The sequence below is a fragment of the Euleptes europaea genome, chromosome 12 (genome assembly GCF_029931775.1).
Source record: "Euleptes europaea isolate rEulEur1 chromosome 12, rEulEur1.hap1, whole genome shotgun sequence".
Lineage (NCBI taxonomy): Eukaryota > Metazoa > Chordata > Lepidosauria > Squamata > Sphaerodactylidae > Euleptes > Euleptes europaea.
In genome coordinates, this window is record NC_079323.1 from 66,892,349 (window position 1) to 67,036,527 (window position 144,179).

General features: G+C 42.8%; 1 protein-coding gene across 1 annotated transcript; it reads left to right on the top strand.

Moving 5' to 3' along the window:
* The first annotated feature begins 21,842 nt into the window (after positions 1 to 21,842).
* On the top strand, positions 21,843 to 74,700 carry LOC130485420 (divergent protein kinase domain 2B-like). The gene is made up of 5 exons (XM_056858611.1): positions 21,843 to 22,093; positions 42,720 to 42,984; positions 49,128 to 49,301; positions 64,090 to 64,378; positions 74,360 to 74,700. The coding sequence occupies exons 1-5, from the start codon at positions 21,867 to 21,869 to the stop codon at positions 74,698 to 74,700; spliced, it is 1,296 nt and encodes a 431-aa protein (XP_056714589.1). The 5' UTR covers positions 21,843 to 21,866.
* Positions 74,701 to 144,179: the final 69,479 nt, after the last annotated feature.

The window sequence follows — 144,179 nt, forward strand, 5'->3', positions numbered from 1 at the left end:
ATGTTGCGCGCCTCCAAGACAGCAACCAAGCTTGAATGCCCTCATGGCTTCAAGGAGACTGGCATATAAAACATGGAAGGATTGGATGGTCGAAATGCTTCAATACATGTGGGGTGGCCAGTCTGTCCAAACACTTTTGTTCTGGAACAGCAGGGGCCAGGAGACGACCCTGATACATATGTATCCAGAAAGCAACTTCTGGCCATACCATCAGGTATCGTCCAGTCAGGTGCTGTAACGCCTGATGGAGTCGATCAAACCAACTATAATATAAAGGACTTCAAAGAGCCTTTAGTTCGGGGGCTCAACCCCCAAACCAAACTCGCTGCAGGATTAATGGCTGCAGGCGATACCGACTGGGACGACATTGAACGGCGCATTAGAGAAGTCGCCAATGTAATGAGGGAAACTACTGACCTAGGGAGGAACTCGGAACAATATAAAAAGGGAAAGGTCATGTGGGAGCCAATTCAACCAGTGACCTACTCCAACAACGGTCCTCACTCACGTTATGCACCTCAGCAGGAAAACTCCTACTCCCCCAAACAAGGAAACTGGAGTGGAAATCAGGCAAGGGGATATGATCGTGGTGGTTCTCGGGGCGCGTTCAGAGGATGAGGAGGAAGGGACACCCAGTATAGCGGTGGTTCCTTCTCTCAGTGACCTCAGGGCGACGGACCCGAGAATCACCCAGCTCCTTCCGCTCCCCCTCTCCCAGAAGTGAACCCACAAGGTTCAAAGAGCCAGTCACCTCCCTCCCGCACCAGGGCAAGATCCCTTAAGGTGGTACACATGGGGAAAACTCAAAGAGCTGGGAGCCAATATGGAGGAATTCCATCGGCAGCCCACAAAAGCCCTCGTCCAGGCACTAGCAAACTGGGGAGCTCCCCGTGAGCAGAACCAGACGTCAGCCCCCACCTATACGATTGCCAAAGTGCAACAACTCGAGACTCAGACAGTCTCCATGGACCGTAAACCGGATCTGTGCTAGGGGTGCCCAGAGTCCACGGAACCCCAGGGACAGATTATAGCAAAATTAGCTCCTGATTCTTGGGGGAGACCCACTGTAAAGGCAGACGTTGGGACTCCGGGAAAGACAGAATCTGCCACTCTTCTAGTAGACACAGGTGCGGCACTCAACGTGCTGCACCCCAGACTTGCCAGAAAGGGACACCCCACTTCTAACACAGTTTGCCTCGCAGGCTTTGCCGGAAGTAGCCACACAGCAAAGACTTGGAAGGACATTCCTTGCCAAGTAGGCTCCACTCGTTCCACCCTTACGGCCTGTGATAACAGGGGAGAGGATGACGGGATCCTGGGAGTGCTTTTTCTGAAAGGGCTGCAGATCACCATTGACCTCGCCAATGGCTTCCTGTGGCGTATCCCAGGAGGACCCGATTTCGTAAATGCAGTGCACAGATGCACTGCTCTGAAAGCCCCCTGGCCCCTGGCCCCTCTGCAGGAAGACCCCTGGGTTCAGGAGTTTCCAGAAGTGTGGGTCAGAGATAAGGTGGAGTGCGGCTTGGTCCATGGAGCCTGCGTGCTCATAGAAGGAAAAGACCCCCCACCCCAACGACAATACAAATACCCTGAGGATGCAGAGGAAGGTATAGGGAAAACCATAAAGGGACTCCTGGACTGGAATGTCATCCTCCCAATGCAGTCCATCTGCAATGCCCCGTTGTGGCCAGTTCTAAAGGCAGACGGAATCACATGGAGAATGACAGTCGATTTCCACGCCCTCAATGCAGTGACCCCCCCAGTAGCCCCAGTAGTGGCCAAATATAATGAGATCCTTGCTGCCATGGCAGCTGGGTCCAAGTTTTACTCTGTGATTGATCTCGCCAATGCCTTCATCCCTCGTGTTGGTATAAGTTTGCCTTCACATTCCGAGGCCAGCAGTATGCATTTAAACGCACTCCTCAGGGCTTTCACTCCTTACCAAGCATCTGCCATGCACACGTAGTGCAGATGTGGGAACACCTCCAGCCCGACTCACTCCACCACGTGCTCAGTTATGTTGATGATATTCTGGTCCATTCTGACTCAGGAAAAAACCAAAGAAGTTACTAAAGAAGTCTTGCACCTTATTGGAGAAACTGGCTTCAAGGCAAGCCGCGAGAAAGCTCAGTTGGTACAAACCAGCGTCAAGTACCTAGGACTAGCACTAGGACCTGACGGAAGGACTGTCAAGATTACAAGTCTGTCAGTTAGTTTGACAGGTGCAGGATAGATCAGTGAGATCTAAGGATGATGTAATCAGCCTGGAAAGTACCTGGGGAGCTAGAGAAAGCTGGCCTGATCCAGCTAGAACCAGGTGGCTGATGCAATGCAGTAGCAATGCCAGGATAATTGGATATCTACTGTGATTGGTGGCTGCAACCACCAGGTGTATATATTGAAGTGAAACCGCAGTTCTATGCGGGATGTTATGAACGGAGAGTGTGAAAGGAATATCTGTATATATTTCTGCACTGAACAAATAAATTACACTTTTTCTATGTGGCCGTGGACTTTCTGATGGGTATCCTGGACAAGACTGCTAATCTGCTTGGCTTCCGTGTCAGGGTTATGGGCCCAACTCCTCTACGTTACAGGAGTGTTTCAGCTACACTGCGCAGGTTTTATGTGTGGTGGTAGATACGTAGAGTCCAGGATTTTTCAGAGGCTACTAGAGAAGTGACGGCTGTGTGAGTAACAATGGCACAACAATCTTTTATCCCGGTGGATAAACTCACCTCAGAGAATTACCACGTTTGGTCTGTGAGGTTGGAGCAATATCTGAAAAGGGAAGATTTATGGGATGCTGTGGAAAGACTCCCTACTACAGCAGCCGAGATTGCCAAGGACATAAAAGCCCTTGCCAATATCACCTTGATGGTGGGAGATGACCAGCTTATTTTTGTGGTGGGCAAAGAGCATGCAAAGTTGGCATGGGATAGTCTGCGAGCAGTGTATCTCAGGGACTCAGCTGGCACGCTGCTAGCACTAATGAGGCGTCTTTATAGATGCCATAAATCACTGCACACGCCGGCCGCAGCCCACTTGAAGACTCTGGCAGAGTTGTTTAGACAGCTGGAGTTGAGGGGGAAAGTTATATCTGTGGAGGACCGGGTGTATTTGCTTTTGAGTTCTCTGGATGCGAGCTTTGATGTTTTAGTAACCTCGCTGGAGAGCCTGGCAGCAGGGCAACTAACCTATGAATACTTGACCGGACGAATTCTGGAAGACGGGAGGAAGGACGTAAGCAGATGACTGCAGCCCAGGAGTTTATAGTTCACCCGAGAGGAACGTCGGAGTCATCACGGGAGTCAAGTGCCATGCAGTTCGGTATAAATCAACCCAGGCAGAGAGGCAATTCACAGTCAACGCCGATGACATCAGCCCACCAGGAGGGATACAACCCAGGAAGAAGGGCAGCTTTCTACTCTGTGAAGATGGCTCAGACGCCAGCACGTGAGGGAGACCGGAAGAGTAAGAGCTACAAGCAAGAGGAGGAATGCGTGATGTTCATCAGAAAGTGTTTTCTTTGTGGGTCCTCACAACATTTGAAAAGATATTGTCCCCAGTTGGCCAGGAAAAAGCAACCAAAGAGACAGTCAGTGAATGGAACTTACACTGCTGTTGTGCTGGCAGAGGCTGGAGACAAAGAGGACATTTGGCTTTTGGACAGTGGGGCAAGTACATGTTTTGTTAACAAAGCTTCCATGTTGGTTAACCAAAAGCAGTCTGCTAAGTCTAATGTAAGTCTGGCAGATGGGAGACACTTAAAGATACACTCTGAAGGGGAGATGTTTTTCCCAGAGTTAAATCATAAGTTTCAAAATGTACTTTGTTTGCCTGAGTTACAGCATAGTTTGCTAAGTGTTTCTGTGCTGGATAAGACTGGTTTTAAGGTGCAGTTTGAAGGAAACACCTGCCAGATAAGCCAGGGGGAGGTTGTAATGTTAGAAGGGCACTTGCAAAAGGATGTCTATGTGGTGCATAGAAGGACAGGAGAAGCGTCTACGGTAGTGGAGTCTGTGAATAAAAATCCACATAATGAGTGCATACACCTTCTACATAGGCGCTTTGGGCACGCCTCCTTTTTCATTCTAAAAAAGACCCTGAGTGTGTTAGGGAAGGATGACATTAAGTTGAATGGGTGTAATTCTTTCCTAGATTGCACTGTCTGCAAATCTGTTAAAAGCAGACGTAGTCCAGTGGCTAAGGTAAGCCAAAGGGTGGCAACCAGACCTCTGCAAATTGCTCATTTAGATCTCTGTGGTCCATTTCCTGAGAGTGTGTCTAAGAACCGATATGCTTTATGTATTGTGGATGATTTCTCTCGTTATGGCTGGGTGTATCTGCTGAAGCAGAAAAGTGAGGCATGTCAAACCATCAAGTATTGGATTAAAAGGGTGGAAAGGCAGCTAGACCTCAAGGTATCCAGTATACAATCTGACAGAGGCGGTGAATTTGTCTCTAGTGCATTTACCCAGTGGTTAGAGAGCAAGGGAATTGAGCACAGATTGGCTAATCCCTGTGTTCCTCAGGAGAATGGTGTGGCTGAGAGGAGGATTGGTTATCTAAAGTCAATGTTGCAAGCTTTGATAGAGGATGTTAATCTAAAACCCAGGTTCTGGGGGGAAGGCATCAAGGTGGCTTGTTATTTGATTAATAGACTTTGGACCTCCAGCATTAACAATATTCCCTACAAGGCATTGTACAATAGAAATCCCTCTTTAAAGCATTTAAGAGTGTTTGGTACAAAGGCTTGGGTGAATATACCTTTAAAGAACCGCAGAGCAGGTGGCAAGAAATCCAAACCGCTGATTTTTCTGGGATATCAGAATGCAGCAAAATCTTATCGCTTTGCTAATGATCAGAACCAGGTGTCTTTTAGCAAATCTGCGAATTTCGGAGAATCTTTTAATTGGCCAAGATTACATGGAAATTAGAAGGTTTCTGAAGAAGTTTTATTGCCGGCTAATGGACAGCCAGAGGCAGATGAAAGTGATTTTCCTGAAGTTGTTGCAAGCAGGGAAACAGTAAAGGTTGAGACTCCAGAAGGAAGGGGGTCTAGTGGCACGGTGGTCAGACGGTCAGACAGAAGTAATAAAGGAGTACCTCCACAAAGATATGGTTTTGAAGATTGTGACTTAATCAACCATGTGTCTGTAATTGAACCTGAAAGTTACAAGCAGGTGCTTTCTCGGTGATAGAGAGAGAGATTTATGGCTGCAAGCCATGGGTGTGGAAATGAATGCTTTGAAGGAGCACATGGTAATTACACCAATGCATTTACCAAAGGGACAACCTGTGATAGGTTGCAGTTGGGTTTACAAACTCAAGCAGTTGGCTGATGGTACTGTACAAAGAAAAGCCAGACTAGTTTGTAAAGGGTTTGCTCAAAGGAAATTTGTTAACTTTGATGAAACTTTTTCACCCACAGTTCGTTGTGAAACCATTAAAACAGCCCTGGCAGTTGCAGGGTTGAAAGGTCTGAAAGTTTTCCATTATGACATTCAGACAGCTTATCTAAATGCACTTTTGGTAGAAGAAGTATACATTACTCAAATTCCAGGGTTTGAATTAAAGGAAGAAGCCTAAGTACTAAAGCTGAACAGAGCTTTGTATGGTTTGCATCAATCGGCCAGAGAGTGGCACAAATGCTTAATTGACGCTGTTAAAAAGTTAGGCTTCACACAGAGTGTTGCTGATCCTTGTTTGTTTTCAAGGTGCACAGGTCAGAAGGAGTCATACGTGCTGATTTACATGGATGATTTGTGTGTAATAACCAATAATGAGAGTGACCAGGAACAATTTCAGAAACAGCTTGGAGAACGCTTTAAACTGAAATGTTTGGGAGAGATAAGAAATTATCTTGGGGTAAAAATAAACAGAGACAGTAAAGGTGTTTTTTACTTGTCTCAAACAGAAAAAAATAAAACAGTTGCTGGAAAGGTTTAGCATGCTTGATGCTAATGCAGCTGAAACCCCAATGGTCACAGGTTATGTGTGTGAAGAGTCTCAGGAACAAGAAGAGTGTGACAAATCTCTGTATCAGTCCCTGAAGTTTGTTATATCTTGCTTGTTGGACTCGCCCAGACATATATCAGGCAGTACATTGCCTGAGCAGGAAAAATATGTCACCAAAGCAGAGTGACTGGAAAGCAGCTAAGCGTGTACTCAGATACCTGAAGGGATCTGTGAACAAACAGTTATGCTTGAATGCATGTAATGGGGAACTGACTGTGTATGCAGATGCATCATGGGCAGATCAGGGGAACGCAAAATCAACGACCGGGTATGTGTTGTATTTTGGTGAAGCACCCATACATTGGAAATCTGTAAAACAGTCATTTGTAGCCATGAGTTCATGTGAAGCAGAATATAGTGCTGTGAGTGAATGTATAAACCAGGTGGAATGGTTTGTCTATCTCATGAAGGAACTCAATGTGTCTGTACAATTACCAGTAAAGCTGTATACTGACAGTCAATCAGCGCTACAACTTGTGACTGAGCAAAACTTTAAAGGCAGAAGTAAGCATATAAGAATAAGATATGTCAATGTAATTGAAGCTGTAAACAAAGGCTTGGTATGTATTGTAAAGTGTGCCAGTGCTGGTAATGTGGCAGATCTATTTACGAAAATTGTGGATTGCAATAGATTCATGAAACTAATCAAACTAATCTGAAATCCTTGAGAAGGAGTGTCAAGATTACAAGTCTGTCAGTTAGTTTGACAGGTGCAGGATAGATCAGTGAGATCTAAGGATGATGTAATCAGCCTGGAAAGTACCTGGGGAGCTAGAGAAAGCTGGCCTGATCCAGCTAGAACCAGGTGGCTGATGCAATGCAGTAGCAATGCCAGGATAATTGGATATCTACTGTGATTGGTGGCTGCAACCACCAGGTGTATATATTGAAGTGAAACCGCAGTTCTATGCGGGATGTTATGAGCGGAGAGTGTGAAAGGAGTATCTGTATATATTTCTGCACTGAACAAATAAACTACACTTTTTCTATGTGGCCGTGGACTTTCTGATGGGTATCCTGGACAAGACTGCTAATCCGCTTGGCTTCCGCGTCAAGGACACCAGATGCGCAGCGGGTCGAGGTAATCTCTAAACTCCCCACTCCTACTGATGTCCCTTCACTCAGAGCCTTGCTAGGAACATTCAATTTCTCGCGCGACTTCATTGAGTCATTCTTCGATAAGGCAAGACCCCTATATGCCCTTCTCAAATAGAACGTCCCCTGGACCTGGGGAGCTGAGCAACAGGAAGCTTTTGCAGCCCTGAAAACTAGTCCAATGCAGGCTCCTGCCTTAGCGCACCCAGATCCCTCCAAGCCTTTTCATATCCAGTTGGCAACTTCAGAGCGCAGCCTAGGAGCCACGCTTACCCAGGAGCATGCAGGCGCCCACCGAGTGGTGGCATATGCCTCTAGAAACCTCAACCTCATAGAAACCCGATTCAGCCCCTGTGAGAAAATATGCTTAGCCCTAGACTGGAGCCTAACCCATTGGGAAATCATAATCGGCGGCTCCCATGTTGTGGTCCACACCACACACGCCGCTGTCAAGTACATCTTGTAAGGTAAATCCAAGACGGACAAGTATCTAATTCCAGAATCTAATTCCAGACTCTAACTCTAGTCAACAAAGGAGTAGAGTTCCAGCGAGCACCCAGCAAACCCCCATCCCCATACGGTCTCATCGTAACAGGGGAAGAGCACGAGTGCCCCCTCCCCACTATAGAGAACAATCCCTGGCCGGTACAAGAAGGAGTCCCTCTAGCAGAAGCTGAAGCGCTTGTCTTAGAATGTTGGTTCCTCCTTCTATATTGACGGTTCCCCTCGCACCGGCTTTGCGGCCATTAAAGGGATCAACACGTTTTGAAAGGAATTACCCGCCCCCACTCCAGCCAGGCGGCTGAAATAGATGCAATTATAGCAGTCCTGGACTTCAAAGATTCTAGGACCCCCCTCGCAATTTATTCAGATTCTGACTGGACAGTCAGAGCAGCCACCATTTGGCTTCCAGTTTGGCAGAAAAACTCCTGGCTCACCCAGGATGGAAAAGCAGTCAAATACCAGCAACGCTGGATGGACGCAGCAGCTTTGATCCAGAGACGTGCAGCCATCACACATGTCACACACATAAAGGGGCACCAAAAAGGAGAGTCTGCAACAGCTTATTGGAATGACCGGGCAAACCAAGAAGCAAAGGCTGCTGCCGCATACGATAAACCCTCCCCACCCCATTACATTAATGAGCTCAGACCAGTAGTCACTAGGCGGGCAGCCGCACAAGGGCAGTCCCCAGACCTCCTTGATCTAGCCACGTTGCAGGAAAAAGACCCAGAGATCCAAGCGCTTGCCCAAACCGGCAAGGATGCCACGGGCAGATACTCAATATGGGAATAAGATTCTATTATTTGGGCAGTCGATTCAGAGGGAGAGCTCCACTGGATTATACCCAAAGACGTTAGAGGGGACCTCATCCAATCTATACATGAGCAAGGGGAAAAGAGCACACGCTCTCCCAAGTCCAGGAAGTCGGCTGGTGGCCACACATGTGCCAGGAAGTAGCGCAATGGGTTGACAATTGCCTCTCCTGAGTAAATGCCGACTCCTCCGGCCCCAAAGCTCCTCTCCAACACCAGAGAATCGAGGGTCCCTGGGTTGAAATACAAATAGATTTCATTGGTCTGCTCCCGACCACTGCCAGAGGCAACAAGCATTGCCTGACAGTAATCGATCCTTTCAGTAAATGGGTAGAAGCTTTTCCCTGCAAAAAGAACGATGCCGCCACCACAGCCCGCCTCCTCTTTAATAACATTTGGAGTAGATTTGAAATATGTAATGTTGACAGTGACCTCAGATCCCATTTCACTGGGCAAATCACAAAGGAATTGTGCAAGGCGCTGGGCATAAAACAGCGTTTCCCTATCACTGGCCACCCCCAATCTTCAGGGACGATTGAAAGGACCAATTGCACCCTTAAAGAGGTGCTTCGCCAAATGGTCAAATCCTCAGGAAGAGAGTGGGACGAAAAGCTTCCCATAATCCTCATGGCCCTCAGAGGCACAGTAGCTACCCATGGATACACCCCACATATGGTCATGACTGGTAGGAAAATGAGCCTTCCTGAAGCATTCTGGATAAACTCCCAGATGCCTAATGAACTAGAAAAAGTGGTCATTAATGAAGAATTGGTGCGCAGCCTCGTAAAAACAGTCTCAGAAATCCATCATCAAGTAGCGCAAACCTTAGGAGTTAACCAGCAAAAGATTGATAAAAAGCTTGGATGGGTCCGGAACCCCCAGCAGTGGGAAGAGGGACAATATGTCCTATACAGAAAGTTTTCACAAGATGGGCATTCTCTATCCGCCAAATTGATGGGACCTGTTCCCATCACTAAGCGAGTCAGCCCAGCAGTATATCAGGTAGCCATTCCCCGGCAGAAGGGTGACACTTGGCACAAATACTTTCACTGCTCGCAGTTAAAAGAATGGAAAGGCCAGCAGCACACACACAAGCTGCGCCTAGGTCAAAGCCTCTTCCACAGCCTCCAATTTCACAGGTCTCCATTAGGCAGTTATCTATTGGATGCATTGCGCACTTTCCAACAGTACCTTTGGAAGGCACCTTCATGGAGCTCTGAACTACGTTTGTACTTGTTATGCTTCTTCTGGGTTCAAAACCACAGAATAAGCAAGAGGGGAGAAATACCAAAAACTCCCTCCCCTCACAGATGAATCCCCACACAGAACCCCCAGAGAATGAACCCCCCACTCTAATTTTTTCTTGTGCTCAAAAGCACCATCCCCTCTGACCACATGCCATCTCTGTATTACAGGGTGGACCCAGAATGAAACCAGGATGTGGCTGCTCTTGGCTATGCACATCCTGATAAACCTGGCCACAGGGACGGCCCAGGTAACAAATCACACCCCTCATCCAACGAGCCTCGTCCCTTCCTCAACAAATTCCACCTCCCCTCCAATCGATCCACAATGGAGCTGCTGTACAGCTGCATATGGTCATGAAAACATGACTTGCCAGGTCATTCAACCCATTGAACAAGATGAACCTGTGCACCCCGTTCCCAGCCGCTTCTTTAGGAGTTGCGACGAAGAGTGGAACAAACCCCCAGATATAGTACTCCTTTGCATAGGAGCAAATACAAGCACCAAATATCTATTCTGTTACTCGTATGCAGATCAGAAAAGTCCCTTGACACCCACTTAATGTCAAAGGAGAGCAGCGACTGACCCCGAACCCGTGGAGGAATGGGCTCCATTTTGCGCAGTTTCTATGATGATAGCATACGGGCCTGCCTAAAAACTCCTGGACTGGACCTGGCAACCCGCTATGCAAGCACATGACTACTTCCCAGCCACGCGCCCGCTCCAAACGCTACTGGGCGGTTGCTGCGCGATCCGTTTGAAACTGACACGGCCGCTCTTGCGAGCTCCGTGCAGCCAGCAGCTAGGAAACAGAAGCAAGGGCCATCTCCAGAGAGCCAGAGAGACTCCATGTTCCTATGCAACTACTGACCAGACCTCAGCCATGTCATGAGAAGCAGGCTGTCACATAGTCATTGCCAAACCCCCCCCCCTCTTGCAACATCCACCGCTTAATGGGCCATCAGCAGCAATCCAGATATCATGATGAGTCATCCCTCCAACCCAGCTGCAGCGACCCCAGGACGTTTGCACAGATCGCTCCCATTGTTCCTGAATGCTAATCTCGTCAGCAGAGAAGTTCCAGTTCATCACGGGTTGCAAAAGCCATCGGAATCAGAATAGATTTCCAAATTCTCACTACTCCACCCTGGTAGCCACAGATTAAATCTGTTGTCACCTTTTTGCCACCTGGGAACCTAGGAGGGGTGAAACCCCTCTCCCGCCCCCAGAAAAATAGTATAACTGGTGTGCTCCCAGCCCATTTGCTCGCTCTCTCTCCCTTGGGCCTTCCCCTCCATACTGCCTGGCACTCTGCCAGAGTGGGTGTTCATGCTTGGACACATAGGGCCCCCCCTGTCCCCTTTTTATCCCGCAAAGCTGCATGGAATTCAGGATGGACAACTACTCTGCAAGCGAGGTGCAGTATATTTCCTCTTCTGCCTGCCATATGGCAAAAGTCTCTTTATTCCTCTCTTTGATTCCTAGTCTCTGTATGTTGTGTGATGTGTATGTGTAGTTTTGTATGTGCGTGTGAACATATAATCTGAGTAAATTCCTTTTAACCTAATTCCATTGCTTCTGCCTCTTTACTGGTCATGGTATGGACTCTGGTAGACAAAGGTTGCATCCCAGCTTAAGTTATGCCCATTGCCGGTTATTGATTCGCTAATTCCCCCCATATAACAATTCATAACCGGGCATTTTGGCTAACAATGATGTCAGCCGCAATCTGGAAGACAGGGGATCCCCTCAAAATTGTAATCCTAATAGGCACCAGGACGCAAATGGATGTGACTGTCACCCTGACTAATCCAACAGGGGAAGTCATGTCCCTCCTCGTGGGGAATTGGTCTCATACCCCATGGATCATAGGCGAGGAGGACCTGGCAAAACAGGGACCTCCCGACTGGGTCATAAGATCAACTGATCCGAAATGCCCTAGCCACAGACACTCAATCCGGTCCTAGTACCTAGGAGTGGTAGTAATTAATACCACCCACGTTGCGGGTCTATACCACCTAGAAGTGGATACAGGAGTCTCTTTGAATCTGACATTCAACCCCTTAATTCAGGACCCGCAAGCTCTCATGCAAACTCGTCCCCGAGTCGCTGCCTCCCATGTAGTAAAAATGGATATTAAGGAAAAGGTTCTAATACAACCTCATATGTCTCTAAAAGAGATAAGGGTAAACCTCGCAGGTCTCAACACCACTCAAAAACTTCCCCAATGTGCCCCCTATTTGAAACCCGGCCAAAAAGGCTGGAAAGCATGGCTCAAACTATGGAGAGTCAACTCCCCGTCCAAACAAAGGAGCAAGAGGAGTCTGACTGATTTCATAGCCCCTGTCGCTAGAGGCATGGCAATATTGGACGCAGTAGATATTGAGGTCTTGGCAAATAAATTTGCATACGCCACCTCCAAAGTAGCAGATTTAGGGAAACCCATAGCCAACTCATTCCAAGAGATATCAGGAGTACAGCACTCCATCAGCTCCATACTGGTAAATTGGGAGAGCCAGATGGAAAGAGACTTTGCCCGCCTCTTAAAAGGAACACAGTCTCTCCAAGCAAATATATCAATGGCCATAGCTTGCACCCAAGCTCAAAGCCTAAATACTGCCATGGCCATGGGAATGATTCGACAGGCATTAGAAGTGCACCTCCCCCTAGAAATTAGACAGCTCATCACCCCCAAGCTGTCTCCCCTCGAACTACAACTGGAACCCTGGTGGACAGTAGTCAACTCCACCTTCAACTCTCGCTCACAGGAGCTCTTCATCTTTTTACTCACGGCCAGAAGCGGGGAATCTTTTGACATTTTTCCCATTGTTCCCCTTGGCCTCCAATCCGGAGGCTCAGATGTTTTGTATGCAAGGAACCCCTCTCACTGGGCAAGACTTTCCCCCAGTCCTGTTTTTATAAATACCGAAGGCACAGAGACCGACTAGGTTTCATCTGTGAAGACCACGCACTGGAGCTACACCACCCGTGCCTAGCTCCTCCCTCAAACTCCAGCAGCAGCTGTCATTTTGACTCAGTCCACGAAAATGGATCAGCGCTTGTGTACCTTGGACAAGGGTGCGCATGCGTCAGGACCCCCTGTGATTTCTTGATTATTAATTCCTTTTTACTGCAGCCCATGGTTCCCTTTTTAAACATATGTTTTTGCAACCTGGCCTCTGTAAGAGGTTGTGACTTTCAGTACACGGTCCCGGTTTGGACTCATGAACAAATGGTTTTATCCCCCCAGATTTTTACAACCCTGGAACCTATTTTTCTTGGCATGGGCTTGGAAGCAATTAGCCAGCTTCTCAAGCACCCCGAGCTCCACCAGGCTCTGCAGAAAATAAAGCAGGCTGGAGACACTAGTGCCATCATAGTTAAAAACAACAACAAGGACATTTTGGATGTGTCCTGTGATATCCAGGAGGCAAGCAAGTCGCATTCCTAGTGGGAAACGTTGTTCGGCTGGAGCCCAACCGCCACCAACATTTTCAACCTAGCATTACACCCCATAGTTGTAATTTTGGCAACTCAGGTCGGCCTCACTTTAATGATTATATTTCTCGGGTGCTGGGTACGCAGACAGCTTCTCAAACTGGATGTTGTCCAATGCACCATCCAACTCACCGACAAGAGGCCATAAGAGGGACGAGAGGACAGCACTCTCTCCCCCCCCCCTCACATTTTTCTTTTCTGTTTTTTTTTTTTAACCTCAGGAGATCTCTGGTATTTTGAACTCATTTGCTCAAGACACATTAGCAGATGAGCTCAGAAACCAGGACAACACCCGTGCAACCAGCCTAGGAGAGGCCACTGAATGGGTGTGCTTTTTCACAAGGTGATTGCATGTCAGCACCACCCGGATGGTTTTTTTTTGCCATTGTTGTGTCAGGACCTCAGGAGGCCCTGCATCACCATCCCCCTTTCAGCAATGGTTTTCCTCAAAGTTGTTTCCCAAATATTTCTCTAATATATGCTATGTCGCAGAACGAAGAATGGCCTTACAAGCGCCAAGGGTACTGATTTTGTTTAAGAAAAGTTTATTTGTAGAAATGTGAATGTGTACAACCATAATGCTTAGCACCGTATGCAAATGTCTCCCCACCTCCCTCAGGCTAGTTTAATCCATGCTAGCCCCGCGAGAGACCAACAAAGCGGGAAACCGCAAAAATGAAAGCAGTTAGCGCCTCCCCCTTCATGGAGAGCCCCGAGTATGGCTGACAGTCTCCGAGTCAGGCCCCGAGTTTTCAGTACTAGATATATTCTTTAACTTTCGAAACCCCTGGGACAAAAATTCAGGCGTCAGGAATTTGATGGCATTTTCAGCACGGTCCTCGAAAAGGCGGACAGGCTTTAAGTAGCTCTGTCTTATATTTAACAGGGCGAACTGCTTGATCTGACCTTTGCAGACCAGCCTGCATAGCAGTGTAGATCTGAGCCACTGCTGCACTAATGCCATGCCGGTTTCGGACTGATCAGCCCGTGGCCACACAGGGCCGGCTCGGTAGAGAGCTAAGGTTGGAAGTCCCCCGAGTCTCCGGCGACAGTGCACCTTTCGAATCTGGTGACCCACCAAACTTCCCAGCAACCTCCACCACGAATGTTAAGGAAGACCTAGGCATCACTAGGCGCCCATTCACGCATCCAAACAGCGCACCTGCCCCTCAGCCGAACCAGGAACCACCATAGGTGCCCCTACCCATCATGCTCGAGTGTCCATGATTTGCATACGACTGCCTCTCTAAGTCTAAGGAAGGTCTTTTGTCTTTGTGTTTTTTTTAAACCACCCCTTAACCGAAGCAGGGGCGGGAACTAAAAGCATGTACATAATGTTGTGTTCTTTTGCGTGTGGTATTGTTGTGTTTGAAATCTTTTACCAAGTAAGGGTGAGACCGTCCCCGAGAAAGGGGTTCCAGCCTGGCCTTGTGGAATCACTCTGTTAGAGAGAGCCTCGTGGTTCGCCCAGAAAACCCCCCCGGGATCATCCGGTCCGAAACCAGAACAGCACTAGTGCAGCCAGCCAGGCCATTGGTTAGTGACCTGCCGGAGTGCCTCCAGTTCGGTGAACCGTGCTGAGGACCACATGAGTGTGGGACCCACTATAGTAGGCCTGCCTTTGAGAATACGGTGGACATGAAACTGGTACATGGGAGGAATCAGGGATAGTTTGCCTCACCAGTTATGAATAAAGATCAACTGGTAGTCGATGTCAACCCCCCCCCTCCTCTTGCAACATCCACCGCTTAATGGGCCGTCAACAGCTATCCAGATATCAAGATGAGTCATTCCTCTTGCCATGCCCAAGCGATCCTAGGACATTTGCACAGATCGCACTCATTGTTCCAGTATGTTAATCTCATCAGCAGAGAGTTTCCAGTTCATCACGGGTTGCAAAAGTCATCGGAATCAGAATAGATTTCCAAATTCTCACTAAGCCACAGCTTAGTCCTTTGTCACCTTTTTGCCACCTGGGAACCTAGGAGGGGTGAAACCCCTCTCCCCACCCCCAGAAAAACAGTATAACTGGTGTGCCCCCTGCCCATTTAGCTCTCTCTTGGATCCCTCTCTCGAATCTCTGGGACCTCTCAAGCCTTAGGTCTTTCCTGGCACCTTTGCCATTACTCTGTTGGTTTGGTTTGCGCAGCCTTACCTCGCTCCCTCCCGTCTTGCTGGTCAAGTCTACGGGAACCCCTGTCCCCATCTCGGTTTTAACTTTCAATCTGTTTTAGTCTGCCTGAGCTTGGACACCACCTCGTCTGGAAGGTAAATATAATCCCACCAACGACCTCCTGCCACGTTGGCATCTGTGCTTATACTCCTCTCTTGATATTCCTAGATTCTCTGTATGTTTGTGTGCATCACTGATTGACTGAAACGGACATAAACACTTTGAATTGGAAATCCTCTGTTCCTGTCTTTATTTTAAGGTCACAGTTACGATACCGCTATAAAAATAAATATTGTAATTTGCCATCTTGCTTGTTAATTCCCCAAGTTAAAGGGCAATTTGGCTAACACAGTGGGGGGCATCAGGGAACATCGGAAGCAGATGATGGCCGATATGGGAAGGCTGGGGGTCGACATGGATCGGCAGGACTCCCTGCTATGGCATGAGTGGGAAGAGGAACGTCGGCACCTGCAGTTTGAAAGGCAGGAGATGGCCGATCGGATGGATGCCATGTATGCAGTGATACAGGACATGGCATGCGAGTTGGATGACTTGCGTCGGCAGCCACCCCAACCCGGGCAACCTGACGGAGGAGGCCAGCCTGTTGTACCTGCACAGCCAGTTGCACCTGTGCTGCCGGGTGGCCCTGCCCCAGGCCCACCCCATTGCCGGGACTTGAAGGTGACTTTTGATGGGTCAAGCGACTTACTGTCTTATTTTCTGGTCCAAGTGGACATTTTTATGCGGGAGCAAGGCGAGACCTTCGCCTAGGAAGAGAGCTGGATGCAATACGTTGCTTCACTGTTGCAAGGAGAAGCCACTGCATGGATGGTGCACCAGTATGAGCTACGCTCCCTCGTTTTGCGGAATTTGGATGTCTTCATGATAGCTCTCCGGAACCGGTTCGAGGATTCGCACCGGGGGGAGCAGGCCAAGACGGTGTTGTTGCAGTTACGCCAAGGGACTAACTCTGTGGTGCAGTATGCAAGTGAGTTTCAATTGCTTTCGAGCAAGATATTGGACTGGAGTGAGGCCCCTCGGGTTCAGTACTTTCGTGAGGGACTTAACCCGGAGCTGCAGCATTGGGCGTTTATGCAGGGGAACCCTCCCGATGTAGAAGGTTGGGTCCTGCATGCAACCGATATTGAAAAAAGCTGGCAACTACTGCAACTCTCCAAGCAGCGGACAGTCCGAGAGACCAAATCCCATGGAGACAGACCCGGCGCCCCCAAGGACTCTTGTTCCTGGCAAGGAGGGGGGCAGTCAGTGGCAGAGCGGCGCAAACACTTTGAGAGTGGAGCCTGTCTCATTTGCGGGGGCTTGGGCCATTTTGCCTCTCGGTGCCCGTCTCGAGCCGGAAAGCTGGGTCCTTCCCAACCAGCGACAAGGGAAGCGGAAGGTACCTGCACCGAAGTGGCTTCACGGGGAGATGGAGTACGGCCTCAGCTCTTCAAGTGCAACCAGACCAGGACCCGCCAAAAGCTACCGGCCCATCGGGGCCGCGGATTACAAAACAAGCGTCCGGCTCATCAGAGCCGTGGATTACAACTCTAGAAACTCCATCCTCCAGCGATGAGGAGGAGTGGGACCCGCCGGCAAAAAACGCCGTCCGTCTGCTGTGAAGGGAGCTCCTCAGCAGACCGCTCCGGACCTTGAGCAGGGAGCTCCTATAATGGTAAGCAAACAGGAAGACAATATGTACGTGGAAGTGGCTCTAGCCTTACCCAGGGGGGGACCTATCCTAAGGGTACCAGCCCTAGTAGATTCAGGCTGTGCTCGGACTTTGATTAACGAAGAAACTGCCCGAGAGTTACGGGTAAAAAGAGTTGAATTACCTGAACCCGTTAAGTTTGCCCAGATGGACGGTAGTGACTGTAGGGGCGGCCCGGTCCGCTATAGGACTGCATGAGTTGCCTTGGGAGTGGGAGAACATTGGGGACAGATCCATTTGACCATAGCTCCCATAACGGCTCCCATAGTTTTGGGAATGAACTGGCTTTTGAGTCATAGTCCTATCATAGACTGGAGGAACCGAACCTTAACCTTTTCGCAAGCTCAGTGTGACCGACATCGGAGGGAGGTGGCCTTCAAAGAACAAGCGGCTGTGTTATTGGAACAGCTGTCACCGAGCGTCCCACCGCCTCAATTCCCTAGGGAATATGCCTAGTTTGCTGATGTATTTGACGTGCGTGAATGTGATGAGTGAGACAGACTGTGCCATTGAAGTGGTGGGGGAGGGCAAACTCTCGAAAGGGAAAATCTACCTGATGAGCCCAAAGGAGAAGGCGATGTTAAGAGACTATTTGGATACTAATTTAAAAAGAGGGTTTATCCGTCCGTCCAAGATGCCTTATTCGGCACCTGACTTTTTTGTAAAGAAAAAGACTGGTGATCTCCGTCTCTGCACTGACTTCCGTAGACTTAACCCAGTCTAATGCCTACCCCCTTCCTCTCATTCCAGACCTGCTCGCTCAATTAAAAGAAGGCCGGATTTTTACAAAACTGGACTTAGTAGAAGCTTACCATTGCATCCGGATTAGGGAAGGGGATGAACAGAAAACAGCCTTCTCTAGTTGTTTTGGAATGTTTGAGTATTTAGTGATGCCGTTCGGACTAATGGGGGCTTCCAGTGTCTTCATGCAAATGATAAATGAAGTGTTACATGATTTGTTAAACCGTGGAGTGATTGTTTATCTGGATGACATTTTAATTTACATGAAAACCATGGATGAACATGTAGCTTTAGTCACAGAGGTGTTGAAGCATTTGCGGGCTCACCAACTGTATGCTAAGGTGTCCAAATGTGAGTTTCACCAGCCGTCCGTCACCTTTCTTGGGTATATTGTGTCACAACAGGGACTTGAAATGGACCCCGAGAAAATATGGGCAGTAGTGGAGTGGGAAGCACCCACCATTCGTAAACAGTTGCAACAGTATCTCGGGTTTGCTAATTTCTATAGAAACTTTATCCATGACTTTGCGCAAACGAAAGGAAAGGGGCCCGCTGCCGCTTTGCCATCCGCCAAGCTTACGTGGACTCCCGAGTGCCAGCAGGCATTTGATTCCCTCAAACAGTTGTTCACTTCTGACTCAGTTCTTAAGCATCCCGATTGTGAACAACCTTTCATTGTACAAGTAGACGCTTCCGATGTTGCTATGGGGGGTGCCCTCTTGCAAAGGGATGAGAACGGCCAATTAAAGCCGTGCGCCTTCTTCTCCAAAAAGTTCTCTCAGGCCAAACTCAACTGGGCTATCTGGGAAAAGGAGGAGGTGGCTGTTAAACATGCTCTCTCAATCTGGAGGCATTTCCTGGAGGGGGTGGAGGAGCCCTTTGAGGTCTGGACCGATCACAAGAACCTTGAGGCGCTCAAAGGTTCTAGGAAGCAGTCGGCCAAACAAGTTTGTTGGGCACAATTCTTTGCCAAGTTTCATTTTGTCTTGATGCACGTCCCGGGGAAAGACAACTGTCTAGCTGATGCATTGTCCCGACTCCCCCAATACGGTCCCATTGACCATCCTGTCGAATCCCTCTTCACCCTGGAACAACGGGGGGAGGTGTCCGGTCTGGCTGTGATCACTCGGGCTCAAAGCCAGGCGGAGGTTCCCAACTCGGTCAGGGGACTGCCGGAAGCCTTCCGAGTAAAGCTGGCTGAGGCCACCCTGCAGGAGGAGGGGGGACAAACTTTTCCCCAAGCCCTCACTCGCCGCGGGGACTTGTGGTTTCATGACGACAAGCTCTATGTACCTGAAAGTGTTCAGAGGGAGGTGTTGGCTATGGTGCATGGTGCTAAAACCACAGGACATTTTGGTTTTGTCAAGTCTTTACACTTGTTGCGGCGTCAGTTTTGGTGGCCGGGAATGAGAGCAGATGTGGAGCTCTTTGTGCGCAGTTGTCCCACATGCGCAACTTTGAAAAAACTCATGGGGAAAGCTCCGGGACTTCTTAAGCCTTTAGAAACCCCATCAGTCCCCTGGGAGGTTATTGCCATGGACTTTATTGCTGATCTGCCTCCCAGTCGGGGAAAAACCATGTTGTGGGTTGTAACGGACTTATTTTCCAAGCAAGTACATTTTATTCCCTGTGCTGGTTTGCCTACCGCCCAGAAGCTGGCATGCATGTTTGTTACACATGTGATGAAATATCATTCCTTTCCACGCAAGATAATTTCCGACAGAGGTTCCCAATTTGTGGCTAAATTCTAGAAAGCCTTTTTAAAAATCATGGGGGTGGAATAGGGGCTATCATCTGCACATCACCCCCAAACAGATGGACAAACTAAACGAGTTAATGCTGTGCTAGAATGTTATTTGCGTTGCTATGTAAATTACCATCAGGACAATTGGGTAGATCTTTTGCCTTTTGCTGAGTATGTTTACAATAATGCCCCCCATTCCTCCACAGGTTTCAGTCCGTTCCGGGTGGTTAATGGCAGGGACTTTGGTCCTTTTGGAAATGCTGCTCTTTCCCAGGACATGGGAGGTACTGCTGATGTTGATGAATGGATTCAGGTGGTTCAGACTACATGGCCCTGGCTTCAGAAAAACCTGGACCGTGCCAAACGCAAATATAAGGAGCAAGCAGATAAACATCGTTCCCCGGGGTGGGAGTTGAAGGTGGGGGATCAGGTATATCTGTCCACTAAGAATCTACGGACCTTGCGTCCATGCAGAAAGCTCAGCGATAAGTATGTGGGTCCTTACCCCATCACCAGGGTGATCAATGAGGTGACTGTGGAACTAGCTCTGCCCAAGGCGCTTTGAGGAGTTCATCCCGTGTTCCACATCAGCCTGCTCAAACCGTATACCGCAGCCCCTCACTTCCACCCGGAGCCCAAACCGGAGGTACCCACTGTGGTGGGAGGGGAAGTGCACCTGGAAGTCTCTAAAATTCTGGATTCTAAACTGAGAAAGGGGAAGTTGTTCTATTTGGTCCGGTGGAAGCATCTGGGTCCAGCCCAGGATGAGTGGGTGGTGGCCCCACATGTAGCAGCCCCCCGTCTGGTCCGTGAGTTCCATGCTGCCTACCCCCAGAAGCCGCAACCGTTCGCGGACTTGGGGGGGGATTAAGGGGGGCAGAATGTGAGGATGTCTGCTGAATTGTTTCTTTCAACTCAGAATTGTTTCGTTCTACTCTGTTGTTAGGTCTGGCCCATACAAGCGGTCAGATCCTGGTTCAGGCTCTTGACATGTTTTAGGCCTGTCTTTGCTTTTCAGTTGCTCTGTAATTCCCACTCCCTGTTCCTCACTCCTCCCGAGTCCCGACCTTGAGTAGCTAACGGCCAGGCCGTGTTTAGATTCCTGTTTCACTCCTTCTTCCCTTCCTTCCCCTGTGCTCTGCTATCTCGCTGTTTCCCAGGCCATTTGATCTTGCACTTGTGATGTAATCGTGTAACCATGCTTTAAGTTAGGCTTTGCAGCCCAGGCCTGTATTGGCAGCTTTGAAGCTGCAGTGTACCCATGCTTACTAGATGCTCTCAACAAACGTTTATCTGCTTCTGACATGCCTGTCTGAGCGAGTGACTTTTTGAGACTACCTAGGTTGGCTTGAGGACTTGACACTTATACAGTGTTTTTTTTTTTTTTGGTTTAAGAATACTAGAAAGTTGTACAACCATTTTGTCCAAATTTTCTCCAGAGTGTGTATTTAATTTCTCCCATCAAATGACTTAAGCAACAAATCATCATAGCTACCGAAGGCATTCCCACTCTAAAATACAGTATTGCATATTTGTTATAGAGCTTTATTTAAATTGATTTCCTTCTTCTAATGTACTGTGTATTGGGTGAAGGGTAGGATCCATTTATTGTTTTCTCACAGTTTCCAGCACAGATATGCTACTTTAGGAGGTATGAAGGAAAAGGAAGTGTATTTTTAGCAATAAATTATATCCTTGAAGATCCGGGAAGCATACAACTAGACAATCTGTTTGTCCCATTTTGAAAAGAACATTATAGAGCTGGAAAAGTTGCAGAAAGGGACATTTTAAACTCTACACATGTATACTTGTTACTGTTTTCTTGACAAATCCTTGCAATTCTTTTGTTAGGAGAAAAAATACGAATGAAATTGACTTGTACAAAACTTGTAGATTTGAGTTATATCATGGCCTGCATTTTAATATTATACAAATGGTACAAAAGGTTAATTTTTCATTCTTCACATGCCTCAATATTGTTCGTATCTGAGGCAGTTCCTGTTGGGCCTAGTGTTCCTTGGACAGGATATCCTTCATTTGTCCCCATCAACATGATGATGAGCAAAGCTTTTGTTGCACCCTATGCTTGGTTATGGGTGGGTCAGCAGCTGCTCCTAGTAGAGGAAAGGTAACTATAGCAACAAAAGTTATCTGCATTGTCCTGTATTTCCTTACAGCCAATCAATGCTTCTTTTCCAAAAACCTTTAAAGCTACCAGCTAACTAACAAGCAAAAAGAAAAGCTCTAGCTGTTCTAAGCCAAATTTCCCATATTTTCCTAAATGCATATAAGAAGCCAGGTTACAGCTGGTAGGTGCTAGAGATGAAGTCCTACCTATACTGCCATTACTCCAACTTTGTGGTTTGGCTGCTTTCTTTTCTGTGTTTTATTCCGAACTTCAGTGGTATCTTAGAAGGCAAAACGTCCCCAACTTCATCGCCCCGTGTCAAACCCAGCTACAGTTTTGGTCGGGCTTTTCTGGGACTTGATAAATGCAATGCCTGCATTGGAACATCAATTTGCAAGAAATTCTTTAAAGAAGAAATAAGGTCAGAGTCTTCATAGCATATTGGGGATGGGGAGAAGAGGGGTTAGTGTGTCTGTAAAAATGTCCTCAAAATAATTTGTCATAAGGTCATCATTAACGTATGTAATTTAATGTAATTACATCATTAATGTATGTAATTTGTTAATAACAAATAGCACTTTACAGCAACTATAAGCAAATTCTAATATTTTAACCCTTGGTCATTTAATAAGACGGATGACCAGCCTTTACTAAAATAGTTTTACACTGTTCACTGAGCCTATTCACTAATTAAAAAACTAATAAGAACTTTGCATATGATCATTATATAATTAGCAGGTTTTTTAAAAAAATTGACCACAACCACCACAGTATATGTGCATAAATACATTTTGACAGTCTCTTTAACACAGAATTTTATGCATGTTGACAAATGTCAGGAAAGATGAGTTTGGTGTCAGAATTGAAGGTACAGGATTTCAGGAAAATTTAAGTCCAGTTGAGTCTGATTAATTTCATATAGTTTGAGTCTATGCCTTCCCATTGAAATCAGTGGAACTGCTATAAAATAGATGTAAGCTCTTGAAGATTCTCACAATGTTATTCTTTTTAAAAATATAATATAGTAAAATATTATGGACTTTCTTTGCAACAATCAATAGGTGAAAATAATAAGCTAAATACAACCAATGGCACATCTACCAGATAAAAATGTTTCCCTGAATGAACAGATTTTAAGCAATTTGAATGTTCTGGCTAGATGATCTTTCTTAGGCATTACAAGGGTCTAGATTCTTGTAGCTACCTACTGAGCCTCTTGGGGTAGAGGTATACAAAGCAGGAATTTAGTGATGATCCCAAGGCACAAAACAGATATTCCAGAGGAGGCATTCACCCACATACTCCAAACCAAGATATTTTCATGCTTAAATCCAGCACTTAAAACTGCTTTAGTTATGGTAGGCTATAATGATTGTTCACATAATTGCAAACTGACTGAAAAATGAATGACACTCAGAAACATTATTCATTTAGGCGCTTTGTTTAGACTATCATGACAATTGTCAAATACATGTGTTCTTCAAGATGTCATAATAATTTGATATGTTTCAAGTTCCCAAACACAATTAGGACAAAAATTCTTATGGTAAATGAGAGGAAATAAAGCAATTTACCAGAGAAATGTTCATTCTTTTCCAAAATGATTTATACTCCTAAAGATGCTTTTAGAGGATTAGCAGCATTGTGGGGAAAATCACTGTACTAGTATATTATCACTGAAACACAGCAATAACTATGCTAATAGACCAAGCAGAATCAAATTACGTTTTTAGGACTTGGCTCTTACCTAAAAGCCATAAGATTTATCTTTGGTGACATTGTTGTAAGACTCATTTTTGCCTGGATTTTTTTTCGAACTAGCAAAATGACTGTGGTGAGTGCGATGCATCTCTGTGCTCTGTATGTAGACACACATGGGGGAAAGTAAAGAGATCATTAAGGGACTAGGGGCTAGGTGAATATTTTATTACAAACTGGGTTTGCTTCTGCAGACTGTGTGACATGGGTTTAAGAGGTCTGCAGAGCAATAGCTCCACATGAAGAAAAATGTACCAAGCTACAGGGTGAATGGAGTGAAAATAGGGTCACTGCTAGAGCAAACTGTTTCCAGATTCCAAGCATGGAAATCTGTCAAAAGGGGCTTGAGCTAAACCTATATTACCAAAACTTCTCAAGAGAAATGTTAGTTTAGCTGAAACTTCACACTGCTCAATACTCTGTTTCTAGTTATGGCAGTCAATGCTCTAGAGAATGGTGAGCACCCTTCTTGATACCATAGATTTGCCAACTGGAATGCCAGTAGAAACAGAAATGGTGTAGGAGCCGGACATCCTGACTGTGGTGATAGTTGTATTTGAATTGTTCAGAAGCCTATGAATTGTTCAGAATGTAGTGCAATAGTAGTCAAATATGTGTTCCAAGGAAGCCTAGGTTTATCAGACGTTCATCAGTGAGAACAATTGTGGGCAAATTTTCATGACAGACAACTCACTCAATTTCTACCTATCTTCTCCTGCAATATGCAGCTACAAGGAATGGTGTTTTTGTTACTATGATTAATTTGACTACCCTCCTGACAGGTCCTTATAGATCATGATGAAATTCTGCTGAAATCTTGTGAGCAGCTTTTATGTACAGGTCCCCTCTTGGATGGCCCTTTCAAGGCAGACTTCCTACCCCCAAGAAAACAACGTAGGCTCCATGTTCTTGAGCATGCTTTACTCAAGCAGTGGTGTCTGCTGTGGTAGTCTGCAATCTCATGCTACCTCCTTTTCTTGTCTTGGTTTTGATAACCTTTTTAGTAGGATGGGATTACCACGTCCCCACCCTGCTGAATAATGTAATTAATTGGTTCATGCTATGTACTCAGAATCATAGAGTTGAAAGGGACCTCCAGGGTCATCTACTCCAACCCCCTGCACAATGCAGGAAATCCACAACTACCTCCCCCCACATCCCCAGTAACCCCCTACTCCATGCCCAAAGGATGGCCAAGGTGCCCTCCCTCTCATGATCTGCCTAAGGTCATAGAATCGGCACTGCTGACAGATGGCCATCTAGCCTCTGCTTAAAAACTTCCAAAGAAGGAGAGCCCACTACCTCCTGAGGAAGCTTGTTAACATGGTTAACACGCCAGTTAATTGAGTCAATTGATGTGACATTTTTTCTTGTTGTTTACTTATCAGATCCTGTTGTTTCGCTAGCATTCCCTGTATTTTTTTCCATCTCATCCATATTTGTTTTTTAAAAAGGGTTCCAGAAATTTTGAAATTACCAGAGAAGTGATGCTTTAAAATCCAGTCTTTAACAAAGTCAAAACTTATATCCTTAACATTTGTCTTTCAAATGAAATGGCAGGGCCTAGTTCTGTTTACTTTGTATTTCCACCAACTAATCAGTTTAAATTGTTCCAATTATAATGAGAATAAAACTTAAAGTTTCAACAAACCGTCAAGTTTTAGTGATGCTCTAGCTCGGCAGTGGAGTAGGAAGTAGACAGGATGTTGTTGGTTCGCGGACCTTCCGTCGTCTCCTCTCTATGATCCTGGGTCGTAGGAGATATTTTGTAGTTGCACGAGGGAAACGCACTTCCGGTCCAACGATTTAGTCTGTCCTCTCCGATCTCGATGGTGCTGGTCTTAGTTATAGGGTACGTTGAAAAGCAGCGAGTATATTTAGGAACTTCCGGTGGTGCAGCTGAGGTGAGTGCCACGTTTCCCCAGGCTGTCCTGGGAGAAATCCAAGTTTGCATTAATTCTGGGATGCTATATGCATCCCAACCCGATCCTTGCAAGTGGGTCGGATAGCAGGAATTCCCTGCAGCCCGCAAAAGCAGTTTGACCTCCCAAATACTCTGAGGGAGCTTCTTTAAGTCCCTCGGAGTTTTGGACGCCGGTCCTGCGAGGGCACCTAGGGAAGAAATCGCCAAAACGCAACTTCGGCATAAGACTCTACCCTCCACCACCTTATAACCACCATAAGGACTACTTTAAGATAAGAACCTCACCTCTAGACGCTCAAGTGAGTACGCAAGAACCCTTCGTCTTTTACTGATGTTACTGAATAACTGGGGGGTAGATGAAGACATTCCCAGCATCCTTGTTCCTCCCTTAATCGAACTGGATAAGTTTGACCTATAAAATCCATCAGGATTAGAGGCAGGAGCCTTATCAAGTTGATCAGCTTAAACTAAAACAAAAAGCTAGAAAGACGCCTATAAGATGGACTAAAATTTCCACCAATGAGAAGTACTTTTGAGGGAAGGGGAGGGTGAACTTCTTTCTTCCGGTGGAAGAAGAAAAGGGAAAAAAAGAAGTCCTCCAGCCACGTTTGCAGCAAGGAACTCCTTAATCCAGAAGACCCTCTATATCACCCTCTCTATCATCTGGCTTACAACAGGAAGCAACTCGTAGGACCGGATACACGTCGCACTCGAGTAACATAGAAATAGTTCCTGAAGGGAACAACCATCGAGAAGAGGCGGTAGAAGGTCCACGGTGAAATCAACTTCCAGAATACTTCCTGATTGACCCGACCTAGAGCGGCCGGCAAAACTCGCTGGTATTTCAAAACTTTAAAAAGCTGTTTTAAAGTGAAATAGGGGTCTTTTTAAAGCGAAAAAATTATTAAGCTGATCATTGAAACATTTTCTATCAACAACTAATCAGAGGGTCCTGATTGAGGACATGTATTTTACCAGCCTTACTTCAATGTAAATGTCTGCATCCCGACCCCGTTCTGGCTCATTACATAGCCCTGCCTATACAAAACTGAAAGAAGCGACACAAACCTTAACCATGGAAAAGAAATTGCAAGACATGTTAGCCAAGCAAACAGAGGCAACAACTAAACAGTTTGAACAGATGTCTACACAAATGACACAGCTGACTGCTATGATGACAAATCTTGGCCAAGCATCTCAAGCTATTAACCAAAAGCTAGATGGGGTTACAGAAGACCTTAAAGTTGTAAAGACCCAAATGAATACTATGAAGACGGACATGCAAGCAATGGATTCATCAGTTAAGAAAGTGATGGAAGAACACAAGGATACAAAGAAAAAATTAGCAAGCCAAGAGAAGCAGATTGAAACAATACAAACTAATCAGACAGCTGTTAAAGATCAGATAGCAATGATGGAGATGAGAGTTAGAGAAACCAACCTTCGTCTGCGAAATTTTCCAGATATGATGGGAGACAACAAAGAAACTGTAGTCCCAAATCTGGCTCATTTATTTCAAATAGAAGAACAAGAATTGAACCAAGCCATCAACAGAGTTTACAGAATACCATTACCTGCTAGAATGAAAAGATCTAAACCAAGAGATCTCATGATTGTTTTTTATGACACTAGGATCAAGGACAGGATCATGAAGATCCACTATGACAGTCCGGTTTCAGCAGGATATATTCCTCTAATATTATTAAAGGACATACCAAGACATTTACTCTCACAGAGGAATAATTACAAAGAATTTGTGTCTGTTTTGAAAGCTACTGGTATCAAATATCGTTGGATTATGCTACAAGGCTTGGCTTTTACCTACAAAGAAATGAAAATGACAATCTTATCTCCATCGGATGTGGGAAAATTTCTGAGGAAATACAAGACAGAGCTTAAAGGACTAACCCTGGAACAAAAGGAAGAGGAAGAAGAAGAAGAAGAAGAAGAACCACAGGGAGCAGAAGGAGGCACTGTGTTATAGACTGAATATTTTGCTTCAATAATTACTACATCATGGCAAAAGTAATTTCTTGGAATGTGAATGGTTTGAATGAAAAAACCAAACGGGCTAGAATTTTTAAATATCTACAGAAATACAAATACTCCCTAATTTGTCTGCAAGAGACTCATATAGCAACAAAACACAAAAAATACCTGGATAGGCAAATGCTTGGACAAGCATTTGTTGCATCGGCTAAAACAAAAACAAAGGGAGTTGTGATATATGCTCATTCTAGCCTTAGTCCTGAACTACTGTACAAAGACAATGAAGGCAGAATTGTAATTATCAAGACCAAAATATTGGGGCAAAAGACGATTGTAGTAGGAATATATGCACCTAACGAAGGAAAAGCTAAATTTTATGGACAACTACATGAACTGATTTCTCAGTATGCAAAGGATCAGATTCTTTTGATGGGCGATTTCAATGGTGTTACTCTCCCAATTTTGGATAAAAAATCAAAAGCAAAAGACGAAAACGAAGGATGTTTACCTAAAACTTTCTTCACCATGGCTTCAGAATTGGAAATACAAGACATCTGGAGAACAATGAATACAACGGCTAAAGAATATACTTTTTATTCAGTGAGACACGACTCACACTCCAGAATAGACATGATATGGGCTAGTAAATCTATTTTCACGCAACTACGTAAAATCCAAATTGTACCAAGAACTTTTTCTGATCATAATCCAGTTACATTTGAATGGAACAATAAACAAGCATTTAGATGGCGACTAAATGATAAACTTTTAAAGGATAACAAGATTCAAAAAGAACTACAGGACTTAATTAAAGATTTCTTTGAAATTAACCTTAATGGGGAAACTTCGCTGAATACAGTTTGGGATGCATTTAAAGCTGTTCTAAGAGGATTTATGATACAGAAACACACGGCCTGGAAGAAAACTCAACTACAATTTACCAATAATATACTACAAAATTTGGAGCAAAAACTGGTTATGGCCTTACATGAAGAAGAGAAAAATGACATACAAATGAAGATTTCTGTATCTAAACACCAACTAAATTTGATAATAATGGAGGAAATGAACAAAAATTTAAAATCCGCTAAACAAAATACTTTGAACATGCTAATAAACCTGGAAATTTTTGGCGACCCAACTGAAAGACTCATTTCAAAAGAAGATTATAACAAAAATTCAATCCGCTAAAGGACCAGTTTATACAACTACGGATATACAAAAAGAATTTGTTTCATTCTATACTAAGTTATATCAGAAAGAAAATATCTCAAAAAAGAAAATAGACAAGTTTTTAAATTCAATACAGATGAATGTCCTTTCAAAGCCCCAACAAGAATGGATAGATGCACCAATTACAAAGGATGAAATACAAGAAGCAATAATGAAACAAAAAACGGACAAGACACCAGGACCAGATGGAATTACTGCACTATTTTATAAAACATTTAGTGACAATTTAGTGAACTTTTTTGTATTACTTTGTAATACAATTTTGGATAAGGGAGCATCCCCAGAGACTTGGTCACATGCATTTATATCGTTGATACCTAAGGAAGGAAGAGATCCAGAAAAAACTTCAAATTATAGACCTATCTCGCTGTTAAATGTGGATTATAAGATTTATGCTTCGGTCTTATCGAATAGGATAAAGCATTTTATTAAGGACCTTATACATGAAGACCAAGCAGGTTTTGTTCCAGGAAGGCAAATTAAAGATAATATAAGAGTTTTATTAGATTCATTGGAATATTATGACCAGAATATTCAACAAACGGCGGCCTTTGTATTTTTGGATGCAGAGAAAGCCTTTGATATGGTCTCATGGGACTTTATGAAAAAGATATTGGAAAAATTAAATTTTGGAGACCGTTTCTTGAGAGGTATATCAGCCATATATACATCCCAACAGGCAAAAATTCTGGTGAATGAATCGATGTCCGACAACTGCGCAATCAAGAAAGGAACCAGACAAGGATGTCCTCTGTCTCCATTATTATTTTTGTTGGTGTTGGAATCACTATGCTGTAAGCTAAGGAGTATGGAGGACATTCGCGGACTAAAAATTAAAAAACATGAATTCAAATTGAGAGCATTCGCGGATGATCTTCTGTTAATCTTGGAGAATCCAACACAATCAATGAAGATACTGTTGGAAACTTTGGACGATTTTGGAAATGTATCGGGATTTAAAGTTAACCAAGAAAAAACAAAGACAATATTTAAGAATTTATCAGAAACAGAACAACAGGAATTTATATCATACACAGGTTGGGAGAAGGCTAATAAGATCAAATATTTGGGAATCTGGATCTCTGCAAAGAATAAAGATAACCAATAACTATCTTAAACTATGGGACAAAATAAAAACTGATATGATCATTTGGTCAAATAAAAAATTGTCACTTTTGGGATGTATATCAACAATCCAAATGAACATTTTACCAAGGATGCTTTTCTTATTCCAAAATTTGCCTATAATATCACATGTTAAATACTTTGATACCTGGAGGAAAGACGTATTAAATTTCATCTGGCAAGGGAAAAAACCGACGATTGCTTATAAACATCTGGTGGACTCTAAAGTTAGAGGAGGTTTAGCACTACCTAACTTTCAACTTTATGCTGAAGCGGCTGCTTTAGTATGGCTAAAGGACTGGATGAACTTATCCAATTCGCGTTTGTTAGATCTTGAAGGTTTTAACAATATAAGTGGATGGCATGGCTATTTATGGTATGGTAAAATTAAGATACAAGCATCATTTCGTAACCATATAATCAGGTCCTCCTTATTTCATATATGGATGAGATATAAACATATTCTTGAACCAGTAACACCGATGTGGATATCACCTCAAGAAATGTTGACATTACGCCCACTTAGATTGGACAAATTTATCACCTACCAAGAGTTAATTAACTGGAAAGGAAAGAAAAGCTCACTAAAAGACTTTCAGTTACTTAAAGACGATTTACAATGGCTTCAATATCATCAAATTAAATCAGTATTTACACAAGATATGAAGAATGGATTCTCTAAAGAAAAATCATCTTTTCACAGGATGCTATTAGATAATAATAACTGATTTCTAAAATGTATAATCTTCTTTTAACAATTTATTGTGAGCAGGAAATAATCAAACCAACAATGATTAATTGGGCTCAAACTGTGGGACATGATATTGTTCTAAACAAATGGGAAAGACTATGGGCGAAAGACCTGAAAGGAATAAATGAGCAGTCAATTCGAGAAAATACCTATAAAATGATGTATAGATGGCATTTAACGCCTAAGAAGATTGCAAAGATCTACAAAGTGACATCCCCTAAATGTTGGAAATGTAATAAAGAAGTTGGTTCTTTTTATCATATGTGGTGGACTTGTGACAAAGCTAAGGATTTTTGGGATATGATTTATAACGAATTAAGACTAATAGTACAAAAAAACATACACAAAACACCAGAAATGATGCTATTAAGTATGATACCTGATGATTTGTTAAAACACAGGACTTTTTTGATTTACGCGACTACAGCTGCAAGACTGCTTTATGCAGCAAAATGGAAAGGGGCAGACACTCCTGGGAAAAAAGACTGGACTATGAAAATGTTTGAACTGGTGGAAATGGCAAAACTTACAGCCTTTTTAAATCAAAAAGACAATGTTCAATTTATGGGGGAATGGGAGGCGTGGATGAAATATTGTGAATATGAACTAGGACTGGGGAAAATGGAAGAATACCTTTTAATCTGATCTAGATGACATTGTTAACATAAAGAAACGTAATCAATTATATTGATAGTATAATATGATTGAAATCTAATTGAGATATAAGAATAATTAGTTCAGACCATATCACGATGGAATACTTTATTAAGAGGCGGACGGAGGTGATGGGGAAGTCAATAAATTTTCCTTTATTTTTTATTTTTATTTAGCACTTAAACAATTATAACAACATTACCTATGATTTAGTTTTTAATACTACGTATATTGTTGTTTGTTAATATGGAAAATTTATATTATAAAAACCAATAAAAAAAATTTTTTTTAAAAAAGAAAAGAAGCGAGTATATTTCCTTGCAGTCTTCCGGTGCTCCGAGATAGATTGTTCCAGGGAAAACATGGTTGGAGGACCTTCTCAAGCCAGAAAGACCCAAAGGTATTTTTCTTGTTTACTCCCACCCCTTTTGACGTCTCGGGAACTGATTGGTAGTTGTAATGTCTTTCAAAAGTCCCGTTTGTTGTGTCTAAGTGCCAATCAAATAGATAGGGCTCCTGCTAGTTTATCTAGTATCTTTTTAATTCCAAAGTCACTTATGGGCGGATTGCATAGGTGATTTTCCCAGTCTTTCAAAAATTCAAATTCAAGGTAAAAAACAAGAGAGTTCTTGTAACTTACTCAGATTTTGGAAGATGCGGTTTCCATTCCAAAAAAAATTATTATTTAAGTGTTGACAGATAGAGGAGGTCAACGCTTGAAGCCAAAGAGACGTTCATGGCGATGGAATCCCCTCATTCCACTCCTCCGAGAGGCTTGAAACTCTCTCAGAGAATATGGGAGTCAAACCGCTCTTCGCGGCAAGCAGGGGTGATCCTGCATCCCAGTCAGCTATTTAGGACTGGAGTGCCTTGTTGCACCCCAATTTGAACGTTTCTTGGACATGGTGCTTGGGCCAGCGCTCTACCGGAAGTCATGTCCACTCCTCTCTTAAAGCTTTGCAAGTTGTTAGCCATCACCACATCCTGGGGCAGGGAGTTCCACAATTTAACTATGCATTGTGTGAAGAAATACTTCTTTTTATCAGTTTTGAATCTCTCACCCTCCAGCTTCAGCAGGACCCCAAGTCCTGTACCCAAGTCCTGTACTCTCTCCTGTACCCCCTCCTCAGGCAAAATTCCCCTGTGCTTAGAAGAATTAGCCACACCCTGTGAGCAGCTAACTTTGATTTATCTTTGAATGTGGTGGCCTTGGTAGCCTATCTCCAGGAGATAGCTGGAGATATACCGACACTACAACTGATCTCCACCCAGATCGTATCCCCTGGATCTAGTGGCTGCTTTGGCTGACTTTCACACAGAGAGACAGAGATGGGCCAGACATACTCAGATCGGTATTGCTTGTTGGGATAAAATACACCTGTCTTTGGTAATTTGTGCATGGGAATGTTTGATGCTATCAGGATTAACTTTCCCCCCACCCGAATTGGCAGATCCCATAAATAAGGCCCCCATGCAGAGAACTGCTACTACAGAGTGGATGGTTTAGTGAGGTCCTCGGATCAGCCCCGCCGGGGTCATCCACGGCCGAGTGTGCCGAGAAGATGGTTGAACTTGACTATCTAGAGCAGTGGTTCCCAACCTTTTTTTGACCAGGGACCACTAGAACTTTTTTGTTCAGTGCAGGGACCCCAAGGTTCAAAATAAAAATTCTGAGAATTTGAAAATAAACTTTAATCATAACTGTTAGTTAAACATTAAACTTAGAATAATATTTGAATATATATTTTATAATAGAGACCTTTTAATTGAAAATATTAATTTCTTATGGGATTATAACTTTGTTTCACGGACCTTAATTTAGTTCTCGTGGACCCCTGGGGGTCCACGGACCCCCGGTTGGGAACCAGTGATCTAGAGGTAGTAAAAGTCGTAACAAGGTTTCCGTAGGTGAACACGTGGAAGGATCATTAACGGGAAGGGGAGGAAAGTAACGCGCCCCCCCACCCCCGCCCCCACCATCCGCCCCTCGAGATCGAACACAGCGTCCGCCGCCGGCAGGCCCCCCCTCGCGTGGAGGGGGAACGACAGCGGACCTGGGGATCTCCCCGCCTGCGCCCCTGATGCCCCTCCCGGGGTGCGGAGGACTGTGGCTCATGGCAGGGTGACTCGGGAACCGCGCCCGCCAGCAACTCTGTGGTCTGAACCGCAGGGCGGGGCGCGGTGGCGGCCCTCGCCACAGGCGGCCCTCCGTCCCCTCGCTGACGATCCCCCTCAGCCTTCCCTCCGGAATGACAGGCGTCCCCTCCCGGGACTCCCCTGTACCGTCGCTCGGCCCCCCTCCGCCCTCATGCGGGCTTCCACACTGTCCGGCTGCTGCCGCCGTGTGAACGAGCCTGGGGACCCGCGGTGGGCTGGCCCCTCCGCTGAGGCCCACGGTGACGGCGGAGGGGCGGTGGGCAGCGGGGCGTGTGTCTCTCTATGCATAGGCCATCGGAGGAGGCGGACGGTCGGGTACCGTCCGTCGCTCCCTCCGCGGTCATGGGGGCGAGAGCCCAGTGAGAGCCAGAAAGGGTTTCCCCATGATCCCAGGACAGGGTACCTGTTGCCCTCTGGGGCGGAGGTTCAAAGACATGAAACGGGTGAAAGACCCGCCTGCTAGAGATCGTCTGCCATGAGAACGGATCTCTAGCTGATAGAGACTAGGGAAGGCATGAAGGAATGGAAAGAAAATTCCACCCCCCACAAACAACCCCGAGAGAGTACCTGGTGCAGTGTCAGAGGGTCCCTGGTCTACAGAAAGCTGTGTCTTGTCAGGGTCTGCTTCCTGGCTCCCGTTTGGGGTGGTGACGCCCGCATGTTCCTGCGGACAGTCTGGAAAGGGAATGAGCATTACCAGCAAGGGAACAGCAAGGAACAAGCAGCACAAACGGGGAGTATTAAAAGGTGATAGTTTTGAATCATGAGACTCACCAGTAGGAAAGGGAGAGGAGGCACGTATATCTTGAGGATTGACGGTGTGAAGGGTATCTCCAAAGAGCTCCTCCAAGCCAGGGGAAACAGTGCCATTGTTTGCACACTCATCCGTGACGAGCACAAGGTTCATGCTCCAATCAACTCTAATTGGGCAAATTGTCTCGTCCGCGCCGATGTGCAGTTGGTCGTAGTAGAGGCATTTTTTTAGGCTATTGCCCGAGATGTTGTTATGCGCCACACTTCTCTTGTAATCTCGCTGCAGAGCTTTGGTTTTCGTACGACACTCAAGCGCAGAGCGGTGATGGCCCCTCCGTGCCATCTCTGCGGCTATCCTCTCAAACACATCGAGGTTCCGATGCAAAGTGTGCAGAGCCCGCTGCATTCTATGCTCTCCCCATATTGAGAGTAAATCGAGCGTTTCTCGCTCCCTCCATGGACACCCGTCAATTTTTATCTCCCAGCCATCGCTATTTTTATCTCCCAGCCATCGCTAAAAATAAAGATTTGTTCAGGAAAGCTGAGCCTGGTGGCCTATGAGGTAATGAAATGAATGGGTCAACCTCCTCCAACACAAGCAACAGTCATGGCTGCGAGCCACTAAGCCTCTCTGCCATTGGCCAACTGGGGGCATGTGACCTGGCTGCTTGATGCGAATGGCTAGTATCCGCCAGCAATCAATCGGGACTTTCGAAACAAAGGAAATAAATGGCAATAATCACCCAATGCTGACCAATCCCATTGCTGCGGAATGCAGTCAGAAGACTGACTACGGAAGTGACACCTGTTAGCCACCAAACAAATTGCTGCCAAAGGGGCGGTGCTCCCAACAAAGCATGAAACCCCCCAGCCAATCGCCGTTCTTGGGGGAGGAGAAAGTAGCTGTAATGGGCAGGGGTGAGTGAACCAAAGCAAATAATTATTCTTGGTGCTGTGAGCCAAAAACTGCACAGCATCGGGAAAGTACGGTGCAAAACTGGTTTGGCTTGACGCGGTGAAAAAGCGGCTTTTGTTGCTCAATTCGGATCTGTCATGAATAATCAAAATTTTGCACCGACACAAACCAGATGTCAAACCGCAGCAAAGCTCCATGAAAAATCGACCTCAGTCTTTTCTGGTGAGGGAAGTGGTGCTCAACATGGCATAAACAAAACATGTGAGGAGGGAAGGGATTTGTAGCCTAGAATTGGCATTGTGATAGTGCACAAACACCTGGTTTCATTAAATGAAACAAAATCCTCTGGGCCAGATGAATTGCACCCAAGGATACTCAAAGAGCTTGCAGATGTAATTTCTGAACCTCTGTCCATTATTTTTGAAAAGTCTTGGCAGACAGGTGAGGTACCAGAAGACTGGAGCTGTTTAGCAGGTGCTAAATGTTAGCAAATGTTGTCCCCATCTTCAAGAAGGGGGAAAAGGAGGATCCGGGTAACTACCGACCTGTCAGCTTGACTTCTATACCAGGAAAAGCGATCAAACAAATCATCAAACAGTCAGTCCTTGAGCATTTAGAAAGGATTGATCTGATCACTTGGATCTGAGCCAGCACGGGTTTCTCAAGAATAAGTCATGTCAGACTAATCTTATCTCCTTTTTTGAGAAAGTTACTGCCTTGCTGGATCAGGGGAATGCTGTAGCCATAGTTTATCTAGATTTCAGTAAGGCTTTTGATAAGGTTCCACATAGTATTCTAGTTGACAAATTGGGAAAATGTAGTTTAGATCCTATTATTGTTAGGTGGATCTGCAACTGGTTGACAGATCGTACCCAAAGAGTGCTAGTTAATGGTTCCTCATCTACTTGGAGAGAAGTGACTAGTGGAGTTCCTCAGGGATCGGTGCTGGGCCCTAGGTTGTTCAACATCTTTAAAAATTATTTGGATGAAGGAATAGAAGGGATGATTATTAAATTTGCAGATGATCCTAAATCGGGAGGGGTAGCAAATATGGTAGAAGACAGAGCCAAGATGCAGGATGATCTTGACAGGCTGGAGAAGTGGGCTAGAACAATTAAGACATTCACTATTACATACTTTTTGATTTTATAATATGTGCTCTTTTTAATCTATTTCTGAGGTTTCTGTTGACTTCTAATATTTAATGTGAGGTTGCTTTATCCTCCTGGTTTGTTTTGTTGAAGAAATCGATGGATGCTCCAATTAGTGTGTGTTCCTGAGATTTCAACATTTGGGGATGGTGAGGAAAAAACACCACTGTGGCATCTTCTAACTTGTTTCCCTGGCACCGAAAACTAAAAAAAAAGCCTTTTAAAGGCTTTTTAAATTTTAAATAGGGCTTTATGCCTCATAGAGAAAAGTGAGGCTGCACCTGCTAAAAAGCTCTTCTCGCTGCAAGCATACCCAGGGCGAATGTGGATAGGAGGCTGCCTAATGGCAGCTCCTCCCCCCAGAACACCCTCTGGAACGCTGGCGCGAGCCTTTATGCTGGCAAAATGCCGGCAGAAGGCCTCGCTGGTGTTCTGGTGTGGTGCAGCAGTGCCTGGCGTATGGGCCTTCATGCTGATGCTGGGGCCAGTAATGCCGTCGTAAGTAGCCTGGGCGCACAGGGGCCCCAAACACCGGTGCAGAACCTTCCTGGCCTTCTAAGGGCTTTCACCCTTAAAGGTCAGAAATGCGCTGTTAGATGTTAAAGAATTCCTTATCAGGTTGCTGAAAAAAGCTTGGCATGTGTGTACTCTTCCACCCCTAGCCCGTTTTTTTCCTGTGTTCACAGAACAGATTATAACAATTAGGACATTTCACGGGGCTGGCAAGCATACAGGAGTGTGAGAGCTGCAGGGTCTGGTTCAAAACCTTTTCCTCTGTGTTTTATTTATGGTAGTGGCTAGCTCGAAAAAAAAACAAATTCTATGCTGGCCGTAATTAGACGAGGAATAGAAAATAAAACTGCTGATATCGTACTGCCCTTGTACAAATCTAGGGTGAGACCACACTTGGAATACTGTGTACAGTTCTGGTCACCACACCTTAATAAAAAAAGGTTATTACAGAGCTTGAGAAGGTGCAGAAAAGAGCAACCCTAATGATTAGGGGACTAGAGCAAACTGTCCTGTGGGGAGCGGTTAGGATGCTTAGGGCTGTCCTGACCTCTGTGCATAAGCTCAGCGTTCTGCCCCGCTCTCTCAGCGAACTGGGGTTACAACAGCCTACCTGGTGGGGCCTGCACGCTTAAAAAAAAACCCATACAAGTGGACATTCTTATCCCTCTCTCACAGGGGCTCCGTGGGGTGGTGCCTGTGTGAGGTTCGGGCTGTACCCTTCTCGGTCTAGCAAGCTTCAGAGGCCCTCTCACCCCGAGGCATGCCTCCCGCCCCCCGTCAGAACCTTGTGTTTCACCCCGGGGGCGCTTTTTGTGCCCAAATTTCTCTGTGCAACCGCACAGACCCTCAGGGGTCACAGATCCAGCACCCCCTCAGCCGGACGCACATGGTGATAGGTCACTCGCTACTGTCCCGCTGACACAACCGTGGCACAGGTTACAACAGCCTCCTCGTTAGGGTCAGCGTTGTGTTTTTTAAAAAACCAGCTCCGAATTCCACAAAAATTGGCGGGGCACCCAAGCTCGCCACCCCTGACCACCATGACGAAGCTTGGTGTTCTGCCGGCCTCCCTCCGCGAGTTGTGCGACCATGCCGCCCTGCAGGGCTGTCGTGCTTTTTTTTAAAAACCACACATGCGGCCACAAAACGGTGGGCCCCATTCGGTGTCTCTCAGGGGTGGGGTGGGGCATTTGTGTGAGTGTTTTGCTGGCATAGCTTAGCTCCGCTAGCCTCTCTTTTTCCACATGCAGGGTGCTTTTTGCACCCCCTTCCTCCCTGCCACCCCACAGACCCGCGGGGATCATGGTCCCTTCATCCCCTCACCTGGACACATGCGGGGAGAGGTCACCCCTCACCCTCCCACTGACACGCTCCCGGCACAGCACCCCCTAGTGGTCGTCGGTTAAACCAGCTCGGAACGCCACAAAAATCGGCGGGGCACCCGGGCTCGCCGCCCCTGACCTGTGCCCAAGCTTGGTGTTCTGCCCCGCTCTCTCCGCAAGTTGGGTCAGAAAGGTCCGCCAGGCAGGGGTCGGCGTGCAGTGTTTTTTTATAAAAAACCACCCATGGGGGCCAAAAACAGGAGGCTCTGTGTGGTCTCTCTCAGGGGGGCTCTGTGGCAGGGGTGACCGTGGGAGTGTTTTGTGCCCATGGATGAGCCATCCGACCTCTCTTTTCCACAGAAGAGTTTAAGAAAGGAAAACTTTCCTCTGTGTTTTATTTTCACGGGGGCCAGCTAAGCAAGCAGGAGTCTGAGCCCCCTCCCCCACCTGCTGCTGCCCATGCTCTAGTCTAGGGTGTAGTTCAACCACTTAGAAAAAAATAGAAGGCTCCTCCGAACCTCTTGTGCCCCCCCTTAAGAAACAGAATGCTTTTTTTCTCCACCCTGTCATGCTTATAACACTGTGTGTGTTGATCTAGAAAGTCAACCCTGCAAGCAGGAGTAATTCAGCCCCATCTTGGTCTGATCCAGCAGGGCCTTTCTTACGTTCTAAACAGGTAGGAGTCACAGAGCCCCCTGCTAGAGAAGTTCCATACCGCTGTCCCCTCTTTCCCCCACCCCCCGCTGTCTCGGTGTTGTCGACCACTCCCCCCTTGTAGCGTGCCTGTTATCTAGGGCTGCTGGTGAAAGGAGACTGATGGCACACAGGCAGACACACACACACACAGAGGTGTTTAGGAAAAAAGATAAGGGAGCTACCCTGTCAGAGGCTGTCCCCCTAAAAACTCAGCTCATTCCACACCCGTGTGCTTCAGACACCCCGTCTGTTAAAAGCTTAAAACCGGTGTGTTCTGTTTTTAAAAGATAAGGGGTAAGCTAGAGAGAACCCTCCCTTCTCCCCCCCCCTGGGAGTAGCCTATCAGATTCTTTAACTGGGTATCAGGTGGTAGGGCAGGGAGGAGCGTTTCCAAAGACCCAACCGCCTTTCTTTCTTTTCGCTGGACGTCTCTGCAGGGGTAAGAAGTGTTGGTACCATACACCACCATCCTGTTTTGAGAACGACACATTTCCAAAAAGGCGGAAATCATATTCCCCCCAAAAAACCGCTGACATAGATGGGCTGTCGTATGCAAATGGTGGAATCAGAAGCATGCTGGGTAAGGACACCTTGCAGTGCTCATGGCTGAGCTGAGCACCTGATGCTTCATTCTGATAGGTGGAGAAGGGCTTAAAAAGACAGTGCGCCCTTCTCCGGACGGAAAGCATTTGGAATGAAGAAGGGATCTCCAACGTTATGAGTGTGGGCTGTCTGGGAATTGGGGTGGTCGCCAAATCCAAGAAGTGTTTTCCGCTACTGGTCCTAGGGCCTTGCAGCCTTGCTCTGTATCCAGCCGGCCAAAGTGCCGGCCGCAGGCTGTCAGTCCGAAACTGGAGAGGCATCAGTGCAGGGACTGCCGGTTAGAGAACATTTGACTTGAAAATTCAAGTTAGTGAGCAATGCCGAGTAAGGCAGGTTCCACCTCTCTGGGGACTGTACTGAAAATGCAAACAAGTTCCTGCTAATTTTTTGTCCCAGGGGCAAGCCGAAAAGGTAGCCCCACCTTTGAAAGTTAAAGAACATAATTTTCTTTGATAAAGGGAGTGAGCAGCTCTCAGTTGCTTCGGCTGCTGTCAGGATCTTCCGTCATGGAGAAGGTGTTAGTTGACTTGGTACTTTCGCTGTTGCCCACTTGCGTTTCCTTTGTCTCCAACTGGTCTGGCAGGGGTTTAGCCAGTCCAAGAGAGGTGGGGATATAATCTACATACATTGCAAAGCCTTATGGCACACACACATTTCTACCTCACAGAATAAAATCAACTCGAGTAAACCTCTAACCTGTTGCATTGGTATGGCTATTTCGGAGAGGGGGGGAGTTCAACGCAGTACAGTCCTGTTCCCAAAGTGGCCCTGTTCTCAAGGGGAACTGTCCTCTGACAACTGGAGATCACTTGTGATAACAGGAGATCTCCAGCCATCGCCTGGAGGTTTGCCACCGTACGTATGGCATGCAGCAATCCTCCCTTGCATTATCACAACAAGTCTGTGTTGCAGGCTGGAAGATACCTGGAGACGTCGGGGGTGGAGCCTGACAAGCTGTGCTGTTGAAGGGAGGAGTCAGCAAAAACAAGAGAGGGAGCAACAACTATTGGCCAGATGGAGCAAAGCAGCAGAATGGGCAAAGAGGGCAGGGGTGGGCGGAGTTGAATGCAAGGGGAAGGAGAAGGGAACACAGATAACAGCTACTGAATACTGCGTGGTTCTTCCCATGAAAAACCAAAACTGCCTCGGGATGGCAGGGGAAGATCCGCTGCCATGAAAAACAAATTAAAATCAGGAGTTTTTTTGCTCCACGGCAAAAGAGAAGCAAAATCTACAGTGAAAAATCCCCCTGAGGAAAAATAGGAATTGAGGAGTTCTGCCCTCTCTTCATCTCCTGTTACAATTTCACTTTCCGGTCCACGCAATGGGCTTATCCTGTCCTTGTTCTTACTCCTACTCTGCACATAGGGAAAGAACGCTTTTTTGTTGCATTTAGCATCTCTCGCTAGCCTAAGTTCATACTGAGCTTTAGCTTTCCTAACACTCTCCCTACAAGCACTTGGTTATAAGGCCCTCCTTCCACTTCCTAAATGAGTCTTTTTTATTTCTCAACTTTTTAAAAAGCTGTTTATGGAGCCACCCTGGCCTCTTTAGGCTCCTCCCATTTTCTTTCTCATAGGAATGGTTTGGGATTGCACCTTCAGTATTTCATTTTTAAGAAACACCCACCCTTCTTGAACTCCCTTCTCCTTAAGTATTTCCGACCATGGGATTCTACCTAGCATAAGGTTAAGTTTGTTAAAATTTGCTCTTTTAAAGTCCAAACCTATATGTCTGACTTTACCCAAGGTTTTTCTTTACCCAAGATTGTAAATTCCAAGAGTACCTGGTCACTACTACCCAGGGTGCCTACTACTTTAACCTCATCGACCAGTTCTTGCCTGTTGGTGAGAATCAAATCTAAGATAGCAGATCCCCTTGTTTCCCTGTCCACCTTCTGAAATAGGAAGTTTTCAGCAAGACAAGTCAGGAATTTATTGGATCTTGCATTTTTAGCAGCGTTGGACTTCCAACAGATATCCAGGTAATTAAAATCTCCCATGACCACCATGTTCCTTCTCTTTGAGAACTTTGTGATCTGGTCTAGGAGCATCCCATCCAAGTCCTCTGCCTGGTTTGGCAGTCGATAGTAGACCCCCACCAGAATATCACGATTATTTCTTTATTCCTTTTATGTTTACCCATAGAGTCTCGACTGCACTACCATGCTCAGATTCATGTACTTCTTCACGAGTGTACACATCTTTGACATACAGTGCTACTTCTCCCCCTTCCTTATCTGTCTATCCCTTTTAAACCTCAATTTATCCCTCAATCTTAATATTCCAATCATGAGTGACATCCCACCAAGTTTCAGAAATGCGTATTAGGTCAAAATCCCCTTCCTGTATTAGGGCTTCGAGTTCTTCCTGCTTGTTTCCTATACTCTGTGCATTAGTGTGCAGACATCGGAATCCATGGTTTATGTGCCCCGTGGTTTTCGTTTCTGTACTTACCTGTGAGTTTATGTTTCCTTGCATACATGCCACTCCCTGCAAATCTTTATTGTTCTCGTCTCCAGGTATTGTCAGCATACAAGGCTTTAAGTTGTTGTCTCGCTCACCCATAAGATTTAGTTTAAAGCCCTCCTGATCAGGTTTGCAAGGCTCTCACCAAACACATTTTTCCTACCCTTGTGAGATGTAAACCATCCCCCGACAGAAGACCTTTAAAAAAAGTTATTACAGGGCCCCCAGGCCAGACCCCCAGGCTAAGGGGCTCACGTCAAAGGCTCATGCCTTTGGCAAGCAGACCCTTTTTAAATACTTTCAGCCCCACCCCTCAGCAATCAACAGCACAGCAATTACCTTCAGCCAGCTACAGCTAGATAAAACAACATAGAGAACCAGTCAGAAACCCCCCTCCAGCAGGCTACAGGCACTCACTCACGCACACACACGCAGCAACCTCAACTACTGCTCCCTACAATGTGGTGAAATGGGACACCTTTTACTATTATGGTAAATACAGATTATGGAAGTACAGTATGGAACATTTTCTAGGACCCATTTATTTCCTATCCCCAATATTTTTCATAATGGTTCTGGTTATTGATTGTTTGCCTGGATCAGATTATGTTCACATTACATACCTCTGGAATTTTGTCACATATTCATTTTGTTGATTTTGGAAGCTTCTGTGTGACATTGCATGGAATGGAAAAAATAAGCAGTGGTAGATCCTCTAGTGACAACGAGTTGTTTGTCAGAGATTATATACCCCAGAAAAATGAGATAATAACTTCCAGGACATAACCTGTGGGCTGATCACATTTTCTCAGCCTCAGCTACGTCACAGGGATGTTGTGAGGATAAAAAGTGGGAAGGGACACTATATATGCTGCCTTGAGCTCCTGGCAGAAAGGGTGAAATAAAAATGCACTGGATAGATCAGTTTTGGAATCCTAGCTAACACTGTAAGAATTTGGCATAAACCACAGTATGTTACTATTTCATTGGATTAAGGAGGATTAACAATGTAACTTTTCTTGATTTAATGATAGATTTGACAGCTGGCTTTCTTCTCATTTAAAACTGCCTCTGAACTACCTCACCTGCTACTCTGGGAACTACACTGATGACACTAAAAGTTGGCGGCCGGTTGAAATATCTAGATTAATGACAAAATACCAGCACGACCAATCTGACAAGAGAATTTGTACTTCCCTTACCTTTGCTAAAAGCTGCAGCATTGAGCGAGCTTTATGGAAGACTGAGAGGTTCCAGAAATGGTTGAAAGCAAAACGTCTCACTCCAGTCCTAGTTCAGGTTGGTATATAGGCTTGCAAAATGCATAATCTACGTATAGACCATCATGTTTGGAAGCTCCTTTTAATTACAACGCAAAAAATAATGTTTGTTTTATTGTTATAGGCTTCTGCTATACAAAACACACATTAGAAGTCACAAAGAAACAATTGTAACTTTGTGAGTATCTGCTAATAACTGAATGGGTTAAACATTTGCAGTTGAAACTAAGGGAATAGACATATTTGTCATTTACCAATGGAAATTTACCAAGGTATATCCTAATCACTTTGATTAAATTAGTTTACTTAAACTATTTATATCCCAAAATCAATTTAAAAAACCTACAGAACCAGCAACATAGGGCAATATGTACCAGAGCAGGGGAAAATACCCATAAAGGTGCTAAAACAGTAAATAAAGCATAACAGTAGGGTTGTGCATATTGATAAACCCAAACCAAAAATAAACCCGAAATTAGCCGTTTCAGTAATTTTGGGGCTTTGGGTTTACCGAACACCAAAACCTGGGAAACTCCCCAAAGCGGAATAGGCCTTTCCCAAAAAAGCCAAATAAATATTTGCCTTTTCCTGGTTTGGCTATTTGCCTTTGCTCAGAGGTATGGCTCTGTGCTTTCTCCCTTTTTTCTTTCTTTTTTTGACTGGTGGATCTTTTGAGGTCAGGATAGTGTAAATGGAGCCAACTTGGTCTGACCAACCTTTCAGTGGGTTGATGTGGATCAAGCATAAGGGTTTTTTAAAAGATGGGGCTCACCAAGTCCTGTCCGGAGGGATATACCCTGCAACTAAAAAGAACCAGCTTCAACAACTGCTGACCACCAGGCTTCCAAAGGAGACTCCCCATGAAGATGAGCAGTCTCCTTCAGACAGCCCCTGCGGTCGAGACTTTGGCTGGCTCCGATATCACCCCCCTGAAAACCTGCTCTGCATCATGACCATCTCTTGAAATAAGATTTTTATGACCATAGTAAAGGACTGTTCACCGGATGACATTTGCCCATAAAATTTAGTGCTTGACATCTCCATCACAGATTATTGGAGTCCTGTGCATACAGGCTAATCTATAAAGGGTCAGATACCAACAGAGCACGATTTTGAAGGAATTCTCCTTCATATCGACAAATATTAATATTGCAGGGACAATTTTCCAAATCCAGGACCATTCTTTCTGTTGTAGTACTTGCTTTAAATACTTTCCCCCACTCTTTCATATATTTACTACAGCAGAACCCCAGTTTAGCAATACTGTTTATTTTAGAGTTACTGCTCTTAACTACTCCACCACTTAACTACTCCACCACTCATTTTCAGATAACAGCCAATATATTTCCTTAATGTTAGATATAACATGTAGAACACCTTAGATCTTGATTTGATCCTTTTCATAAAGAACTGAAGCGGCATTGCACAATTTCCAACCCCCATTCCCACTGGTCCTCATTCCACAAGATGGCAGCATGGAGCATTTTACTACAGCTTTGTTGCCAAACGAAACTAGCTATGCAAGGAAAGCCTGGGAACCCCTCTCTGGTAAAGAAGACTTCCTATTGCAAGCATATAGGCTTTTAACAGTGGAGCGCCCTCAATCAGGGTTATGTAGGGTTGCACATAAAAAAAATCTTTTCATGTAGAAAATGGACAGTCATTTAAGGAGGGAATCTGGCAAGCAATGACTTCTTTCTCTTTTGGGAAAGGTTCACATATATTCCTGGAGCTTATGAGAAACATTTGCCTCTGCTTGGGTGCCTCCCCTTTCCACTTTCTCTTCCCCTTGTTCAGTTTGGAACAAACCCAATGTCTACTGACTGGCCTGTCCCACACAAATCTCTCACACTGTGCAAACTCCATTCTTTCTATTTTAGCACTCTCTGGTGTTGGGATTGATCTGTTTCTCTTACAGGCTAAAATTTCATGACTGTACGAAAGGTGCCAGCTGTGCCTCCATATGGAGGTGCAACATGTGCTGAACAATCAAGTGCCAGGTCAAGGGGGAGCAGTCAGAACTCATTGGGGGAAACATACTGAATAAAAATTAGTTACTTTTTTGCATACTCTATAATGAGATGTGCCCTAACCTGGATGGCCGAAGCTAGCCTGAACTCATCAGATCTCAGAAGCTAAGCAGGGTCAGCCCTGGTTAGTATTTGGATGGGGAATTTGGAGTTTTAATATTTTAATTATGCATTGTAAACCATCTAGAGCCAAGGGGGAAAGCATGATATAAATGTTTTAATAAAAAAAATTGAGGTTTACTGCCTGTCCCTATGAACAAAAATAAAAACCCTTACCAAGACCCTTACCAAGACTTATTGTCATGTATTAATTTATTGGCATTTAGAGACACTGCACTTGAGGCAAATGACTGGGCTATTCACAGAGTATCTATATAGGTCCCGGCACATGATATCATACAACCTACTAAAGTTTGATGCCCCTCCAGAAATTCAGCACTCCTTTTATGTTCAAATACATGGTGTAATTCAAATATTATTTAAATACAGTTAAGAATAATGTGCTTCCTTTTTCTAAGTAGATTAATCACCCCCTTCCAAACTAAGGAACCTACAACAATTCGAAGGCTGGGAGTGTTACCAGAAGCAGAAAAATAAGTATTGATATCCTTGCCTGATCTGGTAATCCTCTTTCATTGATAGACTAAAGCAACTCCGGAGAATGTATTTCTTAGAATGCCACTGTTAAAGTACTAATTCCCACTGCTGAAAAGACTGTTCTGCTCTCTAGATAGTTGCATCTTCCAAGCAGTTTGGGATATACAGGAGAGTTGACAGAAGTTATTTTAAACATGGTTTAAACACTCACATCTATAATACAAAATGAAAACTGGTTTTAAAGAAAGTCTTCTTACAGAGTGAACAATAAATAACTATTGAAGATTATGATAATAATTGTATTCTACAACCTATGGACATTGTAACTCCTGGAGCTTTTTCTCTTTTTAGTTTTTTTAATGTAAATTTTTCCGTTGAGCATAAGAATCTCCACTAATCATGTCAAACCATGGTTATCCACCCAAGCATTACCTGCTCTGAAAGGCAGCAGCTATCCACCATCTCAGACAGAGACTTCTCCTGCTACTTGATGCCAGGAACTGATTCTGAGAGCTGCTGACAAGTATGTTCTCTACTGCTACAAATTTAACACCAATTTAAATGTATATGGATTAAAGGCGAAGAATTTAAATTAAACCTTTATGCAGATGATATAGTGCTCTTTCTAACAGAAACAGATAAATCTGGAACTGTGATTAGAAAAGTTATCACAGATTTTAGTAAAATATCTGGATACCAATTAAATGCAAATAAATCAGAAGCTTTTTTTAATATTGACAACAAAAAGGAGAAACAAATATGGGCAGAAGATCTAAGAGAAGCAGAAAACGTTAAATATCTAGGCTAAGTAAAGATAGAACTAAATGTTTAAATTTAAATTGTGGGAAAATAGCTAAAGAACTAAAATAATATGTCCAAAAATGGCTTCCTCTAAAATGTCACATTTCTTGGTCAAGTCAACTTAATTAAAATGATAATCCTACCAAAAATAAATTTTATTTTCAATAACTTATTTGTAGATATACCAAAGAAAATGATTGAAGAATGGAAAAATATCTGTAATAGATTTATTTGGCAGAAATAAAAAAAACAGAAATATGAACCTAAAGGCAAAGGTGGGATAGGAATGCCAAATTTACTAGTGTATTATCAGGTAGCCAGGGTAAAGTGGTTAAAATAATGGGTAGTAAACAATGAAAAGGAGCCTTATATTACAATTGAACAAAATTTTGTTAAATTTCTGCTAAATAGATGGCCATGGATAAAAAAAAAATTAATAGGAATTTTTTTATATAATGAAGATAATAATTGCATTAATACCATTCTAAAACAATGAGATGTATTAAGAGAGAAACTAGCTCCAGATATTTCCCCACTGTCTTCCTTCCTTTGGAACATCTTAGCCAAAAATCCAGAATTCCAACTCCCTCATAGAATAGATAAACAGCATGATTATCATGGATTAAAAACAATAATAATAATTTAGAACCTCTTGAAAAAAATTTTGATAAAAAAGAAGTTAATGTTACATTTATAGAATATTTACCAATGAAAAAGTATTGGAATAATTTAAAATAAAAAGAATTAACTGAAATTAGAGAAAAGTCAGAGTTTGAGAAATTAATCAAGATAAAGTTTCAACTTCAAAAATATATGCAATTTTAGTAAAAGAAAATCTAAATTCAACATTAGGCTATAGGGACAAATGGAGCATTTACTAAACCATTGAGTGATCAAGAATGGGAATATATTTTGTTCAAAGGGATTAGATTTCTCAATTAGCTTGCAAATAAGAGAAAATCTACTTAAGCTGGTATATATGTGGTATTTAACTCCAGTTAGAATAAGTAAAATCTAAAATCAGGGAACGATAGTTGTTGGTACTGCGATAAAAAACAAGCAGACTTCATACATATGTGGAGCATCTCTTGCTCCACTTAAATTTCCTACTAGGAAAAGTAAAAGGTGTTTTTGGTAGTGCTTTTTGGAAGAGACCAAAAACTACAACACTTGTACATCAAAATGTCTCTGAAACTTTTGAAAACATTCACTTTGTGCTTGTTAAAAAGAGTATTTTTAAAAAATCTATTGCAAAGTATATTTTTCTGTCTTAAAATAGAATGCAACTTCAAACATGTTAAGGGTGAAGGACTGTACCCCAGATATTATGATAGAAACCAGTAACTTTCTGAAGAATACTGTTCTCTTAGTATTGTTTTTGAAATTTATTCTCCACCACACAGCTTGACTAAGACCTCAAGGATGGTTTTACTTGCCACCAAGGTACTTGAGTAATCCTGCTATGTAACTTGGATTTGAGTCCAGTAGCAACTTGGAGACCAACAAGATTTTCAGGGTTCCGGAGGTCCCAACAACTCAAGCTTGCCACCATTTGGAAGTTGGCTCTGATCAATTTCATATGCTCCCAATAACAAATGTGTAAATTTGCATTTAAAATGCATGCATGTGTTGGCAAGTCCTTTTTCTCCTGTAATAAGAAGCAATATGATCAAATCCCTTAACTTTCATCCTACACCTGCAAGCTTTGTTGCATTCATGTTGTAGTGCTCATTTACAGGATCAGGTCCTAAACGTGGGTCACTCTAGTTATATCAACACTGGCTTCCCGGCTAAATTCAAAGTGCTGATATTGACCTTTAAAGCCCTGTACAACTGGGTTCAACATACATTATAAGGATTGCCATCTCCCATATGAACTGGGACGCCAGGTCCCCCCTGGCCACCAGCAGGGTGGATTTGAAGGTGGATCCTAGGGAGGACAGGGACCACAGTGGGGTACAATGCCCATAGAGTCCACCCTCCAAAGCATCCATATTATCCAGGGGGCTGCATTTCTGTATGGAAAAGAGCTATAATTTTGGAGGGATCCCCAGATCCCACCTGGAGACTGGCATCCCTACATATGAACCCTACCTATTCACTCTGGTCATCTTTAGAGGCCCAGCTTCAGATATCCTAGATCAGGCCTCCCCAGTGGTTTCCAACCTCCAGGTGGTGCCTGGAGACCTGGCAACCCTAGCCTCTCCCCCCCACGCCGGGAGATCTACACCTGGTTATGGCCCCCGAATGATGTTATAAATGAGCAAATGGCCCTTGGCAGGAAAAAGGTTCCCCACCCCTGCCCTAGATAGGTGAAAACCCAAGAATTGGCTTTTTCAGTTGTAGCACCAAATCTTTGGAATTCCAGGGAGATTCGTCTGTCTTCCTCTATTGGTGTCTCTTGCCAGCAGGTGAAGGCTTTTTTGTTTCATTTGACATTTCCCTCAATAACCATTACTGGCTCTCCTCCCTGGCTCTGATGTTGTTTATGTATTTTTATTGAATTGTTTTATCATCTAAATTTGTTTAATAATGATTAAATTATTCAATTTAATGTTTTTATGTTTGCTGCCTTGGGGACCCTGATCAGGGAGAAGTGTGGCATAAAAATGTTTTAAATAAATAAATGAATAAAATGTAAATTGGCATATATAACACAGGAATATTCTATCAGATCTCCACATTACTTGCATCAGAAAAAAAACATCTGTTCCTCTCCTCCTCTTCTTTTCAGGGCCTTCCTTCACCATTGCTTCGCTGCCCATCACAGAGGCTGCTGGACCGGATTGTGCGACGATATGCTGAAGTGCCAGATGCTGGTAGCATTTTCATGGACCATTTCTCAGATCGGGATAAATTGCGCCTCCTGTACACACTGTCAGTTAATGCACATCCCATTATCTTACAGGTACAATTCTTTTTCATAATTTTTTTATTATTTTCTATATTCTTACAATGAATTATTTCAACAATCAATTATTTTAACAAACTAATATAAACAAGTATAGTTGTTGATCGTCTTATCACAAAATAAAACAAATCTTGACCCCCCTTCACCCCCCTCCATCTAATAATAAATTGTAATCTCTTTTGCATAAAATTACTAATCCCGATATTGTTTTATATCCTAAAATATAGTTGCTTCATTTAATATCACTTAGGTTATAAATATATTTCATTAAAACATATATTACATTATGACAAATAAATCTATATATGATTATATAAAAAAGTCATAAAAAAGGATTAGAATAACTAGTAACCTTTAAACATCCCCATTTGCAATTCATTTTCACAGTACATGCCTCCCATTCCCCCAAAAACTGTGCATTGTCCTTTTGGTCTATCAATGCCGTAAGTTTTGCCATTTCCATCAGTTCCATCATCTTTTGTATCCAGTCTTTTTTGTCTGGCATTTCCTCTGTCTTTCATTTAGCTGCATATATCAATCTTGCTGCAGTGGTGGCATATATCAAAAACGTTCTTTCAGTAAAGATATTGTCTGTTACCATACTTAGTAACATCATTTCAGGCGTTTTAGGTACATTGTTCTGTATAATCGTCCTTATTTCATTATATATCATGTCCCAATTTTTTTTAGCTTTTTCACAGGTCCACCACATATGGTGAAATGAGCCTATTTCATTGTTACATTTCCAACATTTCGGTGACATTGATTTATAAGCCGGTGCAAGTTTTTTCGGTGTTAGGTACCATCGATACCTCATTTTATAGATACTTTCTCTTAATGATTGAGAGAGTATGGATTTCCTATCTCCTGACCATAGTCTTTCCCATTTATGTAACATTATATCATGACATAACATCTGTGCCCAGGTAATCATAGTAGGTTTCACTCGATCTTGTTCACAGTAAAGTTCTAGTAACAACTTATAAATCTTGGATATTAGATGGTCATTTGTATCAAATATAAGTTTTGAAAAGTTGATTTACTTCTGGAGAAATCTGTTTTCAAATCCTGTAGAAAAACATAATTGATCTGATGGTATTGAAACCAGGTCAAAAAGTCATTGATTTCGTCATATTCTTTTAACGAACATTTTGTACCATTCCACTTTAAAAGATCTTGGTAAGTAACAAATTGAGCTGGTCTTAATGGACGTAATGTTAACATTTCCTGGGATTAAATCCATAGCGGAGTCTTCAATTCAAGAAGGTGCTTATACCTAATCCATATTCTATATAAAGATGATTTAACTCTATGTTGTTGAAATGATGCATGAGTCTTAATTTTATCATACCACAAATATCCATGCCAACCACTTCTATTATCAAAGCCCTCTAAATCCAGTAGATGCGTATTAGTCAGTTCCATCCAGTCTTTCAGCCATACTAAAGCAGCCGCTTCAGCATATAACTTAAAATTAGGAAGTGCAAAACCACCCCTATCTTTAGAATCCACTAAATATTTATAAGCAATTCTTGGTTTTTTCCCTTGCCAGACGAAATTCAAGAAGTCTTTCCTCCAAACATCAAAGTATTTTACTTGGGATATTATAGGCAAATTTTGAAACAAAAATAATAATCTCGGTAATTTCAACATTTGTGTTGTTGAAATACGACCCAATAAAGAAACTTTTTTATTTGTCCATAGCAACATATCTTTTTTAATTGCTTCCCATAATTTGATATAATTATTGGTAATCAAGTCTTTATTTTTAGATGAAATCCAAATTCCCAAGTATTATTTGCTTTCTCCCATCCTGTCATAGATATAAAATCTTGTTGCTCTGCTCCAGAAAGATTTTTAAATATTGTTTGCGTTTTCTCTTGATTGATCTTAAATCCTGAAACACGGCCATATAAATTCAATATGTCCTTCAATTTATATGCAGATTGATTTGGGTCATCCATAATCAACAGAAGATCATCCGCAAATGCTCTCAATTTAAATTCATGTTTGTTTATTTTTAGACCATGAATATCCTCTGATTCACGAATTTTATAACACAATGTTTCCAAGACCAAACTAAAAAGTAAAGGAGAAAGTGGACGTCTTGTCCCCTTTTGTATATCGCAGTCTTCTGACATGGATTCATTAACCAATATTTTCACTTGTTACTTCGTGTATATAGCATTTATGCCTCTTCTAATTTTTTCACCGAAGTTCATTATCTCCAAAACTTTTTTCATGAAGTCCCAGGAAACCATATCAAAAGCTTTCTCAGCATCAAGAAAAACAAAAGCTGCTTTACACTGGATATTGTGTTCATAGTACTCTAAGGCATCTAGAAGTATCCTGAGATTATCTTTAATCTGTCTCCCTGGAACAAAGCCCACTTGATCTTCATGAATTGTCTTTATTTTTTTAATTCTAGATGATAAGACAGAGGCATAAATTTTATAATCCACATTCAATAGAGAAATAGGTCTATAGTTGGTCACCTTTTCAGGGTCTCTTCCAGTCTTGTGAATCAGCGAGATAAAAGCATGTGTCCATGTTTCAGGAGATACACCTGTTTCAAGTATTGTATTGCAAACCATCAAAAATTGATTTAGCAGATTTTTTAATATTTATAGAATGTAAAAATTTCTCCATCTTTTTGTTTGAAATATCATTTTTTTTGGTACAATCTAGTATAGAAAGATACAAATTCTTTCTGTATGTCTGTTGTAGTATAAGCCGGTCCTTTTGGAGTTTGTATTTTGACTATAATTTTTTTTGAAAAGAGTCTCTTAATTGACTTGCCAAAAAATTTCCTGGTCTATTTGCATGTTCAAAATATCTTTATTTTGCATGTTTCAAATTTCTATTCATCTCTTCTGAAACCACCAAATTTAACTGATGTTTAAGAGCATTTATTTTCCATAGGATAATACTTTTCTGACTCTCTTGTAATTCCATAATGAGTTGTTCCAATTTTTGTAAATCCCAAAGTATATTATTTGTCAACTGTAACTGTTTTTTCTTCCATGCCGTATTTTTCTGTATCATAAAGCCTCTGATTACTGCTTTAAAAGCATCCCAGATTGTATTTAAGGTGGTTTCTCCATTCATATTTATTTCAAAAAAGTCTTTAATAAGAGTAGATAACTCAGTTTGTGTTTTGTCATCTCTTAATTTAATTTCCATCTAAATGCTTGTCTGTTGTTCCATTCAAATGAAACCAGATTATGATCAGAAAAAGTTCTTGGTACTATATGTACTTTACGTAGCTGTGTAAAAATTTGATTCACTTGCCCAGATCATGTCTATTCTGGAGTGTGAATCATGTCTTGCTGAATAGAAAGTAAACTCTTTAGCAGTTGTATTCATTGTTCTCCAGATGTCTTGCAGTTCCAGTTCCTCCATCATTTGAAAGAAAGTTTTTGGAAGGTGTCCTTCTTTATCTTTAGTCTTAACTCCATTAAAATCTCCCGTCAACAGAATCTGTTCTTCAGCATACTGGAACAGAATATCCTGTAATTGTTTGTAAAACTGAGCCTTTCCTTCATTTGGTGCATAGATCCCAACTACTAATGTTTTTTGACCTGATATTTTTATTCTAATTATCACAATTCTGCCTTCTTCATCTTTGTAAACAAGTTCAGGATTCAAATTCGGTTGAGCATATAAAGCAACTCCTTTAGTTTTTGTTTTAGATGACGAAGTGAATACTTGACTTAATGTTTTTCTTTCCAAATATTTTCTATTTTTTTCGAGATGTGTTTCTTGTAGACAAATTAACGTATAATTTTGTTTTTGTAAAAGTTTGAAGATCCTTTCTCTTTTGATTTTTTCATTCAGTCCATTTACATTCCATGAAATCACCTTAGCCATGACATCTATTTCTTAAATAGTCTTATGATGTAAGTCCTCCAGCTGCTCCCTGCAAGGAAAGGCCTACTTCTTCCTCCTGTCCTTGTTCCTGCTCCTCAGGAGAAAGATCTGTTAGTTCTTTTCTGTATCTTCTCTGGAATTTTTCAACATCTGCCATGGAGGTAATGGTAGTTCTAACCCCTTTGTACATAAATGTGGTAATATCCAGCAGTATTTTAGTCCATTCTTCCTTAGCATTGTGGTGAATTCCTTGAATATGTTTCTCTTTGACATCAAATGTCGGGGAATGTCTTTGAGAATTATTAATTGTTTCTCCTACCAACATTGGCTTCTCATAGTGAAGTTGCATAATGGCGTCCTTCATTCTAGTGTCATAGAAAATAATCATGATATCTCTGGGTTTAGATTTCTTTAATCTTGCTGGTAGAGGGATTCTATAAAGTCTATTTATTGCATGATCCAATGCTTGTTCCTCTATGTGGGTTAGTTCAGCTAGTGATTTTATAATGGTCTTTCTGGTATCGCCAAGTTCTTCAGGCAGGTTCCGTAGACAAAGATTGGTATCTCTAACTTTCAAATCCATCATGGCCAGCTGGTCCTTGACTATCTTCCTGAGAGTGTATTGCATCCAGTTGTCTTTCATGGCTTTCCACCTTTTTCTTGACATCTATCTTCTATCACCTTTTTAACCGATGTCAGCTTTATGTCAGCTTTAATTGTTGTAACCTGAGTCTTCAAATCTGTTACCGTGTGTAGTTTTTGATTGATAGATTGGGTAAAGGTGTTCAGCATAGTCAACTGATCCATTTGCTTTGAAAGCTGCTCTTGTTTAGACATCTGATCATATTGTTTTGTATTTGCCTCATTTTGTTTGGCAAACATTTCTTGCATTTTCTTATCCATAGTTGTATCTTGTGAGGGTTCTTTAAGTTTAGACAATGCAGGAGAAGCACTATGCAAGGATCCAGACCTTTGGGGGGATGCAGACATTTGCAGCAAAGTCCTTATTTTTAGACAGTTTTGGCGGGTTCTAAAAACTGTAATCGTTTAAAGTGGGTAGCTCAAGTCAGTTTGTTTTACATATTCGCCAGGGTAAATAAGTTTAAATGCCACAAAGCACCGTAGAAACAGGCTTTTAAAGTTTGAAGTATCATAGAGTATTTCAGACGCTTTAGGTCGGCATTATACAGGAAACAGGAAGTTCACCGGAAATTATGTAGTCGCGGACCTTCCGTCATCTCCTCTCTATGGTGCTAGGATGTAGGAGCTGTTTAACTGCTGCACTGGGGAGACGCACTTCCGGTCCTACGATGCGTCCGTCTCTTCCTGCCTCACTGTTCCTGGTATTTGATGATTGGTTGCCTCAAAGAGCAGTGAAGTAATTTCCTAGCAATCTTCCGGTACTCCAAACAGATCTCATCCAGTGAAGACGTGGCTGGCGGTGCAGCTCACCAATAATTTAAAAATCATCAATGATTTAAAGAATATACAAGTACCAGAGTAACTTAGCGAGGAAGGAAAGAAACCGCTGCATAAACTGTTGCTAGGCAGCAAAAGCTGTGCACACTTTCAAACCGCCGCCAAGATGTAAGACGGCAGAGTGGGAAAGAAAGGCAGGAAGCGAGGACACTGTGCTGGTTGCTAGGCAGCAAAAGCTGCGCACGCGTAATGTAACAGGTTGGCGAACGGCAATGGAGAAAAAGGAGGGGCGGGAGACATAGACACTGTGTGAAATGTAAATCAGCTAAAATTCCCGGCTTCTTGGTCCCCTTTTCCTCCCCCCTTTTTTCCCCAGTTAATTTTGCTCACATTTTCATTTTCATTTTTGTTTAAACTGGAATGATAACTTGGCAAGTGTAGAATTATACACACTGTTATACTGATAGGGAGTCAATTTAGAATCTAACTAACACTCGTGCCCGGTTGATTTGCACAGCTCATAGTAGCTTTAACATTGCAATTTGTAATTCTGCAAGTACAAATTTATTTTTGGTGCAGTCTGGTATTTTGTACTAATTTAGTGTATGTTGGCAGCAAGTACTGCCTCTAACTATCTCTATCTGTGGGATATTTATTGCATTTATGTAATTTTGAATGAATAAGTGACACATAGTTACACATAGTTACACATAATAAGTTACACATACTAAGTTACATATAGTAATATAAATATTATTTATATTTATCAAAAATATAAAATAGTTACATGATTTATACTAAGAGTGATTGTCATTATATTGAAGAATCTATTACTTTGGAGCCTTGTGCTGTATTATTTGTTAGTATTCATACATTGCAGCATAGGTGTAACTTTTGTTGCTAAACCTCCAGGTACTAGCTGGAGATCTCCTGCTATTACAACTGATCTCCAGCTGATAGATATCTGTTCACCTGGAGGAAATGGCCAACATTGATGTTGGGTAGTGTGACTTTCATTCCTCCAAATTTTCTTCTTTGTTTTTGGTAAGTTTTTGATTATATCTTTGCTAGTGTTTAGTGCTAAAGACGTATAGGTCCAGGTGTGCTTATAAGTTTGGACATAGTTAGCAGAGATGATATTTTTGTGTATATTCTGGTTTTGTTAACCAGCAACTAGTGCTTCAGTTCCCATATTTAACAAAATACTTCTGTTTTCTAATGTAAACTTTTTATATTTTGCTTATTCAGTTGAGTTTTTTGGAAGTGGCAGATCTGGCTTATTTCTCATTTACTGTATTTCTAGTGGTAGAATTCTTTGTAGACAGTTCAACATTTACATGGGTCATGTCGAGGGTAATGCCTTTACAATGGTTTACCCGAGTCATTCTTCCTCATGGTGTCGTCGGTCCTCCCTAGTGCCATCTATTGAGTTTTTTGTTGTTTCACTTCTACAATATTTTCTCCATTCAATATTTATTTTGCAGAATGTGATTGGTTTGGGGCATTTTTGGGGACAGTATTGTTTGAATAAAATATATATTCGATAAGGAATAAAATGAAATGAACTAATAACTTTATGGCTGTAATTGTATTCTTTTTTATGTTAATGCTTTGGCCTCTGGGTATATTTGATATTTCATTGATCAATCATTACACTATTACCCTGTAATATGTCTGTATGTATGTATGTATGCATATTATTATCATATCATTACTTTATTGTTGTTATTATTACTGAATGTACAGTGTGTTATTGTTTACTGCAATAGTAATTTTGATAATGTCGTAGTTTACGTTTGTAAAATCAAATGTGAATTGTGCTCTGATATTGTATATTTTACTTTTGAAGGGATTACTTTGTCCACATTCTGCCATAACTCTAACCACCTAATCTAACTTAACCTAACCTACCTTTTGCAGAATATAGACAAAGTTTTCCATTTGCAAGTAAAATATACAATAAAGATTAGGTTAAATTATATTAGGTTGTTAGGTTAGGTTAGGTGGTTAGAGTTATTACAGAATGTGACAGCTTTTCCTTCACAAGTAAAATATACAATGTTGGAGCTCAACTCGCATTTGATTTTATGAACATGTAAACTGTGACATAATCAAGCTCTGTCGTGGCTAATGAACCCCCCTTTTTAAAAAGAGGTCAAGACCCCAGGAAGAATAGCAATGAGTTCATGAATACTTAAGTGGATACCAAAAACACCAACTCAACGAAAAACAATCGTGCGAAATTTCTTTTTTATTATTATTTTCTACAATTCAACAAAAATAAACATATCTCAACAATATATTCAGTTGTAACTACTTGTAACAAAAAAAGCTCATTGCTATTACTGATAATATGTTATCTATAGTATTCAATGCTATATGCTACATATGACTTCCCCGCATCTTCTTCAGTCACTAATTCTACTGGTTAACACTTTTGCATTTCAAATTGATTTCTAATCCTTATTTTCTCTCATACAGACTTGCTTTAAGCTATCTATACTACTTCTATAAGCAATTTCAAGTCCTACATAGTTATAATATTATCATCATTGTCTCTATATAACATTCTATTATTCTATAATGAAGGGATTAGATCAATACATAAACAAATTTTTCCATTAAAAATTCATCAAAGTAAATCCACCGTGCCTCCCTTACACCCCAAAAATAAGCATCATCTTAGCCATTATCTTGTTTTGGGAGGGGATCTACCAGTCCTTCTTTATTTCCCAATCTCCAACCCCCATTTTTCAGTATAGTAGCTGTAATTCTGGCCTCTGAAAATGTAAAAGAAGATCCCAGTGATTGTATCCATTGGCTTCTTGTTAAAATTTCCAGCAGCTTCTTGGTAAGATCCTTCGTCATGTCTCCCTCCATCGCTGGCTGCCAGGAAGTGTTTTCTTGGGATAATAATGTTCCTCCTGTCAGCAGTAACTCAGACAAGTAGATTGTAGAGGTATTGAATTCTCTCATGTTGCTCTCTCTCATTGCCAGCTGGTCATTTGCAGCTACCTCTTTAAGAATAAATTGTTCTAATTCATTGTCATTATTTCCAGATTTTATCACCATTTCCACATAGCATTCAATAGTCATCTCCTTAGTAGAACCTTCTATTTCCATTGACATAATTGTTGTCGTATCTTGGGTCTTCACATCGTGGATCTCCTCAATAATTGTATCCAGTTTTCCATTAATTCCATTAATTGATTTAAATAGGATATTCATCATCTCAGCTAGTTGAAATACTTGATGTGAGAGAGCTTGTTGTTTTTCAAAGACTAAATCTTGTTGCACTGCAAACATGTCCATTTGTTTGAATAACATCTCTTCCATCCTCTTGTTTGACATATCTGCTTGTATTCTTATATAGAAGCAGGCTTTGTAATTTTCAAGATATCCTCAATTACGCTTCAAAGCGGCACAGATAAAGAAAAGGAAGTAGGCAGGAAACTGCAGTATCATAGACCCTGCGTCGTCTCCTCTCGGTGGTTAAGTGGTAGGAACGATCTGATGGTTACACCGGGGAGATTCACTTCAAGTCTTCCAATCTGCCCTGTCTTTTCGATGGTAACAAAGCCCTTCTTGTTATCTTCTGGTCTTAAGAGGCGATGTGGCTGGATTGATTGAATCAAAGAGAACCGGAAGTGGGGGGGGGGAAGGTTTTCGTCTCCCTCCCTCCCCTCAAAACATTTAATTGGTAGTTGTAAAGTCATTCAAAAGTCCCTTTTATTGCGTCTACTCACTGATCAAGTTGATAAGGTCTTAGTCAGTTCATTTAATGGCATTTGTTTATTTAAAAAGTCTCGTTACGCTGGGCAGGGAGTCGCCGGTTTTCGTAGGTGTTTTTATCATCATTCAGGTCTTCTCAATCAAGATAAAGGCAAAAAGTGTCTTTTTACTCACACTGACTTCCAAAGGTGAGGCTTCTTGTTCTTTTCATAGATTCTTTGATGTTAATGTATAGAGGAGGTCAAAGCCTAAATCCAAAGAGTCGTCCGTGGCAATGGTAGCCCCTATGTGCCGGCGGGGACAGCTTCCAAAACTCTGAGAGGCTTAATAAAGGCTCTCTCAGAGAATATGGGAGTCCAACCGCTCTTGAAGGCTGCAGGGGAATTTCCTGCTTCTCGATCCACTGTTTAGGACCAAGTTGGGGTGCTTACTGCACTCCAAATCTAAACGACTCTTGGTGTCTCCTGGGAGCCCCCAAGAAACAATGGCGCTCTGACCAAACGCTCTACAGGAAGTCCTCATGCGAAGGTTCTGAATGTAAAAAACTGTCAAACTATTTTACAATGTCAAGTTAAGGTCTGTCAACACCTACAGCTGAAACAAGCCAAGCAAGCACCAGCGAAGCCAGTGATAGTGAACAAAACAAAGCTCTTTCTAGCAATACACAACCCACTATTAACACTTTTGATTCAGATGATGATCACAATGATCAACATGAAAGTACCATGGAACACGAAGAGACAGAGCAGAAACAGGAAACAGGAAGCAAATTCAGTGATTTCAAAGAATACAGTGACCTCTCAAACTGGCCCATAAGAGTTGATAATGATTTCATACATAATTGTTTAATGCAAGCCATCATTGTTGTTTTTCAAAATAAAAAACCAGATGATGTTTATACCAAATCCAGCAGGGTTTACAAGGACCAAAACAGAAGTTTCTCAAACAAATACTTTGAACAGTTTGAAAAGTAGACTGTGATATCCTGGTTAGTTTACTCAGAGCAAAGGCTGTATATACTGCTTTGTTTGCAAACTCTTTTCTAATTTTCTAAATCTAAATATCACAACAGGTGGGTTTTATGCCTGGATGAATCATGAAGATAGCATGGAACATAAGAGGGCAATCTTGTGTTGGATAACAAGAAAGTCAAATAAAAACACCATGGATCAGCAACTTGATGAACAGATGAGAAAAAACATGTACTATTTTGAAGTACTGAAAAGAGTTGTAGCTGATAAAGTTTTTAAGTAAAAGAGGTTTGGCATTTAGAGATCATGAGAAGAAGTGGGGCTCACCAAATAATGAAAACTTCATGGGGGCCATTGAACTTATTGCAGAGTTCGGCCCATTTTTACATGAACATCTCAAGAAATGTAAAAATGAAAAAGTAAATGTTACTTACCTATCCCAAACCGTATATGAAGAATTGAGAGAAATCATGGGAAAACATGTGCAAGATGAAATTGTGAATCAAATCAACAACCTAGACACCAATACTACTCTATTGTTGTCTCTACGCCTGACCTGACACATGTTGACCAGCTGGTAATTGTGGTTCGATACTGCTATAATGGAAAACCCTGTGAGAGATTTTTAATGTTTTTACCAATAGAAAACCATTCATCCATGACCTTGTTCAACAAAATACAAGTCCTGTGTGAACATAAGCTTTCACTTGAAAATATCCGTGATCAGTCCTACAATAATGCATTTAACATGAAGGGCTCGGAGAAAGGACTGCAAACACTCTTTAAAAACATTAACATTAATCAATGAATCAAATCAATGAATCAAATCAACAACAATGCAGACTATGTACCATGTGCAGCCCATTCACTCAACCTTGTGGGAGGAAGGGCAGTGTCTACTGTGCCTGAAGTTTCTTTTCTACAAAGATGGGGGATTTTGAACACAGAGGGCAATCTAGATTTTTCTCTAAAGAGCTTAGTGTAACTAAAGTGTAACTAGATGGTCTTCACAGTATGAAGCAGTCCCCAAGGAATTAAAAATGCATATACAGGTATTTTACAAACTCTCAAACATATTTTTGAAGAAGCCTGAATGTAAACGAGATGCAAAGAATTTATACCACAAGTTAGTTGTTGGAATATGCTACTTTAACAGTCGTTTGGGAAGAAGTGCTGGAGCGTTTCAACAAAACAAGTAAGAAACTCCAAACCCCTGGTTTTGATGTATTTGAAGGTTATTTTGGTCTACCATGACTGAAGAGTGCTTAAATTATTTATGCATTCTCTAGAAAACGACATTTCAAGGAAGCTGTTATATGACAAAACTGTATATTGCTAGAAAAAAACAGAAAAAAGTTATTTTGTAAAATGAGCTTCATTTAGTGTTTATGCTCATAGATGTCTAAAAGATTGTTTTATTTCCCTAATTTTAATCTCATAACTCGAAAACTATAAGGTAATTTTATTCACACCAATGACGGATATGTGAGATAACCCAGTACAGCAATTTTAATCAAAATCTGAGGTGTAGTATTTAATTTTAAAAAATTGTGGTGATCAGCCATAGAACAACCTCACTGAAGAAGATAACAGCAGTTATTCAGACCTCATTGCTGATGGGAAGGCGCCCACTAAAGCCCATTTTCAAGGACTCCACCCCACCACCCTGTTATCCACCATTTGGGCCTCAGGGTCCTTGCAAAGGCAGCAAGACTCTTTGGACCTTGTTGGAGGCGGCCCTAATGTTGCTGGTTGCGATGGGCCCCCAAAATGTAGGTCCGCCACTGCCCATGGGGACACAGGAAACGTGTTTGCACAGGAAACGTTTTCCTGCCTCCACCTTCCTGCAACAGTCTAATGTCCCCCTGAAACCCTGTTCCAGGGCCTCCCTCCCCAAGGAATCAGATTGGGGGGGGCTGTTGTAGGATTAGGTTGTTGTAGGAGGAGGAAGGCAGGGAAATTGTACTTGCACCCACAGAAACGCTAGTGTGGATCTGAGCCAATTTGTTTTATGGCAGCCAGAGCCAGTTTCAAACATCATTAATATATCTAATTTTTAACATGACCCCCTTCTGTAGATACAAATCCTGATATTGGGGGAATTTACAGACAAGATCAATCTTTCTACAAACCTGGAAAAGCCCCAGTATTGCAGGAAAAAAAAACCTGAACTCTCAAAAGAAAAAATCATTGCCGATTTAACCCGCCCCCACAGAGATAGGCATGTCTGCAGCTTTAAGAAATGAATGCCCCCAGTGTCCATTGCTAAGCAACCACAAAAGTATTGTTTATTATCAAAAGTAAATGTCTATATAAAATACCAATTCAAATCAGAACTACACGACCAATAAATTATCTCTGCATGCACAGAACAAATCAGAAGTGCATGACCAGACACATTTAAACCAAGTCTTTTTCAGTGGTCATCAAATATAACACATATACCATAATGACACATCGTAACTATTATTTAAAAAATTTTGAGCCAATGAAAGCGTCACTGATTGATTAGCTGTGGTATGGACCAAATTGCTGCTTTTGATTCATACATTTGGGACTAAATAAACAAATTGAGTAATATAAGGAACAATATGTATGTTTCCACCATACAAAACATTATCTCTATTACTAAAACCATTAGTATTAACATGGCCAGCTCCAACTTTGGCACCCCTCAATTATGCATCAGAACAGCAAACCACACAGTGAATACGCAGCAGTGAATACTTATATCGAAGTGATCACATGATTAGCTTAGTTCTCAGGCAGACACTGAGTGTTGCACTTTGACAAATGGGCTGTAGAGCACGTAGGGTATGCTCCTTGCACTGTCTAGGCCTCCCCATTCCAAGGACCCTACCTGTTTATTGTTATTTTTTAACTGTCCCTAAAATAGAATACTTTTTTCTAAGGCAACATTAAATGCACTACCATTGGGGGAGTTAGCAGGCAGATTTTCAAGCATCCCCTTTTCTGAATGATTTTGTGACTAAATCAGAGAACTTGGACACTGTTTGGCATTTTTTATTGATTGCAAAAAGTATGATCTGGCTAGAGATAAATGGATCACAGTATACATCCAGAAGTGGGGACTTGCCCTAAAGCAAGAGATAATTGCAAAGCTATTGGCTTTTAATGATACTTTTACAAACTGTATACCTTAGATTATGTGTTTTTGTATTTCTGTATGTTTGGTTACTTCAATATTACTAAATTTGTTGAATTGTTTTGCTCATGACCTGTTGGTCCATGAGAATATGGAACATGGAAAAGGAAAGGATAGCCCAAAATAAAGAAAAGGATATAAGCCAAACTAGCAGGTGATTGACCATAACTACTCCTGACACGTCCCAAGTATGAAACAACTCTAATCCCATTAAAATGGTTGACAAATGTGTAAAACGAGGCTAAAATTCAGTGAATTCATAGGGTTTCCCATTGAGAGTCACATTGTGTTCCTTACTGTAACTGGATTTGTCCTCGTGAAACTCTGCCGTCATGCTTTCCTAGAAGTGACTCCAAGCCAAATGTTCCTGTAATACAATCCCTGGAACTCCCTTCTATTTAGGAAAGTTAGGAATGTAAAACAACTAAGAGTATGCAAAAAAGTTTTCTGGTAAATTTCAGGTTTGGGTTTATTGGCCTTATATTTTGGGGGGAAAGTAATTCTGTGAGATTGCAGGATATTTTAATGTACATATGCATTCGGTATTCAATGATCGTATAAGTATATATATATAATGGGTATAATGGACCCATACCAGTAAATGGGTATTCGGCTTCATTTCCAGGTTTCCCTCCCAAAATTGAGTCCATTATATATGGAATTTATTTTCGAGGCTCCATGGGGGGCTATTTTTTGAGGTACAGTCACCATATTTGCACTCCTTAGAGGGACACTGAAGTTTGGTGAAGTTTGGGACAGGGGGTCCAATTTTATGAGCTTGCAAAGGGGTCGCCCCCATCCTCCAAGCGTTTGCGAGAGCCGAGCTGTCAGTCAGTTTTCAGGTTCATAAGGTCAGCATTGCCAAGGACTGATGGAAAGAGCCAACCGGCAGGCAGCCGCCTCTGTGGGGGCTCTATTTGTATCTGGGTCACTTTGCATGATGTCCATGCAAATAAGCTTCCAAACTAAGGGAAATTGCTTAAATGCAAGAAAAATAAAGTACACAAATCATTTCTTTGGGTGGCAAATGACATCCTGTGGACAGTCCTTTAATATAGTCAAAAATCTGATTTCAAGAGGTGGTCATGGTGTGAGTAAACAAAGTCACTACTGAGAGTGACCTTCAGTTTGAGGTTTTCATAAGGGGGGATAATATCAGAGCCAGCCAAAGTCTCAACCATGGGGGTTGTCTGAAGGAGATTGCTCATCTGCATGGGTGAGGGAATCTTCTTCAGAAGCCCAAAGCAGCTGAATGTCCCCTCCAAACAAAACCAGTCAAAGATAGAAAAATGGAATGGGAGAAGGCACAGAGCCATGCATCTGAGCAAAGGTAAATAGCTGAAACCCGAAAAAGCAGAATATCTATTCGGGAATTGCCTATCCAGCTTTTTTCAGCTTCCTGGTTTTTAGTATTCGGCTGAAATTAAACCTGAAAAAGCCAAGACGGCTATTTTTTTAGTTTATTTTCAGTTTGGGTTTACCGATATGCACAGCTCTAAAAACATTATAGTAAGTAATTCTGTGAGATTGCAGGATATTTTAATGTACATATGCATTCGGTATTCAATGATCATATAAATATTGCCACTTTAATATGGACACCCTTTTTATTTCCTCTCCTTTGCAGATCTTCCCTGAAGCAGAAGGGTGGCCATTTCCAAAATACTTGGGGTCTTGTGGCCGGCTAATAGTCAGTACCAGCACCAGACCTTTGAAGGAATGTTATAGTGTATCTCCTGATATGGCAGCAGACCTAGCTCTCCAGCTTCTTGCTATCATTAGTTCCATGATGAATAATGATCTGAACTACTTCTTCTACTTCACCTATGTTGATGCTAACACATTTGGAGTTTTCAACAATGGGTATCTGTTCGTCCGGGATGCCAGTAGACTAGGAATTATTGACATGCAAGAAGGTACTTAGCTTCATCTTTCAGGCAGCATAGAAAATGTAACAAGGCAGGTAGATGTTATTCACCTTTTTTAGCTTCTAGCATTTACAGGCAATTGGTTAATTAAAAGTCCCAGAAGCGAAATTTATTGGCTATCTGTGTACATATATCAAGTTGCCAGATTTTGTATGACTGATACTTACATGCTTAACTAATCTGATAAAGGCTTAAATCAAAACACACAGTCTATATATATAGGAAAATTAGATATAGGAAAACATTCTCTTTACCTTTTATATAGTCCATAAAGCCAAAAAATGTCTGCTGTGGCAAAACACTGCTATAGGTCTGGCTTAAGGTAGTGTGGGGGCACATAAGAGATAGAATTATGACAGCAGGCAATGTAGATTAGGAGAAAAGAGAGCAAAATACCTGGCTTCCAAGCACCTGGCATCCAACCCAGGGACAAGAAATACATCAGGGAAGCCCCCTTAGGCAGGTTTTAAAAAGCATAAATTTTCACTCCACCTTCATCTAAATCTAATCCAGCTTTCCTTATGATATGTACTGCATATAGATTGAAGAGATAGGGAGATAAAATTCATCACTGTCTGACACCTTGTCCAACTGGAAACCATTCTGTTTCTGCATATTCTGTCCTATCAGTAGCCTCTTGACCAAAGTACAGATTGTTCATCAAAACAATTAAGTTGCACATCAAAAGTGTGGCACACTCATTTCTTTTAAAACCAACCTTAGCTTTTTGGGAGCTTTGCCATAATCTATGAAACAAAAGCTGATTTCTTCAGAAAATCTCTCGTATGCTCCAGTAACCAACATAACTCTGCAATACAATCTCTCGTGCCTTTTCTGAATCCAGCTTGAACATCTAGCATTTCTCGTTCCATATATGGTAACAGTCTTTGTTGTAAGATTTTGAGCATCACTTTACTCACATGAAAAATTAATGCAATGGTCCGATAGTTGCTGCAGCCTTTGGCATCTCCTTTTTTGGGGAACTGGAATGTAAATTGAGTGTGTGGACTATTGTTTTGTTTTCCATATTTATTGGCATATTCTTGTTAAAATTTTGATAGACTCAATTTTTGTGGCTTGGAATACTATTGATATCCCATCACCAAGCATCTTCAGTGGAAACTTAGAGATTTGCTGGAACAAGGGAATTATAGCACAAGAGCAGGCTGGTTTCAGAGAAGGCTGCTCTACAATAGATCATTGTGTGTTGCTAGACCATCTTATTAAGAAGTATGCGGCAAATCTGCTGTCTCACTGTATGCAGCTTTTATTGATTTGAAATCGGCATTTGACTCAATCCCAAGATCCATTCTCTGGGAAAAGCTAAGAGCTTCTACGATAGACAGACGGCTTCTGTTCCTGATTTGAGCCCTATACGAAAGAACCACAATACGGGTAAGATGTAACCATCAAGGGCAGCTTACCGACCCCATTTGTAACAAGGAAGGGGGTCAAACAGGGCAGCATCCTAGCGCCATTATTGTTCAATTTTTACATCAGTGATATGGTAGCATGTTTAAACAAGCAAGAGCTGCACCCCCCAAAACTGGTGGACAGGCACATTCCCCTGTTACTATATACCAGTGATGGCGAACCTTTTAGAGACCAAGTGCCCAAACTGCAACCCAAAACCCACGTATTTATCGCCGAGTGCCAATGCGGCACTCTGGATGGAGAAAATGTGCATCTGAGTGGCAAATCCAAGGCAAAACCACCCATTCACAAACGGCCAATAACCCCCCATGCAGACTTTTCAGAATCTGGATGGGGGAAATGTGCATCTGAGTGGCAAATCCAAGGCAAAACCTCCCATTCACAAATGGCCAATTACCCCCCATGCAGAGTTTTCAGAATCTGGATGGGGAAAATGAGTGAGGGGCCAGCTTGCCCCAGCAACGGGGTGTATTGGGGGGAGAGAGAGAGAGAGAGACACCCCCAAGGAAAGGCCGCAGGCTTGCATGAAAACCCGCAAGGCGAACTTTTGCAACTCGCCCCCCCAACGATGCAAAGACACAAACACAAAAAAGCCTGCCGCATTGCAGAGGAAGAGGCGCCTTTGCATTGCACCCCGGGTAAGGGGGGGGCAAGCTTGCGCACTTCCCACACCAGCAGCAAAACCCGTGCGGGTGCAAAGGGTGGCAAGTTTGCAAAAGTGGGTTGGGGGGGCCTTTCCCACCCCGTTCCTCCGGTCCGGCTCCCTGGCTCCCCTCCGCCGCCTGCAGCGAAATGCAAACCCCGGGCGAGACGCGCTTTACAAAAAACATAACCAAGCCACGCACCCTTCCAAGCAGCGCGCTTGGTAGCAGCTCCCGACACAGGGGGGCTCGGAGGGGAGGGGAGGGAAAGGGGGGAGCGATTCCCAGCTCGCTGCCGCTGATCACAGTGCAGCCTACCGGGGGGGAGAGAAACCCCTCTACCCCCGGCCAGGGCCAGGGCCACTCACAGCAGGCAGAGGGCGAAGGCTCCTGCCACGCTCTTGTGCACCAGGAAGCTGTTGTCGCAGCCAGCCCGGGCCTGCAGCTCCTTGGCCGCTGCCCGGCTCAGGTCCTTGTGGAACCACGGCGGCGGCACAGGCGGGGGCGCCGGGCTGGCCGGCGGAAGAGCTGCCACGCCGCAAGCCATATGCCTCCTGCCGCCCCGCTTCGCCGCAGCAGCAGCAGCAGCGCCGCCGCCCCACCCAGGTGCTGCTCCGGACCCGCAGCCGCCACTGGCTACCCGGTGGCCGCACCGCTACACCTGCCGCCTCGCCCCCGCCTCCGCCCGGCTCTGCGCGTGCCCACAGAGAGGGCTCGGCGTGCCGCTTATGGCATGCATGCCATAGGTTCGCCAACACGGCTATATACGGACGATGCCGTTCTTCTTTCTAGAACAGGAGTGTCCAAACTTTTTTCAAAGAGAGCCAGATTTGATGAAGTGAACATGCGTGAGGGCCGACCATTTTGCCTGACATTCTTACTTAATTTAATTAAATGCAAATTAACTATTTTATGCAAAGTTTATTGCAAACGGCATACTTATTATGCCCATAACCACAGACTGCACCACAAAAACCATGGCTACATTCCTTCCTTTCCCCAAAGCCCCTTTCAGCTCACCGGATGCCCCTAGCTTCTAAATCTCCAACCTTCCTTCTGTAGGGAGGGAGCAGGAACTCTTCCTCCCCCCTCCCTCCTTGCTCATGTGCCTCTCTGGGACTGTCACCTCTCTCCCTTCAACAATGCCAGGGGTATTCTGTCCTTCCCTCATCTGAGCCAGGAAATAAACTGGTTTTCATTCTCATGGAGTCCAAGATTCAAACACTCTGACATCTCCCGTGCAGGGAGGAATGTGGAGTTTTTCTCCCCATGAGAGCCAGCGTGGTGTAGTGGTTAAGAGCGGTGGTTTGGAGAGGTGGAGTCTGATCTGGAGAACCGGGTCTGATTCCCCCACTCCTCCACATGAGCGGTAGAGGCTAATCTGGTGAGCTGGATTTGTTTCTCCTGCTCCTACACACGAAGCCAGCTGGGTGACCTTGGCCTAGTCACAGCTCTCTTAGCCTTACCTACCTCACAGGGTATCTGTTGTGGGGAGGGGAAGGGGAGGGCGATTGTAAGCCACCCATAAGTGGTAGAGAAAGTGGGCATATAAAAACCAACTCTTCCCTTCTTCTTTCCTTCTGACCTCTTTGCTCTCTGCTCGGGGCTTTGACCTCTGGAATGAACACGGGTGTCCTCTGCAGACTCGGCCCCATCTGAACGCGCCTCATTTCCAAACACGATACATGCCAGGAGTCATTTATTTCCCCACCCCATCCCTTCTTTCGAAGCAGCCACTTCCTTGGAGAGAACCTGCTGGGGGGTCTGACTCCAAACACTCACTGCCCCCAAATCCAGCCCCCTCTCCCCCTGCCTTTCCTTGACTCACAATCCCCCCACTCAAGACCCATCCAGTCTCTCCCCTCCTCCCTCCCACCCACCCTGCAAATCTGGATCCCTCGCGAGGCCTCCGCAATGCAGGGAAGGGGCTGCATCTCCCCCCCCAGCCTTCTGCAGAGAGGAAGGAGGAGAGCCAGACGGAGCAGCCCCCCCCCCACTCCCAGGCTTTTCGGTGTTTGTGTGTGTGGGGGGGATGTCTTTCCTCTCCCGGATTGGGGCCAGCCTCTGACCTCCCTTGCATTTCCCTTCCCCCCCCGCCACCTTTCCCACCCTCTAGTCCTCCCCAACCCATCCTCAGGATCCCCCTTGACCCACTCGGGAGGAGCTGCTGCTGCTTTTCCATGCTTCAGAACAACAAAGGCCGTGTCCCCACGCACGGGCTCTGGGTAGGAAGGAAGTGGCCTCTCTAGGGTTTCAGACTCGCTGGCCTTCATTCCGGGGGGTGGGGCTGAGAAAGCCAATCGAGGCGACCCTCCACCCAAGCGTCACCCCCTCGGTCGGGGATGCAAAGCACAGGCGCAGCCCCCACGCGCTCCCTTTTCTCTCTCTGCAAAACAGGCTGGGGGGCTGTATTAAACCGGCCCGGGGGCCGCAATTGGCCCCCGGGCCGGACTCTGGACATGACTGTTCTAGAATAACTATTGGCATCAGGAGGGCATTGCGCCTGCTTGCGATCTATTGCACTGATAATCAACTCGAGGTTAATCACTCAAAAACTATAGTAATGGTCTTTGCCAATAAGCCAAAACTTCACTCCTGGAGTCTGAATGGGATTAAGATAAGCAGGTACACTGCTATAAATACCTGGGTGTGGTCTTTCAGGCAACAGGATTAAGGAATTCTCACATAGCCAATGTCTCCACCAATGCCCAAAAAAGTGCCGCAGCTATATTAAAAAAAATTTGGACTAAGGGAGGACACTCGGTTACAGCTGCTGTTAAAGCGGGGGCTGTTATTAACACAGCAAATTACTCCAGGCTGGAGAAGATCCAATCCAAATTCCTGAGAGCTGTACTACAAGTCCCTCCCAATGTCTCCAATGCTGCAATTCGAATGGAGGCAGGGGAAGTAAAGACTGAAGCAAGGATATGGATTGTCTCGATCTCCTATTGGCTCAAAATAGCTCCACGTCCCAAAGGACTTGTTAACCTAATTTTGTTTGACACTTTTGTTTTCCCCTGGTTAAGAAATCTGATGAATAAACTAGGCTATTATGGGCTCTCACAACATCTGCTCCTATCAATGGACTCTGATCAGAAAACGACCAGAGCCCTGATCAGGCAAAGAGTTCTGGATGTGGAAAGACAGCATGACCTAAGTCAGGGGTCCTCAAACTATGGCCCGCAGGCCGGATCCGGCCCGTCAGGGTCCTGAACCTGGCCCCTTTTAAAAATTGCAGCCGCAAGGTAATGCTGGGAGGAAGTGTGTTGATCCCCAAGGGACACGCCGGGGCGGAGCGACGACCTTTTCTCCCCCCCTTTGTGGGGGAAAAAAGAAAGTGACGCTTAGCGCGGGAGGGGATGAGCTCGCCCGGCCACTGTTGCTCCCTGGAAGCCGCGCCACAGCGGGAGCCCTCTCCGGCCACCATCCGTGCGCCAGCCATGGCGGACTGACCGCCGAGCCTCTCACAGCAGCCGCCACCTGAGCTGAGGCAATGGAGCGACGCTGCCAGAGGCAGCCGTGACCGGCGGGCAGCGCAGCGGTGATGATGGCCGCCGCCTTCCCGCTCCTGCTGGGCGCCCTCGCCCTCCTGCTGGCTCCGGCAGCCGCCTCGATGGAGGCGAAGGAGTGCGACAAGCCCTGCGCCAACGGAGGGCACTGCCAGCCCGGCACCAGCCAGTGCGAGTGCCAGCTCGGCTGGGTGGGCGACCAGTGCCAGCACTGCGGGGGGCGCTTCCGGTGAGACGGGGAGGGAGGGGGGAGATCCCTGATCCCTGGGGGGGGATCAGGTGGGGCTCTTTGTGTGCAATGGGGGGATTAAAATAGGGTTGCCACCCTCCAGGTGCGGCCTTGAGATATCTTGGGATTACAGCTGATGTCCAGACAGAGATCAGGGGAGGGGCCCTGACTCAGTGCTGGAGCATCTGCTCAGCATGCGGAAGGTCTGAGGTTCAATTCCCAGCATCTCCAATTAAAGGGACCAGGCAAGTAGGTGAATTGAAAGACCTCAGCCTGAGATCATGGCTCAGTGGTCGAGCATCTGCTTGGCATGCAGCAGGTCCCAAGTAGGTGATGTGAAAGACCTCTCTGCCTGAGACCCTGGAGAGCCGCTGCCGGGCTGAGTAGACAATACTGACTTTGATGGACCAAGGGTCCAATTCAGTATGAGGCAGCTTCATGTGTTCATGTTTTAGAGGGGAGAGGCTGTGGCTCAGTGGTAGAGCATCTGCTTGGTGTGCAGAAGGTCCCCAGTTCAATCCCCAGCATCTCCCGTTAAAGGGACCTGGCAAGTAGGTGATGTGAAAGACCCCTGCCTGAGGCCCTGGAGAGCCGCTGCCGGTCTGAGTAGACAATACTGACTTTGATGGACCGAGGGCCTGATTCAGTATAAGGCAGCTTCATGTGTTCATGTGACGACCGGTCACTTCCTCCCAGCTCCCTACACATGGGAGGGAAGAGGAAAGAGAGACAAGCCACGAGGACAGGAGAGCCACGCCGACTCCCATTAGCCACAACCACCCTCCTGCAAAAAGTATAGTCCGGCCCCCAACAGTGTTTGAACTGGCCCTCTGTTTAAAAAGTTTGAGGACCCCTGACCTAAGTAGAATCAAAAACATGTGCTACAATTGCAGCACTCTCACCAACGTGGTCCTTTCCCACTTAGATAGTCCAGACTACAGGAGGGCCTTCACCATGATGCGTTGTAACACACTCCCTTCAGCCTTTTTGGAAGGGAGATACAAAAAGATACCATATGCAGGATGATTATGCCCCTGCTCTGATGGGAGTATTGAGACCCTTCAGCACGTTGTGTTCGAATGCAAAATCTATAACAAGATATGAGAAGCCGTTCTTTCTGTATTATCGGGCCTCCCAGGGCGATCCAGAGCTTTTAGTCTTTCTAACATGCTCTCAGACAAGGATATGGAGATAACTTTTAAAGTGGCCAAATTTAAGTGGCAAGCTATGAGGGTCAAACTTAATGGTTGAGCGATTTTAGATTTATATTTATGCTAACTCTAATTTTGTAAAAATAAAAATTATGCGCTTAACGGCTTTTATGAGTGAGAAAGAAATTATAGGGGCTCGCACTTGATACTCTTTTATATGTGTTATGTTATGTATGTATATCTGGTATGTTTTTATGCTGGTCTTGGACCGTATTAAACTCTTTTCAGTTTCAGTTTCAGTTTCAGATATCCCATCTATTCGTGTCTCCCAATTTTCCTCAGTGCAGCTTTCACTTCACTTTCTAAAACTGTTTCTTCTTGGAAGGAATCTGTCATCCTTTCATCTTTTCTGTATAGTTCTTTAGTGTATTGGTCCCATCTTTTCTTTATTTTGTCCTGTTCAGTTAATGTATTTCCATGTTGATCTTTCAGCTTTTCAGGTTAGTTTTTAAATTGCCCTTTGATTTTTTGGATCTTGTGGAACAGCTCTCTTGTCTAGATTATATTTTGGCACTATGGATGTTTTGGTGTTTTTCTTCAGCTTTATTCTTTAAAGTTAAAGTTAAAATTATTTAAAAGCATTAAAATAACTGCTTTATTGAGAGACTTATACTAACCAGTATTACAACAAGAACCTATTATACCAGATGTTTGAATAATTGAGAATAGAATTTACAACATATACACATGCCTGGTTGGGTTTGAACTGTTTGTATTTGTATTCATTAATGTATTTCTGTAAATGTGTGCAGGTTTACAAAGGGTTTTAATTAACCACTGATGAAGGCCCCATAGGCCGAAATGCGTTTGGTATGTGGTTATAGTTATCAACCTCAGGAAATGCTATTGTGCTATTTTAATGCTTTTAAATAATTTTAACTTTTATATAGCGCTTCTAATAAATTATACTTTCAGTATTTAAACATAGACTTATATATATTTTCCTTTCACCCAACCTTGGATACACAACTTTATTGGTTACAGCATCAGGCATTGGCATTGCATAGGGGCTGGATCCAGCCCATCTGCTGGGAATAGCCTGAGATGCAGTATGTGGGATCCACTTGGACAGAAGCCTGCTGTGTGGTCCCCTGCCACTTGGCGGGAGGCCACCACCCTGATAGCCCCCGACTGGGCATGTCCTATTCCAGGCCTCCCCCAGAAATAAATCCAGCCCCATGCCAAAACTGCCAAAAGTTGTGACGAATTAACATGAAGTTGATATAACAACCAAACAGCCCAAGTATAGGGAGGGAGGGCAGGACAAATTAGGAAGCAGACTCAGCTGGGCAAGGGGGGCTGCTTCTTAAATACCTATCTGGAGGAGCCGAGTGCAATAGCTCATATCTGAGCCTCCCTGCTGGCTCTGCCCCTATTGAGCCAGGGCCTGATTGGTCCACTTGAAATATAGGGTGGGCCAGGAAGGTATGCAGCAGGGCAGGAAAAGTTCCAGCTAGAGTTAAAGATGCTATGGCTCCTTCTCCAGCTTCCACACCAGCAGCCATTTTGTGGCAGCATGCTGGCTGCCCAGCTGAGTCCCTGCCCCACCAGACAAGCCCCTGAACCTTGTGCCAGCTCCCAACCCTCCCCAGCGCATGCCAGAAAACTGGGCTTGTAGGTAAGTCTAAGCCTTGCTTTCTGTCACCTTTTACTTTTGCTTCTTGAAACAAAATTGCTGAAGAGAGACATCAGTCATCCATCAAGGCTTTTCATTTCTTTTGGCTACAAGAATAGTCTTTGCACATTCTTCCTTGATAATAGTTTCCACCCATAGTTATTCTAGTTTACATTCACTTGAACGTAGTAATGCAAATGTTCTTTACATGGTCTAAACTCTTGTCTAGATTATATTTTGGCACTATGGATGTTTTGGAGTTTTTCTTCAGCTTTATTCTTATTTTTGGTATTAACAGTTCATGGTCTGTACCACAATCAGCTCCTGGTCTTGTTTTAGCAGAGAGAATAGAGCTTCTCCATCTTCTGCTTCCAATTATGTAATATATTTGATTTCTATATTGGCCATCCGGTGAGGTCCACCTATATACAATTGTCTGTTTGGTTGCTTGAAACATATGTTCACAATGAACAAATTCTTGTCTTCACAGACTCTATGAGTTACTCTCCTGCTTCATTTAGTGTGCCTAGCCCAAATCTTCCAACAATACTGGATTCTGTTTTATTTTAAATTCCACTCACCCATGATTATTAGCACATCTTGTTTAGGTGTGTGATCAATTTCTTCCTGGACACTTGAATAGAAGCTTTCAATTTCTTCCTCATCAGGCCCAGCTGCCCCCTTTAATTACCTGAAACTTGCCTAACCCTTTGCAGACAGAGAAGTTTGTAATGTTCAGTGGTCCATGTCTTGTTTGCTATATAACTTTATATCTCCCTTGGGAAGACTCTCTGCCCCAAGCTATTTGGAGAGGCTGGAACAGGATCCAAAATAATTCAGTACAGGAACAATTACTCACTGAATGAAGGGTGTTCACTATCTCCACATTGTCATGACTTTCAAATTGTATGTAAACCATAAACTAAATCCTGCAATACTTAGATTCAACTTCAAAATGTTACATAAAGGACCGTTTAAAAATTCAACACTGCCATCTTTATGAGAAGTCACATGTTTGCTCAATAATACATTAAAAGATAGCATATCCAGAAAAGAGCTGTGAGAGAAAAATTCTCTACCCCATGTTAGTTTTCCACATAGAAGGAAATGTTGATGTAGGGAATGATAAGAGAAGGAAGGGCTCTCACATGACCGACATGTAGCTTTTCTTCTTTCTGCTTTCTTTCTCTCAGTGGGGAAGACAGGTAGGGGGTGAACAGTTTGTAGTCTGACTTGCCTCATGATATAGAGTTAAAGTACTGTAGATGGGTATGTACAGAACATTTGCTCATACATGTTTGTAACTAACGTTTCCGTTTCTTTTTGCTAGGAACCTCGTTGATGGAAGACCAGCAGGAACATTATGACATATTCAGCTGCTTAGCTGTGGACTGTCAGTCTGTGTTTCCCTCCTGTAATTCCATTAAGCACACTCAGAGCCTCATCATGGTGTGTGAGAAAATTCTGCCTGAACTCTTAAAGGAAAAATTCTTGCCTTATGTTCAAGAGGAGATTGACAGTGCTTTGGCCATTTGTGCGGACAGTTTCTTAGCTCAACAAAAAGTCATCTCTGCAGCTCAGAAGCTGGCAGAGATTTTGAAGCCTCTGCGGCCTTGCCACTCTCATTTTGCCTACCGCTATCCTGATTGCAAATATGATGCCAAATGGTAAAAGTATGTTTGCCTGGGATAACAGAGCTGTCCGCCACATGCCTCTTCTGCCTTTGAAGTAAAAAGAATGACATTTAGCTAAGGTTAACCCATTCTTTCAACAAGAATCTGCCCACTTTTTCTGCAACCTGCTTTTTGAGGAATATGCCCTCCTAATAAAGCTTTCCAAAATGTATTGAGCCACAGAGGTGGCACCGATTACTTCTGTAAGAATCAAATTTACTTTGGCTGTATGGAAAATGTCTGAATGGTTATCCTCGAATAATTGACAAAGGATGTCCTGATGGAAGCTACCTTTCTCCCTCTTCCATCTTTGGTGGAACTTTGAAATAGGTCGGTCGGTCTCTCTTTCTCTCTGCAAAAACAACAAAAGTGATAGCCTGTGGTTAGAGCTGCCAGTGGTTAGAGCTGCCAGTGGCACACTCTGTGGTCCCACTCTCAAGTTGCTTCTACATTTCCTTCTTTCATCACAGACAGTAGAAGTTCTTTCACTTCCCTAGCTGGAGAAATGTATTTGCTGGAGAAATGTATTTGTTGCTGAGGCAACTAATTCAGGCTCCCATAGAGATGGGAATCATTCTAACTAGCCATTTCATTTGGAATTTGCTGTTCACTCTACTTAAATAGGTAATCCAGATGACATTATTGACAATTCATTGCTTTCTAGTGTTTTCTGTAATTTTTTCAGACCTGACTTGTGGCAGTAAAAAAAAAAAAATTGAGATGGAATTTCAAGACCAAGCTACATGGACACAGGTTTTCCAGGCTTACTAATCATTTAACAACAACCCCCCCCCCATTTTGTTCCAGTTTTTTTTAGTTTGTGTTTTTTCTGGAAAGTGACTGGTTTTCGCTCAGTATTAATGAATTAATTGTATATGTGGGGTAGGGTTTTGTATGTGGGAGGGGGTTGTATGTGTGCTTATTAGAACCAACATGACAAAATCCCATACAAGGTTTCCCCAAACAGAATGTAAGGCCCAGCCACTGCTGCAGCAACACACACATCCTTCTCTGTTTTGCACACACGCTTGCTCTCTCTCTGACACCAAATGTGCCACATGCTCACTGCTTGAAAGTTCCTTGAGACCTCCTCCTCATTGGCCTTTCTAAAGAATAGCTACACCACACAACTGTGTGTTCTTCACAGCTCAGTACCAAGAAGGCAGAAGACCCTAAGGTACACCAGCCAGCCTTCCTGTAATCTGGATGCCTCCCGCCCCTGTCAGTGATGCTTGGAGCCTTATTGAAAGAGAAGGGGCTGATAGAACAGCACTTCTGGCTTGTCCATGACTGAACAAGCTCAGGCAATGCAAAATGAGAACACTACAGATATATGCTATTGCAGCTCAACCTGCCCCCATCTTCAGAGTGAGTTTGAGAAAACTAAGGAAAACACCTCTTCTGTAAGAGGTGTGTGTGTTGAATGGGTTAGTCAAATGGCAGACAGGGAAGGGGCAGCAGCATGAAAATTCGAAAACACAAAACATTTGCAATGCAATAGGAAATTTTTTGACCATTTGATAAAAAGCACACAAAAAAGCAAAATAAAACCCAAACCACCCCTTCTGTGAGCATTTGAAGGGCTGTTCATGATTTGGATGCATTCCCATTTGGGAACCACCAGGTTATTTCTGTGCTGTAGTAGTCAGTGTCTTAATAGAATGCAAACAGGAAGTGTAGATTCATTTGGCTGATTGGGTTCAGTCTGCCATTTCTTTCTATTAGGTGGGATGCACATTTTAAAAAATAAAATTGTTCTTCTGTCTGTCCCTACATGGGTTACTAAGATCTGACATAAGTAATTGAAGTAACTACCTTTCATGATTTGGGATGGAGAGACTGTCACATGTATGCCAGTTTGGGTAACACCATGGTAAGTTACCACTTGATAAGTGGTCATATCCATATTCATCCAGTGTAGATCCTTTCCTACATTTTAGCACCTCTGATATAGATAATTTACAGCAGACGTGGGAAATTTAAACTGGCTGTCATCCAGTTATACACATGGCAAGCACTGGGTCATTATTGACCCATGGGGTGGTGTCACATCACGACATTTACTAGCCACACTATGTTTATTTATTTTATTTTGCTATTTTTTAACCCGCCCTCCCCAGCCATGGCCAGGCTCAGGGCGGGTAACATCATTTAAAATACCCCAAAATATCCACAATAAAACCGATAACAATTTAATTTATAAATTGTTTAATTTAATTTTTATAACAATTAATTTTAACTTAATTTATAAATTTAATTTATAAACAGTAAAATCCTGATTAAAACCTTAAAACTTCAGATGGGGCCCAATTAAACTCATAGTGCCCGGAATATGCAGCAGGTTACTCCCAGTTAACAAAAATAGCATAGATGCGGGTGGGGGGAGTAGGAAGGCCAGCAAAAGATGGTACCTGCAGCTGCCCTCAACTGTAGGCCTGGCGGAAAAGCTGTCTTGCAGGCCCTATGGAATTCTTTAAGGTCGCGCAGGACCCTGATGTCACCAGACAAAGCATTTCACCAGGCCGGCGCCAGGGCCAAGAAGGCCCTGGCTCTCGTCGACAACAGCTGCACACTCTTAGGGCCAGGGACCACCAGTAGATTATTATCTGATGACCATAAAGATCTTCAGGGGGTATACCAAGAGTGGCGGTCCCATAGATAAGAAGGACACAGGCCGTGTAAGGCTGTACAGGTCAAATCTAGCACCTTGAACCTGATCCGATACTCCAGCTGGAGCCAATGCAGTTGACGGAGCACTTGCTGTATACGCTCTCGAGGTGAGACCCCTGTAAGGAGCCTCGCTACAGCATTCTGTAGCAGCTGGAGCTGCTGGGTCAGTCTCAAGGGCAGCCCTACGTAGAGCGAGTTACAGTAGTCTAGCCTAAAGGTGACCATTGCAAAGATCACAGTGGCTAGATCAGGGCAGGAGAGATAAGGCATCAGCTGCCAGGCCCGGCATAGTGGAAAAATGTTTTGACCACAGCTGCGACCTGGGCCTCCATAGACAGGGAGGCATCCAAGATCACACCCAGACTCTTGATGGTAGGAGTAGATGTCAGTTGTACACTGTCAAAAGCTGGGAGCTGGCACCCAGACTCCAACCCTTCCCAACTGAGCCACAAGGCCTCCATCTTCACTGGATTCAGTTTCAGCCAGCTTTTCTTCAACCAACCAGTCACAGCATCCAGACACCCGGCCAATGTGTCCGGGGTGGAATCTTCTCCATGAGAAGATAAAGCTGATGACACCCTAGCCTGAAACTCCAAACTAGCTGGGCGAGAGGGCCCATGTAGATATTAAACAACATAGGGGAGAGGATCGCTCCTTGTGGCACCCCACACACCAAGGGGTGCCGCTGCGACACCACCTCTCCCAGCTCCACCCTCTGTCTCCGACTTCAGAGAAAGGAGCACAGCCGTTAATGGGCTGTGCCCTGAGGTGGTGGTCAAAAAGATCACAGTTGACCATGTCAAAGGCTGCTAACAGGTCTAACAAAATCAGCAGCCCTGACCCGCCTCAATCCAGCTGACACAGGAGGTTGTCTGTTAGAGCTGTCTCTGTCCCATGACCAGGTCAGAAGCCAGACTGGAAGGATGTGTCATCCAGAAACCATTTCAGCTGCTCGGTGACCACTCTCTCAACTACCTTACCCAGATATGGAAGATTCGATACCGGGCAGTAGTTAGCAAGGTCTTTTGGGTCTAAACCATCTAAGGATGGTTTCTTTAAGAGCGGTCTTACCACTGCCTCCTTTAAATCCTCTGGGAATGTCCCTGAGCAGAGGGACCTATTGATGATCACTCCCAGAGGTGCCCGCACCGCATCCAGCCTTAACCAGCTATGATGAGCACAGGTCTAGGAATCAACTAGAAGGCCTCACAGCTAACAGGGTCCTGTCTACATCGGCATCTGAAAGCTGGCTGAAGTGGTCCAAAGTTGCACCAGAAGGTGGGCATATGCCTCACAGCTATGGGCCGAATTTGTACCTACATTTGTCCATCAAGGGATGTTAAAGATCAAATCACTTTAAATAATTGTGCTGGGTGAGAGCTAGTGGACACAATTTCAGCTGCATAGAACTCCTTTTTTGCAGCTTTCATTGCCATTACATAGGTTTCTTAAACGTCCTATAAGATGCTCTTGTAACTTTGTCACGAGTTTGCTGCCATACTCGTTCTAGCCATCTAAGCTCTCGCTTCATAACCCAAAGCCCCTCGTTATACCACAGGGCTCTGTTTCGGCGGGGGCGAAGAGGGCACCGGGGTGCAATTGGATTGATGGCAGTGGAGAGCCGGTCATGCCATTCCAACAAGCACATCGAGGGAATCACCAGGGGTAACAAGATCCTGCAGAGCCCTCTGGAATCCAATCGAATGTGAGAGTCCCCAACCTAGCTGGGCAAACTTCGCCAAATCAATTGCTCAGACTTGGATGCAGAAACAAAAGATTTATTGAAGGCTTCAGATAGAGAAGACAGGCTCACGGATTCAAAGTTGCGAGTGACTAGCTTATCGGGGTTACAGTATTTATCTACTACAGGGCATGAAGGTTCACACGCAAGGGAGACATGGGAGGTTACAAGGCAAACCGGTGCAACATAATACATCAAACAGTCCTAGAGAGACAGTGAGGGCTATCTGCATTTCAAGGCCGGAGTCAGCCCGAGGGAGTGAAGGCAGAAGGCACAGCAGGGGAGGAGAGGTGGCACCTGGGCAAGAAGGACGAGGCGGGGGACTCAGGAAGATACACAGAGGTGCGAACTGCTTGTACGAGTTCAAAGAGGGAGAGATAGAAACAGATAGGAGCCAAAACCAGATGGCCCTCACATTCTGCCCCCCTTAAGGCCCCCCTCCCGCGAGTTCGGGAGGTCGAGGCTTCTCGGGATAAGCGCAATGGAATTCATGTACGAGCCGGGGGGCGGCCATGTGGGGGGCTGCAACCCATTCATCGTGCGCGGCGCCTAGATGTTTCCACCGAACAAAGTAAAATAGCTTTCCCTTTTTCCACTTGGAATCCAAGACTTTGGATACTTCCATGTGGGTATCCCCTCCTACAACAGTGGGCACTTCTGGCTTAGAAGGGGGGTGGAACTGGGGAGCGGAGACGAACGGCTTGAGCAGACTGATGTGGAAAACGGGGTGTACCCCGCGAAGGGTTTTGGGAAGATCCAGCTCCGCAGTTACCTCGTTAATGACCCGAGTAATGGGGAAGGGGCCCACATATCGGTCGCTGAGTTTTTTACAGGGTCGGAGGGAACGCAGATTCTTCGTGGAAAGATAAACCTGTTCCCACACCCGGAGTTCCCATCCCTGTGACCGGTGTTTGTCAGCCTGTTCTTTGTATTTCCGCTTGGCCCGTTCAAGGTTCTTCTGTAGCCAGGGCCAGGTGGAACTGACCGCCTGCACCCATTCCTGCATCTCGGGCACTGCCTCGAGTTCGGGGGAGACGGGGGCGGCACCGAAAGGGCCAAAATCGGTTCCGTATACTACACGGAACGGACTAAACCCCGTGGAGGAGTGAGGGGCGTTGTTGTATGCGTATTCGGCGAAGGGTAACAGGTCCACCCAGTCATCCTGATGGTAATTTACATAACATCGGAGGTAGCACTCGACCACGGCATTCACCCGTTCGGTTTGGCCATCAGTTTGCGGGTGGTAGGCCGACGAGAGCCCCTGTTCCCCCACCCCCATAAGCTTCAGGAAGGCCCGCCAGAATTTGGCAACGAACTGGGCCCCTCTGTCGGAGAGGACCTTCCTAGGAATCGAGTGAAGCCTGAGGACATGGGTGACAAACATTTTGGCCAACCCCTGCGCTGACGGGAGCCCAGCGCAGGGGACAAAGTGGACCTGCTTGGAGAAGAGGTCTGTAACAACCCACAGTACGGTTTTGCCCCTGCTGGGGGGTAGATCGGTGATGAAATCCATGGCGATCACCTCCCATGGCCGGGTGGGGATCTCCAGAGGTTTCAGAAGCCCTGGGGTTTTTCCCCCCCTGTTTTTGGCGGTGGCGCATGTGGGACAACTGCGAACGTACAATTCCACATCCCCTCTCATGCCCGGCCACCAGAATTGCCGCCGTACCAAATGCAATGTCTTGACAAACCCAAAGTGACCGGCCAGTTTGGCCCCGTGGACCAGTCCCAAAACCTCCCTGCGAAGAGAGGCTGGGACATAGAGTTTCCCTTCCTGCACCCACCAGGACTCTCGCTGCTCCATACCGGAAGGGAGCGTCTGCTGCTCTGCTTCCTGTAGGGATGCGTCCCGGAGGCGCTGCTGGAAAGCCTCCGGGAGTCCCTTGAGCGAGGGACCACTGGGGTGGCGGGTTTGAGACCGGGTGGAGACTGCCAAACCCGGGATCTCTCCCCTTTGCTCGGGAGTGAAAAGAGAGTCCACAGGACGGTCAAAATCGTTGCGGTACTGGGGCAGTCGGGATAGGGCATCTGCTAGGGCGTTTTCCTTGCCGGGTACGTGTTTGAGGGTGAACCGAAATTTGGCAAAGAATTGGGCCCAACGTATTTGCTTGGCGTTGAGTTTTCTAGCCCCTTTGAGAGCCTCCAGATTCTTGTGATCAGTACACACTTCGAACGGGAATTCTGCCCCTTCTAGAAAAGGCCTCCACACAGTGAGGGCGTGCTTAACTGCCGCGGCTTCTTTCTCCCAGATGGCCCAGTTGATTTCGGACTGGGTAAACTTCTTGGAGAAATAGGCGCATGGCTTTAAAGCACCACTTTCGTCCCGCTGCAGGAGGGCCCCTCCCATAGCTACATCGGATGCGTCCACCTGGACCACAAACGGTTTGGTGCAGTCCGGGTGGGCCAGGACCGGTTCGGACGAGAAGAGTAGCTTCAAGTCCTCAAAAGCCTGTTGGCAGGGAGGGGACCACTGCAGTCGGGCCGAAGGCAAGGCGGCATTGGCACCCTTTCCCTTCGTACGCAGAAGGGAAGTGAGAGGAAGAGCCACTTGCGCAAAGTTGGGAATGAAATTGCGGTAGAAATTGGCGAACCCCAAGAACTGCTGCAGTTGCTTGCGCGTGGTAGGGGGTTCCCAATCCCGCACAGCCTGAACCTTTCCGGGGTCCATTTCCAACCCCTGGTGGGAGATTACATAGCCTAGAAAGGTAATGGAAGGCTGGTGGAATTCACACTTAGACACCTTAGCATATAACTTGTGGTCCCGTAACCGCTGGAGGACCTCCCGCACTAGTCGGACATGCTCTTCCATGGTTTCAGAATAAATGAGAATATCATCCAAAAATACCACCACCCCCCGAAACAACAAATCATGTAACACTTCATTGATTAACTGCATGAACACACTCGGAGCCCCAGAAAGTCCGAACGGCATGACTAAATACTCAAACATGCCAAAGCAGCTCGAAAAAGCCGTTTTTGGTTCGTCCCCCTCTTTTATGCGAATGCGGTGGTAGGCTTCTACTAAGTCCAGTTTGGTGAAAATCCGGCCCTCCTTCAATTGTGCTAGCAGGTCTGGAATGAGAGGGAGGGGGTAAGCGTTAGACTGCGTGACAGCGTTGAGCCTCCGAAAGTCAATACACAGTCTCAAGTCTCCCGTTTTCTTTTTGACAAAAAAGGCGGGGGCGGAGTACGGAGCTTTGGAGGGGCGGATGAAGCCCCTCGCCAAGTTAGTGTCCAAATAGTCCCGCAACACTGTCTTTTCACTGGGGCTCATGGGGTACACCTTTCCCTTGGACAACTTGCCGTCCCCAACTATTTCAATCGCACAGTCGGTCTCCCGGTGTGGTGGCAGTTCGTCACACTCCCGCACATCAAACACATCCGAATATTGGGAGTATTCCGAGGGTAGGTTGGGGGTATTGGAAACGGGTCCTGGGGAACCCACTAGGGCGGCTGCCGGGGTCCCGGTCATGCGGTCCCTGTCATGCATGGCGCAGGGATCCTCAGGGAAGGTAAGGGTCCTCTTGACCCAATCAATAGAAGGGTTGTGGCCCCGTAGCCAATTCATTCCCAGTACTACAGGGGCAACTATGGGAGCAATGGTAAAGTACAGCCGTTCCCAATGCTCCCCTACAGTCATGTCTATCGCGGTAGTCCGGTGAGTGACAGGCCCCTTTTTAAAGTCACTCCCGTCCATCTGGGAGAAGCGAAGGGGACCCGGGAGGCGCTTGCGGCGGACCTGCAATTTCCGGGCCGCCTCCTCGCTAATCAATGTGCGGGCGCACCCCGAGTCCACGAGCGCGGGGAATTCTAAAACTGGGCCCCCCGTGGGTAGTGAGAGGTGAACCCGAATATAAACATTATCTTCCTGGGCGCTTACCATCGGTGGAGCTCCTTGCACGAGGGTTGGTGCGGTCTGCTGAGGAGCCCCCCTTACAGCAGACCGACGGCGTTTTTTGCCGGCACATCCCACTCTTCCTCCTCGCTGGACGAGGGGGACGTGGTATTTGTAATCCGTGACTCGGCGGAGTCAGAGGTTGCACTGGCAATCCGGGGTCCCGATGGACCGGTCGAACTGGCGAACTCATCCAGGGCGTGAGCGTGCAGTGCCGAGGGGGTGCTCCGACGTCCTGGAGCGTTGCTTCGGCGTCGCGGTTGACCCTCTGCGGGGGCTTTCTCTGGTTCGCTCGGGACGGGGCGAATGGAAGCCGGGCGTCCGGAGCGGGATGGGCATTGGGAGGCGAAGTGACCCTTTCCTCCACAGACCAGGCACACCCCTGCCTCGAAGCGCTTGCGGCGCTCAGCCGGCGTGGGGCCGCCCCCGCCTGGGGTGCGAGGGTCCCGGATCCCACTTGCCTTGTCTCCTCTTGGTTTGAAGTCGCGGCCGGAACGTTGCTTGGACAGGTTCAGGAGCTGCTTCCGATTTTCGATATCGGCAGCGTGGCGTACCCAACCTTCCACATCAGGGGGGTTGCCTTGCATAAAGGCCCAATGCTGCAGGTCCGGGTTTAGGCCCTCCCTGAACAACTGCACCCGGGTAGCCTCACTCCAGTCCAGAATCCGACTCGACAGGGACTGGAACTCGCTCGCATACTGCGCCACTGACTTGGCCCCTTGGCGTAGTTGCATCAGAGCGGCTTTGGCCCGCTCCCCCAGGTTCGGGTCCTCGAACCGGTTACGGAGTGCGATCATAAAGTCATCCAAACTCCGTAGCACAGGGGAGCGGAGCTCGTACTGTAACACCATCCACGCGGCCGCTTCGCCTTGCAGGAGGGAGGCCACATACTGGACCTGGGACTCCTCGGAGGTAAAGGTCCTGCCCTGCTCCCGCATGAAAATGTCCACTTGGACCATGAAAAAGGTCAACTGGTCCCCCGACCCATCATACGTGATTTTCAAGTCCCGGCGGGCCGGGGTGCTGGGAGGAGGCGCGGGGGGAGCTGCCGGTGTCCCATCCGGAGGGTTACCCGGCGGGGGCTGTACCTTCAGCGCGTCCATGGCAGCGGCCATCTCCTCCATCACAAGCTGCATGGCATCTATGCGCTCCACCATCGCCTGGCGCTCCTCCTGCCACTGTCTCCGCTCCTCATCCATCAGAGCGTCCTGACGAGCGGGGTCGTCCTCGAACCCCGTACCCGTTAAGGCCAAGCGGCGGTGCTTTGCCTCAGTCCGGGAAAGCGACCAACCTTTCGGCGAGTCCAGCCAAGTGTTAAAGGTGGTCTTGGGACGCGTGCCCGGTCCTGGGCCCGGTCGGGGCGCACCTGGCACCTTCTGGTCCGGTTTGTCTTTCGGGGCCGGCTTGTCCGGGACACCGCTTCCATCCGGGGAGGCCGGAGGGGTCGTTTTTTCCTCGTCGGCTGACATAGCTGTCCCGTAGGGTACAGATGCAGAACGAAGAGGCAAGGACTCGCAACTTAATGTGAGAGTCCCCAACCTAGCTGGGCAAACTTCGCCAAATCAATTGCTCAGACTTGGATGCAGAAACAAAAGATTTATTGAAGGCTTCAGATAGAGAAGACAGGCTCACGGATTCAAAGTTGCGAGTGACTAGCTTATCGGGGTTACAGTATTTATCTACTACAGGGCATGAAGGTTCACACGCAAGGGAGACATGGGAGGTTACAAGGCAAACCGGTGCAACATAATACATCAAACAGTCCTAGAGAGACAGTGAGGGCTATCTGCATTTCAAGGCCGGAGTCAGCCTGAGGGAGTGAAGGCAGAAGGAACAGCAGGGGAGGAGAGGTGGCACCTGGGCAAGAAGGACGAGGCGGGGGACTCAGGAAGATACACAGAGGTGCGAACTGCTTGTACGAGTTCAAAGAGGGAGAGATAGAAACAGATAGGAGCCAAAACCAGATGGCCCTCACACATGGGCGAGCATAAATCAGCTTGCCGCCCAAACAGAGTGGAGATGGAAACTCTTTCCGGGCCTTCAGGACTACATGATCTGACCATGGAACCTCCTCAATGGGCATCAGATCCAGACCTATCCCAGCAGCAAAAATTAAATCTAGGGTGTGGCCTGCTTAATGTGTAGGACCCAAAACAAATTTGGAGAGCCCCAGTGCCGCCATGGATGACACCAGGGCCGAGGCATGCGAAAAAGATGTGGTGTCAGCATGGATGTTGAAGTCTCCCCAAACCATCAGCCTTGGAAACCTCAAGACCTAGCCTGCCACCACCACTAGCAAGCTCGACAGGGTATCTGCCAGTGCGTTGGGTGGCCGGTACACCAATGACATAGCCACATGAGACCAACACATTCTCGGCTTCCCACACGAGACCAACACATTCAATACCTAGAATCTCCGGGTCGGGAAGGGCCCTAAAGGAGAAAACCTCCTGGACCAACAAAGCCACCCCTCCCCCCTGGCCTGACCTCCAGGACTTGTGAAGGACCAAGTAACCTGGAGGGGGGAGGTCAGTTCTTTCAGAGCGACAGTTTTGCCCTCCCATGCTCAGGTCTCGGTCACGCAAGCCAGGTCCGCACCCTGCAGTCTAAAATAGTCCTGCAGGGTGGCGCTCTTATTATTTATGGACCTGGCATTACACAGCAGCAGTGTCGGGATCAGGTGAAACCTAGTACCCTTACCATCGTCTCTTGAGATGGGTCGCAGGTTGGAAGGAGCCTGAGCATAGCTGTATCTCCGGCTCCTTCCCTTATAACACCTGCACCACCGGCATACCTCCCACACCCCCTGATAACAGATCTTTCTAACCCAGCCTGCATGGGGTGGTTTGCCATTGCCTTCCTCAGTTGTCTACACTTTACCTCCAGCAAGCTGGGTACTCATTTTACCAACCTCAGAAGGATGGAATGCTGAGTCAACCTTGAGCCGGTTACATAAAACCAAATTCCATCAGGATTGGACTCAGGTTATGAGCAGTTTTTGACTGCAGTACTGCAGCTTACCACTTTGTGCCATGGGATTCTCTATACATGGCATGCAATCATAACATAGACACCCATCCATATACAAACAGAGAAGCACATAACAATGCACTCAAACATGAAGCATACTAGCCTACCACCTTCATCTCATTAATGTCATTATCATTCATGAGATGGGAGGTGGTAGGCTGGAAGCTGTTGAGAAGTATGTGTGTGTGTGTGTGTGTTAAGTGCCGTCAAGTCGCTTCTGACTCTTGGCGACCCTATGAATGAAAGTCCTCCAAAATGTCCTATCTTTGAAAGCCATGCTCAGATCTTGCAAATTGAAGGCTGTGGCTTCCTTTATTGAGTCAATCCATCTCTTGTTGGGTCTTCCTCTTTTCCTGCTGCCCTCAACTTTTCCTATCATGACAGTCGTTTCCAGTGACTCTTGTCGTCTCATGACGTGATCAAAATACGATAGCCTCAGTTTAGTCATTTTAGCTTCTAGGGTCAGTTCAGGCCTGATTTGATCTATAACCCACTGATTCGTTGTTGTTTTTTGGCAGTCCACAGAATCCGTAACACTCTCCTCCACCACATTTCAAAGGAATCTATTTTCTTCCTATCAGCTTTCTTCACTGTCCATCTTTCACACCCATACATAGTAACAGGGAATATGATGGCATGAATTAATCTAGTCTTGGTGGCCAGTGACACATCCTTACACTTCAAAATATTTTCTAGCTCCTTCATGGCTGCCCTTCCCAGTCTCAATCTCCTTCTAATTTCTTGGCTGCAGTCTCCCTTTTGGTTGATGGTGGAGCCAAGGAATAGAAAGTCTTGAACAATTTCAATTTCCTCATTGTCAACCTTAAAGTTGTGTAATTCTCCTGTAGTCATTACTTTTGTTTTCTTTGGCACTTTCTCTTTTAACTTTCAGCAGTAGTTGTTTCAAATCTTCACTATTTTCTGCCAATAATGTAGTATCATCAGCATATCTCAAATTATTGTTCCTCCCTCCAATTTTCACTCCACCTTCATCTAAATCTAATCCAGCTTTCCTAATTATATGTTCTGCATATAGATTGAAGAGATTGAAGAATATAGGGAGATAAAATACATCCTTGACTGACACCTTTGCCAATTGGAAACCATTCCGTTTCTGTTCTAACTGTGGCCTCTTGTCCAGAGTACAGGTTGCGCATCAAAACGATCAGATGTAGTGGCACACCCATTTTAATTAAAACCAGCCGTAGCTTTTCATGATCCACAGTCAAAAGCTTTGCTGTAATCTATGAAACACAAGCTGATTTTCTTCTGAAATTCTCTCGTATGCTCCAGTAACCAGCGTATATTTGCAATATGATCTCTAGTGCCTCTTCCTTTTCTGAAACCAGCTTGAACATCAGGCATTTCTCATTCCATATATGGTAACAGCCTTTGCTGTAAGATTTTGAGCATCACTTTACTTGCATGAGAAATTAATGCAATGGTCCGATAGTTGTTGCAATCTTTGATGTCTCCTTTCTTGGGAATTGGAATGTAAATGGATTGTTTCCAGTCTGTGGGCCATTGTTTTGTTTTCCATATCTGTTGGCATATTCTTGTCATATTTTGATGGACTCCGTTTCTGTGGCTTGGAATAGAATAGCTCTATTGATATCCCATCTGCTCCTGGTGATTTGTTTCTCCCGATTGCTCTCAATGCAGCTTTCACTTCACTTTCTAAAACTGTAGGTTCTTCTTCAAAAGATTCTTCTTGGAAAGAATATTTTATCCTTTCATCTCTTCTGTATAGTTCTTCAGTGTATTGTTCCCACCTTTTCTTTATTTTGTCCTGTTCAGTTAATGTATTTCCATGCTGATCTTTCAGCATGCCTAACCGTGCTTTAAATTTCCCTTTGATTTCTTGGATCTTGTGGAACAGATCTCTTGTTCTTCCTTTTTTGTTGTTCTCTTCTATTTCTTTACACTGGCTATTATAATAGGTCTCTTTGTCTCTACGTGCTAGTCGCTGGAACGTTGCACTTAGACTTTTGATTCTATTTCTGTCACCTTCTACTTTTGCTTCTCGTCTATCTCTGGCAATTTTAAGAGTTTTCTCAGACATCCATCGAGGTTTTTCTTTTCTTTTGGCTACAGGAATAGTCTTTGCACATTCTTCCTTGATAATATCTCTAGTTTCCACCCATAGTTCTTCAGGTTTACATTCACTTGAACTTAGTAATGCAAATCTGTTCCTTACATGGTCTTTAAACTCTTCCGGAATATTGCTTAGATTGTATTTTGGTGCTATGAATGTTTTGGTGTTTTTCTTAAGCTTTATCTTTATTTTTGATATTAGCAATTCATGATCTGTACCACAGTCGGCTCCTGGTCTTGTTTTGGCCGAAAGAATAGAGCTTCTCCATCTTCTGCTTCAAATTATATAATCTATTTGATTTCTATACTGTCCGTCTGGTGATGTCCATGTATACAATCGTCTATTTGGTTGCCTGAAACATGTGTTTGCAATGAACAGATAGTTGTCTTCACAGAATTCTACGAGGCGTTCTCCTGCTTCATTCCGTGCTCCTAGCCCAAATCTGCCAACAACATTTGATTCTGCTTTGTTTCCTACTTTTGCGTTCCAATCACCTATGATTATCAGCATATCTTGTTTAGGTGTGTGATCAATTTCTTCCTGAACACTGGCATAAAAACTTTCAATTTCTTCCTCATCAGCATCTGTAGTTGGGGCATAAACTTGAAGGATGCTTATGTCGATAGGCTTTCCCTGAAGTCTGATTGATATTATTCGGTCAGACTTTGCATTATAGCTCCTGACTGCTTTTGCTACATCTTGCCTCACTATTAAAGCAACTCCGTTTCTTCTCTTTTTGTCATTCCCTGAATAAAACACTTTGTAATTTTCTGATTGAAAATGTCCTAATCCAGTCCACTTTAATTCACTTATTCCCAGGACTGAAATGTCCATACGTTCCATTTCTTGTTTAACAATTTCAAGCTTATCCTGATTCATGCTTCTCACATTCCATGTTCCTATTTTATGCGTCGAACAGCTTCGGACTTTCCTTTTGCATCTATTCATGTCAACCACTGAACGTCCTTTCGGCTTTAGTCCAATCGCATCATTAAGAACAGAGCTACTCGTACTTATCCTCTGCTCCACCCCAGTAGCACATTGAGTGCCATCCGACCTGGGGGTCCCATCTTCCAGCACTATATCTTTTTTCATTTTGGTTTGTCTCATCATAGGGTTTTCAACGTAAAGGTTGGTCAGAAGTGGTTTACCAGTGCCTTCTTCTGCGCAGTACTAACCAGAGTTAGCCGTAGTGGCACTGCCGTTGTCTACGAAAGATCTTCCGCCAGTGTCACCTTCCACTACTGCTGCTGCCCAGTAGCTAACCTACAGGGATTCCTCTACCCCCATCCCCATTGGAACTGCCTGCTCTCTTCGGCGGATGTGGCCATTAATCCCTTAAGGGGGTGGATGCATCTTCGTCTGGTGTATCAGCTGTGACCATTCCGTCTTGAGTGACTCTGCTAGGAGTTTAGTCTCTTGATAGAGTCTAAACCCCTTACGGTATTGCTCTCAGCTTCCCTGACACTCACAAACCCCCTCACCACGTTAAGGTGTGCATCCAGAAGGGGGGGTTCTAGCTCTATATGGAATTAATCCTGAACATGTTCACAGAATACCATAGTTATATCAGAGACGAAGACAGGGTTAGGGTAGGATAAGGGTTAGGGTTAGGTATAGGTTTAGGGTTAGGTTTTGGGGTTAGGGTTAGTGTTAGTGTTAGGGTTAGGGTTTGGGTTAGGGTTTGGGGTTAGGGTTAGGGTTAGGGTTAGGGAAAGGATCATGGGTTACGGTCAGGGTTACGGAAAGGGTAGGGTTAGGGTTAGGGTTAGGGTTAGGGTTAGGGTTAGGGTTAGGGTTAGGGTTAGGGTTAGGGTTAGGGTTAGGGTTAGGGTTAGGGTTAGGGTTAGGGTTAGGGTTAGGGTTTGGGTTAAGGTTAGGGTTAGGTATAGGTTTAGGGTTAGGTTTTGGGGTTAGGGTTAGGGTTAGGGTTAGGGTTAGGGTTAGGGTTAGGGTTTGGGTTAGGGTTTGGGGTTAGGGTTAGGGTTAGGGTTTGGGGTTAGGGTTAGGGTTAGGGTTAGGGTTAGGATTTGGGGTTAGGGTTAGGGAAAGGATCATGGTCAGGGTTACGGTTAGGGTAGGGTTAGCGTTAGGGTTAGGGTTAGGGAAAGGATCATGGTCAGGTTTACAATTAGGGTAGGGTTAGGGTTAGAAAGCTCTGCAGTGGCCCAGTTTGCATGATGTGTTCTAGCTCTATATGGAATTATTCCTGCACATGTTCACAGAATACCACAGTTATGTCAGAGACCATGACAGAGTTAGGGTTAGGGTTAGGGTTAGGGTTAGGGTAGGATTAGGGTTAGGGATAGGGTTAGGGTTATGGTTAGGGAAAGGATCATAGTTAGGGTTACGGAAAGGGTAGGGATAGGGTTAGGGTTAGGGTTAGGGTTAGGGTTAGGGTTAGGGTTAGGGTTAGGGTTAGGGTTAGGGTTAGGGTTAGGGTTAGGTTTAGGGTTAAGGTTAGGGTTAGGGTAAGGGTTAGGTATAGGTTTAGGGTTAGGTTTTGGGGTTAGGGTTAGGGTTAGGGTTAAGGTTAGGGTTAGGATTAGGGTTAGGGTTAGGGTTAGGGATAGGGTTAGTGTTAGGGTTAGGGTTAGGGTTAGGGTTAGGGTTAGGGTTAGGGTTAGGGTTAGGGTTAAGGTTAGGGTCAGGGTCAGGGACTGGGACAGGGACAGGGACAGGGACAGGGACAGGGTCTCGGTCAGGGTCAGGGTCAGGTTCAGTGTCAGGGTAAGGGTTGTCGTGGTTCGAGGCTTTATTTTCCTACACTCTTAGAAAGGTTCTCTTCCTGAGAAGGGATATGTTCTCTTATTCAGCGAGACACCACTAGACCGGAATCAACAGTTCCTAGAAACTTGTTATGGTTACTAGAAAATCTCATGAACACGCCAATAAATGTATAATACTGGACAAGAGTAGAAGTATAAAAAACACATTTATTTACATTATACAATATATGCTATTTGGTTGCAAAGCCTTAAGATATCATATAAGGCTAGACATCATAAGTCTTAAACATGTTTATATAGCAAGTAATCATTCACTCTCTATGCCTCCATAATGGAGTATCTTAGTCAGAATATACTCATAAAGTATCCTTAGTGCAATGCACTTTCATTCAGAATATAAGGTTACAGAAATCCTGTCGAAATATGGTTAATTCTTTGGAGAAAGATTTGGTGAGAAGCATCCTAACTTAAATCATCATAATATTTCAGTACAGAAGACACACTATACCTTGCTGTGTCATCTGTAGTCCTCTAAGATTCTAAGCTCTATGAGAACATATGAAGTTATCCCAGAGTATCTGTATTTTCTAAGTCTTGAATCCTTTAAAGACTTCTATTAATATTCTTAACTGATCATCATTAAGATCAGGCATTGTCTAGGTACGTGCTATGCATGTTCTTTCTAGTTTTAGAGAGCAATGCTGAATATATAAATACTATGTGTTAGCTTAAAGCTGTTTAAAGTCTCTTTGGCTGTGCCAATCTGTGTCTGCGCTGTACAATGTATCAGCATTGTGCATATCTCACAGAGTACAGAGAGTCTCCTTTCCCTTCAGGAAGATCTCCGGTCTCTTGCTCTGAGGAGGTTCACAAGTCCCTCGGTTAAGCCGAGGACCTTCTGACACTATCTCAGAGGTCTAGCTATTAGCCCTGAGTTCAGGATGCTCTTTAGCATTGGTAAGCCAAATAGGTTTAGTTTGTAAGAATCCATACATCCAATGGACTCTCATCCAATATATGGAAAGATCACTGCACTTAGGTTCCCATTCAAAGAATAGGAATCCTCTTCTAGGAATAGAGCAGTCTCACAAGAAGACTGTAAGTAAGATACGTTTAAATATCCAGATCTTGATACTTCAAGATACCTCAGAGAACTGCTGTCCACGCAAGGATCAGAGTCTCAATCTTTTACGTCGCAGGCCTCTGAGATGGAGAAATGTTACTTAAGACAGCTGCAGTCTGCCAGCAATAACAATCTGAAGTGCTGGCTGTACTGTGGATGTATTTATACTGTTTCTAGGCTCATTAAGTATGAAGAGAGATCCTTTATCTCCTTTCTGATCCATTAAGAGGCATACCTTTTGTTCCCTTTGTCTGAAATGATGTGCAGTGCAGAAATGGCTTACTAGCAGCGGCTCAGCTCTTTATGTCCATATATGGGCGTCCTTTCCTTTCAGTCCACTTTGCTTAGACGCTTGTTTCTGAGTTACATGATCATATACATAATTTGTATACCATCCTCTGCGTTAGGACAGTACGCATTAAATGAGACTACTTAGAGATCTGTAGTACAACATTTAACTATATAACTCATAAAACACAATTATACCTTACATTGTCACTTGCAAAGTTTCTTTATTTACAGTAGTCAGTAGCATAGCCTTTAGCGAGATTGCAGGAGAGCAAGAAAGCATATTACTCATATCTTTGAGAGAACTTTAATGCTAAAATAAGTACAGTTTCAGCTATTAATGTACTCTTAGTACATTCAGATATGTTAAGACCTTGAGAAGGTCCTGCTTTTGTGATTCTGACCTCTGGCAGCTGTCAGAAAGGTGATTTTGGTCACAACTTATTGATAGATTAGGAAAGGTGCTCTGCGTTGCCCCTTCAAGGACAAGGACTAGAGCGACTTTATTTGGTACCTCTTGATAGAGCTGACCTTGAGAGTATTCCATCAGCCTGCCAGCATTGCAAAGACTTTCATTATACATTACACAAAGCTCTGCTGTGGCCCAATTTGCATGATGGTTCTAGCTCTATATGGAATTAATCCTGCACATATTCACAGAATACCATAGTTATGTCAGAGACCATGACAGGGTTAGGGTTAGGGTTAGGGTAGGATTAGGGTTAGGGTTAGGGTTAGGGTTAGGGTTATGGTAGGATTAGGGTTAGGGTTAGGGTTAGGGTTAGGGTTAGGGTTAGGGTTAGGGTTAGTAGGGTTAGGGTTAGGGTTAGGGTTAGGGTTTGGGAAAGGATCATTGTCAGGGTTAGGGTTAGGGTTGGGGTTAGGGTTAGGGTTAGGGTTAGGGTTAGTAGGGTTAGGGTTAGGGTTAGGGTTAGGGTTTGGGAAAGGATCATTGTCAGGGTTACGGATAGGGTAGGGTTAGGGTTAGGGTTAGGGTTAGGGTTAGGGTTAAGGTTAGGGTTAGGGTTAGGGTTAGGGTTAGGGTTTGGGGTTAGGGTTAGGGTTTGGGTTACGGTTTGGGGTTAGGGTTAGGGTTAGGAAAAAGATTATGGTCAGGGTTAGGGTAGGGTTAGGGTTAGTGTTAGGGTTAGGGAAAGGATCATGGTCAGGTTTACAGTTAGGATAGGGTTAGGGTTAGGTTTGGGTTAGGGTCAGGGTCAGGGTTAGGGTTAGGGTTAGGGTTAGGGTTAGGTTAGGGTTAGGGTTAGGGTTAGGGTTAGGGTTAGGGTTAGGGTTAGGGTAGGGTTAGGGTTAGGGTTAGGGTTAGGGTTAGGGTTACGGTTAGTGTTTGGGGTTAGGGTTAGGGTTAGGGTTAGGGTTAGGGTTAGGGTTAGGGTTAGGGTCAGGTCAGGGTCTGGGACAGGGACAGGGACAGGGACACGGACAGGTTCTGGGTCAGGGTCAGGTTCAGGGTTGTCACGGTTCGGGGCTTTATGTTCCTACACTCTTAGAAAGGTTCCCTTCCTGAGGATATGTTCTCTTATTCAGCGAGACACCACTAGACCGGAATCAACAGTTCCTAGAAACTTGTTATGGTTCCTAGAAAATCTCATGAACACGCCAATAAATGTATAATACTGGACAAGAGAAGAAGTATAAAAAACACATTTATTTACATTATACAATATATGCTATTTGGTTGCAAAGCCTTAAGATATCATATAAGGCTAGACATCAGAAGTCTTAAACATGTTTATATAGCAAGTAATCATTCACTCTCTATGCCTCCATAAAGGAGTATCTTAGTCAGAATATACTCATAAACTATCCTTAGTGCAATGCACTTTCATTCAGAATATAAGGTTACAGAAATCCTGTCGAAATATGGTTAATTCTTTGGAGAAAGATTTGGTGAGAAGCATCCTAACTTAAATCATCATAATATTTCAGTACAGAAGACATACTATACCTTGCTGTGTCATCTGTAGTCCTCTAAGATTCTAAGCTCTATGAGAACATATGAAGTTATCCCAGAGTATCTGTATTTTCTAAGTCTTGAATCCTTTAAAGACTTCTATTAATATTCTTAACTGATCATCATTAAGATCAGGCATTGTCTAGGTACGTGCTATGCATGTTCTTTCTAGTTTTAGACAGCAATGCTGAATATATAAATACTATGTGTTAGCGTAAAGCTGTTTAAAGTCTCTTTGGCTGTGCCAATCTGTGTCTGCGCTGTACAATGTATCAGCATTGTGCATATCTCACAGAGTACAGAGAGTCTCCTTTCCCTTCAGGAACATCTCTGGTCTCTTGCTCTGAGGAGCTTCAGAAGTTAAGTAGAGGACCTTCTGTTAAGTAGAGGACCTTCTGACACTATCTCAGAGGTCTAGCTATTAGCCCTGGGTTCAGGATGCTCTTTAGCATTGGTAAGCCAAATAAGTTTAGTTTGTAAGAATCCATACATCCAATGGACTCTCAGTGTTCCAATATATGGAAAGATCACTGCACTTAGGTTGCCATTCAAAGAATAGGAATACTAAGGGTCTCTATCCTCTTCAAGGAATAGAGCAGTCTCACAAGAAGACTGTAAGTAAGATATGTTGAAATATCCAAATCTTGATACTTCAAGATACCTCAGAGAACTGCTGTCCACGCAAGGATCAGAGTCTCAATCTTTTACGTCGCAGGCCTCTGAGATGGAGAAGTGTTACTTAAGACAGCTGCAGTCTGCCAGCAATGACAATCTGAAGTGCTGGCTGTACTGTGGCTGTATTTATACTGTTTCTAGACTCATTAAGTGTGCAGAGAGATCCTTTCCTCTTTCTTATCCATTAAGAGGCATCTTTGTTCCCTTTGTCTGATATGATGTGCAGTGCAGAAATGGCTTACTAGCAGCTGCTCAGCTCTTTATGTCCATATATGGGCGTCCTTTCAGTCCACTTTGCTTAAAGTATAAAGACTGATTTCTGAGTTACCTGATCACGGTATATACATAATTTGTATAGCATCCTCTGCGTTAGGACAGTACGCATTAAATGAGACTACTTAGAGATCTGTAGTACAACATTTAACTATATAACTCATAAAACACAATTATACCTTACATTGTCACTTGCAAAGTTTCTTTATTTACAGTAGTCAGTAGCATAGCCTTTAGCGAGATTGCAGGAGAGCAAGAAAGCATATTACTCATATCTTTGAGAGAACTTTAATGCTATACTAAGTACAGTTTCAGCTATTAATGTACTCTTAGTACATTCTGATATCTTAAGACCTTGAGAAGGTCCTGCTTTTGTGATTCTGACCTCTGGCAGCTGTCAGAAAGGTGATTTTGGTCACAACTTATTGATAGATTAGGAAAGGTGCTCTGCGTTGCCCCTTCAAGGACAAGGACTAGAGCGACTTTATTTGGTACCTCTTGATAGAGCTGACCTTGAGAGTATTCCATCAGCCTGCCAGCATTGCAAAGACTTTCATTATACATTACACAAAGCTCTGCTGTGGCCCAATTTGCATGATGGTTCTAGCTCTATATGGAATTAATCCTGCACATGTTCACAGAATACCATAGTTATGTCAGAGACCATGACAGGGTTAGGGTTAGGGTTAGGGTTAGGGTTAGGGTAGGATTAGGGTTAGGGTTAGGGTTAGGGTTAGGGTTAGGGTCACTAGGGTTAGGGTTAGGGTAGGGAAAGGATCATTGTCAGGGTTACGGATAGGGTAGGGTTAGGGTTAGGGTTAGGGTTACGGTTACGGTTAGGGTTAGGGTTAAGGTTAGGGTTAGGGTTAGGGTTAGGGTTAGGGTTAGGGTTAGGGTTAGGGTTTGGGGTTAGGGTTAGGGTTTGGGTTAGGGTTTGGGGTTAGGGTTAGGGTTAGGGTTAGGGTTTGGGTTAGGGTTTGGGGTTAGGGTTAGGGTTAGGAAAAGGATTATGGTCAGGGTTACGGTTAGGGTAGGGTTAGGGTTAGTGTTAGGGTTAGGGAAAGGATCATGGTCAAGTTTACAGTTAGGATAGGGTTAGGGTTAGGGTTAGGGTTAGGGTTAGGTTTTGGGGTTAGGGTTAGGGTTAGGGTTTGGGGTTAGGGTTAGGGTTAGGGTTAGCATTTGGGGTTAGGGTTAGGGTTAGGGAAAGGATCATGGTCAGGGTTACGGTTAGGGTAGGGTTAGCGTTAGGGTTAGGGTTAGGGAAAGGATCATGGTCAGGTTTACAGTTAGGGTAGGGTTAGGGTTAGAAAGCTCTGCAGTGGCCCAGTTTGCATGATGTATTCTAGCTCTATATGGAATTATTCCTGCACATGTTCACAGAATACCACAGTTATGTCAGAGACCATGACAGAGTTAGGGTTAGGGTTAGGGTTAGGGTTAGGGTAGGATTAGGGTTAGGGATAGGGTTAGGGTTAGGGTTATGGTTAGGGAAAGGATCATGGTTAGGGTTACGGAAAGGGTAGGGTTAGGGTTAGGGTTAGGGTTAGGGTTAGGGTTAGGGTTAGGGTTAGGGTTAGGGTTAGGGTTAGGGTTAGGGTTAGGGTTAGGGTTAGGGTTAGGGTTAGGGTTTGGGTTAAGGTTAGGGTTAGGGTAAGGGTTAGGTATAGGTTTAGTGTTAGGTTTTGGGGTTAGGGTTAGGGTTAGGGTTAGGGTTTGGGGTTAGGGTTAGAGAAAGGATCATAGGGTTACCTTTAGGGTAGGGTTAGGGTTAGGGTTTGGGGTTAGGGTTAGGGTTTTGGATAGGGTTTGGTAGGGTTAGGATTAGGGAAAGGATCATGGTCAGGGTTACTGTTAGGGTAGGGTTAGGGTTAGGGTTAGGGTTAGGGTTAGGATTAGGGTTAGGGTTAGGGTTAGGGTTAGGGTTAGGGTTAGGGTTAGGGTTAAGGTTAGGGTCAGGGTCAGGGTCTGGAACAGGGACAGGGACAGGGACAGGGTCTCGGTCAGGGTCAGGGTCAGGTTCAGTGTCAGGGTAAGGGTTGTCGTGGTTCGAGGCTTTATTTTCCTACACTCTTAGAAAGGTTCTCTTTTTGAGAAGGGATATGTTCTCTTATTCAGCGAGACACCACTAGACCGGAAACAACAGTTCCTAGAAACTTGTTATTTTTCCTAGAAAATCTCATGAACACGCCAATAAATTTCTAATACTGTACAAGAGTAGAAGTATAAAAAACACATTTATTTACATTATACAATATATGCTATTTGGTTGCAAAGCCTTAAGATATCATATAAGGCTAGACATCATAAGTCTTAAACATGTTTATATAGCAAGTAATCATTCACTCTCTATGCCTCCATAATGGAGTATCTTAGTCAGAATATACTCATAAAGTATCCTTAGTGCAATGCACTTTCATTCAGAATATAAGGTTACAGAAATCCTGTCGAAATATGGTTAATTCTTTGGAGAAAGATTTGGTGAGAAGCATCCTAACTTAAATCATCATAATATTTCAGTACAGAAGACACACTATACCTTGCTGTGTCATCTGTAGTCCTCTAAGATTCTAAGATCTATGAGAACATATGAAGTTATCCCAGAGTATCTGTATTTTCTAAGTCTTGAATCCTTTAAAGACTTCTATTAATATTCTTAACTGATCATCATTAAGATCAGGCATTGCCTAGGTACGTGCTATGCATATCCTTTCTAGTTTTAGACAGCAATGCTGAATATATAAATACTATGTGTTAGCTTAAAGCTGTTTAAAGTCTCTTTGGCTGTGCCAATCTGTGTCTGCGCTGTACAATGTATCAGCATTGTGCATATCTCACAGAGATATCTCACAGAGGGTTACGGTTAGTGTTTGGGGCTAGGGTTAGGGTTAGGGTTAGGGTTAGGGTCAGGTCAGGGTCTGGGACAGGGACAGGGACAGGGACAGCTTCTGGGTCAGGGTCAGGTTCAGGGTTGTCGCGGTTCGGGGCTTTATGTTCCTACACTCTTAGAAAGGTTCCCTTCCTGAGGATATGTTCTCTTATTCAGCGAGACACCACTAGACCGGAATCAACAGTTCCTAGAAACTTGTTATGGTTCCTAGAAAATCTCATGAACACGCCAATAAATTTATAATACTGGACAAGAGTAGAAGTATAAAAAACACATTTATTTACATTATACAATATATGCTATTTGGTTGCAAAGCCTTAAAATATCATATAAGGCTAGACATCAGGTCTTAAACATGTTTATATAGCAAGTAATCATTCACTCTCTATGCCTCCATAAAGGAGTATCTTAGTCAGAATATACTCATAAACTATCCTTAGTGCAATGCACTTTCATTCAGAATATAAGGTTACAGAAATCCTGTCGAAATATGGTTAATTCTTTGGAGAAAGATTTGGTGAGAAGCATCCTAACTGGCTGTACTGTGGCTGTATTTATACTGTTTCTAGACTCATTAAGTGTGAAGAGAGATCCTTTCCTCTTTCTTATCCATTAAGAGGCATCTTTGTTCCCTTTGTCTGATATGATGTGCAGTGCAGAAATGGCTTACTAGCAGCTGCTCAGCTCTTTATGTCCATATATGGGCGTCCTTTCGTTTCAGTCCACTTTGCTTAAAGTATAAAGACTGATTTCTGAGTTACCTGATCACGGTATATACATAATTTGTATAGCATCCTCTGCGTTAGGACAGTACGCATTAAATGAGACTACTTAGAGATCTGTAGTACAACATTTAACTATATAACTCATAAAACACAATTATACCTTACATTGTCACTTGCAAAGTTTCTTTGTTTACAGTAGTCAGTAGCATAGCCTTTAGCGAGATTGCAGGAGAGCAAGAAAGCATATTACTCATATCTTTGAGCGAACTTTAATGCCTTTAAGCTGTAATAAGTACAGTTTCAGCTATTAATGTACTCTTAGTACATTAAGATATCAAGACCTTGAAAAGGTCCTGCTTTTGTGATTCTGACCTCTGGCAGCTGAGTCAGAAAGGTGATTTTGGTCACATCTTATTGATAGATTAGGAAAGGTGCTCTGCTTTGCCCCTTCAAGATCAAGGACTAGAGCGACTTTATTAGGTACCTCTTGACAGAGCTGACCTTGAGAGTATTCCATCAGCCTGTCAGAATTACAAAGACTTTCATTATACATTACACAAAGCTCTGCAGTGGCCCAGTTTGCATGATGTGTTCTAGCTCTATATGGAATTAATCTTGCACATGTTCACAGAATACCACAGTTATGTCACAGACGATGACAGCGTTAGGGTTAAGGTTAGGGTTAGGGTTAGGGTAGGATTAGGGTTAAGGATAGGGTTAGGGTTAGGGTTAGGGAAAGGATCATGGTCAGGGTTACGGAAAGGGTAGGGTTAGGGTTAGGGTTAGGGTTAGGGTTAGGGTTAGGGTTAGGGTTAGGGTTAGGGTTAGGGTTATGGTTATGGTTATGGTTATGGTTAAGGTAAGGGTTAAGGTTAGGGTTAGGGTTAGGGTTAGGGTTAGGGTTAGGTTTAGGTTTAGGGTTAGGGTTAGGGTTAAGGTTAGGGTTAGGTATAGGTTTAGGGTTAGGTTTTGGGGTGAGGATTAGGGTTAGGGTTTGGGTTAGGGTTTGGGGTTAGGGTTAGGGTTAGGGTTTTGGTTAGGGTTTGGGGTTAGGGTTAGGATTACGGAAAGGATCATGGTCAGGGTAACTGTTAGGGTAGGGTTAGGGTTAGGGTAAGGGTGAGGGTGAGGGTTAAGGTTAGGGTTTGGGGTTAGGGTTATGGTTATGGTTAGGGTTAGGGTTAGGGTTAGGGTTAGGGTTAGGGTTAGGGTTAGGGTTAGGGTTAGGGTTAGGGTTAGGGTTAGATTTAGGTTTGGGTGAGGGTTAGGGTTAGGGTTAGGGTTAGGGTTAGGGTTAAGGTTAGGGTTTGGGGTTAGGGTTAGGGTTAGGGTTAGGGTTAGGGTTAGGGTCTGGGACAGGGACAGGGACAGCGTCTGGGTCAGGGTCAGGGTCAATGTTGTCACGGTTCGGGGCTTTATGTTCCTACACTCTTAGAAAGGTTCCTTCCTGAGAAGGGATATGTTCTCTTATTCAGCGAGACACCACTAGACCGGAATCAAGTTCCTAGAAACTTGTTATTGTTCCTAGAAAATCTCATGAACACGCCAATAAATTTCTAATACTGGAGAAGAGTAGAAGTATAAAAAGCAAATTTATTTACATTATACAATATATGCTATTTGGTTGCAAAGTCTTAAAATATCGTATAAGGCTAGACATCATAAGTCTTAAACATGTTTATATAGCAAGTAATCATTCACTCTCTATGCCTACGGAGTATCTTAGTCAGAATATACTCATAAAGTATCCTTAGTGCAATGCACTTTCATTCAGAATATAAGGTTACAGAAATTCTGTTGAAATATGGTTAATTCTTTGGAGAAAGATTTGGTGAGAAGCATCCTAACTTAAATCATCATAATATTTCAGTACAGAAGACACACTATACCTTGCTGTGTCCTCTGTAGTCCTCTAAGATTCTAAGCTCTATGAGAACATATGAAGTTATCCCAGAGTATCTGTATTTTCTAAGTCTTGAATCCTTTAAAGACTTCTATTAATATTCTTAACTGATCATCATTAAGATCAGGCATTGTCTAGGTACGTGCTATGCATATCCTTTCTAGTTTTAGACAGCAATGCTGAATATATAAATACTATGTGTTAGCTTAAAGCTGTTTAAAGTCTCTTTGGCTGTGCCAATCTGTGTCTGCGCTGTACAATGTATCAGCATTGTGCATATCTCACAGAGTACAGAGAGTCTCCTTTCCCTTCAGGAACATCTCCGGTCTCTTGCTCTGAGGAGGTTCACAAGTCCCTCGGTTAAGCCGAGGACCTTCAGACACTATCTCAGAGGACTAGCTATTAGCCCTGAGTTCAGGATGCTCTTTAGCATTGGTAAGCCAAATAGGTTTAGTTTGTAAGAATCCATACATCCAATGGACTCTCATCCAATATATGGAAAGATCACTGCACTTAGGTTCCCATTCAAAGAATAGGAAATCTAAGGGTCTCTATCCTCTTCTAGGAATAGAGCAGTCTCACAAGAAGACTGTAAGTAAGATACGTTTAAATATCCAGATCTTGATACTTCAAGATACCTCAGAGAACTGCTGTCCACGCAAGGATCAGAGTCTCAATCTTTTACGTCGCAGGCCTCTGAGATGGAGAAATGTTACTTAAGACAGCTGCAGTCTGCCAGCAATAACAATCTGAAGTGCTGGCTGTACTGTGGCTATATTTATACTGTTTCTAGACTCATTAAGTGTGAAGAGAGATCCTTTATCTCCTTTCTGATCCATTAAGAGGCATACCTTTTGTTCCCTTTGTCTGAAATGATGTGCAGTGCAGAAATGGCTTACTAGCAGCTGCTCAGCTCTTTATGTCCATATGTGGGCGTCCTTTCCTTTCAGTCCACTTTGCTTAGACGCATGTTTCTGAGTTACATGATCATATACATAATTTGTATACCATCCTCTGCATTAAATGAGACTACTTAGAGATCTGTAGTACAACATTTAACTATATAACTCATAAAACACAATTATACCTTACATTGTCACCTGCAAAGTTTCTATTTACAGTAGTCAGTAGCATAGCCTTTAGCGAGATTGCAGGAGAGCAAGAAAGCATATTACTCATATCTTTGAGAGAACTTTAATGCTATAATAAGTACAGTTTCAGCTATTAATGTACGCTTAGTACATTCTGATATCTTAAGACCTTGAGAAGGTCCTGCTTTTGTGATTCTGACCTCTGGCAGCTGTCAGAAAGGTGATTTTGGTCACAACTTATTGATAGATTAGGAAAGGTGCTTTGCGTTGCCCCTTCAAGGACAAGGACTAGAGCGACTTTATTTGGTACCTCTTGATAGAGCTGACCTTGAGAGTATTCCATCAGCCTGCCAGCATTGCAAAGACTTTCATTATACATTACACAAAGCTCTGCTGTGGCCCAATTTGCATGATGGTTCTAGCTCTATATGGAATTAATCCTGCACATGTTCACAGAATACCATAGTTATGTCAGAGACCATGACAGGGTTAGGGTTAGGGTTAGGGTTAGGGTTAGGGTTAGGGTTAAGGTTAGGGTCAGGGTCAGGGTCTGGAACAGGGACAGGGACAGGGACAGGGTCTCGGTCAGGGTCAGGTTCAGTGTCAGGGTAAGGGTTGTCGTGGTTCGAGGCTTTATTTTCCTACACTCTTAGAAAGGTTCTCTTCCTGAGAAGGGATATGTTCTCTTATTCAGCGAGACACCACTAGACCGGAATCAACAGTTCCTAGAAACTTGTTATTGTTCCTAGAAAATCTCATGAACACGCCAATAAATTTCTAATACTGGACAAGAGTAGAAGTATAAAAAACACATTTATTTACATTATACAATATATGCTATTTGGTTGCAAAGCCTTAAGATATCATATAAGGCTAGACATCATAAGTCTTAAACATGTTTATATAGCAAGTAATCATTCACTCTCTATGCCTCCATAATGGAGTATCTTAGTCAGAATATACTCATAAAGTATCCTTTGTGCAATGCACTTTGATTCAGAATATAAGGTTACAGAAATCCTGTCGAAATATGGTTAATTCTTTGGAGAAAGATTTGGTGAGAAGCATCCTAACTTAAATCATCATAATATTTCAGTACAGAAGACACACTATACCTTGCTGTGTCCTCTGTAGTCCTCTAAGATTCTAAGCTCTATGAGAACATATGAAGTTATCCCAGAGTATCTGTATTTTCTAAGTCTTGAATCCTTTAAAGACTTCTATTAATATTCTTAACTGATCATCATTAAGATCAGGCATTGTCTAGGTACGTGCTATGCATGTTCTTTCTAGTTTTAGACAGCAATGCTGAATATATAAATACTATGTGTTAGCTTAAAGCTGTTTAAAGTCTCTTTGGCTGTGCCAATCTGTGTCTGCGCTGTACAATGTATCAGCATTGTGCATATCTCACAGAGTACAGAGAGTCTCCTTTCCCTTCAGGAACATCTCCGGTCTCTTGCTCTGAGGAGGTTCACAAGTCCCTCGGTTAAGCCGAGGACCTTCAGACACTATCTCAGAGGACTAGCTATTAGCCCTGAGTTCAGGATGCTCTTTAGCATTGGTAAGCCAAATAGGTTTAGTTTGTAAGAATCCATACATCCAATGGACTCTCATCCAATATATGGAAAGATCACTGCACTTAGGTTCCATTTCAAAGAATAGGAAATCTAAGGGTCTCTATCCTCTTCTAGGAATAGAGCAGTCTCACAAGAAGACTAAGTAAGATACGTTTAAATATCCAGATCTTGATACTTCAAGATACCTCAGAGAACTGCTGTCCACGCAAGGATCAGAGTCTCAATCTTTTACGTCGCAGGCCTCTGAGATGGAGAAATGTTACTTAAGACAGCTGCAGTCTGCCAGCAATAACAATCTGAAGTGCTGGCTGTACTGTGGCTATATTTATACTGTTTCTAGACTCATTAAGTGTGAAGAGAGATCCTTTATCTCCTTTCTGATCCATTAAGAGGCATACCTTTTGTTCCCTTTGTCTGAAATGATGTGCAGTGCAGAAATGGCTTACTAGCAGCTGCTCAGCTCTTTATGTCCATATGTGGGCGTCCTTTCCTTTCAGTCCACTTTGCTTAGACGCATGTTTCTGAGTTACATGATCATATACATAATTTGTATACCATCCTCTGCATTAAATGAGACTACTTAGAGATCTGTAGTACAACATTTAACTATATAACTCATAAAACACAATTATACCTTACATTGTCACCTGCAAAGTTTCTATTTACAGTAGTCAGTAGCATAGCCTTTAGCGAGATTGCAGGAGAGCAAGAAAGCATATTACTCATATCTTTGAGAGAACTTTAATGCTATAATAAGTACAGTTTCAGCTATTAATGTACGCTTAGTACATTCTGATATCTTAAGACCTTGAGAAGGTCCTGCTTTTGTGATTCTGACCTCTGGCAGCTGTCAGAAAGGTGATTTTGGTCACAACTTATTGATAGATTAGGAAAGGTGCTCTGCGTTGCCCCTTCAAGGACAAGGACTAGAGCGACTTTATTTGGTACCTCTTGATAGAGCTGACCTTGAGAGTATTCCATCAGCCTGCCAGCATTGCAAAGACTTTCATTATACATTACACAAAGCTCTGCTGTGGCCCAATTTGCATGATGGTTCTAGCTCTATATGGAATTAATCCTGCACATGTTCACAGAATACCATAGTTATGTCAGAGACCATGACAGGGTTAGGGTTAGGGTTAGGGTTAGGGTTAGGGTTAGGGTTAAGGTTAGGGTCAGGGTCAGGGTCTGGAACAGGGACAGGGACAGGGACAGGGTCTCGGTCAGGGTCAGGTTCAGTGTCAGGGTAAGGGTTGTCGTGGTTCGAGGCTTTATTTTCCTACACTCTTAGAAAGGTTCTCTTCCTGAGAAGGGATATGTTCTCTTATTCAGCGAGACACCACTAGACCGGAATCAACAGTTCCTAGAAACTTGTTATTGTTCCTAGAAAATCTCATGAACACGCCAATAAATTTCTAATACTGGACAAGAGTAGAAGTATAAAAAACACATTTATTTACATTATACAATATATGCTATTTGGTTGCAAAGCCTTAAGATATCATATAAGGCTAGACATCATAAGTCTTAAACATGTTTATATAGCAAGTAATCATTCACTCTCTATGCCTCCATAATGGAGTATCTTAGTCAGAATATACTCATAAAGTATCCTTTGTGCAATGCACTTTGATTCAGAATATAAGGTTACAGAAATCCTGTCGAAATATGGTTAATTCTTTGGAGAAAGATTTGGTGAGAAGCATCCTAACTTAAATCATCATAATATTTCAGTACAGAAGACACACTATACCTTGCTGTGTCCTCTGTAGTCCTCTAAGATTCTAAGCTCTATGAGAACATATGAAGTTATCCCAGAGTATCTGTATTTTCTAAGTCTTGAATCCTTTAAAGACTTCTATTAATATTCTTAACTGATCATCATTAAGATCAGGCATTGTCTAGGTACGTGCTATGCATGTTCTTTCTAGTTTTAGACAGCAATGCTGAATATATAAATACTATGTGTTAGCTTAAAGCTGTTTAAAGTCTCTTTGGCTGTGCCAATCTGTGTCTGCGCTGTACAATGTATCAGCATTGTGCATATCTCACAGAGTACAGAGAGTCTCCTTTCCCTTCAGGAACATCTCCGGTCTCTTGCTCTGAGGAGGTTCACAAGTCCCTCGGTTAAGCCGAGGACCTTCAGACACTATCTCAGAGGACTAGCTATTAGCCCTGAGTTCAGGATGCTCTTTAGCATTGGTAAGCCAAATAGGTTTAGTTTGTAAGAATCCATACATCCAATGGACTCTCATCCAATATATGGAAAGATCACTGCACTTAGGTTCCATTTCAAAGAATAGGAAATCTAAGGGTCTCTATCCTCTTCTAGGAATAGAGCAGTCTCACAAGAAGACTAAGTAAGATACGTTTAAATATCCAGATCTTGATACTTCAAGATACCTCAGAGAACTGCTGTCCACGCAAGGATCAGAGTCTCAATCTTTTACGTCGCAGGCCTCTGAGATGGAGAAATGTTACTTAAGACAGCTGCAGTCTGCCAGCAATAACAATCTGAAGTGCTGGCTGTACTGTGGCTATATTTATACTGTTTCTAGACTCATTAAGTGTGAAGAGAGATCCTTTATCTCCTTTCTGATCCATTAAGAGGCATACCTTTTGTTCCCTTTGTCTGAAATGATGTGCAGTGCAGAAATGGCTTACTAGCAGCTGCTCAGCTCTTTATGTCCATATGTGGGCGTCCTTTCCTTTCAGTCCACTTTGCTTAGACGCATGTTTCTGAGTTACATGATCATATACATAATTTGTATACCATCCTCTGCATTAAATGAGACTACTTAGAGATCTGTAGTACAACATTTAACTATATAACTCATAAAACACAATTATACCTTACATTGTCACCTGCAAAGTTTCTATTTACAGTAGTCAGTAGCATAGCCTTTAGCGAGATTGCAGGAGAGCAAGAAAGCATATTACTCATATCTTTGAGAGAACTTTAATGCTATAATAAGTACAGTTTCAGCTATTAATGTACGCTTAGTACATTCTGATATCTTAAGACCTTGAGAAGGTCCTGCTTTTGTGATTCTGACCTCTGGCAGCTGTCAGAAAGGTGATTTTGGTCACAACTTATTGATAGATTAGGAAAGGTGCTCTGCGTTGCCCCTTCAAGGACAAGGACTAGAGCGACTTTATTTGGTACCTCTTGATAGAGCTGACCTTGAGAGTATTCCATCAGCCTGCCAGCATTGCAAAGACTTTCATTATACATTACACAAAGCTCTGCTGTGGCCCAATTTGCATGATGGTTCTAGCTCTATATGGAATTAATCCTGCACATGTTCACAGAATACCATAGTTATGTCAGAGACCATGACAGGGTTAGGGTTAGGGTTAGGGTTAGGGTTAGGGTTAGGGTTAAGGTTAGGGTCAGGGTCAGGGTCTGGAACAGGGACAGGGACAGGGACAGGGTCTCGGTCAGGGTCAGGTTCAGTGTCAGGGTAAGGGTTGTCGTGGTTCGAGGCTTTATTTTCCTACACTCTTAGAAAGGTTCTCTTCCTGAGAAGGGATATGTTCTCTTATTCAGCGAGACACCACTAGACCGGAATCAACAGTTCCTAGAAACTTGTTATTGTTCCTAGAAAATCTCATGAACACGCCAATAAATTTCTAATACTGGACAAGAGTAGAAGTATAAAAAACACATTTATTTACATTATACAATATATGCTATTTGGTTGCAAAGCCTTAAGATATCATATAAGGCTAGACATCATAAGTCTTAAACATGTTTATATAGCAAGTAATCATTCACTCTCTATGCCTCCATAATGGAGTATCTTAGTCAGAATATACTCATAAAGTATCCTTTGTGCAATGCACTTTGATTCAGAATATAAGGTTACAGAAATCCTGTCGAAATATGGTTAATTCTTTGGAGAAAGATTTGGTGAGAAGCATCCTAACTTAAATCATCATAATATTTCAGTACAGAAGACACACTATACCTTGCTGTGTCCTCTGTAGTCCTCTAAGATTCTAAGCTCTATGAGAACATATGAAGTTATCCCAGAGTATCTGTATTTTCTAAGTCTTGAATCCTTTAAAGACTTCTATTAATATTCTTAACTGATCATCAAGATCAGGCATTGTCTAGGTACGTGCTATGCATATCCTTTCTAGTTTTAGACAGCAATGCTGAATATATAAATACTATGTGTTAGCTTAAAGCTGTTTAAAGTCTCTTTGGCTGTGCCAATCTGTGTCTGCGCTGTACAATGTATCAGCATTGTGCATATCTCACAGAGTACAGAGAGTCTCCTTTCCCTTCAGGAACATCTCCGGTCTCTTGCTCTGAGGAGGTTCACAAGTCCCTCGGTTAAGCCGAGGACCTTCAGACACTATCTAAGAGGACTAGCTATTAGCCCTGAGTTCAGGATGCTCTTTAGCATTGGTAAGCCAAATAGGTTTAGTTTGTAAGAATCCATACATCCAATGGACTCTCATCCAATATATGGAAAGATCACTGCACTTAGGTTCCCATTCAAAGAATAGGAAATCTAAGGGTCTCTATCCTCTTCTAGGAATAGAGCAGTCTCACAAGAAGACTGTAAGTAAGATACGTTTAAATATCCAGATCTTGATACTTCAAGATACCTCAGAGAACTGCTGTCCACGCAAGGATCAGAGTCTCAATCTTTTACGTCGCAGGCCTCTGAGATGGAGAAATGTTACTTAAGACAGCTGCAGTCTGCCAGCAATAACAATCTGAAGTGCTGGTTGTACTGTGGCTGTATTTATACTGTTTCTAGACTCATTAAGTGTGAAGAGAGATCCCTTATCTCCTTTCTGATCCATTAAGAGGCATACCTTTTGTTCCCTTTGTCTGAAACGATGTGCAGTGCAGAAATGGCTTACTAGCAGCTGCTCAGCTCTTTATGTCCATATATGGGCGTCCTTTCCTTTCAGTCCACTTTGCTTAGACGCTTGTTTCTGAGTTACATGATCATATACATAATTTGTATACCATCCTCTGCGTTAGGACAGTACGCATTAAATGAGACTACTTAGAGATCTGTAGTACAACATTTAACTATATAACTCATAAAACACAATTATACCTTACATTGTCACTTGCAAAGTTTCTTTATTTACAGTAGTCAGTAGCATAGCCTTTAGCGAGATTGCAGGAGAGCAAGAAAGCATATTACTCATATCTTTGAGAGAACTTTAATGCTATAATAAGTACAGTTTCAGCTATTAATGTACTCTTAGTACATTCTGATATCTTAAGACCTTGAGAAGGTCCTGCTTTTGTGATTCTGACCTCTGGCAGCTGTCAGAAAGGTGATTTTGGTCACAACTTATTGATAGATTAGGTAAGGTGCTCTGCGTTGCCCCTTCAAGGACAAGGACTAGAGCGACTTTATTTGGTACCTCTTGATAGAGCTGACCTTGAGAGTATTCCATCAGCCTGCCAGCATTGCAAAGACTTTCATTATACATTACACAAAGCTCTGCTGTGGCCCAATTATGCATGATGGTTCTAGCTCTATATGGAATTAATCCTGCACATGTTCACAGAATACCATAGTTATGTCAGAGACCATGACAGGGTTAGGATTAGGGTTAGGGTTAGGGTTAGGGTTAGGGTTAGGGTTAGGGTTAGGGTTAGGGTTAGGGTTAGGGTTAGGGTCAGTAGGGTTAGGGTTAGGGTTAGGGAAAGGATAATTGAAGGGTTACGGATAGGGTAGGGTTAGGGTTAGGGTTAGGGTTAGGGTTAGGGTTAGGGTTAGGGTTAGGGTTAGGGTTACGGTTACGGTTAGGGTTAAGGTTACGGTTAGGGTTAGTGTTAGGGTTAGGGTTAGGGTTAGGGTTAGGGTTAGGGTTAGGGTTTGGGGTTAGGGTTAGGGTTTGGGTTAGGGTTTGGGGTTATGGTTAGGGTTAGGAAAAGGATTATGGTCAGGGTTACGGTTAGGGTAGGGTTAGGGTTAGTGTTAGGGTTAGGGAAAGGATCATGGTCAAGTTTACAGTTAGGATAGGGTTAGGGTTAGGGTTAGGGTTAGGGTTAGGGTTAGGGTTAGGGTTAGGGTTAGGGTTAGGGTTACGGTTAGTGTTTGGGGTTAGGGTTAGGGTTAGGGTTAGGGTTAGGGTTAGGGTTAGGGTCAGGTCAGGGTCTGGGACAGGGACAGGGACAGGAACACGGACAGATTCTGGGTCAGGGTCAGGTTCAGGGTTGTCGCGGTTCGGGGCTTTATGTTCCTACACTCTTAGAAAGGTTCCCTTCCTGAGGATATGTTCTCTTATTCAGCGAGACACCACTAGACCGGAATCAACAGTTCCTAGAAACTTGTTATGGTTCCTAGAAAATCTCATGAACACGCCAATAAATTTATAATACTGGACAAGAGAAGAAGTATAAAAAACACATTTATTTACATTATACAATATATGCTATTTGGTTGCAAAGCCATAAAATATCATATAAGGCTAGACATCATAAGTCTTAAACATGTTTATATAGCAAGTAATCATTCACTCTCTATGCCTCCATAAAGGAGTATCTTAGTCAGAATATACTCATAAACTATCCTTAGTGCAATGCACTTTCATTCAGAATATAAGGTTACAGAAATCCTGTCGAAATATGGTTAATTCTTTGGAGAAAGATTTGGTGAGAAGCATCCTAACTTAAATCATCATAATATTTCAGTACAGAAGACACACTATACCTTGCTGTGTCATCTGTAGTTCTCTAAGATTCTAAGCTCTATGAGAACATATGAAGTTATCCCAGAGTATCTGTATTTTCTAAGTCTTGAATCCTTTAAAGACTTCTATTTATATTCTTAACTTGTCATCATTAAGATCAGGCATTGTCTAGGTACGTGCTATGCATATTCTTTCTAGTTTTAGACAGCAATGCTGAATATAGAAATACTATGTGTTAGCGTAAAGCTGTTTAAAGTCTCTTTGGCTGTGCCAATCTGTGTCTGCGCTGTACAATGTATCAGCATTGTGCATATCTCACAGAGTACAGAGGGTCTCCTTTCCCTTCAGGAACATCTCTGGTCTCTTGCTCTGAGGAGGTTCAGAAGTTAAGTAGAGGATCTTCTGTTAAGAAGAGGACCTTCTGACACTATCTCAGAGGTCTAGCTATTAGCCCTGGGTTCAGGATGCTCTTTAGCATTGGTAAGCCAAATAAGTTTAGTTTGTAAGAATCCATACATCCAATGGACTCTCAGTGTTCCAATATATGGAAAGATCACTGCACTTAGGTTGCCATTCAAAGAATAGGAATACTAAGGGTCTCTATCCTCTTCAAGGAATAGAGAAGTCTCACAAGAAGACTGTAAGTAAGATATGTTGAAATATCCAAATCTTGATACTTCAAGATACCTCAGAGAACTGCTGTCCACGCAAGGATCAGAGTCTCAATCTTTTACGTCGCAGACCTCTGAGATGGAGAAGTGTTACTTAAGACAGCTGCAGTCTGCAAGCAATAACAATGTGAAGTGCTGGCTGTACTGTGGCTGTATTTATACTGTTTCTAGACTCATTAAGTGTGAAGAGAGATCCTTTCCTCTTTCTTATCCATTAAGAGGCATCTTTGTTCCCTTTGTCTGATATGATGTGCAGTGCAGAAATGGCTTACTAGCAGCTGCTCAGCTCTTTATGTCCATATATGGGCGTCCTTTCGTTTCAGTCCACTTTGCTTAAAGTATAAAGACTGATGTCTGAGTTACCTGATCACGGTATATACATAATTTGTATAGCATCCTCTGCGTTAGGACAGTACGCATTAAATGAGACTACTTAGAGATCTGTAGTACAACATTTAACTATATAACTCATAAAACACAATTATACCTTACATTGTCACTTGCAAAGTTTCTTTGTTTACAGTAGTCAGTAGCATAGCCTTTAGCGAGATTGCAGGAGAGCAAGAAAGCATATTACTCATATCTTTGAGCGAACTTTAATGCCTTTAAGCTATAATAAGTACAGTTTCAGCTATTAATGTACTCTTAGTACATTAAGATATCAAGACCTTGAAAAGGTCCTGCTTTTGTGATTCTGACCTCTGGCAGCTGAGTCAGAAAGGTGATTTTGGTCACATCTTATTGATAGATTAGGAAAGGTGCTCTGCTTTGCCCCTTCAAGATCAAGGACTAGAGCGACTTTATTAGGTACCTCTTGACAGAGCTGACCTTGACAGTATTCCATCAGCCTGTCAGAATTACAAAGACTTTCATTATACATTACACAAAGCTCTGCAGTGGCCCAGTTTGAATGATGTGTTCTAGCTCTATATGGAATTAATCTTGCACATGTTCACAGAATACCACAGTTATGTCACAGACGATGACAGCGTTAGGGTTAAGGTTAGGGTTAGGGTTAGGGTAGGATTAGGGTTAAGGATAGGGTTAGGGTTAGGGTTAGGGAAAGGATCATGGTCAGGGTTACGGAAAGGGTAGGGTTAGGGTTAGGGTTAGGTTAGGGTTAGGGTTAGGGTTAGGGTTATGGTTATGGTTAGGGTTAAGGTAAGGGTTAGGGTTAGGGTTAGGGTTAGGGTTAGGGTTAGGGTTAGGGTTAGGGTTAGGGTTAGGTTTAGGTTTAGGTTTAAGGTTAGGGTTAGGGTTAAGGTTAGGGTTAGGTATAGGTTTAGGGTTAGGTTTTGGGGTGAGGATTAGGGTTTGGGGTTAGGGTTAGGGTTAGGGTTTTGGTTAGGGTTTGGGGTTAGGGTTAGGATTACGGAAAGGATCATGGTCAGGGTAACTGTTAGGGTAGGGTTAGGGTTAGGGTAAGGGTGAGGGTTAGGGTTAGGGTTAGGGTTAGGGTTAGGGTTAGGGTTAGGGTTAGGGTTAGGGTTAGGGTTAGGGTTAGGGTCTGGGACAGGGACAGGGACAGGGACAGCGTCTGGGTCAGGGTCAGGGTCAATGTTGTCACGGTTCGGGGCTTTATGTTCCTACACTCTTAGAAAGGTTCCTTCCTGAGAAGGGATATGTTCTCTTATTCAGCGAGACACCACTAGACCGGAATCAAGTTCCTAGAAACTTGTTATTGTTCCTAGAAAATCTCATGAACACGCCAATAAATTTCTAATACTGGAGAAGAGTAGAAGTATAGAAAGCAAATTTATTTACATTACACAATATATGCTATTTGGTTGCAAAGTCTTAAAATATCGTATAAGGCTAGACATCATAAGTCTTAAACATGTTTATATAGCAAGTAATCATTCACTCTCTATGCCTACGGAGTATCTTAGTCAGAATATACTCCTAAAGTATCCTTAGTGCAATGCACTTTCATTCAGAATATAAGGTTACAGAAATTCTGTTGAAATATGGTTAATTCTTTGGAGAAGGATTTGGTGAGAAGCATCCTAACTTAAATCATCATAATATTTCAGTACAGAAGACACACTATACCTTGCTGTGTCCTCTGTAGTCCTCTAAGATTCTAAGCTCTATGAGAACATATGAAGTTATCCCAGAGTATCTGTATTTTCTAAGTCTTGAATCCTTTAAAGACTTCTATTAATATTCTTAACTGATCATCATTAAGATCAGGCATTGTCTAGGTACGTGCTATGCATATCCTTTCTAGTTTTAGACAGCAATGCTGAATATATAAATACTATGTGTTAGCTTAAAGCTGTTTAAAGTCTCTTTGGCTGTGCCAATCTGTGTCTGCGCTGTACAATGTATCAGCATTGTGCATATCTCACAGAGTACAGAGAGTCTCCTTTCCCTTCAGGAACATCTCCGGTCTCTTGCTCTGAGGAGGTTCACAAGTCCCTCGGTTAAGCCGAGGACCTTCAGACACTATCTCAGAGGACTAGCTATTAGCCCTGAGTTCAGGATGCTCTTTAGCATTGGTAAGCCAAATAGGTTTAGTTTGTAAGAATCCATACATCCAATGGACTCTCATCCAATATATGGAAAGATCACTGCACTTAGGTTCCCATTCAAAGAATAGGAAATCTAAGGGTCTCTATCCTCTTCTAGGAATAGAGCAGTCTCACAAGAAGACTGTAAGTAAGATACGTTTAAATATCCAGATCTTGATACTTCAAGATACCTCAGAGAACTGCTGTCCACGCAAGGATCAGAGTCTCAATCTTTTACGTCGCAGGCCTCTGAGATGGAGAAATGTTACTTAAGACAGCTGCAGTCTGCCAGCAATAACAATCTGAAGTGCTGGCTGTACTGTGGCTATATTTATACTGTTTCTAGACTCATTGTGTGAAGAGAGATCCTTTATCTCCTTTCTGATCCATTAAGAGGCATACCTTTTGTTCCCTTTGTCTGAAATGATGTGCAGTGCAGAAATGGCTTACTAGCAGCTGCTCAGCTCTTTATGTCCATATGTGGGCGTCCTTTCCTTTCAGTCCACTTTGCTTAGACGCATGTTTCTGAGTTACATGATCATATACATAATTTGTATACCATCCTCTGCATTAAATGAGACTACTTAGAGATCTGTAGTACAACATTTAACTATATAACTCATAAAACACAATTATACCTTACATTGTCACTTGCAAAGTTTCTTTATTTACAGTAGTCAGTAGCATAGCCTTTAGCGAGATTGCAGGAGAGCAAGAAAGCATATTACTCATATATTTGAGAGAACTTCAATGCTATAATAAGTACAGTTTCAGCTATTAATGTACTCTTAGTACATTCTGATATCTTAAGACCTTGAGAAGGTCCTGCTTTTGTGATTCTGACCTCTGGCAGCTGTCAGAAAGGTGATTTTGGTCACAACTTATTGATAGATAAGGAAAGGTGCTCTGCGTTGCCCCTTCAAGGACAAGGACTAGAGCGACTTTATTTGGTACCTCTTGATAGAGCTGACCTTGAGAGTATTCCATCAGCCTGCCAGCATTGCAAAGACTTTCATTATACATTACACAAAGCTCTGCTGTGGCCCAATTTGCATGATGGTTCTAGCTCTATATGGAATTAATCCTGCACATGTTCACAGAATACCATAGTTATGTCAGAGACCATGACAGGGTTAGGGTTAGGGTTAGGGTTAGGGTTAGGGTTAGGGTTAGAGTTAGGGTTAGGGTTAGGGTTAGGGTCAGGTCAGGGTCTGGGACAGGGACAGGGACACGGACAGGGACTGGGACACGGGCAGGTTCTGGGTCAGGGTCAGGTTCAGGGTTGTCGCGGTTCGGGGCTTTATGTTCCTACACTCTTAGAAAGGTTCCCTTCCTGAGAAGGGATATGTTCTTTTATTCAGCGAGACACCACTAGACCGGAATCAACAGTTCCTAGAAACTTGTTATTGTTCCTAGAAAATCTCATGAACACGCCAATAAATTTCTAATACTGGAGAAGAGAAGAAGTATAAAAAGCAAATTTATTTACATTATACAATACATGCTATTTGGTTGCAAAGTCTAAAAATATCGTATAAGGCTAGACATCATAAGTCTTAAACATGTTTATATAGCAAGTAATCATTCACTCTCTATGCCTACGGAGTATCTTAGTCAGAATATACTCATAAAGTAGCCTTAGTGCAATGCACTTTCATTCAGAATATAAGGTTACAGAAATCCTGTCGAAATATGGTTAATTCTTTGGAGAAAGAGTTGGTGAGAAGCATCCTAACTTAAATCATCATAATATTTCAGTACAGAAGACACACTATACCTTGCTGTGTCCTCTGTAGTCCTCTAAGATTCTAAGCTCTATGAGAACATATGAAGTTATCCCAGAGTATCTGTATTTTCTAAGTCTTGAATCCTTTAAAGACTTCTATTAATATTCTTAACTGATCATCATTAAGATCAGGCATTGTCTAGGTACGTGCTATGCATATCCTTTCTAGTTTTAGACAGCAATGCTGAATATATAAATACTATGTGTTAGCTTAAAGCTGTTTAAAGTCTCTTTGGCTGTGCCAATCTGTGTCTGCGCAGTACAATGTATCAGCATTGTGCATATCTCACAGAGTACAGAGAGTCTCCTTTCCCTTCAGGAATATCTCCGGTCTCTTGCTCTGAGGAGGTTCACAAGTCCCTCGGTTAAGCCGAGGACCTTCTGACACTATCTCGGAGGTCTAGCTATTAGCCCTGAGTTCAGGATGCTCTTTAGCATTGGTAAGCCAAATAGGTTTAGTTTGTAAGAATCCATACATCCAATGGACTCTCATCCAATATATGGAAAGATCACTGCACTTAGGTTCCCATTCAAAGAATAGGACATCTAAGGGTCTCTATCCTAGGAATAGAGCAGTCTCACAAGAAGACTGTAAGTAAGATACGTTTAAATATCCAGATCTTGATACTTCAAGATACCTCAGAGAACTGCTGTCCACGCAAGGATCAGAGTCTCAATCTTTTACGTCGCAGGCCTCTGAGATGGAGAAGTGTTACTTAAGACAGCTGCCGTCTGCCAGCAATAACAATCTGAAGTGCTGGCTGTACTGTGGCTGTATTTATACTGTTTCTAGACTCATTAAGTGTGAAGAGAGATCCTTTCCTCTTTCTTATCCATTAAGAGGCATCTTTGTTCCCTTTGTCTGATATGATGTGCAGTGCAGAAATGGCTTACTAGCAGCTTCTCAGTTCTTTATGTCCATATATGGGCGTCCTTTCGTTTCAGTCCACTTTGCTTAAAGTATAAAGACTGATTTCTGAGTTACCTGATCACGGTATATACATAATTTGTATAGCATCCTCTGCGTTAGGACAGTACGCATTAAATGAGACTACTTAGAGATCTGTAGTACAACATTTAACTATATAACTCATAAAACACAATTATACCTTACATTGTCACTTGCAGTTTCTTTGTTTACAGTAGTCAGTACCATAGCCTTTAGCGAGATTGCAGAAGAGCAAGAAAGCATATTACTCATATCTCTGAGAGAACTTTAATGCCTTTAAGCGATAAGTACAGTTTCAGCTATTAATGTACTCTTATTACATTAAGATATCTTGAGAAGGAGAAAAGTGTCCTGCTTTTGTGATTCTGACATCTGGCAGCTGAGTCAGAAAGGTGATTTTGGTCACATATTGATAAATAAGGAAAGGTGCTCTGCTTTGCCCCTTCAAGGACAAGGACTAGAGCGACTTTATTAGGTACCTCTTGATAGAGCTGACTTTGAGAGTATTCCATCAGACTGTCAGCATTACAAAGACTTTCATTATACATTACAAAAAGCTCTGCATTGGCCCAGTTTGAATGATGTGTTCTAGATCTATATGGAATTAATCCTGCACATGTTCACAGAATACCATAGTTATGTCAGAGACCATGACAGGGTTAGGGTTAGGGTTAGGGTTAGGGTTAGGGTTAGGGTTAGGGTTAGGGTTAGGGTTAGGGTTAGGGTTTGGGGTTAGGGTTAGGGTTTGGGTTAGGGTTTGGGGTTAGGGTTAGGGTTAGGAAAAGGATTATAGTCAGGGTTACGGTTAGGGTGGGGTTAGGGTAAGTGTTAGGGTTAGGGAAAGGATAATGGTCAGGTTTACAGAGGATAGGGTTAGGGTTAGGGTTAGGGTTAGGGTTAGGGTTAGGGTTAGGGTTAGGGTTAGGTTAGGGTTAGGGTTAGGGTTAGTGTTTGGGGTTAGGGTTAGGGTTAGGGTCAGGTCAGGGTCTGGCACAGGGACAGGGACAGGGACACGGACAGGTTCTTGGTCAGGGTCAGGGTTGTCGCGGTTCGGGGCTTTATGTTCCTACACTCTTAGAAAGGTTCCCTTCCTGAGGATATGTTCTCTTATTCAGCGAGACACCACTAGACCGGAATCAACAGTTCCTAGAAACTTGTTATGGTTCCTAGAAAATCTCATGAACACGCCAATAAATTTATTATACTGGACAAGAGAAGAAGTATAAAAAACAAATTTATTTACATTATACAATTATACATTATATATTTACATTTGGTTGCAAACCTTAAAATATCATATAAGGCTAGACATCATAAGTGTTAAACATGTTTATATAGCAAGTAATCATTCACTCTCTATGCCTCCATAAAGGAGTATCTTAGTCAGAATATACTCATAAACTATCCTTAGTGCAATGCACTTTCATTCAGAATATAAGGTTACAGAAATCCTGTCGAAATATGGTTAATTCTTTGGAGAAAGATTTGGTGAGAAGCATCCTAACTTAAATCAACATAATATACCTTGCTGTGAAATCTGTAGTCCTCTAAGATTCTAAGCTCTATGAGAACATATGAAGTTATCCCAGAGTATCTGTATTTTCTAAGTCTTGAATCCTTTAAAGACTTCTATTAATATTCTTAACTGGTCATCATTAAGATCAGGCATTGTCTAGGTATGTGCTATGCATATTCTTTCTAGTTTTAGACAGCAATGCTGAATATATAAATACTATGTGTTAGTGTAAAGCTTTTTAAAGTCTCTTTGGCTGTGCCAATATGTGTATGCACTGTACAATGTATCAGCATTGTGCATATCTCACAGAGTCTCCTTTCCCTTCAGGAACATCTCTGGTCTCTTGCTATGAGGGGGTCCCTTTGTTTAGAGGACCTTCTGACACTATCTCAGAGGTCTAGCTATTAGCCCTGGGTTCAGGATGCTCTTTAACATTGGTAAGCCAAATAGGGTTAGTTTGTAAGAATCCATAAATCCAATGGACTCTCAGAGTTCCAAAATATGGAAAGATCACTGCACTTAGGTTGCCATTCAAAGAATAGGAATTCTAAGGGTCTCTATCCTCTTCTAGGAATAGAGCAGTCTCACAAGAAGACTGTAAGATATGTTGAAATATCCAGATCGATACTTCAAGATACCTCAGAGAACTGCTGTCCATGCAAGGATCAGAGACTCAATGTTTTACGTCGCAGGCCTCTGAGATGGAGAAATGTTACTTAAGACAGCTGCAGTCTGCCAGCAATAACAATCTGAAGTGCTGGCTGTACTGGGGCTGTATTTATACTGTTTCTAGACTCATTAAGTGTGATCCTTTATCTCCTCTTTCTTATCCATTAAGAGGCATACCTTTTGTTCCCTTTGTCTGATATGATGTGCGGTGCAGAAATGGCTTACTAGCAGCTGCTCAGCACTTTATATCCATACGGGGGTCCTTTCGTTTCAGTCCACTTTGCTTAAAGTATAAAGACTGATTTCTGAGTTACATGATCACGTTATATACATAATTTGTATACCATCATTGCGTTAGGACAGTACGCATTAAATGAGACTACTTAGAGATTTGTAGTGCAACATTTAACTATATAACTCATAAAACACAATTATACCTTACATTGTCACTTGCAAAGTTTCTTTGTTTACAGTAGTCAGTAGCATAGCCTTTAGCGAGATTGCAGAAGAGCAAGAAATCATATTATATCTTTGAGAGAACTTTAATGCCTTTAAGCTATAATAAGTACAGTTTCAGCTATTAATGTACGCTTAGTGCATTCAGATATCTTGAGAAGGTCCTGCTTTTGTGATTCTGACCTCTGGCAGCTGTCAGAAAGGTTATTTTGGTCACAACTTATTGATAGATTAGGAAAGGTGCTCTGCTTTGCCCCTTCAAGATCAAGGACTAGAGCGACTTTATTAGGTACCTCTTGCTAGAGCTGACCTTGAGAGTATTCCATCAGCCTGTCAGCATTACAAAGACTTTCATTATACATTACACAAAGCTCTACAGTGGCCCAGTTTGCATGATATTTTCTAGCTCTATATGGAATTAATCATGCACATGTTCGCAGAATACCATAGTTATGTCAGAGACCATGACAGGGTTAGAGTTAGGGATAGCGTTAGGGTTAGGGTCAGGGTCAATGTTGTCGCGGTTCGGGGCTTTATGTTCTTACACTCTTAGAAAGGTTCCCTTCCTGAGAAGGGATATGTTCTCTTATTCAGCGAGACACCACTAGACCGTAATCAACAGTTCCTAGAAACTTGTTATTGTTCCTAGAAAATCTCATGAACACGCCAATAAATTTCTAATAGTGGACAAGAGTAGAAGTATAAAAAACACATTTATTTACATTATACAATATATACTATTTGGTTGCAAAGCCTTAAAATATCATATAAGGCTAGACATCATAAGTCTTAAACATGTTTATATAGCAAGTAATCATTCACTCTCTATGCATAAAGGAGTATCTTAGTCAGAATATAATAAAGTATCGTTAGTGCAATGCAATTTCATTCAGAATATAAGGTTACAGAAATCCTGTCGAAATATGGTTAATTCTTTGGAGAAAGATTTGGTGAGAAGCATCCTCACTTAAATCATCATAATATTCAGTACAGAAGACACACTATACCTTGCTGTGTCATCTGTAGTCCTCTAAGATTCTAAGCTCTATGAGAACATATGAAGTTATCCCAGAGTATCTGTATTTTGTAAGTCTTGAGTCCTTTAAAGACTTCTATTTATATTCTTAACTGGTCATCATTAAGATCAGGCATTGTCTAGGTACGTGCTATGCATATTCTTTCTAGTTTTAGACAGCAATGCTGAATATATAAATACTATGTGTTAGCTTAAAGCTGTTTAAAGTCTCTTTGGCTGTGCCAATGTGTGTATTCGCTGTACAATGTATCAGCATTGTGCGTATCTCACAGAGAGTCTCCTTTCCCTTCAGGAACATCTCCGGTCTCTTGCTCTGAGGAGGTTCAGAAGTCCCTCTGTTAAGTAGGGGACCTTCTGACACTATCTCAGAGGTCTAGCTATTAGCCCTGGGTTCAGGATGCTCTTTAGCATTGGTAAGCCAAATAGGTTTAGTTTGTAAGAATCCATACATCCAATGGACTCTCAGTGTTCCAATATATGGAAAGATCACTGCACTTAGGTTGCCATTCAAAGAATAGGAATTCTAAGGGTCTCTATCCTCTTCAAGGAATAGAGCAGTCTCACAAGAAGACTGTAAGTAAGATGTTGAAATATCCAGATCTTGATACTTCAAGATACCTCAGAGAACTGCTGTCCACGCAAGGATCAGAGTCTCAATCTTTTACGTCGCAGGCCTCTGAGATGGAGAAGTGTTACTTAAGACAGCTGCAGTCTGCCAGCAATAACAATCTGAAGTGCTGGCTGTACTGTGGCTGTATTTATACTGTTTCTAGACTCATTAAGTGTGAAGAGAGAGCCTTTATCTCCTCTTTCTTATCCATTAAGAGGCATCTTTGTTCCCTTTGTCTGATATGATGTGCAGTGCAGAAATGGCTTACTGCTGCTCAGCTCTTTATGTCCATATATGGGCGTCCTTTCGTTTCAGTCCACTTTGCTTAAAGTATAAAGACTGATTTCTGAGTTACATGATCATGTTATATACATAATTTGTGCTCTGCGTTAGGACAGGACGCACTAAATGAACTACTTAGAGATCTGTAGTACAACATTTAACTATATAACTCATAAAACACAATTATACCTTACATTCACTTGCAAAGTTTCTTTGTTTACAGTAGTCAGTAGCATAGCCTTTAGCGAGATTGCAGGAGAGCAAGAAAGCATATTACTCATATCTTTGAGAGAACTTTAATGCCTTTAAGCTACAATAAGTATAGTTTCAGCTCTTAGTACATTAAGATATCTTAAGACCTTGAGAAGGTCCTGCTATTATGATTCTGACCTCTGGCAGCTGAGTCAGAAAAGTGATTTTGGTCACATCTTATTGATAGATTAAGAAAGGTGCTCTGCTTTGCCCCTTCAAGATCAAGGACTAGAGCGACTTTATTAGGTACCTCTTGGTAGAGCTGACCTTGAGAGTATTCCATCAGCCTGTCAGCATTACAAAAACTTTCATTATACATTACACAAAGCTCTGCAGTAGCCCAGTTTGCATGATGTAGCTCTATATGGAATTAATCCTGCACATGTTCACAGAATACCATAGTTATGTCAGAGACCATGAAAGGGTTAGGGTAGGATAAGGGAGTATGGTCAGGGTTACGGATAGGGTAGGGTTAGAGTTAGGGTTAGGGTTAGGGTTAGGGTTAAGGTTAGGGTTAGGGTTAGGGTTAGGGTTAGGGTTACGGTTAGGGTTAGGTTAGAGTTAAGGTTAGGGTTAGGGTTAGGTTTAGGTTTAGGTTTTGGGGTTAGGGTTAGGGAAAGGATCATGGTCAGGTTTACGGTTAGGGTAGGGTTAGGGTTAGGGTTAGGGTTTAGGGTTAGGCTTAGGGTTTTGGTTAGGGTTTGGGGTTAGGGTTAGGGTTAGGGGTAGGGAAAGGATCATGGTCCAGATTACTGTTAGGGTAGGGTTAGGGTTAGGGTTAGGGTTTGGGGTTAGGGTTAGGGTTAGGGTTAGGGTCAGAGTCAGGGTCACGGTCAGGGTCAGGGTCAGGGTCTGGGACAGGGACAGGGACAGGGACAGGGACAGGGACAGGGACAGGGACAGGGACAGGGTCAGGGACAGGGACAGGGACAGGGACTGGGTCTGGGTCAGTGTCAGGGTCAGGTTCAGGGTCAGGGTCAGGGTTGTCGAGGTTCGGGGCTTTATGTTCCTACACTCTTAGAAAGGTTCCCTTCCTGACAAGGGATATGTTCTCTTATTCAGCGAGACACCACTAGACCGGAATCAACAGTTCCTAGAAACTTCTTATTGTTCCTAGAAAATCTCTTGAACACGGCAATAAATTTATAATACTGGACAAGAGTAGGTATAAAAAACACATTTATTTACATTATACAATATATGCTATTTGGTTGCAAAGCCTTAAAATATCATATAAGGCTAGACATCATAAGTCTTAAACATGTTTATATAGCAACTAATCATTCACTCTCTATGCCTACGGAGTATCTTAGTCAGAATATACTCATAAAGTATCCTTAGTGCAATGCACTTTCATTCAGAATATAAGGTTACAGAAATTCTGTTGAAATATGGTTAATTCTTTGGAGAAAGATTTGGTGAGAAGCATCCTAACTTAAATCATCATAATATTTCAGTACAGAAGACACACTATACCTTGCTGTGTCCTCTGTAGTCCTCTAAGATTCTAAGCTCTATGAGAACATATGAAGTTATCCCAGAGTATCTGTATTTTCTAAGTCTTGAATCCTTTAAACACTTCTATTAATATTCTTAACTGATCATCATTAAGATCAGGCATTGTCTAGGTACGTGCTATGCATATCCTTTCTAGTTTTAGACAGCAATGCTGAATATATAAATACTATGTGTTAGCTTAAAGCTGTTTAAAGTCTCTTTGGCTGTGCCAATCTGTGTCTGCGCTGTACAATGTATCAGCATTGTGCATATCTCACAGAGTACAGAGAGTCTCCTTTCCCTTCAGGAACATCTCCGGTCTCTTGCTCTGAGGAGGTTCACAAGTCCCTCGGTTAAGCCGAGGACCTTCAGACACTATCTCAGAGGACTAGCTATTAGCCCTGAGTTCAGGATGCTCTTTAGCATTGGTAAGCCAAATAGGTTTAGTTTGTAAGAATCCATACATCCAATGGACTCTCATCCAATATATGGAAAGATCACTGCACTTAGGTTCCCATTCAAAGAATAGGAAATCTAAGGGTCTCTATCCTCTTCTAGGAATAGAGCAGTCTCACAAGAAGACTGTAAGTAAGATACGTTTAAATATCCAGATCTTGATACTTCAAGATACCTCAGAGAACTGCTGTCCACGCAAGGATCAGAGTCTCAATCTTTTACGTCGCAGGCCTCTGAGATGGAGAAATGTTACTTAAGACAGCTGCAGTCTGCCAGCAATAAAAATCTGAAGTGCTGGCTGTACTGTGGCTGTATTTATACTGTTTCTAGACTCATTAAGTGTGAAGAGAGATCCTTTATCTCCTTTCTGATCCATTAAGAGGCATACCTTTTGTTCCCTTTGTCTGAAATGATGTGCAGTGCAGAAATGGCTTACTAGCAGCTGCTCAGCTCTTTATGTCCATATATGGGCGTCCTTTCCTTTCAGTGCACTTTGCTTAGACGCTTGTTTCTGAGTTACATGATCATATACATAATTTGTATACCATCCTCTGCGTTAGGACAGTACGCATTAAATGAGACTACTTAGAGATCTGTAGTACAACATTTAACTATATAACTCATAAAACACAATTATACCTTACATTGTCACTTGCAAAGTTTCTTTATTTACAGTGGTCAGTAGCATAGCCTTTAGCGAGATTGCAGGAGAGCAAGAAAGCATATTACTCATATCTTTGAGAGAACTTTAATGCTATAATAAGTACAGTTTCAGCTATTAATGTACTCTTAGTACATTCTGATATCTTAAGACCTTGAGAAGGTCCTGCTTTTGTGATTCTGACCTCTGGCAGCGGTCAGAAAGGTTATTTTGGTCACAACTTATTGATAGATTAGGAAAGGTGCTCTGCGTTGCCCCTTCAAGGACAAGGACTAGAGCGACTTTATTTGGTACCTCTTGATAGAGCTGACCTTGAGAGTATTCCATCAACCTGCCAGCATTGCAAAGACTTTCATTATACATTACACAAAGCTCTGCTGTGGCCCAATTTGCATGATGGTTCTAGCTCTATATGGAATTAATCCTGCACATGTTCACAGAATACCATAGTTATGTCAGAGACCATGACAGGGTTAGGGTTAGGGTTAGGGTATGATTAGGATTAGGGTTAGGGTTAGGGTTAGGGTTAGGGTTAGGGTTAGGGTTAGGGTTAGGGTCAGTAGGTTAGGGTTAGGGTTATGGAAAGGATCATTGTCAGGGTTACGGATAGGGTAGGGTTAGGGTTAGGGTTAGGGTTAGGGTTAGGGTTAGGGTTAGGGTTAGGGTTTGGGGTTAGGGTTAGGGTTTGGGTTAGGGTTTGGGATTAGGGTTAGGGTTAGGAAAAGGATTATGGTCAGGGTTACGGTTAAAGTAGGGTTAGGGTTAGTGTTAGGGTTAGGGAAAGGATCATGGTAAAGTTTACAGTTAGGATAGGGTTAGGGTTAGGGTTAGGGTTAGGGTTAGGGTTAGGGTTAGGATTAGGGTTACGGTTAGTATTTGGGGTTAGGGTTAGGGTTAGGGTTACGGTTAGTGTTTGGGGTTAGGGTTAGGGTTAGGTTTAGGGTTAGGGTCAGGTCAGGGTCTGGGACAGGGACAGGGACACGGACAGGTTCTGGGTCAGGGTCAGGTTCAGGGTTGTTGCGGTTCGGGGCTTTATGTTCCTACACTCTTAGAAAGGTTCCCTTCCTGAGGATATGTTCCTTATTCAGCGAGACACCACTAGACCGGAATCAACAGTTCCTAGAAACTTGTTATGGTTCCTAGAAAATCTCATGAACACGCCAATAAATTTATAATACTGGACAAGAGAAGAAGTATAAAAAACACATTTATTTACATTATACAATATATGCTATTTGGTTGCAAAGCCTTAAAATATCATATAAGGCTAGACATCATAAGTCTTAAACATGTTTATATAGCAAGTAATCATTCACTCTCTATGCCTCCATAAAGGAGTATCTTAGTCAGAATATACTCATAAACTATCCTTAGTGCAATGCACTTTCATTCAGAATATAAGGTTACAGAAATCCTGTCGAAATATGGTTAATTCTTTGGAGAAAGATTTGGTGAGAAGCATCCTAACTTAAATCATCATAATATTTCAGTACAGAAGACACACTATACCTTGTTGTGTCATCTGTAGTCCTCTAAGATTCTAAGCTCTATGAGAACATATGAAGTTATCCCAGAGTATCTGTATTTTCTAAGTCTTGAATCCTTTAAAGACTTCTATTAATATTCTTAACTGATCATCATTAAGATCAGGCATTGTCTAGGTACGTGCTATGCATATTCTTTCTAGTTTTAGACAGCAATGCTGAATATATAAATACTATGTGTTAGCGTAAAGCTGTTTAAAGTCTCTCTGGCTGTGCCAATCTGTGTCTGCGCTGTGCAATGTATCAGCATTGTGCATATCTCACAGAGTACAGAGAGTCTCCTTTCCCTTCAGGAACATCTCTGGTCTCTTGCTCTGAGGAGGTTCAGAAGTTAAGTAGAGGATCTTCTGTTAAGTAGAGGACCTTCTGACACTATCTCAGAGGTCTAGCTATTAGCCCTGGGTTCAGGATGCTCTTTAGCATTGGTAAGCCAAATAAGTTTAATTTGTAAGAATCCATACATCCAATGGACTCTCAGTGTTCCAATATATGGAAAGATCACTGCACTTAGGTTGCCATTCAAAGAATAGGAATACTAAGGGTCTCTATCCTCTTCAAGGAATAGAGCAGTCTCACAAGAAGACTGTAAGTAAGATATGTTGAAATATCCAAATCTTGATACTTCAAGATACCTCAGAGAACTGCTGTCCACGCAAGGATCAGAGTCTCAATCTTTTCCATCGCAGGCCTCTGAGATGGAGAAGTGTTACTTAAGACAGCTGCAGTCTGCCAGCAATAACAATCTGAAGTGCTGGCTGTACTGTGGCTGTATTTATACTGTTTCTAGACTCATTAAGTGTGAAGAGAGATCCTTTCCTCTTTCTTATCCATTAAGAGGCATATTTGTTCCCTTTGTCTGATATGATGTGCAGTGCAGAAATGGCTTACTAGCAGCTTCTCAGCTCTTTATGTCCATATATGGGCGTCCTTTCGTTTCAGTCCACTTTGCTTAAAGTATAAAGACTGATGTCTGAGTTACCTGATCACGGTATATACATAATTTGTATAGCATCCTCTGCGTTAGGACAGTACGCGTTAAATGAGACTACTTAGAGATCTGTAGTACAACATTTAACTATATAACTCATAAAACACAATTATACCTTACATTGTCACTTGCAAAGTTTCTTTGTTTACCGTAGTCAGTAGCATAGCCTTTAGCGAGATTACAGGAGAGCAAGAAAGCATATTACTCATATCTTTGAGAGAACTTTAATGCTATAATAAGTACAGTGTCAGCTATTAATGTACTCTTAGTACATTCAGATATCTTAAGACCTTGAGGACAAAAGTGTCTTGCTTCTGAGATTCTAACATCTGGCAGATGAGTCAGAAAGGTGATTTTGGTCACATTACACAAAGCTCTGCTGTGGCCCAATTTGCATGATGGTTCTAGCTCTATATGGAATTAATCCTGCACATGTTCACAGAATACCATAGTTATGTCAGAGACCATGACAGGGTTAGGGTTAGGGTTAGGGTAGGATTAGGGTTAGGGTTAGGGTTAGGGTTAGGGTCAGTAGGGTTTGGGTTAGGGTTAGGGAAAGGATCATTGTCAGGGTTACGGATAGGGTAGGGTTAGGGTTAGGGTTACGGTTACGGTTACGGTTAGGGTTAGGGTTAAGGTTAGGGTTAGGGTTAGGGTTAGGGTTAGGGTTAGGGTTAGGGTTAGGGTTAGGGTTAGGGTTTGGGGTTAGGGTTAGGGTTTGGGTTAGGGTTTGGGGTTAGGGTTAGGAAAAGGATTATGGTCAGGGTTACGGTTAGGGTAGGGTTAGGGTTAGTGTTAGGGTTAGGGAAAGGATCATGGTCAAGTTTACAGTTAGGATAGGGTTAGGGTTAGGGTTAGGGTTAGGGTTAGGGTTAGGGTTAGGGTTACGGTTAGGGTTTGGGGTTAGGGTTAGGGTTAGGGTTAGGGTTAGGGTTAGGGTTAGGGTCAGGTCAGGGTCTGGGACAGGGACAGGGACACGGACAGGGACACGGACACGGACAGGTTCTGGGTCAGGGTCAGGTTCAGGATTGTCGCGGTTCGGGGCTTTATGTTCCTACACTCTTAGAAAGGTTCCCTTGCTGAGAAGGGATATGTTCTCTTATTCAGCGAGACACCACTAGACCGGAATCAACAGTTCCTAGAAACTTGTTATTGTTCCTAGAAAATCTCATGAACACGCCAATAAATTTCTAATACTGGAGAAGAGTAGAAGTATAAAAAGCAAATTTATTTACATTATACAATATATGCTATTTGGTAGCAAAGTCTTAAAATATCATATAAGGCTAGACATCATAAGTCTTAAACATGTTTATATAGCAAGTAATCATTCACTCTCTATGCCTTCGGAGTATCTAAGTCAGAATATACTCATAAAGTATCCTTAGTGCAATGCACTTTCATTCAGAATATAAGGTTACAGAAATCCTGTCGAAATATGGTTAATTCTTTGGAGAAAGAGTTGGTGAGAAGCATCCTAACTTAAATCATCATAATATTTCAGTACAGAAGACACACTATACCTTGCTGTGTCCTCTGTAGTCCTCTAAGATTCTAAGCTCTATGAGAACATATGAAGTTATCCCAGAGTATCTGTATTTTCTAAGTCTTGAATCCTTTAAAGAATTCTATTAATATTCTTAACTGATCATCATTAAGATCAGGCATTGTCTAGGTACGTGCTATGCATATCTTTTCTAGTTTTAGACAGCAATGCTGAATATATAAATACTATGTGTTAGCTTAAAGCTGTTTAAAGTCTCTTTGGCTGTGCCAATCTGTGTCTGCGCTGTACAATGTATCAGCATTGTGCATATCTCACAGAGTACAGAGAGTCTCCTTTCCCTTCAGGAACATCTCCGGTCTCTTGCTCTGAGGAGGTTCACAAGTCCCTCGGTTAAGCCGAGGACCTTCTGACACTATCTCAGAGGTCTAGCTATTAGCCCTGAGTTCAGGATGCTCTTTAGCATTGGTAAGCCAAATAGGCTTAGTTTGTAAGAATCCATACATCCAATGGACTCTCATCCAATATATGGAAAGATCACTGCACTTATGTTCCCATTCAAAGAATAGGACATCTAAGGGTCTCTATCCTCTTCTAGGAATAGAGCAGTCTCACAAGAAGACTGTAAGTAAGATACGTTTAGATATCCAGATCTTGATACTTCAAGATACCTCAGAGAACTGCTGTCCACGCAAGGATCAGAGTCTCAATCTTTTACGTCGCAGGCCTCTGAGATGGAGAAGTGTTACTTAAGACAGCTGCAGTCTGCCAGCAATAACAATCTGAAGTGCTGGCTGTACTGTGGCTGTATTTATACTGTTTCTAGACTCATTAAGTGTGAAGAGAGAGCCTTTATATCCTCTTTCTTATCCATTAAGAGGCATCTTTGTTCCCTTTGTCTGATATGATGTGCAGTGCAGAAATGGCTTACTAGCAGCTTCTCAGCTCTTTATGTCCATATATGGGCGTCCTTTCGTTTCAGTCCACTTTGCTTAAAGTATAAAGACTGATTTCTGAGTTACCTGATCACGGTATATACATAATTTGTATAGCATCCTCTGCGTTAGGACAGTACGCATTAAATGAGACTACTTAGAGATCTGTAGTACAACATTTAACTATATAACTCATAAAACACAATTATACCTTACATTGTCACTTGCAGTTTCTTTGTTTACAGTAGTCAGTACCATAGCCTTTAGCGAGATTGCAGAAGAGCAAGAAAGCATATTACTCATATCTCTGAGAGAACTTTAATGCCTTTAAGCGATAAGTACAGTTTCAGCTATTAATGTACTCTTATTACATTAAGATATCTAGAGAAGGAGAAAAGTGTCCTGCTTTTGTGATTCTGACATCTGGCAGCTGAGTCAGAAACGTGATTTTGGTCATATATTGATAAATAAGGAAAGGTGCTCTGCTTTGCCCCTTCAAGGACAAGGACTAGAGCGACTTTATTAGGTACCTCTTGATAGAGCTGACTTTGAGAGTATTCCATCAGCCTGTCAGCATTACAAAGACTTTCATTATACATTACAAAAAGCTCTGCATTGGCCCAGTTTGCATGATGTGTTCTAGATCTATATGGAATTAATCCTGCACATGTTCACAGAATACCATAGTTATGTCAGAGACCATGACAGGGTTAGGGTTAGGGTTAGGGTTAGGGTTAGGGTTAGGGTTAGGGTTAGGGTTAGGGTTAGGGTTAGGGTTAGGGGTTAGGGGTTAGGGTTAGGGTTAGGGTTAGGGTTAGGTTACGGTTAGAGTTAGGGTTAAGTTTAGCGTCTGGGTTTGGGGTTAGGGCTATGGTCAGGGTCAGGGTCTGGGACAGGGACCGGGTCTGGGTCAGGGTCAGGGTCACCGTCAGGTTCAATGTTAGGGTCAGGTTTGTCGCAGTTTGGGGCTTTATGTTCCTACACTCTTAGAAAGGTTCCCTTCCTGAGAAGGGATATGTTCTCTTAATCAGCGAGACACCAATAGACCGGAATCAACAGTTCCTAGAAACTTGTTATTGTTCCTAGAAAATCTCATGAACACGCCAATAAATTTATAATACTGGACAAGAGAAGAAGTATAAAAAATAAATTTATTTACATTATAGAATATATGCTTTTTGGTTGCAAGCCTTAAAATATTATATAAGGCTAGACATGTTTGAATGTTTGCCTTTCAAACGTGTATATATGCAAGTAATCATTCACACTATGCCTCCATAAAGGAGTATCTTAGTCAGAATATACTCATAAAGTATCCTTAGTGCAATGCACTCATTCAGAATATAAGAAATCCTGTCGAAATATGGTTAATTCTTTGGAGAAAGATTTGGTGAGAAGCATCCTAACTTAAATCATCATAACATTTCAGTACAGAAGACACACTATACCTTGCTGTGTCACCTTAGATTCTTAATCTAAGCTCTAACATATGAAGTTATCCCACAGTATCTATTTTCTGTCTTGAATCCTTTAAAGACTTCTATTTATATTCTTAACTGATCATCATTAAGATCAGGCATTGTTTATGTACGTGCTTTGCATATTCTTTCTAGTTTTAGACAGCAATGCTGAATGTATAAATACTATGTGTTAGCTTAAACCTGTTTAAAGTCTCTTTGGCAGTGCCAATCTGTGTATGCGCTGTACAATGTATCAGCATTGTGCATATCTCACAGAGTACAGAGAGTCTCCTTTCCCTTCAGGAATATCTCTGGTCTCTTGCTATAAGGAGGTCCCTCTGTTTAGAGGACCTTCTGACACTATCTCAGAGGTCTAGCTATTAGCCCTGGGTTCAGGATGCTCTTTAACATTGGTAAGCCAAATAGGTTTAGTTTGTAAGAATCCATAAATCCAATGGACTCTCAGAGTTCCAATATATGGAAAGATCACTGCACTTAGGTTGCCATTCAAAGAATAGGAATTCTGTCTCTATCCTAGGAATAGAGCAGTCTCACAAGAAGACTGTAAGTAAGATGTTGAAATATCCAGATCTTGATACTTCAAGATACCTCAGAGAACTGCTGTCCACGCAAGGATCAGAATCTTTTACGTCGCAGGCCTCTGAGATGGAGAAATGTTACTTAAGACAGCTGCAGTCTGCAAGCAATAACAATGTGAAGTGCTGGCTGTACTGTGGCTGTATTTATACTGTTTCTAGACTCATTAAGTGTGATCCTTTATCTCCTCTTTCTTATCCATTAAGAGGCATACCTTTTGTTCCCTTTCTCTGATATGATGTGCGGTGCAGAAATGGCTTGCTAGCAGCTGCTCAGCACTTTATATCCATATATGGGCGTCCTTTCGTTTCAGTCCACTTTGCTTAAAGTATAAAGACTGATTTCTGAGTTACATGATCACGTTATATACATAATTTGTATACCATCCTCTGCGTTAGGACAGTACGCATTAAAAGAGACTACTTAGAGATTTGTAGTGCAACATTTAACTATATAACTCATAAAACACAATTATACCTTACATTGTCACTTGCAAAGTTTCTTTGTTTACAGTAGTCAGTAGCATAGCCTTTAGCGAGATTGCAGAAGAGCAAGAAAGCATATTGCTCATATCTTTGAGAGAACTTTAATGCCTTTAAGCTATAATAAGTACAGTTTCAGCTATTAATGTACTCTTAGTACATTCAGATATCTTAATACCTTGAGAAGGTCCTGCTTTTGTGATTCTGACCTCTGGCAGCTGTCAGAAAGGTTATTTTGGTCACAACTTATTGATAGATTAGGAAAGGTGCTCTGCTTTGCCCTTTAAGATCAAGGACTAGGTACCTCTTGATAGAGCTGACGAGAGTATTCCATCAGCCTGTCAGCATTGCAAAGACTTTCATTATACATTACACAAAGTATCTGCAGTGGCCCAGTTTGCATTGTGTGTTCTAGCTCTATATGGAATTAATCATGCACATGTTGGCAGAATACCATAATTATGTCAGAGACCATGACAGGGTTAAGGTTAGGTTTAGGGTTAGGGTCAGGGTCAGGGTCAGGGTCAGGTTCAGTGTCAGGGTCAGGGTTGTCGTGGTTCGGGGCTTTATTTTCCTACACTCTTATGATGTGCGGTGCAGAAATGGCTTACTAGCAGCTGCTCAGCTCTTTATGTCCATATATGGGCGTCCTTTCCTTTCAGTCCACTTTGCTTAGACGATTGTTTCTGAGTTACATGATCTTATACATAATTTGTATAGCATCCTCTGCGTTAGGACAGTACGCATTATATGAGACTACTTAGAGATCTGTAGTACAACATTTAACTATATAACTCATAAAACACAATTATACCTTACATTGTCACTTGCAAAGTTTCTTTATTTACAGTAGTCAGTAGCATAGCCTTTAGCGAGATTGCAGGAGAGCAAGAAAGCATATTACTCATATATTTGAGAGAACTTTAATGCTATAATAAGTACAGTTTCAGCTATTAATGTACTCTTAGTACATTCAGATATCTTAAGACCTTGAGGACAAAAGTGTCTAGCTCTATATGGAATTAATCCTGCACATGTTCACAGAATACCATAGTTATGTCAGAGACCATGACAGGGTTAGGGTTAGGGTTAGGGTAGATTAGGGTTAGGGTTAGGGTTAGGGTTAGGGTTAGGGTTAGGGTTAGTAGGGTTAGGGTTAGGGTTACTGTTAGGGTTAGGGTTAGGGAAAGGATAATTGTCAGGGTTACGGATAGGGTAGGGTTAGGGTTAGGGTTAGGGTTAGGGTTAGGGTTAGGGTTAGGGTTAGGGTTAGGTTTTGGGGTTAGGGTTAGGGTTAGGGTTAGGGTTAGGGTTAGGGTTAGGGTTAGGGTTAGGGTTAGGGTTTGGGGTTAGGGTTAGGGTTTGGGTTAGGGTTTGGGGTTAGGGTTAAGGTTAGGAAAAGGATTATGGTCAGGGTTACGGATAGGGTAGGGTTAGGGTTAGGGTTAGGGTTAGGGTTAGGGTTAGGGTTAGGGTTAGGGTTACGGTTAGTGTTTGGGGTTAGGGTTAGGGTTAGGGTTAGGGTTAGGGTTAGGGTTAGGGTCAGGTCAGGGTCTGGGACAGGGACAGGGACAGGGACACGGACAGGTTCTGGGTCAGGGTCAGGTTCAGGGTTGTCACGGTTCGGGGCTTTATGTTCCTACACTCTTAGAAAGGTTCCCTTCCTGAGGATATGTTCTCTTATTCAGCGAGACACCACTAGACCGGAATCAACAGTTCCTAGAAACTTGTTATGGTTCCTAGAAAATCTCATGAACACGCCAATAAATGTATAATACTGGACAAGAGAAGAAGTATAAAAAACACATTTATTTACATTATACAATATATGCTATTTGGTTGCAAAGCCTTAAGATATCATATAAGGCTAGACATCATAAACATGTTTACATAGCAAGTAATCATTCACTCTCTATGCCTAAGGAGTATCTTAGTCAGAATATACTCATAAAGTATCCTTAGTGCAATGCACTTTCATTCAGAATATAAGGTTACAGAAATCCTGTCGAAATATGGTTAATTCTTTGGAGAAAGATTTGGTGAGAAGCATCCTAACTTAAATCATCATAATATTTCAGTACAGAAGACACACTATACCTTGCTGTGTCATCTGTAGTCCTCTAAGATTCTATGAGAACATATGAAGTTCTCCCAGAGTATCTGTATTTTCTAAGTCTTGAATCCTTTAGACCTATTTATATTCTTAACTGGTCATCATTAAGATCAGGCATTGTCTAGGTACGTGCTATGCATATTCTTTCTAGTTTTACACAGCAATGCTGAATATATAAATACTATGTGTTAGCTTAAAGCTGTTTAAAGTTTGGCTGTGCCAATGTGTGTATTCGCTGTACAATGTATCAGCATTGTGCATATCTCACCGTCTCTTTTCCCTTCAGGAACTTTTCCCTTCTGGTCTCTTGCTCTGAGGAGGTTCAGAAGTCCCTCTGAAGGACCTTCTGACACTATCTCATAGGTCTAGCTAATAGCCCTGGGTTCAGGATGCTCTTTAGCATTCGTAAGCCAAATAGGTTTAGTTTGTAAGAATCCATACATCCAATGGACTATCAGTGTTCCAATATATGGAAAGATCACTGCACTTAGGTTGCCATTCAAAGAATAGGAATTCTAAGGGTCTCTATCCTCTTCAAGGTATAGAGCAGTCTCACAAGAAGATTGTAAGTAAGATATGTTGAAATATCCAGATCTTGATACTTCAAGATACCTCAGAGAACTGCTGTCCACGCAAGGATCAGAGTCTCAATCTTTTACGCCGCAGCCCTCTGAGATGGATAAATGTTACTTAAGACAGCTGCAGTCTGCCAGCAATAACAATCTGAAGTGCTGGCTGTACTGTGGATGTATTTATACTGTTTCTAGACTCATTAAGTGTGAAGAGAGATCCTTTATCTCCTCTTTCTTATCCATTAAGAGGCATACCTTTTGTTCCCTTTGTCTTATATGATGTGCAGGGCAGAAATGGCTTACTAGCAGCTGCTCAGCTCCTTATGTCCAGATATGGGCGTCCTTTCCTTTCAGTCTACTTTGCTTAGACGCTCGTTTCTGAGTTACATGATCATATACATAATTTGTATAGCATCCTCTGCGTTAGGACAGTACGCATTAAATGAGACTACTTAGAGATCTGTAGCACAACATTTAACTATATAACTCATAAAACACAATTATACCTTACATTGTCACTTGCAAAGTGTTTGTTTACAGTAGTCAGTACCATAGCCTTTAGCGAGATTGCAGAAGAGCAAGAAAGCATATTACTCATATCTCAGAGAACTTTAATGCCTTTAAGCGATAAGTACAGTTTCAGCTATTAATGTACACTTATTACATTAAGATATTTTGAGAAGGAGAAAAGTGTCCTGCTTTTGTGATTCTGACATCTGGCAGCTGAGTCAGAAAGGTGATTTTGGTCACATATTGATAAATAAGGAAAGGTGCTCTGCGTTGCCCCTTCAAGGACAAGGACTAGAGCGACTTTATTAGGTACCTCTTGATAGAGCTGACTTTGAGAGTATTCCATCAGCCTGTCAGCATTACAAAGACTTTCATTATACATTACAAAAAGCTCTGCAGTGGCCCAGTTTGCATGATGTGTTCTGGATCTATATGGAATTAATCCTGCACATGTTCACAGAGTTATGTCAGAGACCATGACAGGGTTAGGGTTAGGGTTAGGGTTAGGGTTAGGGTTAGGGGTTAGGGGTTAGGGGTTAGGGTTAGGGTTAGGGGTTAGGGGTTAGGGGTTAGGGGTTAGGGTTAGCGTTAGGGGTTAGGGGTTAGGGTTAGGGTTAGGGTTAGGGTTAGGGTTAGGGTTAGGGTTAGGGTTAGGGTTAGGGTTAGGTTAGGGTTAGAGTTAGGGTTAAGTTTAGGGTCTGGGTTTGGGGTTAGGGCTATGGTCAGGGTCTGGGACAGGGACCGGGTCTGGGTCAAGGTCAGGGTCACCGTCAGGTTCAATTTCAGGGTCAGGGTTGTCGCAGTTTGGGGCTTTATGTTCCTACACTCTTAGAAAGGTTCCCTTCTTGAGAAGGGATATGTTCTCTTATTGATACACCACTAGACCGGAATCAACAGTTCCTAGAAACTTGTTATTGTTCCTAGAAAATCTCATGAACACGCCAATAAATTTATAATACTGGACAAGAGTGGAAGTATAAAAAACAAATTTATATACATTATACAATATATGCTTTTTGGTTGCAAGCCTTAAAATATTATATAAGGCTAGACATCATAGATGTTTATATAGCAAGTAATCATTCACACTATGCCTCCATAAAGGAGTATCTTAGTCAGAATATACTCATAAAGTATCCTTAGTGCAATGCACTTTCATTCAGAATATAAGGTTACAGAAATCCGGTCGAAATATGGTTAATTCTTTGGAGAAAGATTTGGTGAGAAGCATCCTAACAAATCATCATAACATTTCAGTACAGAAGACACACTATACCTTGCTGTGTCACCTGTAGTCCTCTAAGAATCTAAGCTCTATGAGAACATATGAACTTATCCCAGAGTATCTATTTTCTGTCTTGAATCCTTTAAAGACCTATTTATATTCTTAACTGATCATCATTAAGATCAGGCATTGTTTATGTACGTGCTTTGCATATTCTTTCTAGTTTTAGACAGCAATGCTGAATGTATAAATACTATGTGTTAGCTTAAAGCTGTTTAGAGTCTCTTTGGCTGTGCCAATCTGTGTATGCGCTGTACAATGTATCAGCATTGTGCATATCTCACAGAGTACAGAGAGTCTCCTTCCCCTTCAGGAACATCTCTGGTCTCTTGCTATGAGGAGGTTCAGTAGTCCCTCTGTTTAGAGGACCTCTGACACTATCTCAGAGGTCTAGCTATTAGCCCTGGGTTCAGGATGCTCTTTAACATTGGTAAGCCAAATAGGGTTAGTTTGTAAGAATCCATAAATCCAATGGACTCTCAGAGTTCCAATATATGGAAAGATCACTGCACTTAGGTTGCCATTAAAGAATAGGAATACTAAGGGTCTCTATCCTCTTCTAGGAATAGAGCAGTCTCACAAGAAGACTGTAAGATATGTTGAAATATCCAGATCTTGATACTTCAAGATACCTCAGAGAACTGCTGTCCACGCAAGGATCAGAGTCTCAATCTTTTACGTCGCAGGCCTGAGATGGAGAAATGTTACTTAAGACAGCTGCAGTCTGCCAGCAATAACAATCTGAAGTGCTGGCTGTACTGTGGCTGTATTTATACTGTTTCTAGACTCATTAAGTGTGATCCTTTATCTCCTCTTTCTTATCCATTAAGAGGCATACCTTTAGTTCCCTTTGTCTGATATGATGTGCGGTGCAGAAATGGCTTACTAGCAGCTGCTCAGCTCCTTATGTCCATATATGGGCGTCCTTTCCTTTCAGTCTACTTTGCTTAGTTTCTGAGTTACAAGATCATATACATAATTTGTATAGCATCCTCTGCGTTAGGACAGTACACATTAAATGAGACTATTTAGAGATCTGTAGCACAACATTTTACTATATAACATAAAACACAGTTATAGCTTACATTGTCACTTGCAAAGTGGCTTTTTTTACAGTAGTCAGTAGCAATAGCCTTTAGCGAGGTTGCAGAAGAGCAAGAAAGCACATTACTCATATCTCTGAGAGAACTTTAATGCCTTTAAGCGATAAGTACAGTTTCAGCTATTAATGTACTCTTAGTACATTAAGATATCTTGAGAAGGACAAAAGTGTCCTGCTTTTGTGATTCTGACATCTGGCAGCTGACTCAGAAAGGTTATTTTGGTCACATATTGATAATAAAGGTGCTGTGCTTTGCCCCTTCAAGATCAAGGACTAGAGCGACTTTATTATGTACCTCTTGATAGAGCTGACTTTGAGAGTATTCCATCAGCCTGTCAGCATTACAAAGACTTTCATTATACATTACAAAAAGCTCTGCAGTGGCCCAGTTTGCATGATGTGTTCTGGATCTATATGGAATTAATCCTGCACATGTTCACAGAGTTATGTCAGAGACCATGACAGGGTTAGGGTTAGGGTTAGGGTTAGGGTTACGGGTTAGGGGTTAGGGGTTAGGGTTAGGGTTAGGGGTTAGGGGTTAGGGGTTAGGGGTTAGGGTTAGGGTTAGGGTTAGGGGTTAGGGTTAGGGTTAGGGTTAGGGTTAGGGTTAGGGTTAGGTTAGGGTTAGAGTTAGGGTTAAGTTTAGGGTCTGGGTTTGGGGTTAGGGCTATGGTCAGGGTCTGGGACAGGGACCGGGTCTGGGTCAAGGTCAGGGTCACCGTCAGGTTCAATTTCAGGGTCAGGGTTGTCGCAGTTTGGGGCTTTATGTTCCTACACTCTTAGAAAGGTTCCCTTCTTGAGAAGGGATATGTTCTCTTATTGATACACCACTAGACCGGAATCAACAGTTCCTAGAAACTTGTTATTGTTCCTAGAAAATCTCATGAACACGCCAATAAATTTATAATACTGGACAAGAGTGGAAGTATAAAAAACAAATTTATATACATTATACAATATATGCTTTTTGGTTGCAAGCCTTAAAATATTATATAAGGCTAGACATCATAAGTGTTTATATAGCAAGTAATCATTCACACTATGCCTCCATAAAGGAGTATCTTAGTCAGAATATACTCATAAAGTATCCTTAGTGCAATGCACTTTCATTCAGAATATAAGGTTACAGAAATCCGGTCGAAATATGGTTAATTCTTTGGAGAAAGATTTGGTGAGAAGCATCCTAACAAATCATCATAACATTTCAGTACAGAAGACACACTATACCTTGCTGTGTCACCTGTAGTCCTCTAAGAATCTAAGCTCTATGAGAACATATGAACTTATCCCAGAGTATCTATTTTCTGTCTTGAATCCTTTAAAGACTTCTATTTATATTCTTAACTGATCATCATTAAGATCAGGCATTGTTTATGTACGTGCTTTGCATATTCTTTCTAGTTTTAGACAGCAATGCTGAATGTATAAATACTATGTGTTAGCTTAAAGCTGTTTCGAGTCTCTTTGGCTGTGCCAATCTGTGTATGCGCTGTACAATGTATCAGCATTGTGCATATCTCACAGAGTACAGAGAGTCTCCTTTCCCTTCAGGAACGTCTCTTGCTATGAGGAGGTTCAGTAGTCCCTCTGTTTAGAGGACCTCTGACACTATCTCAGAGGTCTAGCTATTAGCCCTGGGTTCAGGATGCTCTTTAACATTGGTAAGCCAAATAGGGTTAGTTTGTAAGAATCCATAAATCCAATGGACTCTCAGAGTTCCAATATATGGAAAGATCACTGCACTTAGGTTGCCATTAAAGAATAGGAATACTAAGGGTCTCTATCCTCTTCTAGGAATAGAGCAGTCTCACAAGAAGACTGTAAGATATGTTGAAATATCCAGATCTTGATACTTCAAGATACCTCAGAGAACTGCTGTCCACGCAAGGATCAGAGTCTCAATCTTTTACGTCGCAGGCCTGAGATGGAGAAATGTTACTTAAGACAGCTGCAGTCTGCCAGCAATAACAATCTGAAGTGCTGGCTGTACTGTGGCTGTATTTATACTGTTTCTAGACTCATTAAGTGTGATCCTTTATCTCCCTTTCTTATCCATTAAGAGGCATACCTTTAGTTCCCTTTGTCTGATATGATGTGCGGTGCAGAAATGGCTTACTAGCAGCTGCTCAGCTCCTTATGTCCATATATGGGCGTCCTTTCCTTTCAGTCTACTTTGCTTAGTTTCTGAGTTACATGATCATATACATAATTTGTATAGCATCCTCTGCGTTAGGACAGTACACATTAAATGAGACTATTTAGAGATCTGTAGCACAACATTTTACTATATAACATAAAACACAGTTATAGCTTACATTGTCACTTGCAAAGTGTCTTTTTTTACAGTAGTCAGTAGCAATAGCCTTTAGCGAGGTTGCAGAAGAGCAAGAAAGCATATTACTCATATCTCTGAGAGAACTTTAATGCCTTTAAGCGATAAGTACAGTTTCAGCTATTAATGTACTCTTAGTACATTAAGATATCTTGAGAAGGACAAAAGTGTCCTGCTTTTGTGATTCTGACATCTGGCAGCTGAGTCAGAAAGGTGATTTTGGTCACATATTGATAATTAAGGAAAGGTGCTGTGCTTTGCCCCTTCAAGATCAAGGACTAGAGCGACTTTATTATGTACCTCTTGATAGAGCTGACTTTGAGAGTATTCCATCAGCCTGTCAGCATTACAAAGACTTTCATTATACATTACAAAACGCTCTGCAGTGGCCCAGTTTGCATGATGTGTTCTAGATCTATATGGAATTAATCCTGCACATGTTCACAGAATACCATACTTATGTCAGAGACCATGACAGGGTTAGGGTTAGGGGTTAGGGGTTAGGGTTAGGGTTAGGGTTAGGGTTAGGTTTAGGGTTAGGGTTAGGGTTAGGGTTACGTTTAGGGTCAGGGTTTGGGGTTAGGGCTAGGGTCAGGGTCAGGGTCTGGGACAGGGACAGGGTCTGGGTCAGGGTCAGGGTCACCGTCAGGTTCAATGTCAGGGTCAGGGTTGTCGCGCTTCGGGCTTTATGTTCCTACACTCTTAGAAAGGTTCCCTTCCTGAGAAGGGATATGTTCTCTTATTCAGCGAGACACCAGAATCAACAGTTGCTAAAAACTTGTAATGGTTCCTAGAAAATCTCATTAACACGCCAATAAATTTATAATACTGGACAAGAGTAGAAGTATAAAAAACAATTTTATTTACATTATACAATATATGCTTTTTGGTTGCAAGCCTTAAAATATTATATAAGGCTAGACATCATAAGTGTTTATATAGCAAGTAATCATTCACACTATGCCTCCATAAAGGAGTATCTTAGTCAGAATATACTCATAAAGTATCCTTAGTGCAATGCACTTTCATTCAGAATATAAGGTTACAGAAATCCTGTCGAAATATGGTTAATTGTTTGGAGAAAGATTTGGTGAGAAGCATCCTAACTTAAATCGTCATAACATTTCAGTACAGAAGACACACTATACCTTGCTGTGTCACCTGTAGTCCTCTAAGAATCTAAGCTCTATGAGAACATATGAACTTATCCCAGAGTATCTATTTTCTGTCTTGAATCCTTTAAAGATTTCTATTTATATTCTTAACTGATCATCATTAAGATCAGGCATTGTTTATGTACGTGCTTTGCATATTCTTTCTAGTTTTAGACAGCAATGCTGAATGTATAAATACTATGTGTTTGCTTAAAGCTGTTTAGAGTCTCTTTGGCTGTGCCAATCTGTGTATGCGCTGTACAATGTATCAGCATTGTGCATATCTCACAGAGTACAGAGAGTCTCCTTTCCCTTCAGGAACATCTCTGGTCTCTTGCTATGAGGGGGTCCCTGTGTTTAGAGGACCTTCTGACACTATCTCAGAGGTCTAGCTATTAGCCCTGGGTTCAGGATGCTCTTTAACATTGGTAAGCCAAATAGGGTTAGTTTGTAAGAATCCATAAATCCAATGGACTCTCAGAGTTCCAATATATGGAAAGATCACTGCACTTAGGTTGCCATTCAAAGAATAGGAATTCTAAGGGTCTCTATCCTCTTCTAGGAATAGAGCAGTCTCACAAGAAGACTGTAAGATATGTTGAAATATCCAGATCGATACTTCAAGATACCTCAGAGAACTGCTGTCCATGCAAGGATCAGAGTCTCAATCTTTTACGTCGCAGGCCTCTGAGATGGAGAAATGTTACTTAAGACAGCTGCAGTCTGCCAGCAATAACAATCTGAAGTGCTGGCTGTACTGGGGCTGTATTTATACTGTTTCTAGACTCATTAAGTGTGATCCTTTATCTCCTCTTTCTTATCCATTAAGAGGCATACCTTTTGTTCCCTTTGTCTGATATGATGTGCGGTGCAGAAATGGCTTACTAGCAGCTGCTCAGCACTTTATATCCATACGGGCGTCCTTTCGTTTCAGTCCACTTTGCTTAAAGTATAAAGACTGATTTCTGAGTTACATGATCACGTTATATACATAATTTGTATACCATCATTGTGTTAGGACAGTACGCATTAAATGAGACTACTTAGAGATTTGTAGTGCAACATTTAACTATATAACTCATAAAACACAATTATACCTTACATTGTCACTTGCAAAGTTTCTTTGTTTACAGTAGTCAGTAGCATAGCCTTTAGCGAGATTGCAGAAGAGCAAGAAATCATATTATATCTTTGAGAGAACTTTAATGCCTTTAAGCTATAATAAGTACAGTTTCAGCTATTAATGTACGCTTAGTGCATTCAGATATCTTGAGAAGGTCCTGCTTTTGTGATTCTGACATCTGGCAGCTGAGTCAGAAAGGTTATTTTGGTCACATTGATAGATTAGGAAAGGTGCTCTGCTTTGCCCCTTCAAGATCAAGGACTAGAGCGACTTTATTAGGTACCTCTTGCTAGAGCTGACCTTGAGAGTATTCCATCAGCCTGTCAGCATTACAAAGACTTTCATTATACATTACACAAAGCTCTACAGTGGCCCAGTTTGCATGATGTTTTCTAGCTCTATATGGAATTAATCATGCACATGTTCGCAGAATACCATAGTTATGTCAGAGACCATAACAGGGTTAGAGTTAGGGATAGCGTTAGGGTTAGGGTCAGGGTCAATGTTGTCGCGGTTCGGGGCTTTATGTTCTTACACTCTTAGAAAGGTTCCCTTCCTGAGAAGGGATATGTTCTCTTATTCAGCGAGACACCACTAGACCGTAATCAACAGTTCCTAGAAACTTGTTATTGTTCCTAGAAAATCTCATGAACACGCCAATAAATTTCTAATAGTGGACAAGAGTAGAAGTATAAAAAACACATTTATTTACATTATACAATATATACTATTTGGTTGCAAAGCCTTAAAATATCATATAAGGCTAGACATCATAAGTCTTAAACATGTTTATATAGCAAGTAATCATTCACTCTTTATGCATAAAGGAGTATCTTAGTCAGAATATAATAAAGTATCCTTAGTGCATTGCAATTTCATTCAGAATATAAGGTTACAGAAATCCTGTCGAAATATGGTTAATTCTTTGGAGAAAGATTTGGTGAGAAGCATCCTCACTTAAATCATCATAATATTCAGTACAGAAGACACACTATACCTTGCTGTGTCATCTGTAGTCCTCTAAGATTCTAAGCTCTATGAGAACATGTGAAGTTATCCCAGAGTATCTGTATTTTGTAAGTCTTGAGTCCTTTAAAGACTTCTATTTATATTCTTAACTGGTCATCATTAAGATCAGGCATTGTCTAGGTATGTGCTATGCATATTCTTTCTAGTTTTAGACAGCAATGCTGAATATATAAATACTATGTGTTAGCTTAAAGCTGTTTAAAATCTCTTTGGCTGTGCCAATGTGTGTATTCGCTGTACAATGTATCAGCATTGTGCGTATCTCACAGAGAGTCTCCTTTCCCTTCAGGAACATCTCCGGTCTCTTGCTCTGAGGAGGTTCAGAAGTCCCTCTGTTAAGTAGAGGACCTTCTGACACTATCTCAGAGGTCTAGCTATTAGCCCTGGGTTCAGGATGCTCTTTAGCATTGGTAAGCCAAATAGGTTTAGTTTGTAAGAATCCATAAATCCAATGGACTCTCAGTGTTCCAATATATGGAAAGATCACTGCACTTAGGTTGCCATTCAAAGAATAGGAATTCTAAGGGTCTCTATCCTCTTCAAGGAATAGAGCAGTCTCACAAGAAGACTGTAAGTAAGATGTTGAAATATCCAGATCTTGATACTTCAAGATACCTCAGAGAACTGCTGTCCACGCAAGGATCAGAGTCTCAATCTTTTACGTCGCAGGCCTCTGAGATGGAGAAGTGTTACTTAAGACAGCTGCAGTCTGCCAGCAATAACAATCTGAAGTGCTGGCTGTACTGTGGCTGTATTTATACTGTTTCTAGACTCATTAAGTGTGAAAGAGCCTTTATCTCCTCTTTCTTATCCATTAAGAGGCATCTTTGTTCCCTTTGTCTGATATGATGAGCAGTGCAGAAATGGCTTACTGCTGCTCAGCTCTTTATGTCCATATATGGGCGTCCTTTCGTTTCAGTCCACTTTGCTTAAAGTATAAAGACTGATTTCTGAGTTACATGATCATGTTATATACATAATTTGTGCTCTGCGTTAGGACAGGACGCACTAAATGAGACTACTTAGAGATCTGTAGTACAACATTTAACTATATAACTCATAAAACACAATTATACCTTACATTCACTTGCAAAGTTTCTTTGTTTACAGTAGTCAGTAGCATAGCCTTTAGCGAGATTGCAGAAGAGCAAGAAAGCATATTACTCATATCTTTGAGAGAACTTTAATGCCTTTAAGCTACAATAAGTATAGTTTCAGCTCTTAGTACATTAAGATATCTTAAGACCTTGAGAAGGTCCTGCTATTACGATTCTGACCTCTGGCAGCTGAGTCAGAAAAGTGATTTTGGTCACATCTTATTGATAGATTAAGAAAGGTGCTCTGCTTTGCCCCTTCAAGATCAAGGACTAGAGCGACTTTATTAGGTACCTCTTGGTAGAGCTGACCTTGAGAGTATTCCATCAGCCTGTCAGCATTACAAAAACTTTCATTATACATTACACAAAGCTCTGCAGTGGCCCAGTTTGCATGATGTGTTCTGGATCTATATGGAATTAATCCTGCACATGTTCACAGAGTTATGTCAGAGACCATGACAGGGTTAGGGTTAGGGTTAGGGTTAGGGTTAGGGGTTAGGGGTTAGGGGTTAGGGTTAGGGTTAGGGGTTAGGGTTAGGGTTAGGGTTAGGGTTAGGGTTAGGGTTAGGGTTAGGGTTAGGGTTAGGTTTAGGGTTAGGGTTAGGGTTAGGGTTAGGTTAGGGTTAGGGTTAAGTTTAGGGTCTGGGTTTGGGGTTAGGGCTATGGTCAGGGTCTGGGACAGGGACCGGGTCTGGGTCAAGGTCAGGGTCACCGTCAGGTTCAATTTCAGGGTCAGGGTTGTCGAAGTTTGGGGCTTTATGTTCCTACACTCTTAGAAAGGTTCCCTTCTTGAGAAGGGATATGTTCTCTTATTGATACACCACTAGACCGGAATCAACAGTTCCTAGAAACTTGTTATTGTTCCTAGAAAATCTCATGAACACGCCAATAAATTTATAATACTGGACAAGAGTGGAAGTATAAAAAACAAATTTATA

Coding starts and splice junctions, on each gene's coding strand:
- LOC130485420 (XM_056858611.1), top strand. CDS start 21,867: ATGAAGTCCTACCTATACTGCCATTACTCCAACTTTGTGGTTTGGCTG. Junction 22,094..42,719: donor TTCTTTAAAGAAGAAATAAG/GTCAGAGTCTTC, acceptor ATTTAATGATAG/ATTTGACAGCTGGCTTTCTT. Junction 64,379..74,359: donor AATTATTGACATGCAAGAAG/GTACTTAGCTTC, acceptor TCTTTTTGCTAG/GAACCTCGTTGATGGAAGAC.